This window comes from Puma concolor, chromosome B2, assembly GCF_028749965.1.
Source record: "Puma concolor isolate L17-30 chromosome B2, mPumCon1.1.hap2, whole genome shotgun sequence".
In the NCBI taxonomy this organism is placed as follows: Eukaryota; Metazoa; Chordata; class Mammalia; order Carnivora; family Felidae; genus Puma; species Puma concolor.
The window spans coordinates 17,296,949-17,441,127 of NC_141671.1; the positions used below are offsets into that span (position 1 = coordinate 17,296,949).

Genomic DNA, 144,179 nt, shown 5'->3' on the forward strand with positions numbered 1-144,179 from the left:
TTCTTTTCACCTTCTATTCTTACAAATTGCCCATAAGAGTGGTCAGGAAACCAAACAGCACGATTTCAGATATTGTGAAAGTCCAGTTGTCCCAAAGGGATCCAATACCCTTGCCACTATCTGCTCTCCTGCACCAGGAATTTCATCAATCAGTGAATCAGGGTTTTTGCTCAAGGAATACTCATTCATATTCTTGAAATCTCAGAGTGGTTGATTAAGGAGCCATAGGTCCTGGGGCACCTGGGTGCCTCAGTCATCTAAGCATCTGACTTCAGCTCAGGTCCTGATCTCGCAGTTTTGGAGTTCAAGCCCCACATTGTGCTGTCTGCTGTCAGCACAGAGCCTACTTGGGATCCTCTGAACCCCCCTTTCTCTACCCCTCCCCCACTCACTCTCTCTCTCTCTCTCTGTTTCTTAAAACTAAATAAACATTAAAGAAAGAGAGAAAGAAAGAAAGAAAGAAAGAGAAAGAGAAAGAGAAAGAAAGAAAAAGAGAAAGAGAAAGAGAAAGAAAGAAAGAAAAAGAGCCGCAGGTCCTACTGCACAAATGTGATGATTTTGGAAAATGATTTCAGGCCCCAAGCTTAACGTGTTTATTTGGGGGCATTGGGACTCAGAAATCCAGACTCTGTGACAAAATGACTCCTCGTTTTTCTTTCCGTCTTGAGTGTCCTGGGTCCAAGCGAAAGCTGCCTTAGTGGACAGATGTGATTCCTCCCTTTCTGTGCAGGCTGCCACATCTGGGATGCATGGCATGATTCAGGCTGCTTGGATAACTCTGTATTGTTAGAGGACAAATGTGTGACAATTTTTAGCATGGTCTTTCTCAGGCTGTGGCTTTTTCATTTGATCAACTGTATACGAGCTTGAGCCCCTTGTATATTATTTCATCTTTTTCTGTTCTAGGACAAATATAGTAGCTCTAACCACAATCTGTCTAGACTCTAGTTAACCCTGGCCTCTAAGAATCCAAATCCAATGTGCCCTACCCTATAATTCAAAACTCACTTCACCCCTCAAATTCTCCATAAACCATTAGGTATTCTGAATCTCCTATGTTAACCTAAATATTAGGTTTCTTGTGCCTTTTGATTTCTAGTTCTGTTTCTGGGATCAGTGACCTCGGCATCTACACAGTGATGATAATTTTGCTCTGTCAAATCTCTACTCCAAACAGCACGTCTGTATTGGAAAATTGACCTTCAATTCGACATAAAAACCATTTATTGAAGTGAAGAGTTTATTATGTAATCAATGAGGAACATTTAGTTGTTTTTCAATGAGAAACTGATATGATTTAATCTGTATTTTGGAAAACTCACTCGTGAAGCAATGTGAAAAGGAAAGGTTTCAACCTCAGAATGAATGACACTTCTCTCCCTACCTAAACTGTGAGATTTGCTAGAAATTGCCATGTAAGTAGTAAATATAAAGCTTTAGATACATGCAATGTATAAGACTAGTTTCTTTTCTAAACATCAGTTCACACACACACACACACACACACACACACACACACACAAGCTAGGCAAAAAAATGAGGTCTTACAGGACCTATTTTGGCTATCCATGGCTGAGTGGCAAATTACCCCAGTAATTTGTGGATTACAAAGGTAAGGTCTTTCATTATTCTTGCAATTTGGGCAGTTCTCCTTTGCATGATGCTGCGGGGGTGCTGGGACAGCTGGAAGGTTCACAATGGCCTCAGCCCCATGGCGGGTAGTTGGTGCTGGTGGCTGTCTGGGAACTCAGCTGGGAGCTTCGGTTCTTCTCCGTATGAGCCAGTCCACATGTCTGCTTGGGCTTCCTCCTAGAATGGTGGTTGGATTCCAAGAAGCAGCCTCCCCAAAAGTAAAGACAAAGTTAAGGCTTTGCCTTGGAGGTACACAGCATAATTCTGCAACATTATATTAGTCAAAAGAGGTCACTGGGCTGGTTTAGATGCAAGAGGGGTAGAGAGGAAATAGGCTGTACCTGTTTATGGCAGAATGGCCAGATCATAGTTCAAAAGACCTATAGAATGAAAGACATTGTTGTAGATACCTTTGAAAATGGAGTGCACTTGTAATGAGCACTGGGTATGGTATGGAAGTGTTGAATCACTGTATTATACACCTGAAACTCATATTACATTGTGCGTTAACTAAATGAAACTTAAACATTTTTTTAAAAAGAAAAGAAAATGGAGTCCGCCACGAGGTCATTTAAAAGTCCTCTTGCATGGCACTTGAACTGTTCAGAGTGGCAGGAAAAATATTATGGCACTTTAAGAAAATAAAGGGTAGGATGCCTGAGCTTTTGATAGACCTCCTGCTCTAGAGGTATATTCTTATTCACTGGGTTCAATACATTCCTAACCAGTGTACAGGGTAGAGAAGGACCAGAGTTCATTTTCACCACTTGAATGAAAATATTAGTTAGCACTAACTAATGGAGCATCCCAACTGTATTAACTGATTGCAGTACATTTTATGTGTTCCCCGTTGCTAGCACTATACTAGGCATGGGGAGCTGCACAGGGCGAAATAGCCAGTCCTTGCCCTCCAGCACTTGCCCCCACGTCTTGCATACTTAGATGCACGCTTGAAATGAAAATTAATTCCATCCGGACGGAGCAGCCAAAAGTCTACCTAGCCATACGCTTCTGAGAGTCCTGGGAAGTTTGGTTAAACTTATCAAGGGTTTAATGGAAACGAAACTAAGGAATCATTTCTTGACTTGCTACAACGCTTTAAGAAGAAATGGTTGGTGGAATCTGGCCTAGGGTAAGATGCAGACCACTCTTCTGGGGGAACAAGTCATAGTAGCAAGTCAAATTAAAGTCAAATTAAAACTGGAGGCTCTCTGGGGAGTGCGGGAGGTTTGCAAGAAGGCAAAATCTGGTGCATGTTATCCAGGCACGTGGCTCCCAGTTGCCTGACCCCTTGTGGTCGCAGCTTAGTGCAGGATCGGAAGCTTCGTTAGATGACCTTAACCTGGACAGAAAGTCTCTTGCTGCAGTGAACTCTGGCAAGAGAGGAACTGGGCACTCCGTAAAATAATCTGGTTGTGTTATCGGAGTAAGAGACCATAACGTGATTTGTCTGTTGGCATGATACAAAGCTTATTCGTTTTGTATGATGAACACAAAGATGGGTCCCAACTTGCCCAGAATTTGTATGATGAATACAGAGTTGGGTCCTGACTTGCTCAGAAGTAGCAGATACGTAGGAGGCATTCAGCAACTGTCGAGTGGATAATTGCATGACTCGAACAGACAGATCAATTGAATTTCCAAGTCTCCCCATCTGCCCTCAGCTCCCACCGCCATACACACATGCCTACCATTTGAGTTGCCTTCAAGGACCCAAGAGACTATAAGCTGCTCCAGATTCCGAGGCATTTCAGACCAAAAGCTTAGTACATATTTCCTAACTCAAAACCACACAGACTGCATTCATTCAGTCCTACTACTTGGGAACAGTTGCTTTCCATAGCAAGACACTCAGCAGTTGTAAGTAAGAAACAGGGCTCAAGTGGAAAATATTTGTATAGGGAACAAAAGCAACTGGTGTTGTGTTTGCCAACGACATCTTGGAAAACCAGTGGGTAGTAAGAGAGAGAAAACAAAGAAGCCTGATATTATAATATGCCTTTCTTTCAAGCACACACATACACAAAACCAAAATAAGGCAAGCCCCTGTAAGGGGGAATATTTCTGGCAGAAATAATTACTCTATACTTATTGCTGTTGGAGTTGTGGCCCAACAGGGGAATAAGAAGTGCAAGGCAATGGAGTAGAGCAGCAAGGGGGGACCAACGGGCATTGAGCAATTTATAAAGGGCTCAGTTTGTTCTACCTGGAGAAAGGAGTGTATATTTTAAAATATCACATTTAATTAACACTTGAAGAGAGGAACCTAATGGCTCACACAGTGATTCTAGGCAGCTTTTGTATGAAACAGATGAAGGGGAAAAAACCTGATTAGGCACTGGCCTTAAGCACAGTTTCCTTGGATTTCCTTTTTCCTCTTTACCATATAATAACATGGCTGAAAATTAGTTCTGACGGCTAATCAGGGTGAGTGGCTCTTTCTTTTCCTGGAGTGGTTAACAAGGACTGTGCATTGTGCCAACACACCGTACTACTGAATGGATGTGGGAAGGAAAGACCTGATTAGTTATTTCATTGTAGGCAGCTCTGTGCCTCCCTTCAGTTGAATCAGAGGGCTCCTGTGGTTACCAGGGTCTGCTATGTGTCTGAGGGCAGTCTGGGAATGTCAGAATTCACTTCTACTAATATGGTGGTTCTTCCTTTTCCCTACTGGTCCTTATGTGCCCCCCATCTGTCTCCGATGTCTCCCGCTCCTAATTACTTCTGTTTCTGATGGTGTATTGGAAATCTGTACTATTAAAGATGGAGTGTGGTACTATATTTAAGCTATTGAATGATAAAGCAGGAATTAACTAAAGACAGCAGAACAAAATCAAATCCTGGTTGGCTCAGAATAGGACAAGTATTCACGTGTAAAGGTCAGATGTGAAGCAAGGTCATCCCAGGTGTGTAGGCAGGTGCTTCCCTCATAAGGGGGCATCTTTTACTGGGTTGAAGGGAGTTTGCCTTACCAAGAGTTTTGTTTTTCCAGCTTGGGATGCTAAAAGGGCTGCAAAGAAATGGAACGGAGGTAAGGAGCCTTACGATACTCAGAGGAAAGCTGTGCAAAGGAGTGCAATGATTGCCCCACCAATTAAAAATAATAACAATAGCAAAGGTGGCCAAAGTGCTGGTATCTGGACCAAAAAGAAGCCCGTAGGATTCCATGACACCTGCCCTGGAGTTGATCTCATTTGAAATCCTGAAGAGTATCCCTAAACTATAGTTTCTGACATGTCCCCTTCCTAGGGAAGGAGCCAAGGGAATGGGTTCTGCATTTAATGGGAAACTTAACAAGCCAAGGGCTGAACTGTGGCATCTTCGACTAAGCTAAGAGTAGCCACGTCCATAGCAGTGAGCTGGGGTGCTTGGTTATGCCCAAGTGTGGTCTGGGCTGGACTCCTGAAATTTCTCCCTTTTAGATCATCCTTTGAGGGAGGAGTGGGTACTCATATTTTCCAGCCCAGTTTTCTTTGGCCTTCTGGAAGGAAGGGCCCCTGAAATAAGAGTGAGCTTTTTAAAAATTTGTATTTATTTATTTTTATTTCTTTAGCACAAATGTCCTGGCATTTCAGGGCTCTGTTTTGCGGTGTCCACGCAAGACGTTCAAAGGAGAAAGAGAACCCAAGCCTTCAAAATTGCTTACAAAATGCACAGACTGTATTTTGCCTGGATAGACACTTGTCCTGTCCTTTTTCATAACAGAAAACTTACATTTGAATTATTTAAAAATGTACAGTTCAGTGGCATCGAGCGCATTCATAACGTGCAACCATCACCACCATCTAGTTCCGGAACTTTGCATCACCCTAAAAGGAACTTGTACCCATTATCAGTCATTTCCCATTCCCACCTCCCCCACCCCTGGAAACCACTGCTCTGCTTTTTGTCTCTATGGATTTGCATCTTCTGGATATTTCACGTAAATGGAATCGTACAATATGTGGCCTTTTGTGTCTGGCTCCTTTCACTTCATATAATGTTTTCGAGGTTCATCCGCATTGTAGCACAGATCAGTATTTCATCCCTTTCACGGGCGAATAATGTTCCATTGTATGGATATACCCTATTCAGTTTATCCGTCCATCAGTTGATAGACATTTAGATTATTTCCACCTTTTGTATCCTGTGAATAGTGTCGCTATAAACATTTGTGTGCAAGTTTTTGTTTGAACATTTCTTTCCAATTCCTTTGAGTACCTGTCTAACAGTGGAAATGCTAGGCCATATGGCAATTCTATGTTTTACTTATTGAAGGACAACTAACCTGTTTTCCATAGAGGCTGAGCCATTTTGCGTTCCCACCAGCAATGTATAAAAGTTCTAATTTCTTCACATTTTCACCCACACTTGTTATTTTCTGTATTATTGTTGCCATCTTAGTGGATATGGAGTGATATCTTACTGTCGTTTTGATTTGCATTTTTTAATGACTAAGCATGTTGAGTGTCTTTTCATGTGGTTATTGACTGTTTGTCTATCTTCTTTGGAGAAATCACTCTTCAGGTTCTTTGCCTATTTTTAAATTGGGTTGCTTTTTTTTTCTTTTTTTGAGTTGTAAGAGTATTGTAATACTTGAATATTCTGAGTATTAGGCTCATAATCAAATATGAAATTCACAGGGGTGCCTGGGTGGCTCAGTCAGTTGAACGTCCAACTCTTGGTTTTGGCTCAGGTCATGATCCCAGGGTCGTGGGATCGAGCCCTGTGTTGGGCTCCATGCTTGGCATGGAGCCTGCTTAAGATACTCTCTTTCCTTCTGCCTCTCTCCCCTGTTTACGTGTTCTCCCTCTAAAAGAACATAAAAATAAAAATGCAATTTACAGATATATTCTCCTGTTCTGTCGGTTGTTGGTTTACTGTCCTGTTTTCAAAGAGAGGTATCAGGCAAAGCATTTGGATGCTTTTGAGAAAAGAGTACCAAACAGGACAGTAGCAGCCTTAAGAGTTCTGACCTAAAGGAAGCCTCCTTACTGTCATTTTTCTCTCCCTCTCCTAGCCTCTAGTGGGTAGCTCTCATCCCAAAGTCTCCCAGAAATAATAACATCCACAACAAGTATGTAAAGATTCCATGTGCCAGGGGTGGTGCTGGATTGCATGTTCTGCCGTCTTGAGAGCTAGTCTGTAACATAAGAGTTGTTAATCCCATTTTACAGATGGGGAAAGTATGGTGCAGATATGTTTGTGAATGACTGAAGGTCTCCATGCTCCCAAGCATCAGAGTCAGGATCCCAACCCAGATCTGCCAGACCTCTTTCTACTTACCCACCAGTTTATTAGATTTTGTTCTGGGAAGCTCTGGGGCCTCTGGGGCCTACCTGGCTGTAGGAAGGAGGATCAGGTTTGGGTCCCGGGACCAGCTCCCAGTCCTAAGAAAACAACTCTGTTTTCATCTTTTTTTAAAAAAATAATTCGGGGCTCTGGTGTGTGACTTAAAAAAAAAAAAAAAAAAAAAAAAAGAGGCTTCCGGTGCTTTAGAAAAATGTTTGAAAACCACTGTGGACTCATCTCACTTCATGGAAGAAGATCCCAGAGCCCTTAGAACTTCTTGTAATACAGAAGTTCAAAGAAAAGTCAGTTCTAAACAGGGAGCTGCTGTTCCGTGGGTACAAGGTTTCAGTTACACTGAGTGGGTAGGTTCCAGAGGTCTGCTGTATCACAGGGTGCCTACAGTTAATGATATGGTACGGTGCCCTTAAAATTTGTTAAGAGGGTAGATCCCATGATAAGCGTTTTTACCACAAAAAAACAAAACAAAAAACACAACAAAAAACAAAAACAACACCAAAAAAGCCCCAGAGACACAAAAACAAACACTTTGGGAGGCATCAGATACCCCTGTTCGCTTGAGTCTGTGTGTTCAAACTCATCAGATGGTAACACATTAAATACGTGCAGTTTATTCTATACCAATTATACTTTGATGAAGCTAGTTTTAAAAGGAAAAGCCATTCCTCGCTTCGTTGGTAGAAACCTGTCCTACTGTGTTTGCGCACCGCCACCCCCACGCACACGCTCTCTCCGTCACCCTTCTCCTGCACTTTCTACTCCGGGTGGGCGATGCCAGTGAACTCCCACTCACCAAAAAAAAAAAAAAAAAAAAAAAAGTAGCTTTTGCCAGTGACCGCACCCACGCAACTTCCTGGCAACCAAGACTTTCACCATTCATCTGCCAGGTATGCGGCCGGCTCACCTCTCACAGCACTCTCTCAGCCTCACAGCCTCACAGACACCCCAAACCAGAGACGCCTTTCTTTCTTTACTTTTCAATCAGCACAATGAGTTATACCGCCCATCAGCAAGGGAGCCTTTAGCTTTCCATCATCTCCAGTCATGGTGACCGGATTCAGGAAGAGAGCCACTGTGCCAAAAAAAAAACACAGATCTGAGGCCAGCTCTTAAGAGAAATAGCTTGCAGGTGACTGTCCTCCTCGTCTGGCAACAGTTAAGTGTGTGGCCTGGTGAAGGGGTCGTTTAGATTGCCCGTTCCCACTTAACGTGTCCGATGGTCTAGACAGAGCTGGGCTCAGCTCGGCAGTGCTCTGGGCCGGGAAATCCCCTGTGCCCGGAAGTTAGGTTTGGTCTCCAGTTCTGCACTTCCCTTCTTGGGAGGCACTGGGAGCCCTGGGGGAGTTTCCCCACATTGGAATCGACATCTGAGGGTCTTTGCCGTGTGCAGATGAACACTTGATGAGAAGGTGCTCTGTAGTGGCTGGCCAGGGACATGGGTTTGTGGCTTCTTAGAATTGTGTGCTTCTTGGGTGTCTAAACATTTATTCTGTGTGCCGGTAGCTTGTTGCCAGATAATTTGCTCAATCACGGTTCTGGTGTGCAATCACGTGAAGAGGTTTAATGCTGTTTAACTGCTCTGGTAGGAGACGAGGAAAGGGTGATGGGAAACCTTCCTGCGCGCTGAAGAAATTGAGATCCAAAAGTGGAACACCTTCGAATCCTGCACTTGGCGTTTTCCCCGACTGAAACGCAACACAGGACATCTTGTTTCCTTTTGCTCTCAAACACGACTCAGCTGAGTATTTATTACCCAACTCCTATAGGGTGAATGGTGCTCCCTGGCTCCCTTAGGCGCTGACCATGATCGTTTGGGCCAGAACAACCTGCAAGCAGAAACTGGAGAGCAGGCAGGTGTCAACAGGCTGTATTTTCCAAAATGGCCCAAGGCCTTCCTCACCTCCAAACGCTCCTCCGTTGACTTACGCAATCTAGCAAAACTTTTCTGAACTTTAAACCATCGAAGTCACTCACAGGTTAGCCAATCAATATGGCGCTGTTGCTACCAAAAGGCCCCTGGTAAAGTACACGTAGTGCCGTAGACCCAGCTACAGAGTGGCCCCTTTTGGGGAACAGCCAGACCGCACGGATCCAACGAGACACAGATAAGAGCAAGCCCAGGTTTGCCCTACCACTTGCTGCTCGGGTGTGCACACCCACGCTGGGCTGTGCCCGACTCACCTAGCCACACTGCAGGTGAACATACGGTGAATCATCCCTGAAACACCGCATGTCCCGAAGTTGGGAAAGTGTCCCCTTTCCTCCATCCTTGTTCTTTTCAAAGCCTAGGAGTTCGCCTCTCATTTGTTCTCTTCTTTACAATCGGGAAAAGTTTTCCCTGTGTCCTAAGAAAGAATAAACGAAGAGCCTGGCCTGCCTCCCTTCCCAGTGTCCCAGATATTTATACAGTGTGCTGTCTAGTTTTTGGTGGTAAAACTTCCAGCTGGGAGTGAGTGAGCAATAGAAGGAAAGGCATTCCTCCTCTCCTCCTACCCCGCACCCCAACATACACACACGCGCGCGCGCACACGCACACACACACACTGCCAGCTGATGGGGAAATCACTGACCGCTGTGTTGTGCCATTCAGGGAAGAGCAACAGCTATCTTTAGACTCTCTACCAGAGAGGAAATTAGTTGATAGGCCTTTGGGAAAACAGAAAGCCTCCCTGAAGGCATATAAGAGAGGGGGGGATGAGGTGTGGTGGAGAGGCATGGTATCCCTTGAAGGAAAACAGTAAGACGAGGTGCAGATATAAACCCTCTGTACTGTGGTGTGGCCTTGCCGTTTAGGGGATCCTTTGCCTTAGGTTCCCCCGTTGAACTGAACTAGCAAATCCGAGGGATCCTGGGTCAGAAAACCCAGGGATGTGATATAGAATGGTTCCCAGAATACTTTTCTCTCGGGACCTACTAGATTTTTCAATGGGCAAGAAATAATAGATTTATGCTCGAGGATATGTCTTATATGAAATAAAAAGCAAAACAAAACAAAAACAAACAAACAAACAAAAGCCCCCTCAAAAACCCGAGAGTCTCCTTCCTCTGAAACGACATAGGCTGTGGGCAGCATTTCAAAGTAATCACAGGGCACAATTGAACACATTGGGTTAGGCACACAAAATATGGTTAGTACAAACGTGCTTTCTTTTAAACTATATAGCTTGCCAAATTAATTCCTATAAGCAATGAAGAAAGACATTCAATTGTCTAATTATTGATTTGTCAAGGTCATGCCTCAAAACAAAGAAAATGGTGAAGGTTTAAACGTTGCAATAGGACTTTATGAAGAAACTGCATTTGAAACAGTGTTTTATTTCTGTTTCAACAGTACCTATCGTTCTTCTTATCAAATGAATAGATTTAGGATCCTCCTTTCTGAACAGTACCCTGTTTTCATGCTGGGATACAGGCGGTTCTGGATGTCTTTAGGATTTGAGAAGCAGGCACAACTATTTAGAGTCTATCTGCTGGAGCCTAAGAGGTTTCTAGGAAGCAAATTATGCATCCTTCTTCACCCTGCCAATTATATATCTGCGGCGAATAGCAGAATGTATAGTCAGAGGTCATATGATGCTTGTGGTGTTTTTGATGCCCCAGTAACAATTTTACCTTGGGACCAAGATTTATACCTGACCTCAGTCTCACTGTGAACCATGAACCAGGACATCCAATTTAAACAATTGCTTTTTCAGGGAGGGGAAATGGCACAGTTGTTAATGAGGCAAGAATTCAAAAATAACTCTTTGGAGGTATTAGATTAAAAAGGTGTGATTTCTAAAGGATAATCTAAGGATAATAGTTTATTGAAAACAAACATACTCCAGACAAGAGAGAGAAAAAGGAAAACCAATTCTAAGTGTTTAGCTCCGTATATAAAAACCTGGTGTTAACGTCTATATGCATCTACACCCCCACTCACAACCACACTCTTATTTCCCCATCCTCTGACCCAAGGTCATGCTCCCGAGAATGGTCACCCTGTAATAAAGCTGGGAGGTGGTTTTACCCAATTCTGTGGTTGCACTGGTGACCATCTATTCCCACTCTACCTTATTAGACGGAACAGATCTATAAATCCCTGCCATGGCAGAAAGTTCTGCTGAATGGTGCTGAGCTAGAGGATATTTCCTGCAATTACCTAGAACTGACATCTTTTAAAACAGTGCCCTAGCCCTCACCAGTTGGTTAAGCAAACATGTGATGCGCCTGCCTGCCATCTCGGTGAACGCACAGAGTGTGCTGGTTCAGCAAAGCCACAGCGAGCACTTTTGTTTCCAGAGTCCACATTTCCTGACGCATCAGGCTTCTGGAGCTATGCCCTCACTCTTCCTAGATCCCACGAATTTATAACCACTGTTGGTATTGAGTGGAAATGGGGACACGGCATAAGAAACGCCCCCCCCCCCCCCCCCCGGCCAGGGGAAAAGCAAGTTAGAAAAAGAAACAGAAACAAACTGTCGATCTGATGATTCATTGCTGAAAGATCGAGTTGTGAGCAAAGGGATTTATTTGTCTTATAAAATAGTGAGCACCTGCTATGGTCTCTCCTCTGGAGTCCTTCACAGTCTATTGGGAGGAGTTTAATGTGTTCACTGATTTTTTTTTTTTTTAATTTTTAAAGTTTATTTTGAGAGAGAGAGAGAGAGAGAGCACATGAGCAGGGGAGGGGCAGAGAGAGAGAAAGAGAGAGAGAGAAAATCCCTTACAGGTAACATACAATGCAATATTGGTTTCAGGAGTGGAAAGTCAGTGATTCATTATTTACATACAGCACCCAGTGCTCATCACAAGTGTACCCATCCCCTATCTAGCCCATCCCTCACCCAACAAACTCCGTCAACCCTCAGTTTGTTCTCTATTGTGAAGAGTCTCTTGTGGTTTGTGTCCCTCTCTCCTCTTTCTCCCCTCTCCCATAGGTTCATCTCTGTTGTTTCTTAAATTACACATATGAGTGAAAGCGTATGATTGACTTTTTTTCTTTTTCTGATTGGCTTCTTTCTCTCAGCGTAATACATTCTAGCTCTACTCACGTCGCCGCAAATGGCAAGATTTCGTTCTTTTTGATGGCTGAGTATGAAACTGTATTTTTATATCTTTGGGTAAATACCTGGTAGTGCAATTGCTGGATTTCATGGTAATTCTATTTTTAGGCTTTAGGGTTTGTTTTTGTTTTGTTTTGTTTTCAGGAACCTCCATACTGTTCTCCAGAGCAGCTGCACCAATTTGCATTTCCACCAACAGTGCAAGAGGGTTCCCCTTTCTCCACATCCTCACCAACACATTGTTTCTTGTGTTGTTAACTTTAGCCATTCTGACGGATGTGAGGTGGTATCTCATTGTGGCTTTGATTTGTATTTCCCTGATGATGAGTGATGTTGAGCATCTTTTCATGTATCTGTTGGCCATCTGGATGTCTTCTTTGGAAAAAGTGTCTATTCATGTCTTCTGCCCATTTCTCAACTGGATTATTCATTTTTGGGGTGTTGAGTTTGATAAGTTCTCAAGATAAGATAAGATTTTGGATAATAACCATTTATCAGATACGTCATTTGCAAATATCTTCTCCCATTGATAAGTGACAAACTCTCTCTTCTAAGTGCTTTACATGAATAAGTACAAAATACTTTGGGAATATAGATGCTAGAAGGATCCCCAGGTGAAAATATAACACACTATTTTTCAAAATTTCTGAGAAATTTAGCATATAAACCAACCAAAACTTGTATAAGTTATTTGGAAAGATAGAATAGTAGGGCAACTTAGATAATGGTTTTTTTTTTTTTTCAAATAACCTTTTTTATTTTGGAATGATTTTACATTTATGGAATAGTTGCAAAGAAAGTGCATGGAGTCCCCAGATGACAGTAGGTCTCTGATTCAGATAGTAATGACTTCAAGTCCCAGTTCTGCAATTTGTTATTGTATTCTTAGACACATTATTTAAACACCCATATACTTGGATATGGCTTCTTGAATTCTAAAATGGCACAAAAATACTTGCTTTAGAGGTCCGTAGGAAAGAAAAATGATAGAATATGCGTGAAGTGTTTTGTACGCGCTTGGGTCATTGATGTGCTTAATAAGCATTAGCACTTATAATTTATATGGATGATATATTTGTTTTAAGAAATTAACGCAAATCATACATTACAATAATTGTAAATGGCCAATGTTTAGCAATGATAATTTCAGCTCTTCAAAGTCTAAGTTCCATTTCCTTCCTTATCTTTCTTCTTTCTTTAGGCAGCTGATGGAGCTCTTAGCTCTAACCTCCATCTAGGCTCATTCCACACCAGCCAAATGGATCCACCGTCTTCTCGTCTCACATTGTCAACAAGCTCTTCCCACCTGAAGAAATGGAGGGAAGATGGAATGGGCACACCCATTTCTTAGTTCAGACTGCTATAACAAAAATACTGGGTGGCTCAACCAACAGTTCTGAAGATGAAAGTTCAAGATTAAAGTACCAACAGATCAGTGACTGGGAAGAACTCACTTCCTGGTTTGCAGAAGGCTATATTTTCATTGTCTCCTCACACGACAGAGAGCGGAGAGAGGAAGCAAACTCTCTCCAGCCTCTTCTTATAAGAGCTCTAATCCCATCACGAGATGTCCACCCTCATGACCTAATTACCTTTCAAAGGCTCCTGTCTCCAAATACCATTACCTGGGGCGTTGGGGTTTCAATATGCGAATGTTGACAGTCCATAACACTCATCCAGGATAGGAGGTCAGAACATTCTGTTTTGGTCTGTTCAATGGAAGCTCACCGAGGATGGTCACAGTGCACCCTTTCAGGAACTCTGAGGATGGATACAGGACACTATTTTCTTTGGGGCTGGTGAATGATCAGCTTCCCAATGTCTCTGCTGAGCTGAGAAAAGGGGTATAAGGGCAGAGAAACCAGGGAGCCAAGCATCATCTTCCCTTTTCTTCCATGTCTGTGAACTTGGAGGTGCTGAGGGCTGTTTCTCTACCTCACAAACACAGAGAACTCCCAGGATTCTCTGCAGGACTCTCTGTAGTCCATTAGGGTCATGTACATTTCCCTTCACCATTGACTAACAGTCACTCCTACCATCTGATTTCCTTAGAAGAAAATAGTTTTATCTAGACAGTATTTGGGCTATGCTTTCAAAATCAGCTTTTTCAAGCTTCAAAATTTGGTAAACATTCAGGCATATTTGAATTGTTTCCATATTTCTCTGTGCTACCAGAAGACATTTCTGATTGTCACTTAGCACCCCCTTAATTAAATCAAAGACAGCAGCTCAGGGCTGAGTGTTTGCTTTTCCTCCTACCTTTCCTTGCCCACATGAACTTGCATGTGTATCTGTGTGTGTGTGTGTGTGTGTGTGTGTGTGTGTGTGTCTGTCTGTCTCTCTCAAGAGAGAGGTAGTGATAATCTGTAAACATCAGATGTTAGGTCAATTTCAGTTGCTCTTTTCAATTCCTAACAAACTTAGCAGGGACGTTGGGAAATTACTGGTCATTGAAGTTTGAATGGAAAGCCCCAGGTCAAGGGTAACAACTTTTCTTCAGTTTAAAAGCTAATGTGGCCCTGAAGACAACTCTGAAATACATTTGAAAATTGTTCCCATCAATGTGTTTTGGAAAGAACTCAGGCTGCTTGGAATAGACAGCCTGTTAATACCATGCCATTCTGCAAAGATACATAGCAGAAGTTGCTACTGCAAACACACTTCCTGGTGCTGAGGTGCTTGTGCTTCAGATGCGCATTCTGATCAGATGGTGGTTGCGAGGACAGACATTGTCCAAGGACTTTCTATAAGACCTCACGCTTATGGAATACGTACCACCTTTAGGCTCTCTCCTTCGCATTTCACATGTACTGTTTCATGCGACCCGAGTGGAAACACTGTGACTTGTGCACCATTATTATCTCCACTTCATAGCCGCAGAAACAGAGACACAGAAAGTTCCACGAGTTTGCTCACAGACACACAGGTGGGAAGAAGTGAGACCAGGACTTGAAGTAAGGCACGCTGATTTTGGAGCTCCTGGCCATTGCATGAAGGTAGTTTGCCTTGCTTTGCTTTGGAGGCCATACTTCTTTAGAAGTAAACATTTAGCTGCAGGCTGGCAGCCTCACCGAATGACAGAAAACAATTCGAGAGTCTTTGAAATCACCCGGCAGCTTTCAGACATTTCCTCTGTCACCCTCTTTCTGATAACGTCCCCACAATGACGTCACCGCTGGCAGGCGATAACAGACCAAGAGCAGTGCCAGGACTGAGGGCTGGATTTTTCTACTCGGCCCTTGATCCCAGGGCTTCTAGACCTAGCATGTTCTCTCTGAGCTCCTGGGCCAACCGATGCTCACACTAATGCCACTGAAGAGCCAAAAAAAAAAAAAAAAAAAAAAAAAAAAAAAAAAAAAATATATATATATATATATACACACACACACACAAAAACTCTTTTTACGTTACTACTGTGGGGGAGGATGTCATTAGGCCTTCAGTGAAGTAATCATTGTTTCCAAAAACAGGGGGAAAAAGTCAGCTTCTTGCACCTCAAGTAAGTTCATTGGCAAGGAGGCTTCATGGTCTGAGGACAGCCTTGAAGACAAGTGGCTGTACTTCATGTATTTTCCGTTAGGACTTCTCCAGATGCTTTTCGCAAGATCTCCTCTGACTCTTGGAAGGTGGACACAGAAGGGGAGCAGGTAGAATACTGGGCACAAAAGGTTTTTTTTAAATTTTTTTTAACGTTTATTTATTTTTGAAGGAGAGAGAGTCAGAGCATGAGCGGGGGAGGAGCAGAGAGAGGCAGACACAGAATCGGAAGCAGGCTCCAGGCTCCGAGCCGTCCGCACAGAGCCCGACGCGGGGCTCAAACCCACGGACCGCGAGATCATGACCTGAGCCGGAGTCGGCCGCTCAACCGACAGAGCCGCCCAGGCGCCCTGTGCACAAAAGTTTTGACCTCTTGGAAGACAAGTATACAAAGGGTCGGTACCAGAGTAAAGAGTCCGACAATAAATTTCATAGATTGAAAAACAAAACAAAACAAAAGTCAAGAGTCCGAAGGAGACATTTCCTCCAATCAGCTGGGAACCAGCTGTACGTCTGTCTCCAGGAGCTGACAGTCTATAAAACATTCTTATCCTGAGCAGGCCACGTTTCAGAGAAATCTACCTTTGTCGAAGGTAACAGGAAGAGGCTAATTTTCTTCTGTGCTTTATTTTTGACACCACTAAAGGCTGGATTCACTTTAAGTAGCCCCAAATGCCATGAACGTTCTGGTGGAGAATGGTGCAAATTGCCTAGCGGCCATAGAGAAACCTCCACTAACCAGATAATGTGAAGCGTTTCCAGCTAAATAATTAACATGTAATAATTTAGACTTGCTTGGTAGGGAGAAAATGCCAAGGAGGCCAACAGATTTGACCTTAAGTTTCAGCCATTTGGTTAACACGAATTCTCCGAGGTTTCATGTAATTTTCACACACTCTGAGGATGCCATTTCTATTCAGAGGGCAGCCGAGTAAATGATTAGCCAAAACAATTCTTTTTGACCAAATGAGTCAACTCTGCAATAAACAATCTGGCATTTTTTTTTTTTTTTAAGTTAAGGGGATTTTTAAAAGCACAGCAACATTTTCCTCACTTTTATGAAACACTGCCCCATGTTTCCAGGCAGAAAAGCAAAAACTTTCAAAAGGTCATGTAATGTCATTTCAGCAATGCAGAAATAAGAAGAAAACCAACTAACAAGCAAAAAGGATATAACTGATAACGATCTTTGGCAACAGGTCTTAAAGGAGAAGATATAAATATGCACACATATATATGTAGTGCTAAGAGGATTTCACCTTGAAACTTCACAGCTCTAATTCCATAATAAAGGCCACTTGTTTGTCTCTGGCTAGATTAGCCTTTGAGCTGGGTTATACAGGAAATCAAATCCTGTTTCATTGCAGGAAGCATTGTCAATCTCCTCCCTGAGTACAAGTTTCAACAAATGGAGTAAGAGGCAAATAAAGCCTTTTCTTCATACCAGGCTGGAGCAGTGGGTGCACACAAACGCAAACTGGGATCCTGAAGTTCTCCCATGAGGCTCTGGGGAAGAATATATCCTCCCCTCCCCACAGGATCACGGCCTGTCCCACACCGGGGACATTGAATACTTCTGGCTTCTGCCAAGCAGTGCTCCTCAGCTGGGGATGTTATTCTTTCCAGGGGACTTTTGGAAATGTCTGGAGATATTTTTGGCTGTCATACTAGGAGCGAGCTGCAGTGGCACCAGATCAACAAAGCACATCAAAGTAGCATTACGAAGTCTCAAGAAATTAAGTTATCGTTGGAACCAGAGCCTACAAAAGTCAAGCCGGGCCCTGAGTGCTAAAATAAAATATTTAAATAAGACTCAGAGTCCCTTAAGATAATAATCAAAATGTCTAAGATTACATGAAAATCACTGGCCACACCAAGAACCAGGAAAAGTACGACTTGAATGAAAAAAAGGCAATAAACTGACACCAACGGAGAAACAGATATTGGAATTATCTGACAAAGATTTTAAGGAGTTATCATCAACATGCCTTAAAGAACAATTATGAATTCTCCTGAAACAAATGAAAAAGAAAAACCATTGACAAAGAAATAGAAGTTATTAAAAAGGACCAAGTTGACATTGTGGAACTGAAAAATACAATAACAAAAATAAAAAAGCAAACAAACACCTCACTGGGTGAGCTCAGTAATAGGGTAGAGATAACAGGATCAAATTGATGAACTTGAGGACCAATTAATAGAATTTACTCAATACGAAAAACAGAAAGTGGACTGGAAAAATATAAACAGAGCCTCAGGGAACTGTGGGGATAATAACAAAAATTCCAAAATTCGTATTACCGAAGTCCCAGAAGGAGAGTAGAAAACGAGTTGGAATGAACGAGTATTTAAAAAGAATAATGGCTGAAAATTTCTCGAATTTGGTGAAGGACATAAATCTACAGATTTAAGAAATTGAACAATTCTCCAAATCTGATAGGCCCAAAGAAATCCAGGCCACAACATATCATAATTAAATGCCTAAAAACTAAAGACAAGGTCATCAAAGCAACCAGAGAGAAACAACACATCAACGATAAGGAACACAAATTCAAATAAAAACACATTTCTCGGGGCGCCTGGGCGGCTCAGTTGGTTAAGCGTCCAACTTCAGCTCAGGTCATGATCTCACAGTTTGTGAGTTCGAGCCCCACGTCGGGCTCTGTACTCACAGCTCAGAGCCTGGAGCCTGCTTCAGATTCTGTGTCTCCCTCTCTCTCTGCCCCATCCCCACTCACGCTCTGTCTCTCTCTGTCTTAAAAATAATTAAAACATTAAAAAAAAAAAATTCTCATCTGAAACCATGAAGGCCAGAGGAAGTTGTACATTTTTTTTAAATAGATTTCTTTTTCTCCTTTTTTAAAATGTTTTTGAAATGTTTATTTAATTTTGAGAAAGAGAGAGAGAGAGTGCATGCACGCACAACTGCGAGAGGGGCAGGGAGGGAGGGAGCCACAGAATCTGAAGCAGGCCCCAGGCTCTGAGCTGTCAGTGCAGAGCCTGACGTGGGGCTCGAACCCATAAACCATGAGATCATGACCTAAGCCGAAGTCGGCTGCTTAACCGACTGAACGACCCAGGTGTCCCACACATTTCTGCGAGGATAAAAACAAAAAGTTGTCGATGGTAAATTCTACATCTTACAAAAGTCTTCAGGAATGAAAGGGGAATAAAGGCATTCTCAGATGAAGGAAAACTCAGATGAAGGAAAACTAAAGAATTTTGTTGCTAGCGGTCTTGCCTTCATAAAATGGTGAAAGGAAATATAATTGACCCTTGAAAACACCAGTTTGAACTGCCCAGGTTCACTTCTACGTAGAGTTTTTTTTTTAAGAGTTGACAGCAGAAGCCACAAAATGTTAATTTACAGCTGGGCACCCGAGTCTCCACAGGACCAGATCAAAGGCGACTGGGGCAGAGGCCCTGTCTGCTGGCCCCTGAGACACAGGGAGGCCGACCAAGGCTGTCAGAAGCCCCTGGGGGCCCCTGGACCAGAGCTGCAGGTTTCCCTGTGCCAACAGGGTGTTGGGTGAAGTGCTCGGGGCTGGCAGGAGGGAGACTAGGCTGAGCAGGGGAATGGCACAGAGGGCAGGGACCACAGTAGGTAGGGAGCCTGAGCCCCTGATGTCTCTGCCCCGTGTTCTCCATACACTAGCTTGTGGAAGCTGCTCTGGTCAAGCTTGGAGCTTCAGGCCCCACCTGGGCTGGGCATGGACCCTTCCCCATGTGGTGCCCTGGCTCTGAGGCCTCCTTGGGCACTCACAAATGGCCACAGTTACAGGCTGACGGTATACTTGTAGGCAGAAGTGGCAACCGTACTATTATTCCTCTATGCTGCTCTTGCCGGCTTTGGGCCCAACCAACAGCTGATACGGCTGAGCTGGGGCCAACAGGAGAGGAACATCACCATGCTGGGGCCAGGCGCACCCTCACTGCTGTCTTCCGGTGGCCCAGCCTATCTATATGTGGACTGTTTTCAATAAGTATATGAACGGTACTATAAAAGTATTTTCTCGTCCTTACGATTTTCTTAGTGACATTTTTCCCTCTGGCCTGCTTTATTGTAAGAGCACAATATATAACATATACATAATGCTTGTCAATTGGCAGTTATTGGTAAGGCTTCCAGTCAACAGTAGGTTATTAGCAGTTACGTTTCTAAAGAGTTGACAGCTGTATGCAGACGGCTGGGGATTGGCATTCCTCACCTCAGCATTGTTCAAGGGCCAATGGTAATTCAAACCGAAAGATGATGATAAAGGAGGGAAATTGGAAGCATTGGAAAGGATGAAAGAACAATGTAAAAAGCAAAAGTATGATACATACAGTAGACTAACTCTTGCCACGATCTCTGTAAATCATATTTAATGAGTACAACAAAAATTACAATACTATCTGATGTTCAAGACTATGATATTTAAAAGTGGGAGAAGTATAGGAACTAAAATGGAAGCAAGGAGTCCACACATCATTTGAAATGGCAAAATGTTAATAATAATAGACTCTAATAAGTCACATGTGTATATTGCCATACCCAGAGCAACCATTAAGAAAACTGTCCAAATAGATACACTCAAAACCGCTATAATTCAATCAAGATAGAATACTAAAAACATACACAATACACTGGAAGGAAAGGAGGAACAGAGGTGCAAGAAATAGAGGAAACAAGTCATAACAAGTAATTAGATGGTAGACAACTACCTTAAATGTAAATGGTCTAAATATGCCAATTAAAAAGCAGAGATTGGCACAGTGAGTTTAAAATTAAAAAAAAAAAGGAAACCACCCACAACCCATCTATGTTATTTACAAGAAATTCACTTTAGGGGCGCCTGGCTGGCTCTGTGGAAGGGGTGTGTGGCTCTTAATCTCAGGGTCATGAACTGGATGGAGCCCTGTGATGAGTGTAGAGATCACTTAAATACATAAAAACTTTAAAAAATTCACTTTAATTTCAACAAAATCGGTAGATGGTCAGTAAAAGGATCAAAAAATATAACTACGTAAACATTAACTTAAAAAAGAAGGAATGGCAATATTAATATCAGATAAGGTAGACCTTATATGAGCAAAGAAACTTATTAGAAACAAAGAAAGACATTGCATAATGATAATTCCTAATCACCAGGAAGACATAGCAATCCTAAGGATGTATGTCCCAAACAAGAGTATTAGATACCTAACGGCAAAATCTGATAGAGCTGAAAAGAGTAATACACAAATCCATAATTATTGTTAGGGATGTCAACACCCCCTTTCAGCAAATCATATAATTATTAGATAGAAAATCAGCAAATCAAAGTGCAGGTTATGTATACGACTATATATGACTCATACGTATTTCTATACAGACCGCCAAAACAAGATAACCAGAGCTTAACTGCTGATCCTCTTCTGGTGGATTTCCCAGGAAAGCAGAAATTCACACGAGAAATTTCAAAAGATTGAAATTAGAGTGTGCCCAAAAGATTGAAACTAGAATGTGCCGATTGGTCAGTATTGAATATGTTTCTTAAGTATGCCAATTCATTTAGAAGGCAAAAAATCTGTCGGCAGTATCTGAGTTCTCTTATGAAAAAACTTAAGTCTGATTAACATGGTGTTTGCAAAATACATGAAATCTGACATGGAGTCTGAAAAAGGCATTTCTTTCTCTTTCTTTCTTTCTTTCTTTCTTTCTTTCTTTCTTTCTTTCTTTCTTTCTTTCTTTTTTTCTTCCCTCCTTCCTTCCTTTCTTTCTTTCCTTTTCTTTTATTTTTAAGATTTTATTTATTTATTTATTTATTTATTTATTTATTTAGAAGAGGTGGGGTAGGGGCAGAGAGAGAGGGAGAGAGGGAATCCTAAGCAGGTTCCATGCCCAGCACAGAGCCCAATGTGGGACTCAGTCTCACAACTGGGAGATCATGACCTGAGCCACCCAGGCACCCCTGAAAAAGGCATTTATGAATAGATACTTTTTCTTTAATAACTTCATCAGACCTCACATAATCAAGTGACGCACAAATTCAAGCGAGAAAAATTCACCTGAAAATTCTAGAACTTGGGTACAGAACAAAGCAATTCAAAAGACAGTGAGAGCCCCCTGGCCTGATTGGGAGACATGTATTCTAGTCACTGCTCCCCTATTAATAGCTCTGTGATTTGGGGTTAGTGCCTTCACCTCTCTGAGCTTTAATTTTCTCATCTAAAAGATGAAAGAGGTTGAATTAACTGACCTCAAAAGGTTCTTTCCTGCCCTGAACTTTGAAAACAATGTGTCAATTTCACGCTTGTAAACAGGAAGCTGCTTTGGCCTCTGGATTGAAAATGCCTCTTCAAAACTGCCAACAGAGAACTTCTCTCCTTTGAGTGAGTTCGAGAAGATCACCACAGAACACTGCATTCCACTGTGACAACAAACCTGGAGGCCAAAGCGTAAGGTGGGCCTGAAGGAGGTGTCCCAGTGCAACAGGCAGAGTAGAGTGGTGGGCCAGGAAAGTTCTACTAGACCAAAAAACAAACAAAAAAAAAAGGATAAGACTCTTCTGCTTTTCAGAGTTGACGTTGGTAGCTGGAAACTCACACATGTTCTCACCCAAGAGACTTCAGAAGGGGTCTCCAATGAATGTTCTAGTTTTTACAAAGCAGAGTAGTTGCAGTGACCTCTAAGAAAACAAATGTGCCGGGATGGGGTATAAATAACCCAATGAGTGAAATGCTTCATTCTAACTCAGCTCTTAGCTGCATGTATAGCAAATGGACAAAGGCTCGTAGGGGAGCAAAATGCACTGAAAATAAGAGTCTGCTCCCCCTGCACCTTGGCTTCAACTGCACATCACACACATTTGTTAATTTATTTATTTCCAGAATCACTCTTTTTTTACTGGGGAGAGTCCTTTAGAAGTCAATGAAGTGACACTGAGTCAGAGGCAGCAGGGTTCTAGGAAAACACAACCAGCTCTAGGTGATGAGGGTGGTAACGGTCAGGAGAACCACGGGTTCAAGACCCCCTAGGTAGATATTAAGAATATCACAATACTAGAATTGATCCTTGCAAACAAATATTCGTTAGCATCTGGAATTTGCTTACAACCACGAATAGATCTGAGGTCCCGGAGGTGTCCCAGACACCCCTGGAGGAGCTCACAGTTTGGTTGGCCCCATCAGGTAGGGTTCCGGCAGGAAACGGTCGCCTTCTCAGATGGGAATTTAAGGATGGGACTATTTACTGAAGAGTGGGAGTGTTAAGGGAGGTTGCAAGGCGTGTGGAGGCATATCAGCTTTCAAGGGAATGAGCCATCTCAAAATGGCCGGGTGCAAGTTAAGAGGCAAGTGGAATGCACACAAGGTCTACTGACCTTGCAGCTTAACACGACTGGGATTCGCTAGGATTTTGTTTGTTCAGCACTTGCAGTTGGAGGGGCCTCTCTCTTGTGCCGAAATGAAACCATACTTCTCAACCTTTTCACCATGACCTCGAGAATGCTGAGCTCTGCCAGCCTGATTTCCTTCTCACCACTGTGCTACCTGTAACCAACCTGCCAACGCTGAAGAGCTCTAGTTGGCTCCATGGAATGAGTAAGTATATATCTGTGTGGGCTTGGGGCTTCCCTCCAGTGTCTTCAGAGGCCACCCTTGGCCAGTTACTCCTTTGGCTCAGTAAATGTCCTGGTGTTCGGAAGCAAGACAATCACCACCCTAGGTACCCCAAGTCCCATTTCACCTTCAAGGTAACTAACATCCCGTTGAGGCTGATGGCCAGCCAGCCCAAGGTCACACAGTAGACTCAAGCCCAGCTTGGGGCCCTGCTTTTCGTACCTCATCGTTTTATGACTGGCCTAGGAATGGGTTATAATCTCTCCCAGGCAAAGCCGTTATCCATGCTGGCGGCCAGAGCTACTGTGTTCAGTGAAATCGCTTTAATCTTTATCTTCTCCTACATAGCTTCTGGAGTTTTCCCATGATTCACTCAACGCATTTATCTTGAACTCAATCTTCTGTATATTTAGAATGATGGAAAATATGCAGGATAATTTAGGTTCCATTAGTAGGCTATGTGTGCCTCTGTTATAGTACTTATCACATCATGCTGTAATTTTTTTGTTTAGATATCTGTCTCTGCCACTTGACTGTGAGTTCCTCCAGAGCCCGGGATATACCTTAGTCATCTTAGTGTTCCAGCTCGTCCGTAGAACTAAGCAGCTGAACACTTTAGTGTATTTAGTATATTTCTTGAGTTTTTACTGTGTGTCCAGCACTATGCTGAGCTCTAAGAATCCCCAAACACCACCTCTGAACCCAGGGAGAGGACAGTTGATTAAAGAGATTCATTTCTAATTGCTATGGAGTAAATCTTTTGTTTCTCCAAAATTTTTGTGTTGAAATCTTAACCTTCAAAGTGATGGTATTAGGAGGTGAGACGTTGGAGAGGTGATTAGACCCTTAGGGTGGAGCGCTCATGAATGGGATTATTGCCCTTACATAGGAGTCCCCAGAGGGATCCCTCACCTCTCCTCACATGCGGAGTTGTAGGAAGATGACCGTCTATGAACCTGGCAGCTCTCATCAGACACTACATCTGCTGGCGCCTTGACCTTGCACTTCCCAGACTCCAGAACTGAAGGAAATACATTTTTGTTGTTTATAAGCTACTCAGTCTATGTTGTTGTTTTTTTTTTTTTTTTTGTTATAGCATCCTGAATGGACTAAGACGCTAATAATCATCATGCAATTTGCAGAGATGCACAGGGTATTAAAGAAAACTAGAGGGGAATATTTAATATGGCCTGTTTTTTTTAAGTATGAAATTTATTGTCACATTGGTTTCCATACAACACCCAGTGCTCATCCCAACAGGTGCCCTCCTCAATGCCCATCACCCACCCACCCTTCCCTCCCAGCCCCAATCAACCCTCAGTTTGTTCTTAGTTTTTAAGAGTTTCTTTGGCTCCCTCCCTCTCTAACCTTTCTTTCTTTTTTTTTTTTTTTTTTTTCCTTCCCTTCCCCCATGGTCTTCTGGTAAGTTTCTCAGGCTCCACATCAGAGTGAAAACATATGGTATCTGTCTTTCTCTGTATGACTTATTTCACTTAGCATCACACTCTCCAGTTCCATCCAGGTTGCTACAAAAGGCCATAATATGGCCTGTTTGAGGAGATGTTCAGGGAAGGATTCCTAGAGAAGGAAAGTGCCGAGCTGCATTTTTTAGAGGATGGTATCCAGTCAAAGGCACTGGCACACGACATAGCCAGGTGTGGCTGGAGGAACATCAAATGTAAAACCAAAATGAGGCTGGAGAGAATACCAAGTTGGGGATAAGACTAGAATCAGGAAAACCAGGTAGAAGACGGTTGTCGTGGTCCTGGAAAGAGATTGGAAAGACTTGAACCGGGGCAGTTAGAGACAGAATGGAAAGAAGAGGACCGACTTGTGCTTGATTTAGAGATGAAGTTGTCAGGATCTGGGGAAAGAGGGAGACAGAGGAGACCAGGAAGACTCCCAGATGGACCATGGGGCCATCCCCTCAAGACAGAGGATAAAGACAGAAAGTCAGGTTTGGGGCAAGACGGTGAGTTTAAGATATCTTGAGTTTGAGGGTGCATCTGACTCATTCAGGAAATATGCAACATGTACTCAAAGATCTATTTGAAGCTTTGTGAGGATGGGGAGAGGGCTGGGAGTACATATATAAAATTTGTGGTCATAAACTGGAAAGTAGTGGCAAACACTGTGATTTGTGGTGGGCGGTGTCACCAGGGTGGGTATGTAAGGAGATGGCCAGAGGGCTGGAGCAGGTCCCTGGGAAACACCAACACATAAGGAAGAGCAAAGATAGAGGAGCTCACACAAAAGACTGGGTAGAACAGTCAGAGCATGTTGGGGGCATGGGGAGGGCAGCCCTGGTCATGTGTGGCTTCCTAGGGCCAGCTTCCCCGACCTCAGACCACTCCAGGTCTTGTGCTATTATCCTCCACAGAAGTTACCAGAATTATAAATTAACACCCAATTGTATTATTCTTTAATGTCCACACCCCCTACTAGAATAAAGATTCCATGAGGCCAGGGATTGGATCTCTCAATATTTCTCTCTCTCTCTCTCTCTCTCTCTCTCTCTCTCTCAATTAGCAGTTGCTCAGTAAGCATTTGTGACATCAAAGACTGGTGTTCCAAACTCCCAGAGGGTAGAGAGTTTCAAAGAATGTTCTTTTTAGTAGTCAAGTTATCTGTTCAATTCAAAGTATAAAATATGCTTATTGTATGTTTTTAGTACTTCCTATGGAAAAAAATGCATGTTTCTGTCAGTTTTTTATTAAATTAGGAAACAATTCTCTGTTGCTTCGCCTGGATATGATGTGAGGTCTCAAGATACTTGGAAAATGGAGAAAGGCAGGCTAACAGCAGATTTAGTATGTATTAGTTTATAATATTGTGTAGCTAAACAGTAACACTCATTATTCCCCAGAACTCTACCTGTTCTCAGAGCAGGAGACAGATGGCCAAAGTGCTTCATGAAAATGTATCTGGTTATTATTCAACCACAGGTACAAACTGTGATGTGAACATGGTCACAGGTAGAATTTCATTTTCACAACATTTTTATAAGAAATATGCTGAATTAAAAAATTATATATTTTCTATACACAAATCCTCATATATCATCTTATCCATTCATTAAAAAGCTGACGATTGGATTCCAATGTCAAACATTGAGCAACTTACACATTTAAATAATCGTATCAATATTTATGAAAGGCTTCATCGATGGGCATTGAGGTTAATGCAGGAAAGAAAAAAAATCCTGGTGTTAAAAGGTACCCCCAGGTTGGTGTACGCATCCCAGACATTTGCATGTTTCTCTTCCTCTCTTTTCTCACTTTTTCCCCAAATCCTTACACATCTGCAGATTTTTGCTTGATATTTTTGTGTAAGGGGATAAAACCCCTAAATCCATAATGGCAGGTACCGTGAAAACACCCCAGGAGACATAGCACAATAGCTTATATGTGCGCCAAGTTTCAAAACGGACCTGTCCTTTCCTGAGAGAACTTTCCCATGGGAGAGATAGAGAAATAAGAGGGGTTAGCGGGGAGTGGAGAAACGTTTGCAAAGGAAGTCATAGGTTCTGCAGAGCAAACATTGTCGCTTTGTGGTCAGGCTCGCTGGTTAGAGTGCAGACTGTAGCTCTGTCTCTTGCTACTTTTCGAGCATCCTTTTAGCAGCCTGGCTTCCATTTCCTCATCTGAGAATGGAGTTCCTAATAGTGAGGTTCATCGTGGTACTTACTTCATAGTGGTGTTTAGAGTGTTAACCGAGCTAAGGTGTGAAGCACTCAGAACAAGGCCTGTCACGGTAAGTATTGGCAAAGCATTAGCTGCTTTTGTAATTTGCCATTATTTTATTCATTTAATGTTTTGAGGATGAGAGAAAGCATGAGCAGGTGAGGGGCAGAGAGAGAAGGGGACGGGGGATCTGCAGCAGGCTCTGTGCTGACAGCAGTGAGCTGGGCGGCGGGCTCGAACTCACGAACTGCGAGATCACGATCCGAGCCGAGGGTGGACGCTCAACCGACCGAGGCACCCAGGCGCCCCTGTCATTTGCAATTTTAACCCAGGCCATGGATGGAGTTGTGTCTATAGTTTTATGTCACCATTTTTGCCAGATCACCCTCTCCCTTGGCAACACTTATGAGGAAGACCCTCCATTGCTGGCTCGGGTTTGCGCTCCGCACCCTGGGCCACCATCTACCACGCTTCCTGATGTCTGGGGCCTGATGACTCTTAGGAGGTGGGTCTGTTTTTCTTTTGCAGCCCACGTGCAGCCTATGGTTCTTTCTCCCAGTACTCGCAAGCCCTGATTAAATCATGCAACAGCATCAACTCCAGACTTACATACTGGCACTGGGAGCCCTTCCCTTGGGGATTTGCTTAGAACCCTCTGAGTCAGTTGCCCGGGGAAACAAGCTGGTGATGTCACAAGGTATGACACTTCTGGCGCTCTCTCAGGGTCCTCCTGTTGAACCTGAGCAGGGCCCGGTTCTGCTGCCCGGCCGGAGCACATGCTCGTCCTCTCGAAGGCAATGCAGAGACCCTCACTGTCTCCCAGCAATGTCTAAACTCAGGTATGTTGGGGTCATGACTACATATCTCTTCCTCACGCTATGCTTCTTCCCTCTCAGGGCTCAGAAATACCCATGCAAATAAATATCTGGGGGAGCCCTGGCTAACCTTTGATTCTCTTGGGCTTAGAAATAAAACTTAAAAAAAAAAAAAAAAAAAAAAAAAAGCCTTGGAGCCGTTCCCCGGAGAGCAAAGTTTGTTGCAGGTTTCATAGGGCCCTGGAGACCTCGGGAACAAGATTACAACAGCCTTTTCCATTCTCCTTACCTCCCTCTCCCTCGGTGGCATAAACATGCCCGTAATGTCTCCCTTCTGGTACATCGACCTGATCCTCATCTAGCAAGAAGTATTGTCCCAGCTTTCTTGTTCTGTCCAAATGAAAAGGAAAGAAAAGAGAATGTGGCCAGGACAGTATTTGTTAGTTTATTGGCGTTTCACAATAAGGTCATTTAACCCCCACCCCAGCCAAACAGTGCAAAGGGCAGTTCTGGCCTTCCTCCCTGCCTAAGTATTTATGCAAATCTGAGGATTACTTGTTATCTAAAGGAAAGCATCTCAAAGCCACGAATAATCCTGTCTCCCAAGTTTATCAGGGAGGGAGCCTATGAGAGAAGCAAAATTCAGCCCTGTTGGAACTCTCGATCCCTGAGGGGTGTATTTTACAGCTCTCTGGCATGCCCCGGGACTCCAACTGTGACCCACAGGAGGAGAAGGACGCCGAGGAGAGCTCCCTGAGACATTCACGGCTCCGTGGTCAGAGCTAGCCATGAGGAGAACTTGCACATGCATTTACCACTTCCTTGTTTGGAGCTGGTATCTTTTTCTCAATTACTACATCTCGCAGCAAGGAGGGGACCAGCGGAAATCCAAAATCTTTCTAAATGGTGGACAGTGGAAATACTTGACCTTCCTAAATCTGGTAAGTCGGTATGACCATACCAGGAAGCGATCTGTTTGTCTAGAGTATCAGTGTTTTTGCACCTATCCCCTCTGAATTTTATCGGATGCCAGATCCCATTCTTTGCCTTCCTTCTTCGTTGTCTGGAAACTTTGGCTTTTTCCTTGACAATTTGCTCTGAGAGACCCAATTCAGAAGGTACCTGTAGCTACGTGTTGGACTAGTTGCCCAGCGCTCTTTCGAAAAGGATCCTGTCGTGGAGCTCTTCTCAGAGAGCCCAAATGGAAAGACTAAATGAATGGCTTCACCAGGGGACTGACTACAAACACAGGCAGGATTTTGAACTTTGCTTGGGGAAATCTGTGAGGGAAGGCAGAGTGGCGGATGTTGTGTGGGAAGCATAATTTCCAATGGGGGGAACGATGCCATTTCCCAGCGCAGACTAACAGATTTATCTAAGAAAAGCAAACACGTTTTGCCATGTTCAGATCCCACTTCAATTTTTTATAGGCTCAGGCTCCATCTTAAAGGATAAATCACCCAACCAAATGGCAAATACACATTTTCAACCATTTACAAACCAATCCAATGACTTGATTCCTTCTCGTCTCTCTAGCCCAGCTGACCACATTCTGATGAATGAAGCGAAAATGAATGGGAGGAAAATCGATTAAAAACAATGTGTTGGAAATATGTAAAAATATTTTCAGACTTAAAAGCTAAAAATAGCACATCCTTTGGGGATGCTAATGGATGTTTGAGATTTTTAACTAAAATGTAGGGTGTGGTGCAAACCTCTGATTTCAGAGAGCGGGCAAAAATATTCCAATCCTTTGGAATCACCATCCTAAGCAGAGGTTATGCGTGGTCAGAACGCGTTACGCTGTAAGGGGAGGAAATTCAGAAGGTTCGAAGCAAAGACGCCTGGATGTCCTGCTTCCCCCTCTCTGGCCATTTGCTGGCTTTTGATTTTGGCCTGGAAGACCCAAGCCCCCGTAGCTCCAGTGTCCCTGGAAATTATCAAGATGACTGCTTGTTTGAGTCATAGGATTTTATGAAACAGACACACAAATGGAAAACAACAAAGAAATGCTTTTGTGAAGCTAGAATAATTCAGTGAAAACCTCTGCTCTGTGCATCCATTGGCTTTATCTTAGAAATGGTCAACTAAAAGACAAGGGTGTCTGTAGTCGGGGTGGATAGTGGAATCTAACCCAAGTTCCAGTATGGAACCTCACACTAAGCATGGCTGAGAACAGACTTATCACCTACTCCCACAAACCGGCTCCCTGACTTCTTCGTTTTCACTCAGTTCCATGCCCCAGAGCTGTCATATTTCCAAGTATGGAAAAAAGCCACTTATCTTGTCAAAGACACTATCATTTCCTAGTATTAATCCCCTTTCCGCTTCCCTGACTAATCAGCCACCAAATCCTATCTTTTTCCTGTTGTTAGGCTCCTTCCTTCTTCCCCAATCTTAATATCCCTCTTATTACAGGCTCTTATTAATTTGTACCTGGGTGACGAGATTATCGCTCCATTGCCCTCTCATTAGCAATTCATCTATCTACCGCTCAGATTCCAGATTAATCTTCCCAAAGCACTGTTTTTGGTTTAGTTTTGTTATAAACATCATGAGCCTGCTTGAGAAATGTGGTCTGCTACTGAAGAAACCACAGTGGCTCCCTCCTACCTGATGGAACCAATTGCAAATTCCTGACGTGTGAGCTCACCTGCCTACCCAGCCTTCAGGCCCCCCTCTCCCCAGAAAAGCTGGTCTCTTCTCCAGGAAAGCCTGTGTCTTTTCCAGCATTGGTCCCTACGCTTCTTGCCGTCACTGTTCTGCCTGTATTTACACCGTCCTTGAATGAAAGGCCTACCTGCCCCTCCACCATTTTGCTGTTTTCATAGACCCCCGATATCCCATGTTTTCCTTAAAATCTCTGCTGACCAACTCCAGCCCACATTTGTTTTTTTATTTCTGAGGTTTTTTTAAAACTCTTTTTAATGTTTGTTTTATCTATTTTGAGTGTGTGTGTGTATGTGTGTGTGTGTGAGCAGGAGAGGGGCAGAGATAGAGGGAGAGAGAGAGAATTCCAAGCAGGCCCCGTGCCACGGTGCCAAGCGTGATGTGGGGCTTGAACTCACGAACCATGAGGTTATGACCTGAGCCTATCTGAAGAGTCGGAAGCTTAACTGACTGAGCCACCCAGGCTCCCCTTTCCCTGAGTTTTTATGACATCTCTCAGCCCCTGCTTATTTAGGTATAGTATGATTTTCTTGTTTCCACCCACATGTGAGTCTTAACATTCCAATAAAATCATAAATCCTCTAAACCAGGAGCTTTGTCTCCTGACATTCTGGTTCTACACTGGATTTGCTACAATGGCTGGCATGGCGTAACCCCCGTATAAAAACCGAGCGACTTGGAATGTTGACCGCACTTGACCTTCAGTGTTTTCTGCCTCCCTGTACAATATTATCTCTTCTGACATCTTCTGGCCTTTGAAATGAGCAGAGAGGGGCTCACCTGCAGCTGTTTCCTTTCCGGGCTCTGTTAGGTGTCACTGAAAGTGTGGCTTGATGCAGAGTTTCTCAGTTGGCGACGATGGGTTGACTGTGGTTGGCTGTGTGTCAGCGGGTCGATTTAAAGAATAGATTTCACATATGTTACCCAAGGTGAGATACTGGGCCTGAACATTGCTCTGCTTTTGAGGCCTCATGGGCTGATGAAGGGTTGCGTTCTCTTAATGATTAATTGGTGTTAACTAAGGATTAATTAGTGACTAGCTGATGGCTGTGTTTATAAAGTCATAGAAGTCTCGTAACCTGCTCTAACACTCTTCAGTTTATTTTATGTAAGCCTGTGGAAGTCAGTACCCCAGCCTGCTCTCCAGGAAAATTACACCCCCTCCCTTGAAACAGCCTCAATTTTTACTTGGCTGAGTGTCAGTTATGCCTCCTTTCAAGAGCACAATCTGCTTTGGTGCGGGTCAACATTCTGAGCGTCCCATTTCCTCTTGAAGCATCCCAGGGCGTTCAAAGGGAAGACACACAGGCTTGGGGGTGGGGGTGGGGGTGGGGGGCCGGGGTGGGATGGGTGTCACTGAGAGTTGGGCACCGTGACCTATTCCTGCCTGGTGCTTAAGGAGAGTAAAGGAAGGAGAGGGCAGTTGGGAGGTTTTGCCTAATGAGGGAGTCCACCCTCCCCAGGGAAGGGGCAGCCGATTCTCTGTGGGGAGGGAGAGGCTGTGTAGCCTGGTGGTTATAAGCATGAGCTCTAGGGTCATGAGTCTCTGGGATGGTACCTCAGCCTCCCCACCTCCAGGCTCCGTGACACTGGGCTAGGTATTTTTTTGTGTTTTGGGTTCCCAAAGCTGCCAAATAGAAAGAAAAGTAGTGCATCATCACAGAGTGACCATGAGGGATGCGTGGCCTGGCGTGCCAGGAGCACTCAGAATGCTGTATGCGCTGGATGATGAAAAGAGAAGGTAGGAGGGTGGGGAGGAGCTTCTAGTCATCCCGTCTCTGAATAGAGGTCGTGCGGAGGGAAAGGCGGTTTAGTGGGACATCGGTCCCCTCACAGCACCATGGTTGGTGGGTCCCAGCTCCAGGCAAGGGTCGCCCACCTGCCTCACTGCTCCGGTATCTCCCTCTGTGGGTGACACACTCCAGCTTCCCAGCCAAAGGATGGCCACCGCGGAGCCCCCGCTAGAGCTGTGCAGGTGCAGCCCTTGGGACCTGGGACCGTCCTGGGAGTAGACTTTGCAGGCTCAAGCAGGGAGCATATGATGAATGGGGAAACCCTTGAAGCTGGAGTGGAGACAAGGCAGTGCTATGGACATCCTCATGGTCCCCATGTTGGCTCTGGCTTCCAGCGCCCGGGACCTCCACAAATTTTGTGTCCCCTCCTCTGTAGTCCACTCCATTTCCATCCAGGGACTGTCTCTGACCTCAAGGAATATGAGCTAGGAGGTGGGGGACGGAGGGGACTTTTAGCTTCGATTTAGCTTGTTGACTTTGAACGGCTTGCTGGGTTTTCCTCTTTTTAAAAGTAAGGTTCCTTCTGAAGCCCTGTTGGAGGTGGTGCCACATAACTGGGATCTCCAGGGGAGATTCTGGGTGGGGCCCTCCCCACTTCACCAACCGAGACACGACCTTTCCCTCCATTTGTCATAAAGTTGCCCAAGCCTCAGGCAGCTCCGACCTCATTCTCTTCAAGCTGTCACCATGACAAGAGCAACCTCATCACAGAGGTCCTCAGGGACGGTAAAGCAGGGCCAGTGGAAGAGAGATCCTTGAGGAGCCTCCGTGGGTCCAAACTCCAAAGTAGCTCCTGAACACTGGGAAGACAGGGACCCATTTACGTTCCGGCCCCCACTTCGATACTCGGGGCCAACCTTGGATTTCCATCATCAGGTCAATATATCCATCAGTGGAGCTCTGATGCGCAACAGAGTCAGAAATACACGGAACTGTCCTTTCCCAAAAATGCTTAAGGCCCCCGTTGTTAGCTCTCAGGCGTCTGAAAGGAGGAGAAGCGATGGCAGGAACCTGTCACCACCAGCACCCAGAACAGAATAGCTGTAGCTTACTGAGCAGCCATGACATTTTGGTAGGTTCTTTACACACAGTATAGATAGAGGACAGGTGGCCTGGGTGTGAGTGCTGGCTCTGTCGTTCACGGGCTGTGTGATCTTGTGTGGGTTACCTAACTTCCCTGAGCCTCGGTGTCCTCATAGGTAGTGGATACTGTGGTGTGGCCCCCAGGATCCCCCCATCTCTCTAGCATCGAGGTACTCGTTCCCCAGTTCCCGGGAAGAGTGTTGGCTGGTGATGACTCACAGCTGGGGTCCTGTCCTAGGACTGCCCTTCAGCCGAAGGGAGCTGCTTAGACAAGACTTAGGGCCCTCCCTGGAGTTGCTGCATCCAGTGACTGGCTGATTTGTGGTGCGAAGGCCGGGCTCTGGGACCGCACCGAAGAGTCAGCTCGGATCCAGAGTTCCTTTGGGGACCAGACGATTTCATGCCAATGCATTGCTTTTCCTCTTTTCCTGCCGCTCAGACCTGCCGTCCCCCCTCTTCCCTCCCGCTCACAGTTGTCCCGGGGGGTACCCCTCAATGAACACTCTGCAGGCAGATCTAAGCATCTGATCCTTTCCCAGGGAACCTGACCTACATAACACAAAAGAGTAAATGTACAGGAAAGATGCCTCCTCCTGCTTCTCCTCTCTTCTTCATCCTAATAAAGACACATTAGCACAGGGCCTGCCCTGGCCTGTACTGTATCTAATACAGGTTGTGGCACCTCCACTCTGTGAATGTTGGTGGCATGAATAAATGACCAGAGCATGGGCCTAACTGGGAAGAGTTAAACCCTGGTCTCTCGGGCCCCCCCATCCCACCTGTAGGGTCGTCTCCCCACCCCCATCCTGCTGTTTCTCGAAGCCAGTTATCATCAGCACACAACACTGGCTGAGCCTTCTTAGAATTCTTCTTCCAATCCCCCGCCAGTGTTCTTGGTTTCTTCTCTCGTTCTCCTCCACTTGTTGCCAGCCTATATTCTCCATTTCTCCTATGTTTTCTATCTCATTCTCTTATCTCAGTGTTTTACTGAAGCTAACTGCACCCGAATGAGGCTTGAAACAGTATATTGCATATTCTGCAGCTAGATTTTAGCAAAGGTTTCTTCTACCTGCCCCCAAACGCCACTACTCTCATCACTGCAATTATAGAAAATACTCACCACCGTTAGTCCCCATTTGCTGTTTTATTCTGGAATAGTCTCCCACTGTAAACCTTGCCTCATTTGGAAGGCAAGACCTAAGAAAGGTCCAGCCTGTTCAAGTCAGGCACAGAGCTGGGCTGGGCGTTGGATGACGACTCATCCAATGAGAGTTGTAATGCCTTGTTCAGAAAAACTTGTGGAATCTCCCTCTCTGGAGTTATTTCTTACATAGAAGAAATTCTCATTTCCTGAGACAGTTGAAGACAGTTCTGGCTTAAAGGCAAAGAAATGAACTTAATGACTTAGAAAGGCTAAGTTTCCATAATTTCAAGATTTTTGTGAATCTTGCGAAGACACATGAATATAAAAACGAAATTTCCTTTAGCTATGGTTTCTTAAATTGCCCTAGTTATAAAAAATGTAATTCAGCCTTCCCAGGTGGTAAATTTGTTAGCTAGCAACAAAAAAAAAAAAGTGGAAGCCAGCTAACAAACTTAGACCAGCAACATTTCAGAATAAAAGGCACAAAGACCAATGAGACTTAGAGCAGACCTGGTCGAAAAGATAAATCACAGGGCAGTAGCTCTCAGGCAAATGCTGGCCAAGAAGATACCATTAGCTGTGCCTTCCTGGTGGCCAAATAGTTGAGAAATGTAAATGACAGTGGGGCGCCTGGGTCGCTCAGTCGGCTGAGTGTCGGACTTGGGCTCAGGTCGTGATCTCGTGGTACGTGAGTTCGAGCCCCGCGTCGGGCTCTGTGCTGACAGCTCGGAGCCTGGAGCCGGCTTCCGATTCTGTGTCTCCCTCTCTCTCTGCCCCTCCCTCGCTTGCTCTCTGTGCCTCTCAAAAATAAACTTTAAAAAACATTAAAAAAAAGAAAAGAAATGTAAGTGACAGTAATTTTGTTGTAAGAGTCTTAACAGGGCCCGTTGTTGCTACCTTGTTTTAATGCTCCCGTGTTGGTCTGCTCCGGCCACCATAACGAAGTATGATGGACGGGTGGCTCAGACAACAGAAATTTATTTTCTCACAGTTCCAGAGGCTAAAAGTCCAAGATGATTGTATCAGCAGTGTTGGTTTTTCCTGAGGCCCCTTCCTCAGCATGCTGACGTGCTCCCCGTGTCTCACTCGGTCATGCCTCACTCTGCCTGTTGTCTGTGTCCTAGAACTCCCCTTGTAAAGACACCATTGGGTGTCACCAGTCTTATTGGATCAGGACTCACCCTTACCGACCTCATTTTAGCTCACTTACTTCTGTAAAGCCACTTTCAGAGGCACTGGGGGTTATAACTTCAATGTGAATTGGGGGGGGGGCATCATTCAGTCCCTAATAACTACCACTGTCGCCCTTGACTGTTCTTGCTGTGCTTGTTTGATAACCATTTCACTGTATTGTCCTTAGGGACTGAGCAGACCCTTGTCCCATTGGGTGAGCTGATCGAGACCTGTTCTGTGGCCCTCCAAGGAGCCGACCCATTGAATGAGCTTATGGCGCCTCCCTCTCCCTGCCCTCCAGCTCAGCTGTGTGGCTCCTCTCCGCCCTAGTTCTGGCTTACGTATTTCTCTTGGCAACATCCTAGCGCCTCCCTCCCGAGCTCCTTTGTGAGGGCTCCACAAATATTCCTTGTTGATACAGATGATGGCATGCCAATGCAAGATGAAGATCGGCGGGGACAAGGCTGCTCTACGCACCCAGCTGGCATCTTCACAGCGTGGCGTATATACGGGAGCTGGGGGGTAGAGGTGGAGAAGCGATTGGCCAGTTTGTGGCACGGAGAAAAGTTTTATTGGTGAAGGAGAAGCCAGGGAGCCTCTGAGTAATGTGTTCTTTTCCCCAGTCCAATTTCGACATTTTTGACTGGGAAAAGCAAGAGAGAGTTAGGACCAGCTTGACTCATGGGGACTCTAGAAAGCTCTTGCTAAGGAAAGCGGTCACATGGACCTCACATGCTGGGCGGAGGCGGCCTCTCCCCAAAGAGAGAAACCCTGGCAGACTCTCCGAGCTCAGGACGTGATTAATTGCTATGTTGATAGAAGAGTGTGGGCCTCCTCGCCAGGGCCCCGGCCCCATGCCTGTCCTTCCTTACTAAAGCAGCTGCCTGCTGCGGCCCAAACAGCTGGAAGTGAAACCAGGGGTGAGGTGAGGGCTGCTGGACGGGTGGGAGTGGGAAAGGGTGGAGGAGGCGACTTCCTCTAACATCCATGTACTCCAGATTCTACAGCCTGAGGGCTGAGTGTCAAAAGTAGATCACGAGTATTGGGGTGGCCGCGGGTTTATGACATTTAACGCTTGCTTCCCACCCCTCCCTGGAACCACCCTTCTGGCTCAAAGCTTCCTCCTCCCTTCTGGGGCTCCTGTCTGTTCTGTCTTGTACCATCAGATCATTCTTTGATGCTTTGCTGACCCTCTTGGCCCTGTGCCCTTTAGACGAAGGCATTGCCCCAGCATTTGCTTTCCATCTCTCTCTCCCTCTCTCTCTCTTTGTCCATTGCATCCCGCCTCTCTTGGGAAGGCCAGATCCAAATGTCCAAATGGAAGTTCCTCTAGGCAAGTGGTTCTCAACCTTATCTGTCCTAATTAGAAGCACTTGGGAGATTTTTTAAAAATCCTGATGCCTAGGCCACACCCCCAGAAAATTAGAATCTCTGAGGGAACGGGTGGCAAACAGGCATCAGTATTTTTCAAAGTCATTTTTCATTCTTCCACCTGGAGATAGCTTTCTTTCTTCTGACCTCTCACGGTGCTTTACCTGAACTGTTCTTAGAAACCTCTGTTTTTTAAAGTCTGACTCTTGTACGGAAACCAATCTGACAACAAATTTCATATTAAAAAAAATTAAATTAAATTAAAAATAAATAAAGTCTGACTCAAGAACCAGACTGTGGGTTTCAAATCCCCATGTATCCACCATGAGACTTTAGGCAAGTGTGTTCATGCCTCTATGCCTCAGTTTCCTCATCTGTAAAATGGGTCGGGAGAGAGCATAATAATAGGACTTACCTCATAAGATTGTTACGAGAAAGTAAGAGCCTAGATCAGTGCCGGGCACATAACATCAGTGAAAGTCATCTATTAGCTTTGAGGAGTCAGTAGGATTTGTGAGTGATAAATTTATGTCTAACCCAGTGAGTGTCTCCAGAACTTCCTGGAGAGTTTGCTAACGAGTTCCTGGACCTCACTCCCAGAGATTCTGACTGCGTAGTCTGGGGTGGGGCTGAGGTCTGCATTTCTCATGAGTTTTGGGGTAACACCAGTGCTGCTGGTCTGCGGACCCAGCTATGCATATTGCTGGCCTAATTCACCTCTGTATCCTCTCCCACCTGCTTCTTCACGCTAAAGACTGGTAGGAGGCCAACTCTGCTAGAACTCTCCTCGAGTTCAGACCTCAGAGGTCATTCCCTGACGGCTGATTGATCCCTCCTGAGTACAATGCCCTGGGGTCCAGAACTTGCCTGACTCATGCTCTCAGAGAGGAGTCCAGATGGCCCCTTTTGTACCAGCCCAGAACTTTTAAGGAGTAGGATGGGGTCTAACGCAAGCACAACTCAAAACCAACCCCAACTCTGTAGTGTGACCCATGAGGTCTTAAATCAGGAGCCGTGGGTTTGTGCGAAGTGGTAAGAATGGGCAAAGTTTGCCCTTGATTTGGTTTTACTTCTCTGAAGAAGGCTGTCCTTCTCTTATGTCTGGCCTCAGGGACCTCGTGGTATTTAGTGACACAGCAGAGCCCCTGGGTTGCTCTATCCCTGTGGATTTAAGTCACTGCCTTAGCCAGATTTTCTTTGTAAGGCCTTCGCGCACCCCCTTGCAATCAGAGAAGGACATCAACTTCTCCCTCAGATAAGCAAGATGCCATTTTGTGCTTCTCCCTCATAAGAGCACAGAGCTGCTTTGTGGTGCTCTTGACCCTGATTCTGGCTTCTTTAATGCGATTGTAGCACTAGGCATTTAAACATTTTTTGGTTCCTTCTGGAAGAGGCCAGAATATGCCCACCATTGCGTCTGGCTCTTTGCCCTCATGTTGTTTATTTGGTTTTGCCCACCTCTGTGCAGCTAAGGTATCTATCTCATTACATTCTCCTTTTAAGCTGACTATTTTGTTTCCATTTTAGCTCAAGTCCATTACACTAAATACTGTACACATTATTATCCCCTAAACGACTTTACTCAATCAGTTTTAGCAAGCAAGGTCAGGGCCCACTGAGCTGGAAGACCAGCCCTTGAATTGGCTCTCAACCAAAACAGCCAACAGCACCCCCCCCCCCCCACCTCCTCAAATCAACATTGCTCCCAGAGGGACGGAGCTTTACGTCGGTGAAGAATGTATTAATTAAAGCAAATGAAAATGCCCTCATTTGTTGTAATGAATTTAGCTCTTGCAGGCCATTTTCTACGGGGTCGCCTGCGTGGAAGATGTGCTGAAAAGAATTAAAGGGGAAAGAGACCTTAAGTTCGTGACCGCCTTCAGAGACCTGCTTTTTACCACGCTGGCTTTTCCAATATCCACAGTAAGTGACGAAGGTGTGTTAGTAATATAATACCCAGGTAGATTCGCAGGAACAACACACCCCCCCGGGCAGCGAGGCTGTTCAGGGCCCCTTATTGCAAACCAGAGCAACTGAGTTTGCATGAATGTCTTGCCTGAGGACTGTACCGTGTTGCCCACTGGCACCCGGAAATAGGGCTCATTACGGACTGGAGTTAACACTGCCTTCTTATCTTGGTGAACGTTCGATACAAGATCCTTGTTGATGTCTAATGGGGAAGTTTGAAGGATCTTTCTTCATCAAACGACAGCTAAGATAACCTTGGTTCCATGGGAGTACCGGGAATGCAGGGTGCTGGGGAGACAGATGACTCATTTTTCCTTTTATACATCTTGTTTCACTTGCTACAATGAGCATATGTTACTTCTGCAAGTGGAAACCATAAAAAAAAAAAAAAAAAGGGTATGAGAACTTCAGAGTTGGTACGTGGAAAAGACAATTGGGGAGAGAGCGAGACAGTCTGTCCAAAATATCTCGTGTGGGGTGCACAGTGAGAGCCTCATTCATTTTGTTGAATGAATGGACCCTGGAAAGAAGTACAACATATGCCAGTGACAGTGAGCGTATCTGCTGATACGGTCCATGTTTCGATGACGTGGCTCCTGTTTCCATTCATCGGGCAGAATGGGAATGAACTGGGATCAAGCCCGTCGGCCGCCCAGCAGAATCTGTGCTTGGAAATGGCTGCCTCTTTCCACCTATCCTTGTCCTGAATCCTCTAGCATTGAGCCTTCAAACTTAGATGGGTAAGGAAACTGTAAGACTCAAACCACCCCGTGTGGCTGCTCTCAGTATTTCTGATGAAAGCTTAGACAAGAGAGGTCATTGGTTAAAATAAAATGACTTGGGGCACCTGGGTGGCTCGGTCAGTTGGGTGTCTGACCTGGCTCAGGTCATGATCTCACAGATCGTGAGTTTGACCCCCGGGACGGGCTCTGTGCTGACAGCTCGGAGCCTGGAGCCTGCTTCGGATTCTGCGTCTCCCTCTCTCTCTCGGCCCCTCCCCGCTCATGCTCTGTCTCGGTCTCTCAAATATAAACATTAAAAAAAAATTTTTTTTTTTTCAACGTTTATTTATTTTTGGGACAGAGAGAGACAGAGCATGAACGGGGGAGGGGCAGAGAGAGAGGGAGACACAGAATCGGAAACAGGCTCCAGGCTCTGAGCCATCAGCCCAGAGCCTGACGCGGGGCTCGAACTCACGGACCGTGAGATCGTGACCTGGCTGAAGTCGGACGCTCAACCGACTGCGCCACCCAGGCGCCCCCAAAAAAAATTTTTTAAAAAATGAAAATAAAATAAAATGACTTAAGAGTCGGTGAATCCTGTTTATCTATATCCACCCTGTCTGCTACGATGACAAATAATTAATCCCCAGCTCTCTGGAATCCCCAGAGTGGACCTAGCAATTCAACAGTGAGGAATTTTGTCTTCATTTTACATTTCTATAATGTGTCTGGAGGATATCTTTAAAACTGGTGTCTATTCTTATTTCGCCATGTTTCCTTGGTTAACTTAGCTCCGACTGACAAAAAAATTTAATGATGCTATTTTTGTGTTCTATTTTCCAGTTTGTATTTTTGTCGTTCTGGATCCTCTTTCTCTACGATCGAGAGCTCGTTTACCCGAAGGCCCTAGATGATATCTTTCCAGAATGGTTGAATCATGCAATGGTGAGTGAGGGGGAAATTCAGTGACTTTGGAAAGGCAACAGCCTCTGTACTAAGAACTCCACAGTGCCTTATTTATGTTTCCAAACTTCTCAGCCCCCAGCATCCTGTTCACTTCTCACTCTCCATCCCATCACTATTTATTTCAAGAGCACAGTAAGGATACAAAATGAACAAACATGGCTGCTGTAATTGGACCCACCACGAGCGGAGGGGATGTCGAGGCAACCCTTTTTGCCAAGTTACTTCTGAAGTCATTGAAAAGACACCCAGCCATGAGGACGGGCAACCTCTTGGCGGCTGCAGTCCTGAAAGAGAGGTGACTTCAGCAAATGGCATGTAATGAAAACCTGATCTAGGAAAGAAGTCAAGCAACCTTTAAAAAAAAATCCACCCCAGCATCCAAGGAGCAGCTCACACAGCTTAGCTTCTTAGCTAATACTTGATAGGGCTATACATGGCAACTGGAATTATCATTAACACATTTCTGTGGATATGTTCCCATTTCGTTTTTTATTCGCGTGTTTATTTTTGAGGGGCTGGATAGTAAACAGAACCTGTTCTGAGATATTCAGGTCACTGGTATCTGAACGCCAGTGACAGTGAGCTGGACAAGTGGTCCTGGCACACGGCTGTTTAGGTCTTGGATGAAAGGGGAGGTCTGAGTCACTGGCATTGCATGCATGCGCTAATCATTCAAAGTCCTAGCTCAGCTCTCAATATTTACGAAGGAGGCAACATCACATGAAAGCTCTTCAAGCTCACAAACTTTCTTCTGCTCCTAATCCTTACATTGTCTTAAAGCTCAGATGATTACCAATTTGGAAAAGCAACTCATTGCATTAACTCTGCCCCTCTGTGTGCCCTACCCCTGGAAAAATATATTCTTTCACCTTTACTATGTACTCAGTGAGATACTGATGATTAATTGACAAAGATACGCAAGTTCTGATCTAACTTCGAGTTCGGGACAAAAACAACACATTAAATGAGTCCCACCTCTCGGGGATCCCTCCACCACCTTCTTTTGGTGAGACCAGTCCTCACCTTCCCAATTTCCCATCAGCATTAATCTCAGATACCCATGTAGGGAATATTTCTGCTTTTTAATGGCACGATACACTGTGCTAAGCTTGTTCCTCAAATATGAGTTCATTTAATTCACACAACCTTCTTTAGATGACAACTGTAATCCTGATTTTTTGCACAAAAAAAAAAAAAAAAAAAAGAAGAAGAAGCTCAGAGAGGTTAAGTGATTTGCGTGGGGCTACCAAGCTCAAAAATGGGACAGCTGGGTTTAAATCCAAGGCTAATTCACTGTTGCTTTTTAGTACAATAAGTGCAAAATTTGTGGCTCGATCGGGTTTCCTAATTCACCAGGCAATCAAAAAGATGTCACTCAGCTTGATTAACATAGCAAAGTGAGAATTCTCACTTAAAAAAAAAAAAAAAAGTCCAGAATCCCCATCTGTATGCTCATAAGCCAAAATATGACTTAAGAAAATGAAGTGATTGGGGACAAGTGACTGAGCTAGATGTTATTAAAATATAAAGGCAGAGTCTAGGAAATATCTCTTATTTGGAGCCAAACACATATGTCAAACACCTTTTTCCTGGCTTTGTGAGTTCATGTAGAAGTTTTCCTACAACGATTACAGGCTTCCCTACCTCTCGCAGGTTCCATTTTCCACATAGAAGTCAAGTTGGACTTCTTCCAAATAGTTGTAATGGTGATGCCTGGCATTTGTGACCTTGCTAAGCAGCCATATGGATTTTTGATAATTTTGGAAGCAGATAGTTGGATAATGTGCATCATATCCACAAACTAATTAGCAAGGCAGATATTGTACAACAGAGGTCTTAAGATATTTTTGTGCTTTCACAATCTAGGGGTTTCTGTTGACCCTTCTATGTGGCCTCTGGTCAATTAAGTAACTTGAATCCCTTAGAGAGAAAGGACTAGAGTCAACAGAGGAGTGACACAGGTGACAAAGAGAGGAGAGGGGGAGGCAAGCTGTCTTGGGTCAGACACAGACTCTCCTGTGTTTCTGTTCGTTTAATTGGAGAAACTCCCAACAGAGCCTTGATGGAAAAATGTCGGCATCGCAGAACCAACAGTGGGTGTCCCTGATGCGGTCACCTTCAAAGTGTCATGCTTCCTTTTGTTCTGCTCCAAATCCAGTGTCTTCAAGACTGCATCTCATCCCTCTTTCCCAGACTGTGTCCCTTACTGTCTCTAGTTTCTGTCCTAATTATTAAATTCTCCTAGTCTATTGCCTTGAGGAATGCTCGCTACTAATTTCTTAAATACCAGTAGGAATGAATATGAAAATGGCTATCACTGGGTCAACTTGTTGACTCTTTCTAAATTCTAACAGTGTCCTTCCATGACAATCCAGAGGAGTGAATACCTGGAAACCACCACTGTGGCAGCCAGGGTGATAATGAGAGGTTAGGCTAGACATTTGGTACCAGTCGTCTCCATATGGGGCCGGCCTTGTTCTGAAGGGAATCACCCCCTCTTCTCTTCCACAAGATAAGGATTATTGTTGTCCATAGCCAGTCACAAGCTTTCCTTAAAGATTCTCTCATTTCACAACAGTCCTCATGTTTGTGATTCTAGCCTTAGCCCTGAAATATTTCCCCTGTTGCCATTTGTGATGTTGCCCTGGGCTTTATGAGTAGTATTTGTCATATTAAGAAATACCACTCTCTCCTTTGACACAGTGTGGTTATAAAACCTTCATGATTCATCAGGTCTTTGAAACCCTACCAGCCTGACCCTTCTAGCTCCTTGGAGGTGTATCATTGAAGAAGAGTCATTCAGAGTTGACTGTCATCTCTCATGGACATTTTTGTACCCTTGTTTTTTAGTCAAACCAAATAGTAACATGAGATATTTGCATTCACCATTGCCAGGCTGCCATTTGCTGGTGCCCTAGGAACTCAAGTAGATCAACCTGACTCACTGCTGAGTGGTTCTCCAGTCTTCATGAAAGAAAGGGAAGATCAGCAAAGTATTCCTCCGGGTTTCACTGGGGAAAACACTACCTCCCTGGGTCTTATCTAAATGACTACTAAAGATAGAACCAGAGCAGACAGATTTAAATAGCAGGAAGACGACTCAGTAACTGAGGAAACCATCAGATCCTAACCTGAAGAGAGCTAGGGAACTTATTTCTCTGGAAACCAACCTACATTGTTCAGGTTGCCCCTAAGGAGAGTTGAAATAGATCAGAGAACCCCCCTCAGAGCCCCTCTACATTTGAAAATAGTACCCAGTTATTGAGAACGCATGTGCAAGCACTTTTATGAAATATCAAGGATGGCATCGATATGTGATGGTCATAGAAAACTCTCAATCCATGGTCACAGAATTTTAGAACGGAAAAGCTTTCGTTCGTGTTAACAGAGGTTTCAAAATCATCTGCTCTTAAGAGACAGGCCTTACCTTGGCTCTTTAAATTGGAGCAGGTGCCAGATATGGCTTCTTAGTTATTAAATGCCTTGCCATTTATTCATTTGAAAAAAATAATTAAGTACCAACTATGTGTGTAGCATCACGATCAATGTTTGACAAGGGTTTTGATTTCAAGCACCCTTAAATCTGATTGAGGCTAGTATATACACACAGAGGTGAAATAATAAAATAACACTCAATACGAACGTAGGACATTGACATATGAAGCGTCATACAGAAGTCAGTCATTATTACCAAATGAATGACGTAGACAGGAGGGCTTCTATGTCCCCTGTGTCCTGGCCTGGCTGTGACCGACACATGATTCATGTCTAGAAGGCCAGTGGGCCCTCTCTGGGGATGTGCTGGGGAGTCAAAATGTCGTGACAGTGAAACTCTAAACCTTCCAGTTTCTTCCTCCCTCATAGCATGCAAGACGCTGTCTCGCACAAATTCAGACCCAATCTCAGATTTTTCTCTCCCACCCATAAACCTGGTGTGAAATAGTTGGGCTGCCGAGTAGGTGACTTCTGATGAGTAAAGAAGGTCAGCTGTGGACCTATCAGTACCAAATAGCCACACTTTGTTGTCAAAAATTACCAACCCATCCTCCATACCTTCCTGATTCCTCATCCCAGCCCTGCCTCTGAGCAGAGGAGACCCACAATCTAGATATCTATGGATAGCTCAGTGGTTTTCAGCCTTTAGGGAATAGACCTTTTTGTGAATTGGGAAGTCTCTGAGTCTATAAATTCCATTTATGGGACTCAAGTTAACCTTTCCTGGCATAACTGAGCATATGCCTGGAAAGAGGACCCCTAGATGATTTTGATGCTCAGTTCAAATCGAAAAGACAGAATCAAGAATTATGCATTAATTTTTTTTCATTTAAATGTTTGAATGTTTATTTATCTTTGAGAGAGAGACAGAGTATAAGCAGGGGAAGGGCCGAGAGAGGGAGGGAGACACAGGATCCGAAGCAGGCTCCAGGCTCTGAGCTGTCAGCACAGAGCCCGACGCGGGGCTCGAACTCACACACCACAAGATCATGACCTGAGCCAAAGTCTAATGCTTAACCAACTGAGCCACCCAGGTTCCCCAAGGATTATTCATTTAAAAAAAAAAAGCCATTATGATATACTTAGATCTGTTTTCATCTTTATGGGGTGAAATGTGAGATATGTGTCCTAACTGCAAAAAGCCTAAACTATAGATATTATATATATATATGTATACCGTACACATATATATTCCCACTCAGCCTTTTAACTTACTAAATGCAGAGGCTGTGTTTTGTAGCATCTTTGGGAGGATATTTGTGACAGTAAAAAAATACAAAAACAACCTCCACCCCAGTATTATTAACCAGAACGTCCACATCTGAAAGGAAAGAGGGACCTGGTCAAGTTCTCATGGGATACTCCACCTCCCATCCACCTCTGCGTCCCCATGATGTAAGACATCAGCCAGAGTATGTCCTGTTGGTAGAGTGCCCCAGCCCATGTCACTCTTAGGGTGGTAAGTGAGATCTGTTGGAGGATATTTGAATCACAGTCCAAAGTCACTGGAAGCCATGCAGCTCTCCTACAGTGAGATAGCTGGAAATAAACTTTTCTCAAAAATACCTTTGTAAACCGTACCTTGATGGACACCATTTTTATCAAATGTTATCCCACTATAGGGAGCCTCCTTTATATTATATCTACATATTTTTATATAATATATAACCATATATATTTTTTTCTAGCTAATGTATGTAATAATAAGCAAGACCTTTAACTTTAACATACGGCAGTGCTAACAAGCATTTATAGAGTAGCTTCTATGTACCAGGCCCTCTTCTAGGCACTAAAGATGTGAAAACAAACAAACCAAAGAAATCTGTCCTTGTGGAGAATATATATAATCTTAGTGGGGGAGAGAAGCAATAAATGAATAAATAGTGAATGATGTCAAGGAGTGAAAGTATTAAAATGAAAAGTAAAGCAGGGTGAGGGGACAAAGGAGTGTGTGTGTGTGTGTGTGTGTGTGTGTGTGTGTGTGTATAAAACTAGTAGGTTTATAGGGTGTAGGCCAATCAGAGTGGTCAGGGATGCCTCTGTGGTGAGCTGATATTTTCAGAGAAATTTGGATAAAGCGAGGAAGGCGGCCACAGGAAATTTTGGCAAAAGGGCTCAGGCAGACAGTAGAGCAAGTACTTGGGGCTCGATCTCACAAACATGAGATCATGACCTGAGCTGAAATCGAGAGTCAGACGCTTAACTGACTGAGCCACCCAGATGCACCAAGAGAGATAAGGCTTTTAACCTAAGGCATGGGGAAAGGGTATGGATGGAGATCCTAGGGACAGTGCAAGGGTTGAGGAGGACATGTTCTGTTTGGACATGTTTGAGATGCCTGTTAGATGGCAAAATCGAGGCGCAGAACAGCAGGTTGCCATTTGAGCATTGGGGAGATTTTCGGACTGGTGCTATAAATTTGGTTGTCTACATCATAATGATTCTTTTTAAAGTTAATTAAGATCACCTAAGGGGTAAGTACAGCTCATGAAGATACTCCAGGACTAAGCCTTAGAACATTCCATTTCCTGCGCCTGGGAGAAAAAGCAGAGTTTTACAAAGGAGATTGTGAAGGGGCTGCCCATGAGTTAGGAGGAAACCCAATGCCTTTAGGTCTCCCAGAAGTCAAGTACACAAATGTTTCAAGAAAGAGGAAGTATTGCATGTCAGAAGCTTCCGAGAGGTCAAGTATGATGATATTGTAAGATGACCTGAGTTAGAATCTTCCATTGGCTTTGGCAATACTAAACTCTCCAGTGACTTGCACAAGAGCAATTTGATGGAGTGATAAGGGGAGGTAGAGCCTTGGTAATGCTACATGCATTAGTTTCCTGTTGCTACTTAACAAAGTAATGGAAGCTTAATGACTTAAGACAACATAAATCTGTCAGCTTAGAGTTCTGGAGGTCAGAAGATCAAAATGCGTCTTGTGGGGTGAGGTCAAGACATCAGTACAGCTGCATTCCTTCTGGAGACTCCACAGGAGAATCGGTTTCCTTGCCTTTTCCACCTACAATCTGCTTACATTCCTTGGTTCGTGGCCTCTTCCTCCTTCTTCAAATCTGTTGTACCATTACATTCTAAAATCTTCTCTGGAGATTTTCTATTCTGGACTAGGTTCACGTCAGAACGAAAACATGACTGCCCAAAAAGATCAGAAAATGGTATTGGGACATGATTCATCCTGGGACTTTAGGGAGGGTAGGGACACACTAGTTAAGTCCTTGAATGGATGGTGTGCCACTGAAAAGATCCTTTTCCAGAGCATTGTTCCAAAGCTCCTGAACCAAGAATGAAAATGTGGTCAATGGCCACACCCTGATATTTCCGTGGATATTTTTTCCAGGTTTAATCACTACAGTGTTATTTATGGGTTGTCCTCTTGTTTAAAACCATTTCTAGCTATTACTTTATTCGCCCTATTCCTTTCCTAATCTAAGGCGGGTTAGACTCTCCAACAGACATTCACCTGGGAAACAGGTTGAGTGAATGCTTCAGGCTCAGCAGTGAAATGAAAAGCTAATCTGGGATTAGGGAGCAGAATTCACTGAGTAAGGGCAATAAAGCCATCTTGCCCCTCAGGAAGTCTTAAGGTGAACAGCAGATTTTGATAATGAGCTGCCAAAGGAGTACCAATCCACTCAACAGTTTTATATAACTACAACCAAGCGATCACAGTGCGTGCTTTTCTTTGATGTTCATTTACTTTTGAGAGAGACAGACAGAGTGTGAGTGGGGGAGGGGCCGAGAGGGAGGGAGCCACAGAATCCAAAGCAGGTTCCAGGCTCTGAGCTGTCAGCACAGAGCCCCATGCAGGGCTTAAACTCACAAACTACGAGATCATGACCTGAGCTGAAGTCAGATGCTGAATCGACTGAGCCACCCAGGCGCCCCATGCTTTCTTCATCTCCTGAGAGCAGGGAGGGACCCGAGTGGTGAAAGTTTTTCTTTATTTTTCTTTTTTTAAATCCCACTTTGGAGAACTTCCCAGGTGTGCTGAAGAGTGGCTCTCTTTTACGATTCCACGATCTAGTATTTCTTCGTATTTCTAAACAGAATACCCGTTAGGAAATACATCCCAGTTTCAAAATGAAGGTCCAAGACTTTTATTTTATTTTTTTAATATCCAAACGATATACGTGTCTTCTAAGTAGCTACTAGGAATTTGAATAATTAAAATCATTTGGTGCCCTTGAGGCTGTGCTGCTGAGTCTGCCCTCCCATGTGATGTAATTAATCCCTACTTCCATGGCAACCGTGTGTAACACTACCAACAAGAAGAATGACTTTGTGTTGAAGAATAACCAGGACGGAGAAACTCATAACGGGAGGTCCTAAACCCCTCTGAAATACCAACAGAAAGAAAAAAAAAAAAAAAAAAAAGCTAAGTGGGTAGGAAAGAGCTACTAACATCCCATGATCTCAGAACAGAAGTGAAAATGCCCAAGAGCAGCAGGGTGGGCGGGTGGGAGAGCCTTCTCCTCCGCCAGATTCCAATGAACATCACCTGCCTGATTACAGAGGCAGCACAAAGTCCCCCCATGCCTGTGGCTGCTTGGGAAACCCACTGGAAGCGACTCAGACAGTTGTGGAGCCCGGTCCTCTCCTGGAGCAGGGAGCCGCTGCGGGACTTTCAACCAGCCCCCAGCCCCCAGCCCCCTTCCCTGGTCTCTGCATCCTCTCTGCCTGTAGAGCAGTCACCTGTGCCCCGCTGGAAATTTCGAGCTTGTCTGAGTCCACCACCTCTCTCTCACCTCCAGGTGCTCGCGTTACCGAGCAGGAGAACATTTCTGCAGGACACTGTCTGCTCTCCTGGATGGTGTCTCCACTTACCCACACGCTGCACGCCCATGGCATGGATTCCTGGCTCTGAGACGCTTCTCTGTCTTGAGTTTTGAATTCCCCGCTCTGCCCTTCCTCTCCCTCTCACGATCTAATGGGCACATTCGTGTATACGGGCGCTTGCTTTGCCGGCTCGGTCCTAAATCTCGCCCACTCTGGCGCCCTAGCAGCGACCGTACTTTCTAACGAGCTGCCCCCCCGTCTCACCTGCAGGTACTCATGAGATTCATCCATTTTCTCGAAGGTTTCACAGAAGTGAGCACATGGGGGCAAGAGAGAGCTCTTTCTCCAGGGAGGTCCTGCACGCTGAGCCGGGAGGCCTGGGGGGGGGGGGGGGCCCACTGGGCTCCGGGAGTGGGAGTAAAAGCTTTGCTCAAAGTGGGCATCCTGCTTTGATGCTCAGTGATTCTACACGTGTGCGGGGCGTATACTTACAGCCCTTTGGTTTGTTTTAAAAAAATTTTTTTAACATTCATTTTTGGAGAGACAGAGTGAGACACAGAGTATGAGCGACAGAGGGGCAGAAAGAGAGGGAGACACAGAATCCCAAGCAGGCTCCAGGCCTGCTGAGCCATCAGCACAGAGCCCCACGAGGGTTTCGAACTCACGAACTGTGAGATCATGACCTGAGCCGAAGTCGGACACTTAACCCACTGAGCCACCCAGGCGCCCCCCCTTGTTCGTTTTTATAGATAAAATCCTTGTCCTAGTCCCGTGCTTTTGAGGGAGGGATGAATTAAGGAGCCTAAATAAGAGCAGAGCATTTTTTTTTAATTTATTTTTTAATCTTTATTTATTTTTGAGACAGAGACAGAGCACGAGCAGGGGAGGAGCAGAGAGAGAGGGAGACACAGACTCTGAAGCGGGTTCCAGGTTCTGAGCTGTCAGCATAGAGCCCGACGCAGGGCTCGAACCCACGAAAGCGAGTTCACGACCCGAGCCAAAGTCGGACACTTAGGCGCCCCAAGAGCAGGATATTTTTGCGCCTTTGCTGGGCATCCAGATCGTGTCTGCCGTGTGCTGTGTGTATGGGGCCGGATGACATATGATACAGACGTAGCCCCTGTCTTTGTGGAGTGTGTAGTCTAGAGAAGGGACAGATATTAAACAGTCTCCTAAAGTAATGGATAAGGACAAACTTTATGTATTCTATGAGAAAGACCCACAGCACAGTGTGGGTTTGTGGGTCAGAAAAAAAGCCTCTGTGAGGATGAGTGTCCGGTAGCCGGGAGGGAGCAGGGGGCAAAAAAGGAGTTCAGGCAGAGGTAAGCGCACATGAAGCCCCCAGGGTGGGAAGGAGCTTGGGGCACAGAGGAAGGGAGAGCAAGGGAGAGGTGCCGACCAGGTCGGAGAGCAGCTGGTGGGGTTGTCAGGGCCAGAGCATGAAGCCCCGTGGACACCAGGCTGAGGACTGTGCATCCTGTTTTTCTTGCCATGGGAAGGCTCTGCGGAATCATTGCCGGGGGCGTGACATGATCCGGTCTGTGTCAGGAGAGGCCCGCCCCAGCTGCCATCTACAGAACACTGTGCAGGTGACAGGACCACTGAGGACGCCTTTGCAGGCATCCAGGTGTGGGTCGTGGTGCCGGGGCCCGCGAACCAGGTGTGGAGATGAGCAGAGACGGAGGGACTTCGGGAGTGTTCGGGCGGTAGAATTAACAAACTTGCTGATGGCTTAAAGCGTAAGGCAAAAGAACGAAGCCAAGATTACTCCCCTGAGACTTAGCTTGAGACACTGGGGGTGACTTTGCATAGAGGGGGAAGACTGGGGAGGGGAAGACCTGGTAACTTGGCGGGCTTTCTTTCCCTTTTCTGGGGCTGTGGGCTTTTTTGTATTCTGCTTAGCGCACAGCGGACCTAATGGCCCTTCCAAATTTGAAGCTGTAATTGGGCCCATGCATCCAAATGCATGCAGGCTTGGAGGCTGCCATAAAGCAGCTTTGGGGGGACCATTTGCAGTCATGACCAGGAACGTCTACAATTACCAGAGCTGCTACATGGATCGTTTCGTACTCAGTTTGCCTATGCCACGGTGGTCCCAACACAGATCCTAGGGCTGGGAGGCTCTCCAAGTCCCTGAAAGGTCTCTGGTCCTGCAGTTACGAGCCACTGCTTACCTGCAAGGTCTCTTCCTCTGTGAGTACATCGGAATTAGAAATAAGGCGTTCTGGAGGGATAGCATTTAAAAAAAAAAAAAATTGCTTTCGGTCATTATTATTATTGTCGTAATTTCTTTGTAAATAAAAACCAAGGAGCAGATGATAGACCTGATTCCAGGCCTTCCCCTCGGTGCTGTGGAAACAGCAGGGAGTGGTCTGAGACGGCCTTAAGGGGCAGCTAGTATTTGCAAAAACAAACAAACAAACAAAACACACCCAAGCTGGAAATGCGCATTTTGAAAAATCGTGAAAACTACACAGTTAAAGGTACTGGCTCTTGGAGCACCTGGGTGGCTCAGTCAGTTGAGTGTCTGACTCGTGATTTCAGTTCAGGTCATGTTCCCAAGGTGGTGGGATTGAGCCCTGCATAGGGCTCCATGCTGACCGTGTAGCCTGCTTGGGATTCTCTCTCTCTCTCTCTCTCTCTCTCTCTCTCTCTCGGGAGAAAAAAAAAAAAAAAATGAAAGTTCTGGCTCTAACTATGATTCGTTGAATGTATTTTCCTTTTTTTTTTTTTTTCTTTTAATCCTTTTTGAATGTTTATTTATCTTTGAGAGAGAGAGACAGAGCCCAAGCCAGGGATGGCCAGAGAGAGAGAGAGAGAGGGAGGCACAGAGTCCAAAGCAGGCTCCAGGCTCTGGGCTGTCAGCACAGAGCCCGGTGCGGGACTCGAACCCACCAGCCGTGAGATCGTGACCTGAGCCGAAGTCGGACGCTTAACCGACGAGCCATCTAGGCGCCTCTGAGCGCACTTTCCTTTTAATCAGACTGTTTTTCTTACTTATCACAAATGCCTCTCTCACTTATCAAGACGGAGAGTATCAGAAAACATAGCGGCTTCTTATTCCACTGATTTCTACCCACGAAAGTCTGCCTTGATTAAACCTGGGAGTGAGGAGTGGACAGCTGGGCCGAGCCCTGTGACTCTGTAAAACACATACTTATATAAGGAGCTAGAGTTATCAACATTTGGGTAGGACTTAGACTTTTGAAAGCTTTCGTTCATGTTTCTGTGAAATTTGTCCACCTGTTCTCATTGTTAAAGTCTACCTTTCTGCCAATTGTCTAAGGCTTTTTGTAACTTATGGACACCCTGCTTTTTGTATGACTGTAGAGAGAATGTCTTCTCTCACTTGTGGGGGTTTGCGTATTTGTACCTGCCTTTCTTGTTGTGGATATAGTTGTAGTCTTTAAGCGTTTACTGAAAACTAAAAATGCCCTGGATGCCATTACAAAGACCCTCCATTAACACAAAAATCTGCATCTCTCTGCTCAGAGAATCAGCTGTCTAATTATGAATGTTTAAAAGCAGAATTAGGGGTGCCTGGGTGGCTCAGTGGGTTAAGCATCTGACTCAGGTCATGATCGAATAAGAACCCCCTATTGGATTCCAAGCAGTGGACCTGCTTGTGATTCTCTCTCCCCCTCTACCACTCTCGCATGCTCTCTCTCTCTCTCTCTCTCTCAAAAAAAAACCAACACAAAACAAAACAGGATGAAAGCCTGATGTTAGATAAGGGGCAAAAGGGTAGGGCCACTGCTTGAAAACGCTAGTTTTTGCGATTGTCTTAGTTAGGACGTGTGACTCTCATAGACAATAATACAGCGATAGTTCTCTTTTTTACCCATTTCATGCTTGGCAATAAATATTCTTTTATTCATTTTTATTCAGTATGCATTTGTAACAATGATTGGCAGAGATGCTAAAATACTTAACCTATCAAACAGTATTTAATAAAAGTCTTTTGTCTCCAATCAGCCCAGGGAGGTTAGTTTAAGGCTTATATGTGGGAACATTTTAATTAATATGCATGCTTTTACTGACATATTTTAAAATACTTTGCTAACCTAATAATGTCAGAGTTAGAAGCATTGAAGTATCATGATGATCACAGAAACTGTAAGCCCGACACAAAAGGTGCTTAAGAAATATTTGTTGAATGATTTTTGACACCTGGAATATGAGTTGTATACCCAATGACAATGGGACTTAATGGTAGTCGGGGGGTTTTTTTGGGGAGGGGCGTTGACCCGTAGAGTACAGTAAGGTGCAAATAATCCAAGACGTCGTCAAGTGCAGGCCATCAGGAAATGGACCATCTGGTGAAGAATTTTCTATCTTCACCTTCTTTTTCTTTGGTTTCTTTTCGTTTCTTTTGGTTTCTTTTTTGGTTTCTTTTGGTTTCTTTTTCGTTTTTCTTTTCGTTTCTTCTGGGGCTGAAAAGTTGAAAGGGGTAAATTATTAGGAAAAGGGGTGCTGGAGCTTGATCCTCAAAAATCAGGTTGGGGTGAAAGGACGCAAAATTTCTTCCCTCTGTGTCTAAGTTGCACAAATGATTGAACTCAGATGTTTCCTACAAGTTAATTTTTTATTTCCTGACAAGAATGGCCTTTAAGTACCAGAAAATTCCCAGTTTTGGCCCCATTTCTGCCATTGTCTTGCTGTGTGATCCTGGGAACGTTAGTAAACGTCTCTGGGTACGGGGTCCCTTAAGACAGGCGTGTTTACTATTCTTCCCAGGGATGTTATTAGGAGCAAAGAAAATTATCTATGTGCAACGTGAAGCTATCAGTGATACATAATGACCCATACCAAATCGTTGTCAACTTAGAATCACCGTGACTCCCTTCTCCAACCTTCTATGCGTAGCAAGGAGAAGCCTGGGACCACACACAGCTTCTAGAATCACTTTCTCCATATGGTTCCAGGCGAGAGTCAGCCAACGAGGGGCATCCTCATGCGATGTGCAAGAGAAGAAGCCGTTATTCTCTAGTGGCAGTTGAGAACAGCTTTGTGGGAAAACAGACACAAGTTTAGCCGCATCTGCTGCACAAGCATCTAGGAATCACACACTTTATACTACAGCAACTAAATCAATGGTGGCAGCTCCCAGAGACTTATGAGGGTTGCCACGGCCTCTTGGCCAACTCCCTCAAATCCTCCCTTTGAGCAGAAGTTTCCCTGACTCTTACTGCCCTACCTTGCCCAACGGTTGCCTATCCCCCCAAGACCTTCCTCCTTGGAATCTCTCAACGGGCTTCTGTGTTCCTGCTGGGCTCCTGGCGGATACATGGCCATAAAATTCCTGCTTCCTTCTGAATCATACCCACACCCTTCACATGAGGAAAGATCCATCCAAAGGAAACAAGGTCTCCAGTGACTTCTGTTTCTGGCTGCAGAGTGGGCATAAGTACCCTGAAACAAACATGACAAGACACCTGAGACATTTAATAAAGTATTTTTAAAAATATTTAAAAATGTTTGACTGACAAGAAAGTTATGGAAATTCCCCCTGATAACCAAAAGAGGAGCTAATAAAGAGAGGGAGGTATAGGCAATATTTGAAGAGCGGATCACCGGTTATTTCCTAGAATTTTCGAAAAATTAACTCTCTGATTCCAGAAGAACCAAAAATTGTCACGCAGGACGAAGGGCAGACATGTAGCCACTTGTATGACCCCGTGGACACCTTAGACGTGAGGAAGATCCTAGAAACAGCCAGACTAACAAGATGGGTTTCCCAAATAGAAATCTGATAGCTGATTTCTCATTAGCAACAAAGACGCCAGGAAACAGTAAAGTAACCGCTTCAAGCGTTGAAGAAAGAAACAAAAACAAAAACAAAAAAACCCCACCAACCTATTTACTCTATGCAAGTGTCTTCTGAAACAGGGGCAAGAGGAAGGCATTTTCAGACACGCAGAAACAGACTTTACCACCTGTAAAGGCTAACGGGGATACTTCAGGAAGCAGGAAAATGATGTCAGAAGGGAGGTTGGCGATCCCAAAAGCAAATGGCAAGCAATTTGTTCAACTTCCGGTGATTTAAAAAAAGAATGCATTAAAATGCTGGATGGAAATAGGATGCAAATTGGGAGAGGATGGTTGGGAGGAAGGCATTCTAAGGCTGCCTTGGGTTGCGGGGGGGGGGGGGGGGGGGGCGGGGGTGGGGAGGAAGGGGTGAGAGATAAGGACTTCTCTTGGCCCCTACTGAGTTAAAGGAGCACGTTGTAATGTCTACAAGGGCGACATAAAAATGGAGCGTACGGCTTCTGCATCAGTAGAAGAAGAAAAACTGAAGAGGAAAAAAAAAACACACTGATGAAAATTTGAATCCATAATCAGAGGCAGTTCCAGGGCATAGAGAAAAGAGCGAGCACAGGACTCCCGTGGGGTAGGTTCAAACCCATGAATGCAGGTGCACTTTATGGGGGACAGGCCTTTGAGCACCATTGAGTTACCTTCCCACCCTCACCCCGCAAGCATTTCTACTGCTTTTAAAGGCACAAATCTCTAAATTATGCAACTAACCCCTAATTGAACGATGCCAGTTATTAATGTCGTCAGACACGGGGACAGGAGTGGCAATACGGAAGATCAGAATACATTTGAGGGGAAAACGCAAAGTTTCTAAAGTACTCGGGTGAAAGGGACCGGCAGAAAAAGAGAGCGAGTGATGAAGCAATCCATTTGGTTCATCCGTTTATCAGGGCCAAGAGCCCAGCTCCCTAAGGCTTATTCCACAGGCCGCCATTTAATAATATTAAATTGTGATTATAGATGCATTTGGTGGAGTCTCCTCCTTTCTAATCCTGGCAGGTGTCCCTGGAGGGGAGGTCCTTAGAGGTTTCTGGCATTAAAGAGAGGCTCTTGATCATAAAGTGATCCCTTCAGGTGACCAAATTGCCTGCCTTCCATGCCGGGCAGCATCACAATTAAGCAGAAGTAGTATGTGCTTCTTTATATTCTGGCTCGTGCTGTTTAGCTGGTGTATAAGTAAAGCTTTGGTGTTGACTTTTAATGTCCTGGGGATTTCTTGATTTACTTTCTGGCTCACATCAACGTGGGGGTTCTGCACAGCCTCCGGGGCAGCCTGGGCCACCCCACCAGGGGAAGGGTGAAATGCAAGTCCTGTTTGCGATGTCGCTGGGCCCCATGGAGAGATTTAACCAGAAACCAAAGTCCTAGCTCTCCTCCAAGCCTCCACGAGCTGTGAATGCCCCAAGACGAAGACGTTGCCAACACAGGAGCTGCTTCCTCTCCCCCACACCCCCAGTTCCTTAATCCCTTCCATCCTTGTCAATCAGAGTGGTCCATCTTGTCCCTTTTGCTTAAGGCCCGGCCAGAAGCAAGATGGCAGCCTGCCGCTTGGTCCCTTTTCTGAGACCCATTCTCTGGCTTCCAATCAGCCTTTCAATCCGACCACTCTAAGAGAAGATGAAAGGAAGGACACCCTTCTCTTTACCACCCAAAGCAAAAGACAGACCTCAAGTTAAAACTTCACTGTCCTGAGCCTATCCCTGATTCTCACCAGGGTTTTGGGGCGGGGGTGGGGGGTGAGGGCAGGGTAGGCTAATTAGGAGTTTCCTTCTGGGCAGACAAGCCACAATGGAAAAGAAGCAGGTGAGTCTCTCCAAACGGGACAGCGCCCAAGAGCTTACTAAGCAGCGTCTACACTTGTTCTGTTCCTTCCTATTCTGGTCACCAACGATCTCCACGTTGCCAGACCGTGCAAGACCTACCTGTGGGTGTGTCGCAGAGACCGGTGGGTCAGTGTGGCACTCACCGCCAAACCTGGCCCGGGCTCCTCTCTCTCAGAAAATGGAGCCGCCGTCCTCCCAGTTGCTCAACGCAGAAGCCAGCGTTGACCTTGCCACCTCCCCGCCTTCCACCACACTCACCCCGAATCCATTCTACCTCCAAAATGCTTAGCAAATCTGTTCACCTTCTGGCTCTACCACCAACACCCTGGTGTCCACATGCACTTCTCATCCAAAATATCCATTACCTCCCAACTGGTCTTGCTTCCATTCTTAACCTTTTCCACACAACAGCAAAAGAGATTGAAACAGAGTGTTCCCTTCTTGATACTCTTCAGTGACTCTCTGTTGCACCGAGAATGACACCTAAATTCCTTTCTGCGGCCTACCATGTCTGATGAACCTGGCCTCTGCTTGGAGCCCGAAATCCTCAGAACTCTTTCCTACACCAGGACCTTTGCACATGCTGTCCCCTTTGCCAGAAATGATCTCCTTCTACTCTTCCATGGCTCGTGCTTATCATTTGGGCCCCAGCTTAAAAATCACCTCTCCAAGATGGCCTTTCCTGTCTACCCTACTTAAACGTACGTCCCTGGCCCTAATGCATAGATTCCTGTTTGTTTACTTCATAACATATATCATGATTGGTATCTCTGTGGGTTTTTTTACTTGTTTGTAGAAAATCTTGCTGATTCGACTATAAGATCTACAAAGGCAGGGCCCACATTGTTTACCATTTAATCCCAGCACCTCTCACAGCGCCTGGCATGAAGTAGGCACTTAATAAAGATTGTTTCGTGGAAGAATGAGTGAAATCTTCACCTCTTACTGTCTTAGCTTCTCTGTGCCCTTGACTGGCCCCAAAGTTCCCCCTTAGGGGCAGAGTGGGGTGTGCTCGGGCTAAGGGGGTGTTGGAGGCCGAGAGGAAGCCTTTAGCAGCCCTGCATTGAGAGTCTGTGGCTCACACTCTATGCTTTGAAACTGTGAGGTGTTCTTCTGTTCAGAAAGGTGCAAGTGAGGAAAATTCTAGAGGGATTACTGATAGCTTGAAATATCTATGGGAGTTTTGGTTGTTATATCTGAGATATGACATACTACTGATTGACTTTTGTTCAAAGAGATGCACAGAGACATAACAATTCCATACGTTTTATGAAAGGAAAGATACTGTTGTTTCCGATCAGGGCTGTGGCTCCAAAACGGAGTGTTTCTCTGACAGAAACACTTTCCGGCTCACGCTTTCTTCTGTTATCACCATTCTCGGATGTGAATTGGGTAACTGAGTATTCACGTAGCCCACGGGAGTTCAAAAAAGTTGTTGAATCAGGGAAGAAAAATGGCAGAGGCTGAAACTAAGAACAGGAATAAAGACATGACCACATTGGAGGTAACCAGGTGGAAGAAAGGTGGTCAAAGGAAAAACGACGAGAATCCAAAGAGCCTCTTTCTATCTCTGTGAAAAATGTGTAAAAGGCCAATTCCCCAGCTTCTTTATTGCTGCCTTTCTTGGTTGATAATATATCCAACCGAGGGCTTCTATTGATGGGCAAAGAGGCTAGTAATGGGGTGCATTAGTATATGTAGGTGCCGAGTGAATCCATGAACGTAGAACTTCAATAGAAACAGAATAAATTCTTGGGTGGCCTGCCACAGAACCTAATGTTTGAACATCTCAGTAGTAATCAAGAGTTTTCTTAAGTTGAGGGCAGAATTTAAAAAAAAAAAAAAAAAAAGCTTTGGGCCACCTGGGTGGCTCCGTTGGTTAAGCATCCAATTCCTGATTTTGGCTCAGGTCATGATCTGACAGTTCATGAGATCAAGCCCCACATCGGACCTTGTGCTGGCAGAGTGCAAAGCCTGCTTGAGATTCTCTCTCCTCGCTCTCTGCCCCTCCCCCAGCTCACGCTTGTGCATGTGCCTTCTCTCTCTCTCTCTTTCTCAAAACAGATAAATAAACTTAAAAATTTTTTTTGGAAAAGCCTCATAAAGGCAGGCGAGAGTTCAGCATTTCACTTCCCTTCCTAGGAATAGATTTTACCAGTGAAAATTCAGATTTGAAGGCTAAACAAAAACAAAAAACCTTTGTGGGCTTTTTTTTTTTTTTTTTTTTCCTGAGTTTGGAAACCAAAAAGTGCATGATTATTTCAGAGGGTTATTCCAGAGAGCTCTCCTAGTAAGAGCTTGTGTGTTTTGGGTCTGCCTCTCCAAACACATCTAGGAACTCATAAAAGCCACATTTTACTATTCAGTGGTGCGAAGGAATTTTGTGACCTTTTGAGAAATTCTGTTTTGTTTTTCCTAAGAAAACCGCGATAAGGAAGTGAGGCAAACTTCTTGGCAACGGGAAGACTGTCTCAGCGCCCCAGGTTTGCGTTCCCAGTGGCGTGGGGGGACTCTGGGCAAGCAAACTGTCACCAAGTTGTCCTGCATGTGAGTTCCCAGATCTTGCACTCAGAAAGGTGTTCTAATTTCCACCCACCCTTGGGATTTGTGGAACAGACATCCGTGGCAACCACGGACACATCCCCGTGCTATTTCCCCCGTGCCCAGGGGCTCCAAGGTCCAAGTCCAAGAACACTGTGAATAAAAGGTCGAAACCAAGGGGACAGGGAACCGAACAAAGAACATGGGAGTCAACCTGGAAGAAAGAACAAAACATTTGGGGAACGTAAGAAATAAGCTCCTGTGTTCCCTTCTTGTCTCTGAAACCAAGGGGGTTGGGACTCAAGCCTTAATACCTTCTCAGCGTTTAACACATTTGACCATATTTATTGAAGAATTCTCTTCCCTTTGTCTTACCTCCAGGCTTTCTAACTGCTCCTTGTCGACTACCTCTGCAAGATGTTCTTCCAAATCAGGCATTCTCAATTGGGATTGATTTTGCTCTCCAGGGGACACTTGGCAATATCTGGAGATGGTTTTGATGGGGACACCTGGGGGAGGGTGGGTGCTCCCGGCATCTAGGAAGGAGGCGAGGGTGCTGCTAACCATCCTACAACACGCAGGCAACCCTCCTCAAAGACCTCTCAGTTCTGCACCATCAGTAGTGCAAGTGTTCCATAGTGTTTATTCCTAGATTCTTTATTCTTTGCACTCATACACTCTTTGGGGGGTCATCTCATCTTCTGCTACTTAAAAAAGTTGTAGCGGGGCGCCTGGGTGGCGCAGTCGGTTAAGCGTCCGACTTCAGCCAGGTCACGATCTCGCGTTCTGTGAGTTCGAGCCCCGCGTCAGGCTCTGGGCTGATGGCTCAGAGCCTGGAGCCTGTTTCCGATGCTGTGTCTCCCTCTCTCTCTGCCCCTCCCCCGTTCATGCTCTGTCTCTCTCTATCCCAAAAATAAATAAATGTTGAAAAAAAAAATTAAAAAAAAAAAAAAAAAGTTGTAGCTACACTCTAATGGCTCCCAAGTCTCTGTCTCTAGCTAGATGTCTCTTCTGAGCACAAAACTCGGATTTCAACCATTCTGTTGGACATCTTCAGTGTGATAACCTACAGACAGCCCTTTTGTTTTGCTTTTTAAAACATTCTTTATTTAAAAATGTTTTTTAATGTTTATTTACTTTTGAGAGAGACAGAGCACGAGCGGGGGAGGGGCAGAGAGAGAGGGAGACACAGAATCTGAAGGAGGCTTCAGGCTCTGAGCTGTCAGCACAGAGCCCGACGCAGGCTTCCAGCTCACAAACTGTGAGATCAAGACCTGAGTCCAACTTAGGCCACGCAGGGGCTTGGGCCACCCAGATGCCCCCAGAATTTTTTATTTTTTTTATTTTTTATTTTTTTAATTTTTTTTTCAACGTTCATTTATTTTTGGGACAGAGAGAGACAGAGCATGAACGGGGGAGGGGCAGAGAGAGAGGGAGACACAGAATCAGAAACAGGCTCCAGGCTCTGAGCCATCAGCCCAGAGCCTGACGCGGGGCTCTAACTCACAGACCGCGAGATCCTGACCTGGCTGAAGTCGGACGCTTAACCGACTGCGCCACCCAGGCGTCCCAGAATTTTTTATTTTAAAGAGAGAGAGAGAACACACGAGTGAGCGAGAGGCTCACTTTGTGCTCAGCACAAAGCCTGATGTGAGGCTTGATCTCATGACCCTTGGGATCACGACCTGAGCCGAAATCAAGAGTCAGATGACCAACTGACTGAGCAATTTAAAAAAAAAAAAAATTCTCGATGGAGTGCCTGGGTGGCTCATTTGGTGCAGCGTCTGACTTCCACTAAGGTCATGATCTCACGGTGTGTGGGTTTGAGCCCCGCGTCGGGCTCTGTGCTGACAGCTCGGAGCCTGGAGCCTGCTTGGGATTCTGTGTCTCCTTCTCTCTCTGCCCTTGCCCCGTTCACACTCTGTCTCTCAAAAAATAAATACAGGTTAAAACAAATGTTTTTTTTAATAATAAAAAAATAAAAGAATTCTCAGCAAGGAAAAAAAATGTTTATCATTGAGCAACTAGTGTGTGCTATATCATCTTTTAATAAAAGGGGATTAAAATGAGTTTTTGTTCTGAAAGAACAAAGCACCGCTTAGTGACGCACTGCGAGAGGAGACACAGTTTGGGATGCTGCTGAGGAAGAGAAACCCTAGAGTCGCTTAGGTCAGACCGATTCGCCCCTAGCGAGACTTGCAAAAGAGAAAGGGGGTCTTTGCGTTAAACAAGGACTTTCACCGTGAACTCCAGGCACTCCCCCCAGCGGTACCTCTTGTTGGCCAACACTTCCCGAAGAGTCTCCACTCCGTTATGCTTTAGAGCTCTCCAAGCCCCAGGTCGCACTGCAGGGCTCTAATAAATATGCACTGAAATTCATTAAAGTTTCTTTGAGTTTGAAGCCCCTGCCCCATATACTTTCCAGTTTCCCGGAGTGTGAAACGGAACTGCTTCTCGTGAGATAGTTGATGGATATCGAATGAGGGTGTTTCCCAAGCAAACTTCTTCTTTTCTCCTGCCCCTGTGGCCCCCTCCCAGATGCCTTCCCTTCTGCGGGTCAGACCCCCGCCTCCCCTGCGGTGAACACACGTGTCCCTCTTCACCCCCGTGGAGGCTAACCCCAAACCAACCAACTACTCGCATTTGGGAACGCCACCAGAGAGCAGCAAGCGCCCCTCTTCAAGAACAGCTGGCGTGTCGCTTCAGGAATACCCTGATGGGTCAGCAAGGGAGAGCCGGAGGCAGGAAGGCGAGAGAGTTTGGAAACCGGTCCCTCATGGGATCAGTCATATGGGGAATTTGGAACTTTGCCCCGGAGCGTGTGCGTGCAGGGTGCTTTCCTGAATCGCTGTTATCTCCCAGGGAAACCAGCTGCCCACACATCGTGTCCTTTACTGACATCACGATGTGCTATCTGAGGGGAAGCGACGGTGGCCCGGGACACCGTGGCTCTTAAAGCAAGAGCAGATTCTCATGCTTCTGCAACTTTCTCTTTCGTGAAAAGAACAGTCTCCTCTCTCCAACTTGGAGCAGCTTTCTAGAGAGCTGCCCATCTGTCTATGTCTTAAAAACAAGTCTCCATGTGTGCTATCTGGAGCCAGGCTCAGAAGCACGGAGGAAGGGTGGATCACACTCCAATTCAGAGGAGGAGATGCAAAGAAGATACCGGACGAAACCTGGGGCTTTCCACCCGGCCCGATCCCAGAGCGGAGGGCCAAGGCCAGCAGACCCCAAGACGAACAAAGTACAGCGTCTGCTGGTTACATAGGTTTTGACTTCCTGCAGGGCTGCTGGCTCCTGGGTGCTGACGCCCCTTTAGCTGAGTCTCCAGGGTAGTCGTCGTGACGTTGACACCCTGAGCTTGGTCCCAGGCGTCCCATTTTCTCACGGGTTTCCCTGTGACCCACAACGTCCACTCTCAGGACCTGGGGTTCCATCTGTAGCCGTGGCAAAGGATAAAGGTGATCGCCCAAAGAGGGATCGATGTGGCCCTGCGGCCGTGGACACAGCCCGCTCTGCGGCCGCCCACGTCAGCTGCACCTGGCCTTCAGCTGCTGTCTTCTCCTTCCAGAACGCTGCCTGGTCTCGCCAGGAGAGGTGCAGGACGGCCCCTCGCTCTTCTGCCCCACTCCATCGTTCCACTGATCTGTGCGTGAATGCCACAAACAGTCACGTGGCCGGAGAAGGGCAAGTAGTGGGTCGGGCGCTGGCGATGAAACGGGAATAGCCCCAAGCCTCGAGTCGTTTCTATCCCTGGGAGGTTTGGCCAGTGTCACGTGAGCACAGTGATGTGACTCTGATGTGAAGGAGCACGGGAGGTCCAGCTGTGGCCGGGAAGGGACCGTCCTGGAGGTTTCAGGATGCGGCGAAGGCTCCCCGGAGGCAGCGATATCTACGCCAAGCCCTGTAAGGTGAGAAGAAGGTGAAGGAGGCGACGGAGGGGAGGGACATGTGTGTGACGTATCACTGTGGGTGGCGGAAGAGGGGCGAAGGCTGTACTTAGGGACAGCACGGCCTAGAGGTAAGGCGGGCGAGGCAACCGGATCCTCGGGAGCTCTGCAGGCTGCACGAAGGACTTAATTCTACTTTGCAACACATATGTTCAAATCGAGGAAATCGATCAGAAAGCACTTATTAAGCGGAGGAGGGAGGCGTCCTGAAAAAGTAGATGAGATCTTTGCCCTCAAAGAGTTGATAATCTGATGACACCAGGGGAAGAAAGTTGACCGTGGAAACACGAAAGTGACAGCGTAAGAAACAGAACGGAATGGAGCTGAGCACCGCAGGGCGGAGGGCAGCCCCAAAGAGCTGTGGGAGGGACAGGAGCGTGCGCACCTCGTGCAAAGGCAGGATGTGACATGGGTGTGGCGTGGCCGGGGCATGGGCCCCAGAAGTTGCAGAAAGGGCTGCGTGCTCAGCTCCGAGAGGCGGGCTGGCTTCCTCGGTGAGGCTTCTCCTTTGCAGTAAGGGGCTGTCGTTGTTACCGCTGACTGAAATCCTCCAAGCATTTAGATCTCTGTGTCACCAACTGGGGTAGAATACCTCCGCTCCAGCCTCTCAGCACAGAATAAAATACGGGCTGTTGTCCGACTCATAAGGGGAACAAAACCAATCAAAAACACCCCAGGAGGGGAAAGGGTATTTATGGGAGTCGATCTACTACTCTGATCATGAGAAGCTTAATTATACAATATTATCTCCCTACGGGCAGAGTCCCCGCCTAGAGATTCTGTTTTATTATTTTGTTTTCAGATCTTATCAGTTTATGGAACCTAGATCTCTGACCTGTTCTGCGTCGGGGACACCACCCACTAGTGGAAAATGTTAGTGGAACAATTTGCTTTCCCTTAAACACAGACAAACGAGAAAAGAAATTGTTCATTCCATCTCTCTCTTTTTACTTCGGTTGTCTGGCAACCTATTGCTGAGTTTCAATCTCAGTAAGAGCAGCCCAGCAAAGCTCTGGTTGGTAGATCTGCATTTCAGTGTCTCCTGGGTCCTGATTTTCCTTCACGTCTCCTCATGGTAAGGCATGTGCTTCGGGTTGCAAGGCATCTCAAAGGTGTGTGGGGCTGGTCGGGAGAGAAGCATTCTAGAGCTCAGCAAATGGAGGGGGAAAAGAAAGGAAGACTAGGGAAGGAAACAGAATGATGAGGAGATTGGTTTGAGTCAAAGGAGGGGGGAGCCTGTGGAGAAGCTGTGGAAAATCAGAGATGAGATGAGATCACGAGTTTAAACAGTGGACCCGAGGCAGCAGGGAGCTGCAGAAGGCTTTTTGAGCAGAAGTAGCAACATGAAACTTGTTTTAGGAAGGTTAGTCTAATTGCAATGTTGAGTATGTACAAGAAAGCGTAAAGCTAGGGGGGGTGATGCTGGGAAAGATAAAAGGATATAGATAGCCATGGGAAGAATTGGAAAGGAAAAGTGAATCAAGTTTGGGTAGAAAACATGAAGAAGTGGGTCAGTGATTACAGCAAGTGTCTAGGGTGTTGTTATTGCCAGAGAGAATTAAACGAGAGGAAGGGATTTGGGTGCTTTGGAGAGGTACTGAGAGAGAGAACAGGAAAAGGCAAATATATCCCTAGATTGTAGAGTCCTAAGATCCCAGATCTTTCTTTTCGTCCTACCCTTAACTGGATAGAGTCTAAACAGGCACCTCTTCACCAGGCTGGATGCTGTCAAAGCCAAGTAGCTTCCTATCAGAAGATCTGCTGCTCTGAGCTGTTGGCCAAACTCCATATTAACCCAAGGGACAACAGCGTAGTAAGTGAGAAATCACTTAGAAACCCTCTTCAGAAGATTTACAAATGTATCACTTAACTCTCTGTTCAAGCCACGTATGAGTTCATAAATAACACCATGCTTTTTTTTTTGCTCAGCCAGGTGGAGCATTTACTTCTCTTTCCAGGTCAGGAAAGACTATTCACATTGCTCCCAAGCTTTTGTTATGAAAATTTTCAAACCAAGTGCAGTTGAAAGAATTTTTGCAGTGATCCGCTGTAATACCTGCCACTTGGATCCTACTATTTGTAGTTAACTGGATTTGCTTTACCCCAAATCTGTGCATCTGCCCATCCATCAACTCATCTTATTTTTGGTATATTTCAGAGTAAATTGCAAACATCACTACTCTTCCTTGGGAAATAAGACTACTGGTGTTTAACCTATGTGTCTGGAGTTTTGCCACACTGGGCTGTGTCAGCCCACCCAGGAAGACCACGAAGATCAAAGGCAAACCCGTGGCTCTTTCTGTGGGTGGTTTATCTTCCCAATCCCCCTCCCCAGGCATTTTAACATTGGCTCTTTAATTATAGTGGTGCCTACCTTGTGCACTTGACTTTCTAGAAAGTGGGAAAGGGACTTTTTACAAATCCAATGGCAGTGTCTTCTATTCTCTGGTATTTGAGGCTGAAAAGACACCTACAGGCAGTGTAGGTGGAAAAGTTTATAAAGAAAGAAAGAAAGAAAGAAAGAAAGAAAGAAAGAAAGAAAGAAAGAAAAGTTTGGAAGGGAGAAAGAAAGAGAATGAGGAAGGAAGGGAAGGGAAGGAAGGAAAGAAAGAAAGAAAGAAAGAAAGAAAGAAAGAAAGAAAGAAAGAAAGAAAAGAAAAAGGAGGAAAGGAAAGGAAAGGGAAGGGAAGGGAAGGGAAGGGAAGGGAAGGGAAGGGAAGGGAAGGGAAGGAAAGGAAAGGAAAGGGAAGGAAAGGGAAGGAAAGGAAAGGAATAACCTATGTCTACGTTTCTGGATTTTCATGTATCCGATGGATTTAAAGCAAAATTGTAACTGTAACAACGTAGGGGCCAGAAAGAATACAGATGGTCTCTGCTTTTGGATACAAAATATTCCCAGGGAGACCTTCACCATTGTCCCAACCTGTGGGTGTCAGAGTCAGAAATTACAGTGGTGAGGAAGGAGGCAAAAGTTTTTCGCCGGCAAATGAATGGTAGTTATTGAAATCAGAGATGGTCTTACAAGGATTTACAAAACAATTATTACTGTGTGTTTTTACCACATGGAGTTTGCGAGCTTAAGGAACATGACCCAGCAGTGTAATAACAAGCCTGAGTATAATAGCATTCTATTAAGGTTTGTTTTGCCTCCTTTTCCATGTCTGCTGTATTTACATTTAGTTTTAATGGATGTTTTGGCCATGTGTTTGCCCCTGAGGAGATTTTGTAAAGGCTTTTGTGTTTTTTAATACAGAAGAAGTGTTATATTTAATGCATAGTAAGCAAAAAATACCCTGAATGTCCCCAGAAATGAGATCTTGCTGGTGCAATAAAACTTCATCTTTCTTTAAGTTTATTTATTTATTTTGATACAGAGCGTGTGGGGGAGGAGCAGAGAGAGAGGGAGAGAGACAAAATCTTAAGCAGGCACAGAACCTGACATGGGGACCTGTCTCACGAACCTTGAGATCATGATCTGAGCTGAAATCGAGAGTTGGACACTTGGGGCGCCTGGGTGGCTCAGTCAGTTAGGCGTCTGACTTTGGCTCGGGTCATGACCTCAACGCTCCCGAGTTTGAGCCCCACGTTGGGCTCTGTGCTGACAGCTCAGAGCCTTGGGGCCTGCTTTGGATTCTGTGTCTCCCTCTCTCTCTGCCCCTCCCCTGCTTGTGCTCTGTCTCTGTCTCTCAAAATTAAATAAACTTTTTAAAAAAGTTAAAAAAAAAAAGAATTGGACGCTTAACTGACTGAGCCACCCCGGCACCCCTAAAACTTCATTTAAAATTATCAATCCATTAGCACCATAAACAAACCAAAGACATTGTTTTAGAGACTTGGGGGAAAGGACCTCAGTTTAGAGTCAGTGTGAGGAACTGATTCTAAGATTTCAGCATTGCCTGAACGGAGGGAAGGAGGCGAACACTGAGAAGAACACAAAGTGGGCGATATTACGGAAGCTCATTGTGAGAAACAGCTTCTGAAGGACAAAGTCTCTCAATGACCAGTCCAAGAGGCTAGAAGCAGCCGTGTTTATCTTGATCAACTCAAATCAACACGAGAGCCAGTCCAACAAGGAAATGAAATAGAGGAAAAAGGCAGAGACCGTAGTTTTAAGCATTACCTGGTTTTCAAAATGTGGAGGCTCCCTGAATCCTTTCACTGGAGAAAATTAAGTGCTCTTGCCCCTCGAGGATCTTAGAGATAAGAGTGGGACCATCCTAGGCTTATGGATTTAGGGCTTGGAGCCTGCATGACTGTGATGGAAACCTGGGGGCTCCATGGGTTATCTCGGGGATTAAGGCTTGCTTCTTTCTCCAGACTCAGGCAAATGCATCTGATTGTACCCGTAGCCTCAAAAACAGGGAAGCTCTTGGGGCGCCAAGGTGGCTCAGTCGGTTGAGCGTTTGACTTCGGCTCAGGTCATGATCTCGCAGTCAGTGAGTTTGAGCCCCGCATTGGGCTCTGTGCTGACAGCTCAGAGCCTGGAACCTGTGTCTCCCTCTCTCTCTTCCCCTCCCTCCACTCATGCTCTGTCTCTCTCTCTGTCAAAAATAAATAAACATTAAAAAAATTTTTTTTAAAAACCCAACAGGATAGCTCTTTATAACAGCTCCGTAGCTCCCCGGGGGGGAAGTGAGTAAAAGTAAATGCTCCTTATGTTTCACGTTCCCACTCGTGTCACCTTGTAAGAATGCTCTGTGCGCTGGTAAATTTAAGTTCTTATGGCCAAGGCTATTTTGCAACAAGGTATCTAAAATGCTTTACCAGTAGGGGTGCCGGGGTGGCTCAGTCGGTTGAGGGTCTGACTCTTGATTACGTCTCAGGCCATGACCTCCTGGTTTTGTGAGTTGGAGCCCCATGTAGGGCTCTGCGCTGACAGTGTGGAGCCTGCTTGGGGTTCTCTCTCTCTCCCTCTCTGCCCCTCCCCTGCTCACATTCTCTTTGTCTTTCTCTCTTTCTCTCATATAATCATTTGGGGCACCTGGGTGGCTCAGCCGGTTGGGCGTCCGACTTCGGCTCAGGTCCTGATCTCACCATCTGTGGGTTCGAGCCCTGTGTCGGGCTCTGTGCTGACTGCCCGGAGCCTGGAGCCTGCTTGGGATTCTGTGTCTCCCTCGCTCTCTGCCCCTCCCCCGCTCACGCTCTGTCTCTCTCTCTCTCAAAATAAACATTCAAAAAATTTTTAAAAAGTAACCATTAACATTTTTTTAAAATAAAAATTGAAAGATAAAATGCTTTAATATCCTAATTCTTAAATCCCTGTCTCAGGCTTAGCATTACGTCTGCAAGAGATTCAGACCAAAGTGGGCGTTCCACTGAGGACAGGAGACAAAGTCATAATTTGGTAGAGAAGGATGGGGAAAGACCAACACTGTCCTTTTAACCAATGCATTTGGAATGAGATATTCAAGGAAAAACTGTACCAAAATGATGGCTAGTTGACAAGGGAAGATCATTTCACTGCATCCTCTCCGTGAGCAGGCACTATTGTTTCAGCCCATGATGTTTTTGTTTACTCTGGAAGGAAATATTTTACCCCCTCTGAGATAATTAATTTTTGTCAGTTTCGCTGTTTATAAGGGAAACTGAGAAACTGTTAATTGAAATACAGAATGAGTCACTGTTTTCAGTAATTTTTGGCAGTGTTCTAATTTGTGTCAATCCCAGCCTAATTATTAGATTTTTTGGAAGCAGAAAGCATATTTGATTTTTCTCTTCCTGAGTTGTTTTTTCTTCCTCAGAGGAAAAAAAAAAAAATCATGCGCAGCCTGATAAAGGTTATACAATGTATACCAATGTATTGGAACGCGAGGTGAAATACCAGGACGTTTGAAACACCAGGAGGTTTATTGTATCACGCTTGTCTCCTCACGGTAGTTCCATGTTTAGAAAGCTCTCAGACGACCTTCTTCCTCCTATCCCTCAGCTCCGGCCAAAAAATGCGATTTCTTTTAAAGACCTTTTTAGCTGGTATTAAGCCACAGTATATGGCCCGTCACTAATGACATCACCGAGGTAAACTTCCCAGAAGTCATCAGGGAGAAGTCATTTGGAAATCCAATTGAATGTCACTTGCAAAGGGCAGGCTTCTAGAAGAGGTGACCAGTCATGCATTCCTGAGTTATTTGTTGCAAGAGCATTAATCACTACGAACTCATTTGCTCCTAATGCGAACGCACTACATTATTCCCCGGGAATTCTGTTCCAAATGGTCGTTAATGTAGAGAATGGAAGCTGCTGACGACAGACAGGGTTAATAAAATCTGTCAGATCAATGGCCAGTATAATGGGACTGTTAATGATTCCTAATAGAAGCCGGATCTTCCTGGCTGCGGCAGAGGGAGGGCGGGTGGAGAGGCAGGTGGCCGTGCTGAGCAGACAAGCCCCGTCTCTTGCCTCCCGAGGTGGCCTCTGGGTGAAAAGATCATTGATGGCAGTCACGGGGCGTTGCCAGGGCTCGGAGGTGGCCACGGCTGGGAGCGTAGGCAACCACCGTGGGCTGGGGAGGGAGCCACAGGGTGGCCACAGGGACCGCTGTGCTACCCTCTTCCAGCTGCTCACACGCCTGCATCTGAACACCTGGCGCTGTGGGCAGCCCAGAACCTCCCTTCAGCCACACTGGGCCACCAAAGGGATGAAGGACAGCGGTCACAGTGATAATGGTGCCAATCCCAGCTAACACTCACTGGAAGTGCTCAGGGGCGGAGGACGAAGCCCTTTACACGCTCTACCCCTAATCCTCAGGGTGGTATTCCCTGTGACATGTGGACTGGCTATCCTCCATCGTATAGCCGAGGAAGCTGAAGTTCAGGCTCAAGTCACAAGCCCACGGTCAGATCTGAAAGTTGGTGCCTGTAATCACGATGCTCTTTATTAGAGGGAGAGACACAGAAACTATAGCCGAAAATCAGACCAGAGAAAGATGTGGGGTATGCCAATTGGCCTGCGTGTCTTTCCACTTGTACATGCAACCCATCAGTAAGTTCAGGACCATCCTGGGGCAAAGTCTATCAAAGCTGTAGCATGGGGATGCTGGGCAGGGGGGTTGGGGGGGCTCAGTCAGTTGAGCGTCCGACTCTTGATTTCGGCTCAGGTCATGATGGGTTGTGGGATGGAACCCTGAATGGGGCTGAGTGTGGAGCCTGCTGGAGATTCTCTCTCTCCTTCTGCCCCTCTCCCCCACTTGTGCTCTCTCTCTCCTCTCTCTCTCTCTATGATATTTAAAAAAAAAAAAAATTGTATATATAAAAGCTATAGCTTGTCTGCAACACTGTTCCTCTAAGCTTTGCTACTAACATGAGGGAACCCGGGGCCTGGAAGAGGCCTAATTACTTTGTACCAACGAACTGCAGCCTTGTCAGGGCCCCAGGAGGCCCTCTCTGCCCAGCGATGCCCTCTTATTAAGATTTGTTCCTTCTCCTTCCACCCCTACTGCATAAAAACTTGCCACATTTCTTGTCATCTGCGGGTCCGGATCTCCTGACCGTACCCTCCCTAGTTCAGGTAGAGTGAGAAGAAACTGTGGTCTTCTGGAGATGCCTCTGAGCACGACGCAGACATGACTGAGAGCAAAGGCCACCCAGAGCCGGCACCCAGGGCCCCAGCCACACAGCTGGGCATGGGAGCACGGTGATATGGGCTCTGTGACATCTCTAAGCCCCAGCGACCATTGCCTTGGGGATCAGGAATGGGGATGAGTTGGGGTTTACAAGCGGAGCCTGAGGACACGAGAGGCTACCAAGAGCCGAGGCAATCGGGGACTGGGGATGAAAGGGGAATGATAGCTGTACGTGTGAAAATATATATACATAAAATACTCACACTACTAGATGTTCCCAGTAAGCAGTATTCTCCACCACCCCACCCCCAGATCTTACGAGTACACATCGTAAGTGCCAGACTGCATGGAGCGGGATACAAATGCAGTGGAATTGGGTGAGAGAAATTAGCAAGAGGAAAATTCAGAGACAGCATCGTGGAAGATTGTCTTGGCTGTGAAGAACATGAATGATTAGAATATAGGGAGAGAAGGCATTCCACACAGAGAGTTGGGGCATGAACAGAAGTGTGAGGGTGGGAACTAGCACGCTGAGTGCAAAGGGGAATGAAGGAAACGGCTTTGTTCTAGTGAAGGAGTGTGTGTGGGTGGGTGTGTAAGTGTGTGTGTGGGGGGGGTGGGGGGGTGGGGGGGTGGGAAGAGAAGAGCAGAGAGCAATAAGCAGGAGCAGAGAAGGTGCTAGAACATGACAAAGAGCCTTGGTGGCCAGACAACGGAGTTTGGACCAGTATGGCAGGCATTAGGGAGCCATTGGAGGCTCTTGGGCGTCTAAGGAGCATGATGCAAGCCAAGTCTGGGGAAGTTTCAGCTGGTAGTTGCATAAGAAGTTAGATTGGAAAGGAAGGAGAGCACTGGGGGCATGGCAGGCCACCGGGGCTGTCTGACGTGACGATTTATATCATTTCTTCTCCTCCAGCACACATCCATACTGCCCTTCTCGCTGGTTGAAGTCATCCTGAGGCCACATTGCTACCCGCTGAAGAAGAAAGGACTCACTTTGTTGGCTGTGGCCAGCCTCACTTACATCAGCAGGTATGCATCGCAGAGAGGAAGTGTCCTTAGACTTTTCTTTCAAGACTCTGGATACCCCCAGAAGAAGCACTCTGTTCTATAGGAGCGCCTCCATCTTGGGTTAACAGGGATTTAACCATCATTACATCGTTAGGCAGGAAAGATTCTTACTGTTTGATGTGGATGCTCACGGGAACGTCACTTGTGCCAGAGTGCACAGGTGTGAGTGCACAGGGAGCAGTTGCACACTCCTCTCTCTGTCTTGTGAAGAAGTCATCATTGCACAGCTATGCATGTTACTCCCCCCAAGAAAATATTGATCGTTGGTTCCGTTTGCAATTAAAAAGGCATTTGATGGCTCGGGCATGCTTCTTTGGCCCGTTTCTGTTGCCTGTATTTTTAGGGGCTTATTTGCATCAACATCCGGCACCAGATCTCCTACAGGGTGTTGGGGCAATTTCCCAGCGCCTTGCAGACCAGCCACGCTAGAGGCACGGGAGAGCTGGCCTAGACTTCATTATTCAACTACCTGCTGCCACCAAAACTCAGGAACGCTGCCCAATGGTCTGTAATCAAGGGAAAAGGCTTGGCCTTCCACCCAATGACTAGAACCGCCCCCCTTCCCATGCTGTCGCCTTCTCATCCGCTACCGTATCTTGCTCTACAGACAGGGGCATGCCAAGCGTAATCCCTGCAGATCAGAAGCTAATCTTGCTGTTCCTTCTCCAGTCTAGACTCATCTAAGCCGTTCGTGTCTGACAGTCTGGGTAATCCCCCAATCCCTCCTTATATATGGAGGTTCAATTAAGTATAGGGCTCTGCTGGAGGTAGCAGCCAGAATGAGAGCACATTCCAGAGGACACTGCTTGTTTCATTGGCTTCGCCGTCCTTTGCTTCAGAGCCCATAACCTTTGTGCCCAGAACTCAGATGATGGCTCCTCCCGTGCCTTTTATTTCCTTCTGGAATGTATGTCCCTCCTCCCCTGCTGCACCTCTCCTTCTCTGAGTGCCCCACATCTTTCTTTCTTGCTTCTTTTCTTTTGAAGAAAGAAAGTACTTGCTCAATAAATCTACCTTAGAACTCTACACTGGTCTCCAGTCTGGGGCCTTTGCTTTTTTTTTTTTTTTTTTAGAGAGAGAGAGCATGAGCAGGGGAGGAGTAGAGAAAGAGAGAAGGAATCCCAAGCAGGCTCCACATCTATCCCAGATCCTGACACGGGGCTCAATTGTATGGCTGTCAGATCACGACCTGAGCTGAAATCAAGTCAGAGGCTTAACCGACTGAGCCACCCAGGCGCTCCTGGGGTCCTTGCACTTTAACAAAGGACAATTTTAGGGAGCAGGTGATGGTTGGACACCTACTGGCAGTTGATTCTGGAGCACAGTGTCGAGAAGGATTCTGAGATCCTACAAAAAGAGTTTTGTAATCCTTAGCAATATCTGTCCATAGTGTAAGAATGGCAGGTGGGAAGATTCGTGCCATGTACTTACCATATCTGGCTTAACCCATAGGACTGAATCCCTAAAGACAGAATATCTGGATCCTGAGGTTGGGTAAGAGTATGTATATATCAAGATATTTTCTCGTATTATTATGTGTGGACCCGAAGCAGGGTGGCACCTGGCAGATTATTCACACGAATTTCCATCCTTTTGCCTTTTTGGGCGGACTTTCATCGGATTGAGTTCTCCTTGCTGAGTGTAACTTTTGGAGTTTATATATACGGTAGCATCTTGGGTCTGTTAACTTCTTCCACCTAACGACTTGGAAGGCGGTCACCCATCGTCACACCTGACTTTTGCCCTCTTATCTTCAGAGACCAAGAGGGTAGAAAAGCACCTAACGCCACTGGTATCTTGGGGAGTGATTGTGGCGGCCGCAAAGATGAGAAGCAGCAGTCAAGAGAGCTTAGCTTGTCGGTGGAGAAAAGAGTTGCAATGAGATGGGGGTCCGGTGCGAGAGTATCATGTGTCCATTCGATTATTCATCAGTGCCAGGCACTGTGTTAACCAACTGAAGACACAGCGGTGTGCAAGGCACCATGCTGCCTTCAGCGTCTGTCTGAGAGACAGGAAATTGCCCACAGAGACAACACGGTGAGGGGACTATAATAGGAAGAAGCACAGAGTGCTGTGGGTGCCCAGGAAGGATGTTGAGAGCTGGCTTTGGCAGGGAATTGATGTCTCAGCTGAGACCCAAAGAATGAGAAGGAATAAGTCAAGACAGACGTGGGAACGATCTTCACGCAGAGGGAACAGCATCTGCAAAGGGCTGGAGTTGCTGAGGGTGGGGCTGAATTGGAGGACAGGAAAAGCCGGCTCATGAATTCACATCAGTGAATCTGGACCGTAGGAGATAAGGGCTTGTCTGTGGGAAAGTTTTAAGCGGAGGAGTAAATGATTGATTGGAGAGATGACTCTGGAGGAAATTAAAGAAGAACAAGACGGGGAGACCAATTAGTGGCACTTGTGGTGGCTGGAAAGAATGGATGTTAGCCAACCGATGACAGTATCGGTCAATCTGCAAAGGGAATCAGAGAGGGTGAGTGATGGAAGTGACTGGGAGGTCATCTAGCACCGAAGGCCTGAAGCCTCACAGATTAAATGACATGCCCCAGGTCCTGTGGCTGGGGAAAAGTTGAAGCTGGGACTTACACTCAGGGCCCCCGTTTCCAAATCCAGTTCACTTTCCACCGTCTCCGCACGGCCAGGGGTTTGCTCAGCTCCCCGTGTGAGCAAAACATACTCTGCAAAGTGAGCTGGGGGGTGAGCATGAGCCAAAGCCTAACCTCATTTCCACGGTCGAAAAACTTCGGTGATGTCGTTGTTCCCAGCTCTGTGCTCGGACTGGATGTTACAGTGATACAATGGAACGAGGGGAGGGAGGGAGGTAACGGAGACCTGTCACCAGTAGGAACGTGACTGGGTGGGCCCCGGTGAGGAGCGGAAGAGGTTTGCGATTTGGACCTCCTCATCACCGATGAAGTACCAAGGCGGCATTCGGCCCCGTTAGGCTCCACTTTTGCTGGGACAAAGAGAGGACACTTCCGCTGCTGCATTGACTACAGCTCCCCTACCTCTGCCCGCTCCCGGTGGTGGGAGCTCAGACTCGGCCGTCGGCCGCCTCCGCCCTTACGCAATGCCCTGGGGCCCGTGGGGCCCTCGCAGCGACAGATGGCCATCAACCAAGTTCCACAAAGTGTGGCTATCCACAGAGACGTTTTAGGGAAGTGGCTTGGGGCCAGCTGTTAGGCAGGCCAGTTTGGATGGTCAAATAGGGAAACGGCGTGGCAAGAATGAGGTAAAGAGTATGGGCCGGGGCCAGGGTGAGCGTGAGAAACAAACACGAGTCAGAAAAACGACAGTAACGCTGAGCCGGGGAAGCATCGCACTGCCGAAACCGTGTCACGACGACCTAAAAATAGCCACTGGGACCGTGGGGACTGCCTCACACGTGGCCCTTGATTTTTGTCATTTTTCAGATTGCAGAATTGGAGGGCTGGCCCGTAAGTGGGAAAAGAAAGCTTTGCAAAGGAGCGATGACTGCAAACGTTTCATTTCCTTTGCCAAGCTTTACTCACCTATAAATATGGTAGCTTGCTCCCCGCTCCCTTCTCTCTCACCCCTAAACTCCTCACCCAGTCTCTCTGAGGTCATGGCGAGGAGCGGGAAAACAGACCTGTTCCTACCGCTGGCTCTGATCCGCTCTTTTAGTGAACAAATATTTCCCCTAACACGAGGCTGGTCCTGCTGGGAAGAGCCAAGTTATATAAGGCCCAGCCCCAGTCTACGGGGGGGTTTGTGCTTCATAAGTGGGGATGAGCCGCGCATCGTCAGAGCACAAGGTGGGAGGTGAGGAAATACAGCAAATACAAGGAGCCACGGGGAACACAGAGGAGGAAGCAGCTTTGCGCGGGAAGCAAAACAGAATAAAGTAACACCCAAACAAAAGGTGGGCGGAATATTCTTCTCATTGAGTTTGATCCCAATGTCCTAGTCTTGATCCATGGTTACGTCATAGCTCCCGTGTCAGCCCATGGCTGGGTGCTCCGGGCACTATTTTCCTGGCCCGGGCCTGGCAGGTGGCCCGGGTCTCCAAGATCCTCCTCCCTGAGCCTTCCAATAAGCCCATGAGTGTTCACACCTGCCCATGGTGACCAGTCACCTCTGCCGACTGGTCATGCATACCTAGCCTCCTGGGCCCCCCATCTCCACCGGGCTCCGCATCCAAGTCGGGTTGCACTCTACCCCCCCATCTGCTAAGACCCACACTGTCATCGCCCACAGGTCCCCAGTGTCCATAGGATAACACTACTGGCCGCTACGACAGCCCCAGCTGACCTGCAGTGGGTCGCCACCTTGCTCTCGGTACACCAGAAATCTGCAGGTGCCGTAGGTGTCTCTGCTATCGCGTGAGGTCTTGCCAGCGACGAGCATCACACAGATACGCAGCTATGACCCAGCAACGGGGGAGGTGTCTGTAAAGTCGTCCTCAATAGCAGCTCCTGTGAGGCAAGAGAGATCATTTCTGTCTTCTATGCTCGGCTCACTCAGGTGAGCTTCCCCATCAAAGGTGCCTGGGCCCTCAGGGACAACAATCCTCTAAATCTGGGCATCCATTTCCATGCACACACATTTACACATACAGATACCTCAGCGCCGGAATACATTAAAAGCTGCCAGAGCGATGCACTAAGCTGAGTTCCAAGATCAGTGTCTACGTCCACTAAGGCATCATGGTAAATCGCTGCCCGGAACCACTGTTAACTTTTTCCCGGGTTTAAATACAACGCTTGCCTGGGATTGTCTAGACGCACTGGAGTTTCACACCCTTGAATCTTGAGATCAGACTCCCAGTCCCATTTTTCACAGAGGTACTCATTTGCCCCCATGTAAATTAATATATGAAATAAATATAAAGATGCCAACACAAGGCCCCTAGTTGTCCACATTTGGAGCCCAGGCCAGCTGGGGAGCAATCTGGAGACAGGGAAAAGTGGAGGGCTGGGAGAGGGAAGGGTCGTCCACACTTGTCCCTCCCGTGCAAACCTTGGCTCTTGCTCGACCCAAATGCCTGTTTCAAAAATTAGAAGTAATACGATGCTGAAGAGTGGTACTCCTGTACAAGGGGGAATGAGGGCACCCGAGACACATTGTGGAAGTAACAGAATAGGTTTGTGGCTTCATTGGCATGCCATGGGCCAACGAGAAGAAAAAGTCAAGGACGGTTCTATGAGTTTTTGGCTGGTAGACCAGGGAAGATGGTGGTCGCACTACTACGTGTAGAAACGTTAGGGAAACAAAATGGCTTGGGGGTGTAAGTGAAAGACTCCATTTAAAACCCTCTATCTGTGTCCTATTCCAAAAGATTCTGGTTTAATTAGTTTAGGGTGCGTCCTGAGCATTGGGATTTTTAAAGCTCCCCATGGCAGTTCTCATCTTCAGCCAAGGCTGAGAACCACTTGCCTAGAGGAACTTCCATTTGGACATCCTTCCCAGGAGAGGTGGGACAGTGAAGATCCAGGGAGTAAACCCTCCTGGTAGAATGAGCTTCCTGGAAAAAGAGTGAGAGACTGAGAGTGGGGAGAGAGAGAAAGAGAGAGAGAGAGATGGAAAGTAAATGCTGGGGGACAATGCCCTCCTCTAAGGGGCAGGAAGGACAATGGGGCAGCAGAGTAGCAAAGAATGATCCAATGGTAGAAAATGGAGAAGGTACAAGAGCCCAACAGTCCCTGAAGGGAGGATGAGGCACCGGCCCAGAAGGGGGCAATATAGCAAGGGTGGGCAACAGTTTTAACTGTCTTGAACAGGTGGCCACCCCAAACAGCTCTCATTATTGCTGATATTTTTCAACATCTAGGTAAATAATTTAGCCCTCTAGCTTCACCGTTTCTTTCTACTCCATTTAAATTTTCCTTTTCTTTTCTTTTCCTTTTCTTTTCTTTTCCTTTTCTTTTTTCTTTTCTTTTCTTTTCTTTTCTTTTCTTTTCTTTTCTTTTCTTTTCTTTTCTTTTCTTTTCTCTTTTCCTTTCCTTTCCTTTTTTCTTTTCCTTTTCATTTCTTTTGTCTTTTCCTTGCCTTTCTTTTTTTTTCTTTTCCTTTCCTTTCCTTTTCCTTTCTTTTCCTTTTCTTTTCTTTTTCTTTTCTTTTCTTCTCTTTTCTTTTTTTTCTTTTCTTTTCTTTTCTTTTCTTTTCTTTTCTTTTCTTTTCTTTTCTCTTTCCTCTCCTCTCCTCTCCTCTCCCCATTCTCTTCTCTTCTCTTTCTTACATTCTTTATCTAACATGGATTTTTTAAAGACAGTGGTAGAAGAGACATCTGGATGGCTCAGTCAGTTAAACATCTGACTCTTGATTTCCGCTCAGGTCATGATCTCATGGTTTCTGAGTTCAAACCCCACATCGGATTCTGCGCTGACAATGCAGAGCCTGCTTGGGATTCTCTTTCTTCCTCTCTCTTTTCTCTTCTCCTGCTCTTGCGCTCTCTCTCTCTCAGAATGAATAAATGAACTTAAGAAAAAAAAAGACAGTGGTAGAAATTCACAAGTTACTATTAAAAAGCCAGAGCTGGCAGGTATCTTCGACCTTCCATTGTTTGTGTTTGGGAGCCTGGGAAGGCAGGTGAACAGAAGGGTGACACGGGGCTGCATTGCAAAGGCAGCAATAGGCTCTGTCCCCACCTTAAAGAATCACCAGGTCCCAGTTGTTCTCAAGGACATTTTCATGGTAGGAAGTCTTCTGCTAATTTGTTGAATTTGTTGACAAAATGTGAATTCAGGTTGTGCTTGCCTTCTGGTCTCAGATGCAACAGTGACCATCTTGCATGCTTTTGTAGGAAGTCAGCATGAAAATATGGGGCCAGAGGGCCCTTTAATTCTATTATTCTACTGATACAGCATGAGTGTTCATGCTTTACGAAGTATATGCATACAAGAGCCTAGATGGCTCAGCTGGTAAAGCATCCCACTTCAGCTCAGGTCATGATCTCATAGTTTGTGAGTTCAAGCCCCATATCAGGCTGTGCACTGGCAGTGTGGAACCTGCTTAGGATTCTCTCTCTCCCCCTTTCTCTCTCTGCCCCTCCCCCACTTGTGCTCGCTCTCCCTCAAAAAAAAAAAAATAAATTAAAAAAAAGCAAGTATATGTGTAAAGCCCACAAAACCCCTTTTTATCTACTAGTCCCTAACCCACAGACTTCCACTGTTTGTGTACTGATAAGACAGAGAAAATATGAATTTTATGAGATCCATCGGATGCTGTAATATCTAGGATAAGAAAACTATAAAAGATTAATTTTTGGCTGCCAGTCTGTGCCTGCCCAGCCTGACTCATATAGATTCACTCAGCAGACAGCTCTAGAAGGACATAGAGTATTGCTCTCTGAACTGAGGGTCAGAATTATTGGCTTCTTCAAAGTATTAATAAAGTGAGCAATCGATTAACTAAAGCCTGGAAGGCCAAGGGTACATCTCCCTGGTTTTATTTTTTTTTTAATTTTTTTAACATTTATTCATTTTTGAAAAGCAGAGAGAGAGAGAGTGCAAATGGGGGAGGGGCAGAAAGAGAGGGAGACACAGAATCAGAAGCAGGCTCCAGGCTCCAAGCTGTCAGCACAGAGCCCGACGCGGGGCTCGAACTCACGGACCGCGAGATCATGACCTGAGCCGAAGTCGGCCGCTTAACCGACTGAGCCACCCAGGCACCCCTCCCTGGTTTTAGAGGCTGTGATGTTCTTGATGGGTCACGCAGCTGAGAGCTGTCTGCAGAAGCTGCAGTGAACAGCGGTTAGAGAACCATAGGTGCTGGGGTACCTGGGTGGTTCAGTCGGTTGAGCATCCAACTTCGGCTCAGGTCATGATCCCACAGTCTGTGATTTCGAGCCCGCGTCGGGCTCTGTGCTGACAGCTCAGAGCCTAGAGCCTACTTTGGATTCTGTGTCTCCTTCTTTCTCTGCCCCTCCCCTGCTCATGCTCTCTCTCTGTCTCAAAAATAAACATTAATATATATATGTTATATATATATATATGTTATATATATGTTATATATGTTATATATATGTTATATATATATGTTATATATATAAATATATATGTTATATATATAAATATATATATGTTATATATATAAATATATATATATATATAAATAATATATATAAAGAGGGAACTATAGGTGCTAGTAGAAACACCCCAAAGAGTCATTTGCTTAAAAATATAAAGAACTTGCCATGTTCCCAGCACTTGGGAAACAGACGTACATGATAGATATAATCCTTGTCCCATTCCAGGTTGAGAAAGACAATCAAATAAACAACAAGGGTAAGTTCGTGGTAAAGGAAGTATCTGGCATAAGAACCTAACTGAATGGGTGTTATGGGATCTTCGGGAAATCTTTTCTAGAGAAATTGACTTACAAGCTGAAACTTGAAGTGTGAGTATGGTTCAGCCAGGCACAGAGCGAGGAGAAGTGTGTCCTAGGAAGCGGAAAGGTCACAGGTGTTCCAAGCAGAGACAACAGCATGAGTGAAAGCCCAGAGCTGCAGTGCCTGGTTTATTTAAGAAACAGAAAAGGTTCTAATATGGAAGGATTCTAGATCTGAAGGTGGACAGGTGGGCAGGACAAGGCCAGGTAGGCTGGGTAAAGGAGCTTGGGTATGTTCCTAAAGCATTGGTGGGGTCCACTGGAGGCAGGGGAGTGCCCTGAACAGATTTCCCTTTTGGAAAGATTAATGGATCGCTAGTAGCTTGTGGTAAGGAAAGTGGATTGAAGGGTCCGAGAAAGCCCAGCAAGCAGACAATTACAGAAACCCTTCTGGATGAAGGAGCCTGGACCAAGATTAGGAAATGAGTGCAATAGACAAACAATTAGATGTGGTTTCGTGGCATCTTACATGGGGGCTGGGAAAGAGCTGACATTGACTAAGAAGACATTGATGAATTCCATTTTGGCCTCCATCTTCCTTCCTTCCTTCCTTCCTTCCTTCCTTCCTTCCTTCCTTCCTTCCTTCCTTCCCCATCCTTCTCCTCCTCCTCTCTCTCTGTCTCTCTTTCTCTGACTGCCCTTCATTAAATAACTGCACTTCTACGTACTGTTGTATTTGTATTTTCATTACTTTTCCGCTGACAGTCAATACACTTCTAACTTTCTTTGCGCTTTCTCTGTGAAACTACAGACTTCATTAACTTACCTCAGGAACTTTCCTTTATGGAACCTTATGCTGAAGGAAACAAAGATGAAGTAAATAAAGAGAAACTTTCCAGGCCTCCAGGGGAATGTCCTTATTCACAGACTATCTTACATAAATGTGCATGGAAACTAGGAAGCCCTAATTTCTGGTGTATAAAGTAAACAAAGTGAACTAATTAAAACAATCTGTTTGGAGTGCATTCAGATCTCCCTGTTGACCCCAAATTCCAGCCCTAGCTCCTTGGGGGTTTACTTTCTGTCCTTTATACCTTCTCTGGTCTGTCATGAGAAGCAGCCATGTAAGAAAGAAGTGCTATAGATATCCTTCTAATGCACATGCCCATGGGACGCACATCTCACAGAATCCCAATATTGATAATAATGACAACGTAGGGGAATGAAACCCACAACGTCTCTTAGGCATGAGGACTGTTTTCTTTTCATTTTTTAAAAATTTTGTTATTCATTTATTTTGAGAATGGGAGAGGGGATGAGAGAGAGAGAGAGGAGAGAGAACCCCAAGCAGTCTCCATCCTGTCAGCACAGAGCCCAATGAGCGGCTTGCACTCACGAACCATGAGATCACGATCTGAATCGAAATCAAGAGTTGGATGTTTAACTGACTGAGTCACCCAGGCAGCCGGGCATGAGGACTATTTTATGTTGATTAGTTTTAAGAAGCAGAAGGTTGAGGAAGAAACTTTGACCTTCACCCAACTGCCTAAAAGAATTTAAATGGAGAGTCTGCTCTGGGAAGGGAGCTGTCCCCATAGATAAGTGCAGTGTAATATGAACTTGGTGAGGGGGACAGGCAGGACCCTAGCAAAGTCTGTTTATGCCCTCCTTGTGTATGGCCCAGCAAACATTCAGTTAACAAACCTCTACTCTCTCTCATCTTCCTGTGAGTTGTCTTCCTTCCCTTTGAAGACCCAGAACACCCTCCCCTATCCCTTGGTTTCAAATGACATCTAAGTTTCCATTGTTTGACTGCATATGGGCCCCATATTCTTGTGGAGCCCCCATACATACAAAATTAAATTTGGTATTCTCCTGTTTGTCACGTGTCAATGTAATTCTTAGACCAGCCAAAAGGACCGTGAAAGGTGGAGGAAATGTTTTCCTCCCAAACAATAATCATTATTGTTTGTTTTGTATCTAGTAAAGTTTTAATTACATAAAAGAAGCATCTAGATGAGTTTGGGACAGCAGAGTGGTACGAGCATGGCCAGGACTAGGCACCCAGGGCCAGCCCTAGATTGATTTCTACCACCCTAAGACAGATGCTTCCTTGAATTGTTTTTATTCTGGTAAAATACACATAACAAAAATTTACCATGTTCATTATTTTTAAACTCAGTGGCATTAAATAGTTACAATGTTGTGCAGCCATCACCAACATCCGTCTCTAGGACTTTTTTCTTCCCAAACTGAAAATCTGTACACATGAAACAGTAATCCCCCATTCCCTCCTTCCCACAAGCCCTGACAGCCACCGTTTTGCTTTCTGTCCCTATGGATTTGATCGTATAGTAGGTATTCTCTGGGACTGGTTTGTATCCTCGAGGTTCATTCATGATGTACCATGTGTCAGAATTTCCTTCCTTTTTTAAGGGTTAATAATATTCCACTGTGCGTCTATGCCACGTTTTACTTGTCTCTTCATTCATAGATGGACACTTGGATGCTTCCATGTTTTAGCTCTTGAAAATAATACTGCTGGGGCTCCTGGGTGGCTCAGTCGGTTGGGCGTCCGACTTCAGCTCAGGTCACGATCTCGCGGTCCGTGAGTTCGAGCCCTGTGTCGGGCTCTGGGCTGACGGCTCGGAGCCTGGAGCCTGCTTCCGATTCTGTGTCTCCCTCTCTCTCTGCCTCTCCCCCGTTCATGCTCTGTCTCTCTGTCTCAAAAATAAATAAACGTTAAAAAAAAGAAAAAGAAAATAATACTGCTATGAACACAGGTATACAAATGTGTCTTTGAGTCCTTGCTTTCGATTTTTTGGGGGTAGGTACCAGGAAGTGGCATTGCCAGATCATATGATAATCCTATATTTACCTGTTTGAGTAACTGCCACACTGTTTTCCACAGCAGTCTCTTTGGCTGATGACGTGCTGAGTACCGTTTCATGTGTTTGTTGGCCATTTGTGTATCTTCTTTGGAAAAAGCTCCATTTATTCTTTTGCCCATTTTTAATGGGGTTGTTTGGGGTGTTTTGTTGCTGTTGTTGAGTTGTAGGAGTACTTTGTATATCATGGATATGAATCCTCTAACAGATACGTGATTTGAAAATATTGTTTCCCATTCCATAGGCTTCCTTTTCGCCATATTGATTGTGTTCAGGATGTACAGAGATGGCCCCTTGAATTTCATACCATAGGTGCCTCCCTTGCCTCACCCCAGTCCTGACGCTGATTTTAGTCCTTGTCTCTTCCGTAAGCATTTGAAAAATCTAAAGCATTTTAAACAACCCAGAGTACACTTGGGTTTCTGAAAGTTTAATTAAGCTCAGAATTTTATTCTTCCCTCTGAACTGATAACCTAGGGCATCAAAATTCGCCTGTTGTTTCTGAAGCATGACCCGGTCTATCCTAATTGTTACTGGGGACAGGGAGCCTCAAAGAAAGGTTGCTAAGACCCCTCTGTGCCATCCCTAAGGAGAGGAAAGCTTTAAAACTCTTATTAAATGATCACCGTGGGCCAGACACTATTTTATTTTACATGGGTTAACTCCCTTAATCTTGATGACAGCTTTATAATATGGACGCTGTTTGCACCCCTCACGTTTCACATGAGGGCAGGAGGCAGAGGGGGTTCGATAAACAGCCAAAGGTAAGAGAGGTAATAGGTGGCAGAACTAGACTTTGAATCACAGAAGGCTGGTTTCAGACTCTGTCCGCTTCACCAATTATAAACTCTGCTAGATACATCATCTTCCCCATGTTTAATTTTAAAAGTTATTTCAGATTTTGGCATCGTGCGACGCAGTTGGTTTCCAGCATGCTGCCTTTGCAGGCTTCTCTTAGATATCGTGGCTCCTCTCCTAGCATTTCTTTTCCTTCTCTTGGCTTACAGAAGTGACTTCTATTTTATCCTCACGTGAGCAGGATCCGAACCTCCTGTAAATCCATCCTTTCCTACTGAACACTGTATCCATGGCTAGATTCATGAGCTGAAAATCAGGGCCAACAATGAAACCTCTCCTACCTCTAAAAGGCTTATTGCAATAGAGCAATGATGTTCCATCTCTGTCCGTCCTACCCTAAGAGACTCAGGGCTACACCTGACTCAGGTGCAGAAACGCAAACCCCACTTGTCTGGCTGAGAGCCAGAAAATGATGCCATCTCAGCAAGTTCAATGTCTCGGCAGGCCCTACCTCTCAGGGAAGAGAATAATTCGCGTCCTCACATACTCTCCTCGGCTGATGATGTGTTTGATGTTCTCCCATATTCTTTCACCAGCATTGAATTTTAATGGATTAGGTAGAAGAGCCCAGCACACCTTATGAAATAGGATGTCTCTTTGAATCAAGCCTATTTATCCAGAAAAGAATCACTTCTGTAGGTTTGTGGAACACCTCAGCTGTTGACAAATGATCCCCATGGCTTCTTTTCATCTGCCTAGGCTCCAGAACCCCATTGATCTTGAGGATAAAACGGCTTTACCACCACGCCACCCCCCATCGTCCTAATTATTGTGATTTGTCATTATCTGCAGGGTCCTATGGATCTACTCTGAGACCGGTACGTGGGTGTACCCTTTGTTTGCCAGACTCAGCCCGGTGGGGCTGACAGCCTTCTTCTCCCTCAGCTACATCTTTACCGCCAGCATTTATCTACTTGGAGAGAAGCTCAACCACTGGAAATGGGGTCAGTTTATTTCTCTTTTACCTACAGAGACACATCTTCCTTACACTCTCTCCACTCCTCCTGAAAACAGAGGGAGAATCTAGCCCAAAGCAGAAGGAAGCGGTCCTTGATGGCTCTGTCCAGAGGACTCAGGTCCTACCAAAGCAGGCAAAGGGAAAGCCTGGAAGAAGTTTGCATTTTCTTAAAGGACCCCATCACATTCTTTCCCTGCCCCCCCCCCCACCACACACACACAGCACCTCCTTTAACTTTAAGGCTAAAAATAATCTTAGAGAGTTCAGGACCCAGAGCAAGAGCAAGGTGTCACTATCCCCGTGTGAAAAAATGAACTCAGAGTCTTCCTCCCTTAAGTGAGGGACTGAGCGATCCAAGCTGTTAAATGTCAAGGTTTTCTTCTTGAAGGGTGTGGGTCCAGATGACCTCTTAGTTCTCACCCTCAGTAGTGCTTTCCCAGATGGCCTCCCATCCCTCTCCCATTCGGCTGCTTCTCAACCCTTAGCACAACATTTACCAGATGAAATCACCCCCTGTACTTGAGATGGGAATTGTCATTTAGACAGGGTCTTAGGCCAAGTGAATAGGTCAGCAAGCTAAGCTTCCCAATTCTAGGTGGTTGGAACCATATTGCTTCTTCTTAAAAAAAAAACAAAAAACTTAACTCAGCTGACTTTAAAATAGATTTTCTTTGATTCCTTGCTCCCCCCACTGCCCCGACCCCCAGAATATTATTTTGTTGGAGAAGTAACTATCAAAAAGTCAGACTGCAAAATAATCATGATTTTTTTCCCTACCCAAAGGGAAGTACAGGAACTCTCCCCTGATTTTGTATATAAGGAAGACAAGAGTCACATACAGTCCCCCACATCACTCGCCCACATGCCATTCTGTTCTATCAAAATAGAAATGGCAGAAGTGGCTTCTTCCGCCCAATCTATGAACTGGTGTGAAAACATAAGCCCGTGTATGCAAAAAAGAAAAAAAAAAGAAAAAGAAAAGAAAAACAACATGACAGTTTCAGAAGCTTCAGTACAAGAGTGTATATTTCTGAGAGGAGAATGAGACCCTAGAGAAATAAGCAGGCAACTTGGCTTTTTCACTTGTTTTCTCCTTTTGGAGAATTTAACTGGTTGGGGAAATCTTAAAGGCAATATCCTTGAAAGCAAACACTTAAAAACCAGTTCATTCATGTTGTGTTTATTTATTCCCAAAATCAGCATTCCAAATCGCAGGAAATTATCCGGGGGGCGGGGAATTTGTTGACATTTCAGATGTGTTGACATCTAATTCTAACTGGTTTGGCAACTTGAAGTTCTTGGTAAGGATTTTTGATGTCTTCCCTAAATATATATATATATATATATATATATATATATATATATATATGAAGAAAGAAAAAAAGAACCTAATCCATTTGAAATGTGACAGAAACAAGATGTGCAGAGAAAAATATCATTACTCAGGGCTTAGAGAACGTTAACTTTTTAAAACAACTGTATTGAATTCAATAATGATGAATTTTTAAGTTCTTATTCTACAGTGGCTTTTAAACATCCACTGAATTAAAAATTTTTTCACCAAATTTAGTAGTATTAAGATCACTATGTTCAACACAAAGCTCTTTTTTTTTTTTTACATTCATTTATTTTGAGAGAGACAGAGATAGTATGAGTGGGGGAGGGGCAGAGAGAGAGAGAGAGAGAGAGAGAGAGAATCCTAAGCAGGCTCTGCACTGTCAGCAAGGAGACTGACACAGGGCTTGAACCTACAAAACCGTGAGATCCTGACCTGAGCCCAAACCAAGAGTCATGCCTAACCGACTGAGCCACCCAGGTGCCCCACAACACAAAGTGCTTTTAAATAAGCTTCGTTGGTTAAGAACTACATCTAATTTTTCACTACAGTTAGGTCCCAATGAGTAACTAGGCTAGGGTCAACACATGGACCCTCACATGCACACGGGAATGTTCATGTGAGTGATAGAGATTACTGTGGGTGGCCACGCATCCCTCTCCTCTGTCTAGATTTTTAAGAAATCTAGAGTCTCCTTAAAGAATAGACTGGGTCAAAAGTCCTATATAGCATCAGAATAAGATCATAAATGGGTTAAATTCTAAACAGATCATAATTACAAATGGTCTAATAAGAATTAAAAGAGAAATTACAGGGGCACCTGGGTGGCTCAGTGGGTTAAGCTTCCGACTCTTGGCTTCCGCTCGGAGCATGATCTCCCAGTTCGTGAGTTCGAGCCCCGCGTCAGGCTCTGCACTGACAGCACGGAGCCTACTTGGGATTTCTCTCTCCCTGTTTCTCTGCCCCTCCCTGGCTTGCTCGCGCTCTCTCTCTCTCTCTTTTAAAAAAATAAATAAATAAACATTTTTAAAAATTTAAAAGAGAGGGAGAAATTAGATCACTTAACATTCCAATGGCAGTGAACACTTTTAAATTGCCTAAAAGTAAACAGAACTATCTATGTGAACACACTTTCTCACGTCTTAGTCTCCTTAAAACACTTTAAGCCTTCCCCAATTTACAGATGAAAATCCAAGTTCTTGGGATGACACGTGAGGGTCTCTGCGAACCAATCCCTGCCTTGGCTTCTCCTCTGCTTTTTCTAAATGTGTGCCCCAGCACCCCCAAATTGCTTGTTTTCTTTACACATTGATGCTGTTCCTCACCATCCTGGGCTTCAGTCTCTCACATTCCCCAGTCTTTGCCTGTCTCTCACCCACTGAATCATATCAACTCACCCCTTCCAGGAAGCCTTCTCTGGTCTGCACAGAGATTTGTTTTTACCCTAGACCCTGAGTTCTATAAGGGTTAGGGTATGTCTTCTCCATCTTTGAATCTCCCCTTTCCATTAGCTTATCCCATGGATGAATCAATGCAGACAAAAGATATCTGAGGGTTCTTCTGTCTAGGCATTTAATGGGATTTTGTGCACAAGGATTCTGGATATAGTGGTCAAGGAGTGACTCTGATGGTTGGAGATTAAAGCACTGGACGGAGAGTTTAAAGAGTAGAGACAGTGACGCTATGGAATCCTGGCTGGGGAGCTGTTGAAAAGAGATGCACGTTATGGCAGGCGGTGCAAAGCGGGGGGTAGAGCCCTGGGCTAGAAATCAGGAAACTAGGCTACGTCCCCCACCAAGCCACAAACGGGCCACGTAAGTAAGCTGTGTCAGTACCCTTCAACGACTCAGTGACGGGACCTCACGCCAGTTTGCCTCGGACAGTCCTGGTCAATGCCTGCCACGCCAGTGTGCATGTAGCTTAGCCTTGTCGAGGCTTGGACGATCAACCGTGTGGTTCTTCTACCTCTGGGTTCCTCTCCGAACCTTCTGTTCTGGATCCAGGGAGAGACGAAGGCAGCCACCTCCTCGGTCCGAATCCGGGGCTCCCTCGATTTTGTCACCTGTTCACACCTGAGCTTCCTTGGATGAGAGCAAAACTCTAAGGAGTGCTTCGGTGACGCAGGGGGAGGTGGTGGTTAGGGGAAAAGCTCTGTGCCAGACTGCCCGGGTTCCTACCTTGGTCCTACTCCTGGTAGGCCTGTGACACCGGGCAAGGCACTGAATAGTGCCTTCACAGTAGTGTTCCCGTTTTCCTTGTGCGTCACAGAAACAATCCTAGTAGCCTCCTCCTAACATCCCGGAAAACCGTAACTGATGGGAGAAGTGTCAAGTGACTAGAGCAGGGCCTGGCACATAGAACCCATGACCATTGCCGTTAACGTCATTCTCCCTCCTCAGAACCCAGTCACCTTTTCTACGCGGGCGTTCCCATCCTCTCCCTCAGTTTTATGCATCAATGACCAGTTTCCCCAGCCGAAGGCCCTTGAAAAGCAACAATCACACAGCTGCGGGCAAATCGACAGAGGTGAAACAATTCTTCCAAAGCTAGAGTGATGGAGGAGGTCAGGCTAACCGAGGCCGGAATTAATCAGAATCCCCGGTTCTGAAATCCTGAGACACAGCGCAGTCTGCTTAGGAGTTACCAGCCAAGCACCAAGCGGTCAAGAAAATACCAGTGAGGACCCATCGACCATGCGAGGAACTCTCTAGCAACGGTCCTTAATCTCCTCGCCACATTGTAAAATCAGTGTTGCTAAATCACTGGGGGCATTTGAGAAACACTGATCCTCGGGTCCACCCCAGACCAATGACACCGCTGTCTCTGGTGGTGGGTCCTTGGCATCGATAGTTTTCAAAGCTTTCCAGTTACTGTGGTTTGCAGGCAACATCCGGAGCCACCGTCTCAGAGTAGCACTTCCCAGACTTGCATGCGCCTCCAGGTCTTGCTAACACGAGGCTCTTGTTAAAATGCAGTAGATTCAGCAGATTTGAGGTATGGCAGGGCATTCTGGCCTTCCGATGCCTACACCCAAAGAAAGACACTGATGCTGCTGGCCTATTGCAGTGACGGCCACTGTGGCTGAACGCCTACCCTCTTCCTACCTCCTCGCGTGTCACGTTGGCGGGTGACAGTGGAGAGGAGTGAGAAGGGCCGTAGGAAAAGGTGATGCCGGTGATCACATGTAAACCTGGAGAGTACGTGATGTCCCCCAGGAGCCCGCAGACTCACGGGACCGGCCCTGTGTGCAGGGAGACAAATGCTATCAGGCCCTCAGGAAGGTCTTGCTGGTCTCCAAGGGGATGCTGTGGCCCGAAGAGCTCTCAGGCGGTGCCAGAGGGCCACCCTGCCTGACCTGTCGCCATCTCACCCCCCTTCTTGTGCTAGCTGTCATGTGTTACAGGACAGAGGACTGGACCAGCACTGGGTCACTTTGGGGGGACCAGACGTCCACCAGGAAAGATTCGATTTCTACTTTTCGGGCCGGGTTAGATGGAACGTACATTTCAAACGACAGTAGAATCAGGCAAGGTGAAACAGCCTCTGGCAGATTGGTGTAAGCTTGGGCCGCCATGTCTGAGCACCTAGGGAGGCCCCAGACATATTCTTTCCACCCTGATTTGGAGAAAGGGACTGTCAAGGGATTCCGGATCAGGCTTCCTTGTCCGCCATTTAAGTACTGAATTTTCTTTCTTTTCTTGTTTTCTCCTTGATAAGACACAAGAATGCTGACATCCAGATGCAGGTCTCTTCCTCAGGAAGAGAAACACAACCCACAAGGCAGGTCAGGCACAGGAAGGAGCTAAGTGCCTCCAGGACATCATGGCAAAGCCTCTTATATGTAGCTGTGGCCAGAGAGGTAGTCAGCTTATCTCTGGCCCCTGACCCCTCTTCTTACATTCCTGAGAGACTTGTGCCCTGAATCAGACTATCCTTTGTCAGGGCCTGAGACCACAAATCCTCTTCTTCCTAAGGAGAGTTTATAAACTGAAAATTCTAGTCTAACCAAGTGACTTTGTCTGTGGCTAGGACAGAATAACGTTAAGGCCTTCCTTTAATACTATTTTCTGTAGACAGGATCTTTTTTTTAGCGTTTATTTACTTATTTGGAGGGAAAGAGTGAATGAGACTAGGGGCAGGAGAGGGGGAGAGAGAGAGAGAGAGAGAGACTCCACACTCAGCACAGAGCCCGACTCAGGGTGATACCATGACCCTGGGGTAGTGACCTGAGCTGAAATCAAGAGCCCAGCACTTCACCGACTGAGCTGCCCAGGGGCCCCTGTAGACCAGATATTTTAAAAGGGAGATTTCATTGTTGAAGCTGCTTAGAGGCCATCAAGTCTACCTCTTTAGTTTTATACATGAAGATATTTGCTTTGCGATTTTTTTCTATCTTGCATATTGCCCCTGATCATTTCCTCACAAAAGAATCTTATCAGATGACTCCATATACGTTTCTTTTTATTTTTTTAATTTTTTTAAATGTTTGTTCATTTTCGAGAGAGTGAGACAGAGCACAAGCGGGGGAGGAGAAGAGAAACAGGGAGACACAGACTCCGAAGCAGGCTCCAGGCTCTGAGCCGTCAGCCCAGAGCCCAGCGTGGGGCTCGAACTTGCGAGCATTAAGATCATGACCTGGGCCAAAGTCAGAGGCTTAACTGACTGAGCCACTCAGGCGCCCCAGTCCGTATGTATTTCTAAAGCGTGGTCTCACAGGAGCAGCATTCAGTCAACAACAAAATTGCGTCTCCTTTTTGCCTTTCTCGCCCTGATTTCATCTCCCTCAGCTCAAACAGAGTCCAAACTGGATTATTGCTTCTCCTCCTTTCACTGCCTCTTTCCTCACGAGGGTTTCTCCAGCCAGAACCTCGAATCCGTCGCCTTCCTGCTACGTCTGCACTGAAACTTTTACTCATTCATGTGCAAACCTCATTCTTCTAACACCTCCCATCTCCCCAGCCATCTGCCTTCTCACCCTTTTCCAAGCCAACCCGCATAAACTAGGCAAATATTCTTCAAGTTTTCAGTTCAAAGTCTAGCAGCAGTAGCTTTTGTGATTGTAGATACATAGGTGTAAATCTTTGTGAATATAATGTTTTTCCTTACTCTGTTTTCTGACTATTGGAATAATAAGGAATATAATTACATATGGTATCCATAGTGATGTTGGTTAAAAGAATGGTTTTTTTTTTTTTTTTTTTTTTTGCCATGACGGCAGAAAACGTTTGGATCTTGCACAAGACAAACGTTAAATGCTTGGCCTAAAATGTCTCTACTCCTTGGTACTATCTAACAGAAGATTAAGAAAGGACTAACATGAGGCAGGGGTGGACGTAGCTCCCTAACTCCCTGCCAACTCCTAGTTGGCATCCCACGGGAAGAACTGTCCTGCCACGAAGAAAAGACCGATAACAAACATGGTTTCCCGGTCAGAATTTGGAGTCCTTGTTGTGAACTTCGCGTAAGGTAATGCTATCCGTTACTAAGTCAACGGTTCCTTTATCTCCAGCCATGTGCTGTGGAATGGTGGTCAGAGACCAATTCTGAGCATTCAACGAAGCCTAGAGACCTCTCAGTTCCGTGAGAATTCAGGACTAAGGACCCACCCCTACCTGCCAGAAACAAAAAGAAAAATATGGTTTCTGTGATGTTCACACCACGGAGGTCACTACAGAAGAAATGATTGTTGGAAGTCCACACAGAGACATACTCGATGCCTTCTCTAATGTGTTTGTGGGTATGTGCAAATGTCTCAGTGTTCCGTCTAGCTGTTTAGTGTTAGACGTGGGAGATTCTGATCCAGGAGAAAGAGCCACCTGCGCTCTTCCCACAAAGGAACTTCCTGCCACCACTTCCGCTCCTGGGCTCTTTGAAGTCTTCAGTTTCTGGCGTGTTTCTTTTTTTTTTAATTTTTTTTATTTTTAAAAAAAAAAATTTTTTTTTCAACGTTTATTTATTTTTGCGACAGAGAGAGACAGAGCATGAACGGGGGAGGGGCAGAGAGAGAGGGAGACACAGAATCGGAAACAAGCTCCAGGCTCTGAGCCATCAGCCCAGAGCCTGACGCGGGGCTGGAACTCACGGACCGCGAGATCGTGACCTGGCTGAAGTCGGACGCTTAACCGACTGCGCCACCCAGGCGCCCCTCTGGCGTGTTTCTTAAATGGAGAAGGACTCTCCAATCATTGGCAACTGGGGTTGCAGAAGTATGGTTATGGTTACAGTTACACTTGAGGGGCTGGGGGGTTGGTAAACAGCATGGATAAAGAGAGTTTTAGGAACCTTCAAAGGGACTGCGGGAGGCGGGGGGACCAAGGTGAGAAGCTTATGTTGCCCAAGATCTTGAACAGGAAGGAATTAATGTGTCATTTAGCTGAAAAAGGATTCATTACAGACAAAATGGGTACGCTTCAGAAAAGAGGAGGTCCTTTGTTTGTAGTCAGGGACCTGGGGAGGAGAGAATCTACATGGAAAATGAAAAATAAGTGAGATCATAAATGAAAATGACATGAAGCCTGTAAAGCTGGATATATTAAGAAGGCTTCTCTGGAGTGACTGAGGGTATCTGGATTGATGAGCAGAAGAATAAGAGAGAGGACTGTCCTTAAGTGTTGAGAGACATGAATGCAGGATGGCCCCAAAGGCTGTGTGATTAGGAGTCTGCTGTCCTAGAAAACCAGTGTGATAAGGGGGATTTCAGGTCATCAGTCACTACAGCCTCTGAGAAGGGGACTTCTGGCAAAATAAAATTATTAGAAGATATTTAAGGATATAATTGATGGAGGGGGCAGAATCTGAAGGCTGAAGCATGAAACCAGGGGCATGAGGTCGCTGTGGCACAAAGCCAGAACTCACAGGGCTCTGGAATGGGCAAGGAGAGGCTGACTCGAGAAAAGTTTTCAAAGTAAGATTGTTAACATTTGGCAACAGGTGGAAAGGATAATGCATTCGTGAGGTGTTAGACATTTCAGAGCTTGTGTGAAGACGTATGATCAATAAAGACGGAGGTACCAACCTGGCTGAATGGAAGTGATTCTAGAACTCTAATGCTATAATTTCAGTAGAAGAATGCCCCTCTCAAGAGCTTACTAGAATCTAATATGCCAGTGCTTTTCCGTTCTGATAAGGCGATTCAATGAGAGGTTGCAGAATGAACCCTAAATAGGTGAATAGCCACTCTTCTATTTCTCCTCTAATTTGATGTCTCTTCATCTCCGTTTGCAACAATCTCCGAGTTAGTCGATGGGTGGTGTGCCGCCTGTAAAGACTTGACCAAAAGCGACATCAGTCGGTGCACATTAGACGTGCAGAAGCCTTGAAGGCAAATGGAACCATTGGTCAACAGGCTAGCTGTGAGCCAAGCACCAAATGGGGACAACAGAGTCACTTCTTCCCCTCTCTGGAGAGGTGGTAGGTTTTCAGAACTTCGTAAAGTGCATCTACTTGCCTTGGGATAATTGCCCTTGATCTTCCACTGGCCCAAGGCACAGTGAATGTCTATTCACACAAGAATACCCATTAGGGAAACCCTGAAGTCTGATCTCTCTCTCTCTCTGTTCTTCATTGTGCAGGTGACATGATCCAGCCAAGGAAGAAGAGGAAGTGATCACAGGCCATTTTTTAAGAACAAAAGAGGAAGAAAACATGAGATACTTCTCTTTTCTTTTTTTTCTTTTCTTTTCTTTTCTTTTTTTTTTTTTTTCTTTTCTTTCTGGTTGGCAGGGAGATGATAGAGTCAGATAGGAAGGCAGAAAGGACAGAGGATGATATTAAATTTAATAGGAGGGTTTCTGAAGGTAGCTTAATTTGGGGACTCTTCGTTTTTTGAAAGGTTTTACTGGACATGTAAAGGTTTTACTGGACAGTTGTTCAAAAACAACTGCTGTCTCAGAATTCGTTCCCTTTTTCTGGCCTCTGCAGTCAAAATCTGGCCAAAGGCCAAGGAAATTTGCATAAACTTGGCATTAGAGAATGCCTAGGAGAGAGAAAGCAACTTAGGGTCGTCAAAACTCTTCACTTTAGAGAGGAGGGTGCCGAGGACCTAGATAAAAAGTAACCTGCGTGAGGGCCAAAGACAATAGCATTTGTCCCCCCGATCTTCTAATTCTCAGTCTGGTGCCATTTTTAATAAGCCCAACTTTCCTAAAAGCAAGTATTTTCGTAAACTAGTCATTTTCACGGATTGCTCATCTATTTTGTTTTCCACAGTCTAGACATAAATGTAGGGAGACGGGTGCTACCGAAGTTGTCTGTCCGCCTCACAGGATAGCAAACTGATTGGTGCAATGAGACAGTTAAGTTGTAAAAAAAAAATATGGGGACATCTGTCCATCTTGGGAGCGAGCATCTGGGGCAGGTCCAAAGACGGGACATAGCAATGTCATCAACATCTCTTCCATTCAAATGTGGATTACTTCATCAAATAAATGTACCTCTTACTTGGGGAGCAAGTGACGGGAAGTGACATGGCCCTGAGGAGCCCCGAGAACACGTTGGTACAAAGCACCTCGCTGAGTGAGCTCTTATGGTTTAACAAAGCTGACTGTCGGGTGACTAACAACGCACATCAGTGAACCCTACTTTGATCTTCCTAGGGGGTTTTTGTGGGTCTTTCTTTACAGGGTCTTTATTTACTGGGCCTTCATTTTGTAAAGAACATGGGTAACAAGGGTTTACATGTGGGGCAACATGTTGGAGTCTGGCAGCGTGTCACCAGGTCCCGGTGGGTTGGGTGTGGGCCCCAGAGTAGACTGTGCTTGGGCTTCCTAACCTAACGCCGTACAGGAGAAATTTGGCAAAAATCGGTAAAATTTGGTAAAAACTCTTCCTGGAATCACAGTAAGCCTTGATTGCCATTTGACCGGCCACCGTTCCGTATCTATCCCAACACCAGAAAACCTCAGAAAGACCAAGAAGTCTTGAAGTGTCAGAGAAGGCCGCCAACTGACACAGCAGGGTGGGCAGCCCACAGGATGCCTAGGGCAGGCACCGAGAAACCTGCTGTCCTCCTAATCCTTGATCCACTAATATATAGATATGAGCCTCCAGTCTTTTTGGGCTGAGCTGAGAACACCGACCGCCTCCTTTCCTATACCTGCTGCTGCCTGACTGCTCCAAGCACCTGGTCTCCGCAGGAGCCCCGAAGCAGTTGTCAAGGCGGAAATTCCCCAAATGGGAAACCCGCAGGGGATCACCCACATTTTCCACACCCCGAGAGTGACTCCGGCTGCACACTTCTCAGAGCGATTGTGAGCTGTTGGCCGGAAAGAGCCCGCAGAATTCTCTCTGCGGCTTCGCTGTCCCTGGAACCAAATGAAACCTTGATTTCTGCATGACTGACCAAAGTGCAGCAGCCATTCCAACGCCAGAAATCCCTCAGAACCACCTCCCGGTTGGGCACGCACATCAGCCCTTAGGTGGCTCCAGGGTGCCGCGGTAAAGGGAAAATCAGCAGAATACCTGTGATGAGCACTGAATAAGCATTACGAGGTCCGCAGGGTTTGCTGCCTGCGTAAGGCTACGCCAGGCCCTGCCTGGTTAGAAAACAACACCCACCAGTGAGAGAACCGGCGATAATACTTGTACCGGGGCATGTAATTTACAAGCTGCACTCACCCCCGTGGTCTCATTTTACCCGCACAAAAATATAGGTACAAAATATATTAGGTTCTCATTTTCCAGATGAACAAACGGAGTTTCTGATACTGGTGTGCTCCGTGAATGTTTAAAAATTAACTTTCAGGGGTGTGGTGGGGGGGGGGGGCGGGGCTGGGTGGCTAAGTCGGTTGAGCGAAGGACTCTTGATTTTGGCCCAGGTCGTGATCTCATGGTTCGTGTGATCGAGCCCCGTGTAGGGCTTCTGAGCTGACGGTGGGGAGCCTGCTTGGAATTCTCTTTCTCTCTCTCTCTCTCTGTGTCCCTCCCCTACTTGAGCACGCACACGCACATGCACACGTGACCGCGTCCTCTCTCCTTCGAAATAAATAAGCTTTAAAAGAAAGCCTAAAAAAAAAAAAAAAAAAAAAAAGTCAACTCTCCAGGGAAAAGAAAGTGTAAGGCCCTGATTTATAGTGTTTTGCCCACTCCACGGCGTAAACCCTCCACCACAGCCTTTTCCAAGCCACCAACCGGCCACCGAAGGCAGAGCTGGGACGAGACACACGTAACCACGTGGGCCTCGCAAGGCTGGAGGAGCTGGCCTGGAGGGCTCCGCTGGCCTCGGAGGAAGGAAGCGACTGGGCCAGGGCCACAGGGGCGGTTGCTTCCCGAACCCGCCTTCCCACCTCTTGGTTACACGGCAAAGCAGTAACTGGCCATCTGAAAGCTTTCACTTAAAAAAACAAAAAAAAAGCAAAAATGTATTGGTACGTCAGCAGGGCTGGACCAAAGAAGGTGATGGTCAGGGGCCCCCAACTGGGTGGAAACTGTCATCCCTGGCAGCAGAGGGAAGAGCCAACTCTGGTGCCTCATGACCCGGCCATACGTTCTGGAGTGGCTACCTTACGCACGACCCCCGTTTTCAGTTCGAGGCGAAGGCTTCTCCTGTTTGCCTAAACGATCCATTAACCCCATCCTCCCCTCAAATGGGTCATCCATTTCTCAAGCTATTTTCAGCTCCCCCGCACCTACTCGCTTGCAGTGCTTGTCATAACAGGAAGTCAGTTTCATATACTGTAATCCCCGAACACGTGGTGCCTGCACGTGGGGGAGCCCAGGGGGCTGAGGGAGGAGCGGGGAGGCGGGGCTTCCAGAAGGCCTCCAGGCTGAGCGCTGAACCCACCAGTCCCAAGCCTGGGCCTCTCCCTCCGGGGCCCGGGTGGCAGAAACCAGAATCCGTACCCAGGCATTGTTTTCCCTTCTCATGTCGTTGGTGGCTCTTTTCCTTTCTTTCTTTCTTTCTTTCTTTCTTTCTTTCTTTCTTTCTTTCTTTCTTCTTCTCCTTTTTTTTTTTTTTTTAATAAAGCATTTGAGTAGGCAGCAAAGCCAGTCAGAACTGTTTATTTATAGCTGTGGATTCTCAATGCTGTATAAATTAGAAATCATTGCTGAATGAGGCCTGCGCCCACTCACACACGCAGGACTGCTATCTGTGAGTCCTTTCACACAGTTTGCCTGTACACAGTCTAAAATGGGAGAAAATGACATGCTCCGAGTCAAATGACGAAGTCACAGCTCAACTGCAAAGCAGAAAACCGGCAATTATTTTTCCTCAGCACAATATGGGGAGTACGACAGGTGCAATTATCCAATATTATTTAACAGCACCGGTTTGTGGTGTAGGGAGAAAATAAAGGTTTCCGTGTCTCGGAGGAAAAAAAAAAAGAGAGAGAGAGAGAGAGAGAGAGAGAGAGAACCTGCCTCCTGGGCTCCGGTTTCTGCGGATTAAGCTGTGTTATGTAAATTGAAACTGGCCAGGATTCCAAATAGGGAATATAGCAGCACCTGGCTCCTTCAGCCTTCCTCCCCCACCCCCCAAACGGGCAACCTGCGTCATCAGGGCCTTCTGAGCAAAAGCCCCTCACCTTGGAGACCCTCATCCTCCTCCTCTTGAGGCAGCAGCTCCAGATAAGACTGTGGGCAAGGCCAGGTTTGCGGAGCTCCTTTCCCTGAGACAGGGGAAACCCTCTCCTGCCCTGTCCCTCCGTCCCTCCGCTGAATTAAGAGGAGGTGAAAGACCAAGTGTCCCACAAGGAATAATCAGGGCCCCCTGTTTGGGCCTCCAGCGTGATTTTATTCCTATTTCCAAGCCTTTCCTTCAACTGGTCTCCCTACCTGGAAAGAACTCTCTCCACCCAGCTATCATCGTATAAGCCAGTTGTCCTTTGTGGCTTCCGGCTTTGGTGGGAGCCAGTGCCCAGTCTCCTAAAAAGCTCCCTGGAGCTCCCCAAGACGCAAGGCTCATTCCCTTCTCTGCACCCCAGAGTGGGACATACCAGTCCCACCCAGTACGACATCTCTCTTCTCCATCCAGCCTCTTGGCTTCTGTCCCCATGGCGGTTGGGATGCTGGAAAGAAGGTGAGCTTCGGAACCCGGCAGACTCCACCCCACACCATGTATTTGCAATCTGGAGGAAATAGTTTACATTTCTGAGGCCTGGTTCTTTCAAGTCACACAATAATACCTACCATGAGTGAATAAGACTACTTAAGTGGTGGCGGCATCCAAGATTCTCCATCCCACTTGACTCCAAGCTCATGGAGAACTTGAGCCATGTAGGGTTGTCTGCATCCCTCACGAGGCCTCGCTCTGTGCCCTGAGAAAGTACTGGAAATATGTACAGAGGATTGACTTGAGGGTTGGTTACAGCCTCATAATCATATGGGCATCGTCACCAGGGGTCCACCGCTTCTGCCAGAAGCTGAGACTGTTAACATGAGAGCTGCTGTTTCACTTAAGATACTCTCTCCATGTTCGATCCAAGAATCCTGTTAACAGTGATGGTCAGGTGATAGTTTCATGGGACCCGGAAGTAGAAAGCACATTACAGGATGAAGCATATTCTGTAATCAAAATATCAAGCATAATTTTTATTTGATAAAGGGGAAAATCAGACAAGGAATGGCTTGGGGAATAAAGATTGCACACAGATGGAGCTCCAGATCGAATGACTGGATAGCCCTGATTGCCCCAAGGAGCACCTACATGGCACTGATCCAAATCAGGGAGACATCCCTAAGAAAGGGGACCACTGAAGACAAATTGTGTTTACCTCAGCATTTATCTTCCTTTCCTTCTCACCCCTTTCTCACAGATGATCGCTCCTATCATTGAGTCTTGGTCTAGTCTGACTCTTCGTCTTAACTGACACTTCTTCAGCCACTCCCAGGGTATGACTCTTCGGGACCGTGGAAAAGGTCTCCGGTCTTTCTGCCACTCCAAATATCTCACTAATATACAAAGCAACCCTTCACCTGGGTAAAGTATTCCACTGGATGTGGAGAGACACATTTAACACATAACTGAGAGAGGGGACCCATGGATTTGCTCTCATTCCTGTTCAATGATCAGTGAGAGATATTTGGCCATCTGAAAGAAAGTGTTCATATGGGAAAAGGTATGCTTAGCAGAATGGAAATGAGGATATTGGGAGAAAAGGAATAGGTTCAGAAAGGGTCAGCTGCAGACTCCAAGAACAAACTTGCCTAGTTCACAATGGTTTACCATGTGAGTTGCCAAGAGATGCCTGGGGGTGGGTTCCTGGCTCTCCATCCCACTCTGCAGGAGCTAATCTTTGGTTAGTGTGCCCCAAGATAGAGCTAGACAATGATCTTGGCCACTGACGGGTCAACAAAACTCTGCAAGCCTTTGGAGGAGTGGAAAGAGGAGGCACAGTTGTGACACGCCATTCTCAACGTTTCTAGTCTTGATTGTCTGGCTGGCACTACCGGAATTTAAATTTGCTTTATAGCTAGAGAGAGAAGTTAGTGCTGGATTGTCACCATTCTTAAAAAGAGAGGAGGCAGAGCAAAGAAAAAAAAAAATTGGATTCCATTGGCCCTTGAAGAGCGTCAGCCTGGTTGAACTTCCCCAAGATTCCTTCTTACCCAAACATCTTCGCAACCAGTCCCAGACCTCCTGAAGTGTTCAAGATAGACCGACACCTATTAAAGGTACACTGAGTGGCGTTGAGGGCAAGGGGCATGACTTATTCATCACTGTACCCGCCCATACACAGAGTACGGTGCATCACATGCTACGATGCACTCAGATTTAAATAACATGTTCAGTTCAGTCAAGGTGGTGTGGGAATTTAAACCCAGATCCATCCAACTCAAGGCCCCCACAGTTTCCACTTCACCAAAGGCTTTTAGTCTTTCCTGACTGATACCTCAGAAATACATTTTACATCACGACTCCGTAGAAACACATACACACACTTTTAATAGGTGTGACAGACCATTCTCTATCCTATTATTTTCTATTCTATTACCTGAAATATTGCCTGAAATTGTGACCATTAAAATTGATTTCTTTTTTTAAATGTTTATTTATTTTTTTAATTAAAATAATTTTTATCATTTATTCTTGAGAGAGAGAGAGAGAGAGAGGTGGGAAGGGGCAGAGAGAGAGAGAGAGAGAGAGAGATGCAGAATCGGAAGCAGGCTTCAGGCTCTGAGCTGTCAGCAGACAGCCCGACACGGGGCTCAAACCCAGCCACCATGAGATCATGACCTGAGCTGAAATCAAGAGTTGGATGCTCAATCAGCTGAGCTATGCAGGTGTCCTCTCCTTAAACTGACTTCTTAATCCAGCAATAAGGTTGCAACGAACAACATAGCACTCCACCGTTCGGTAGGATTCATTCATTCATTGAGCAAGTGCCTACTGTGCCTGGGTCATATGCATGCATGGTCTGAGGACAGGGACGAGGTGCTCACTGCTCGGGCCACTCGCATTGGGGTTAGGGGTTTGCAGCCTTTCTGCCTGTAGTGTCTGTGGGAATATAGGAGTGAGCCTTGCTTCTCCCGCTCGCTGTGTTAACAGCTGCTCTGCTAGACTCAGCCCCTCTGAGATGCAGACAGGAAGAAGAGAAAAAACATTTCCACTACAAGAGCTTACAAAACCTTCCGCTGAGGCTTAAGTCTGACCTGAGCTGATACATTTGGTGACACTGTGGGGATTTGTTTTCACTCAACACTTAATTTTATTAAGATTCAAATTATGAAGTTAGATGAAGTTGAGTTAAGAAAACAAATACCGTATGACTTTTACCTTGGCAGGAATCCGATATGTGATGATGAAAACTCCCAATCTAGTTGTGTTTTGTTCCATTGGAAAATTTTCCTTAAGTATCTTCTAAAATGCACTCACATTGCCATTTTATATGCACGCATTCTCTCATCTTTGCCAATTTGTAAAGTCACGTGATTAAGTAAAATTCTTTTTTTTTTTTTATAAAATAGATGGCTTTGGCATTGCCTGTATTTTCCTCTGCTAGACTCTAGTCTGGCCATTTCGACCTTTTGGTGCCCTCACCTATCACCAAACAGAGACGAAGAGGCCAAGAGATATGTCTGCAGCTAATTAGGTCATGGTCTCCCTGCTCAACAGTGGTGATTTCTGGCTAAACCTCCCACCATGGGGAAGAAAAGACCTGTTGCAAATGGCCTTCCAACTCACAGATGAACTCTGTTGGGCCCACCTGGGAGCCATGTTGAGCCCTGGGATAACTTACAACGACGATAAAGAAAGATTGCTGCACATCCTGAGGGGTTTAATGAAAATGTCACATGCACGTAAATCTTGGTCCTGTGGTTCCTTATTGGGAAAGAGATTGGAAGTACAGCTCTGGGATGAGGGTGGAGGGTCTCCGAGGATGAGAGCCAGCAAGGCTTTAAGCTATTCGTGAGTGAGTGTGCTTGTGTCTGTGTTACAAGGAGGTTGTGGTCATGTGCCTGAAATCTAAGGGCAGCCAGCCCCTTTTCCCTGGCTGGTGGGTGGAGATGCCCAGTGTGGGCAGCTCATGCATTTGACAGGTTGCCTCACTACCTCTCACCTTGCCCCCTTCTCCACTCGACATTTGTCATGTCACTTCATCTCTCATAGGGTCACCCTTGAAAAACCCTCCAAGGACCAGTGAACATCAGGCTAGAGTGTTTATCCAGTATATCTGGATAGCCTCAGTTAACATTTACCATCGCTAAATTTAAGTATATTTATAATATAAATATATTTATATTTACAATATATATTCATTTATAGTTGCAGCAATCTAGAAGTAGTACAGCCATTATTATCTTTATTAGTTTCCCAGGGCTAGCACAATGAAGGACCACAAACTAGGTAGCTTAAAAACAATAGTTTATCCTCTTCCAGTGCTGAAGGCTAGCAATCTGAAATCAAGGTGGCAGCAGCACATGCTTCCTCTGAAGGCTCTAGAGAAGAAGCCTTTCTTCCGATGGCCCCTGATAATCTTTGGTGTGCGGCTGCACTGCTCCAATCTCTGCCTCCGTCTTCACATGACATTCTACCTTGCATGTCTCTGTGTCTCTTACTATGGCAGGATTCTGAAATCGGTGTCCAAATCTACCTCTCCTTTCTCTTTTAAAGACACCAGTCATTGTCTTTAGGGCTCCCCGAAGCCAAGAAGGATCTCATTCAGACCACCCCACTGCAGAGATGTGCCCCATCGCCTAGTGCACCCTTCCTGGCTACAGGGGCAGTGCCTCGGGGAGAAAGATACAGGGCCCCAGAGTTAAATACACCTGCACCATGGAGATGCCAGGCTCTCCCCCCACAATGGTGAAGCAGGAGAAGTAATGGCTTTCCAGATGAGGCTCTTCAGTTGGAGGAAGAAAAAAGAGGAAGTTTTGTTCCTAGTACACCATGTCAGCCAGGAAATCTGTCCCCTCTACAAGGGCAAGAACTCAGAGTTACACAAGTCCATTTGTTTCCAGGCCTCTGTGATCTCTCTGTGTCCTCTTTGTTTTGTATACCTCTTGATTTATGAGACTAGGGGAGATGATCGCTTCTCATTTAACTTATTTTGAAGATGATCAATGACCAATCGCATCTACAGAGATGCTATTTCTAAATAAGTTTACATGCTGAGGTTCAAGCTGGACATAAAGGCCATTTGACCCAGAACATTATCCCTATTTTGCAAATAAGGGAATTGAGGGTCAGAGGTCTTTGGATATCAAATTCCAGCTTTTTAAAAAAATTTAACTTTATTTATTTATTTGAGAGAGAGAGAGAGAGAGAGAACACACACACACACACACACACACACACACACACACACACACATACACAAGTGGGGAGGAGCAGAGAGAGGAGAGAGCGTGCTGAGCCTGATGCGGGACTTGAACTCACAAACCGTGAGATCATGACCTGAGCCAAGATCAAGAGTCGGATGCTTATCAACTGAGTGACCCAGGAGCCTCTAAAATTCCAGATTTTAATTCTTCTCACTCATCTGTCTCAATTACAACCTGCTACAGATGGTCATTTGCTGTTTATTACCTCTAGACCTCCTCACAGCCCCGAAAGTAGACATTATTGTCCCAAATGTTAAGGATAAAGAAACTGAGGCTCAGTGAGGTTGGTGCGTTTTCCCAAGGAGGAATTACCCAAGAAGAATGGAATCCAAGCCCAGTCTGGTAGCTTTGGATGCTTGGCCCCTTTCCTTTATGCCTTGTGATCTCCACTAAATCTTGCTTCTGTTTCCTTCGTAATGTCTAGATGGTTAACCCTTCTTTCTGTGTCCTCAAGGTCAAAATGTTAAACATGTTCAGTTTAAGGCTTCTGGAGCAGTATGGGAAGGGTGCAGGCCCAAGAAAACCTCATTATTGTGGAAGAGCCTCTTTCCTGGGCCTCACAGCTTGAATGGCCATGAAAATGGGTTAAATGGACATTGAATAGAAATACAAAGGGCTGATGGAGGAGTAGAGCAGAACTATTCAGCCTTGGGATCCCTGGGGAACTGTAAAAATACTTATGCCCAGATCCCTCCTCCAGAGATTTGACTCCATCTGGGCTATAGATTAGGCATTGGGAATTTAAATTTTTTTTAATGTTTTATTTTTATTTTTAAGACAGAGAGAGACAGAGCATGAGTAGAGATGGGGCAGAGAGAGAGGAAGACACAGAATCTGAAGCAGGCTCCAGGCTCTGAGCTGTCAGCGCAGAGCCCGACGTGGGGCTCGAACTCACGAACTGTGAGATCATGACCTGAGCCAAAGTCGGACTCTCAACCGACTGAGCCACCCAGGCGCACCCTAGGCATTGGGAATTTTAAAAGCACCTCTAGGTCACTCCAGTGTGCAGCCAAAGTTGGAAGCACTGATGTATGGGAATTCTCCTTGGATTTTCCTTGGACATGGTGGCAGCTGAAGTCTGATTGAACATAATAAGTTTCAGGTTGTTTTAAACATCACCTGAAAGAACCTTCTTTCCAAGCTGCCTTCTAGAGTCCAGCCATCCTAATGCTCGGCAAATCTGGTGGCGTGACTGTCCGCCTGGTTCCTTTGGATGTAACTTTGAGGCAGAGTGTGGGGCCAGGATCTGAGAACGGTTCAAAGGCCTCTGCAGGCTTTGTGGTTGGGCATCCTCATGCTTACCTCAGACCTCAACACACTTCCCTAGAAGCAAAAGAGCCCAACTGCAAGGACACGGTGGGGGCCCCTTGTGGGAATTCTGCCAGGGGTCAGGCTTTGGATGGGAACTGCAGCATGGCCTCTCCCTTGGGTCTCTAGGCTGCTGGCCGACCCTGCAGACTTTGGACTTGCCAACCTCTACGACTCCATGAGCCCATCACTTAAAATGCCCCCCACCTCGCGTATGTATGTACACACACATATGCACACAGACACTAAACCTTATTGGTTCTGTTTCTTTGGAGAATCCTGACTAATCCACTCTACTTTTCCTCTTCCCTGCCCTGGCTTTCTTTCCCTGGGTCTGCCTTCCAGCCCTGCTTCACGCCTACCCCCACTCATTCGCCCCTCTCCAGATCATTTGCCTGCAGTGCCTGTGACTCATAGGCCTATAATAAGCCCTCAGCTTCCGTTTGCCAAATGCTCTCTCTCTCTCTCTCTCTCTCTCTCTGTCTCTCTTCCCTTCATTCAAGAATCGCCCAAAATCCTACATCATCCAATCAAAGACACAACAGTCTGCCCTCCCTCGGATAAGCCCATTCAGTGGAACAGATTTCAGCAAGAAAACCCTAGTGTTGGAGCGTTGCTTGGAAAATGAACTTGCAAGACTGTTCCACACGTGACTCTGAGGGGGCCTGGGGTTTCAAAATGCTCTGCCTCAGATAGGGATGGGCTGGACCACCCAGGGAAGATGTCTGCCTGGTACCTCTTCACATGTGCTAATGACCCTACAGGACTGTGGTCTTGAGGTGGCTTTCTGATTGAGGTGCTAAAGGCCACTGTCCTCCACAGTTAACAGATTTTACAACCAACCTCACGTTACCATCTTGCTCCTATAGCATTGCTTTCCAGGGGAACTGGGTGAGAAGGTGTGAAGGAATCAGAGCAAACCCATAAGCATATGTCCTCTTGACTTTGGGCCACTGTGCTTTCCTCCTGGAAGCAAGTCTAATTATTATACAAGTTCAGTGCAGATGGTCAATACATAAAGTTCCCATCGGGGAGCACAGTTACTGATCTGGTGGCCCATTAACCCTACCTGTGTTTCCTGGCAGGCTGTCCCAGGGTCAAAGGTCATCAGTAGCTGGAATGGGAAGAGCAGCCATGGCCAAACCAGTTACTACAAAAGACCTGCTGGGGTCTCGTCGCTGTCTCCTACGTCCACTGTGGTTGATGGACAGTTGGGGGGGGGGGGGACACTGGGGAGAGACCTTGTGCTGTTGCTGTAACCACCATTAGACCACACTCCCAGGAGATACTGCGGGAGACACTGCCTGAAGTCCCCACCAAAGATCCCTGAATGGCTTGAGGAGAGGGTGGTAGGCAGAGATAAAGAAAGCCCAAGGCATGAGTTCATATTTTAGGGGGGAAATGTAATGTCAGAAAGAGCACAAACACGATAGGCAGGCAAAATTCAGTTAGTCCCATTACCGCAACATTTACCATTTTGGGTGACTCATTCAGCCTTCACAGCTGGGCTTCCTCATCTATAAATTGAGGGCACAATACCTACCTTGTGCTAGAGTGACTGTAATGTATGGATGGAATGTCGTAATGGACCTAGAATACAGCCCAGTGTCTGGAAACCACTAAACATCCATGTCCTTCTCTGCTCGCTTAACTCAAAGCCTCTATTAATCCAATGAGGATATTTATAGGTTATCATTTGTGATCCTGTAGATTCAGTGTTAAGTCACAGAGGACAAAGCGGCTAATGAGGCCACCGGGGTCAGAAGATTTTAATGGAACGGACACTAACTAATTGTCTGAATGCCTTCACAAAATCAACAAGAAGGTCCCCAAAATTCCCTGACTTCGAGTACAAATAAGAGACCATTACATAGCACCCAGCAGAATAAAAGCGGGAGAAAGCAATACACGATTGTAAATGCGTAGACTCTAGTAATCCTAGTTTTTGGAACCCTGTAAGTCTTCATAAAGCCCTAAAATTTCCACAAACATTGCTACTTTAGAGTGGTTTGCATCAGGGCATACAGTGCGTTGCAACTTCCTCCTTCTTGCCATCCCATATATGGGAAAACCTTCCAAGCAGTCCTCGTGTTACAGGGTCCTAGAGATAAGTTCAGTTTTAAATTCACACAAGACAATCCTTGACATTTGGAAATGTAGCCTTTAAAGCACATGTGCTGAGTTTCAATTCTCTCATCTTGTAATAAGATGACGTGGCTTACAACGGTAGTATAAATGTAATGGGGTGCGGGAGGAGATCTAGTCTCTGTGGGTCTTTGACTACATTTGTCTGTCTCATGAATAATTCTAGGCCTACAATTAAATGGAATGATGAGAGCCCTCTGGTGGCTAAATGGGCTCTTCCCCTTATATTAGAGATAGGAAAACTAATTATCTTGTGTTTTGAAAGTTCTGTGTCTTGTTCCAATTAAGCAACTTTCTGCATGAACTTCATCTTTTCTCCACCTGTGCCCCTTCACCCTCGGGTAAAGAGATGATAAGATTTTTTATTTTCAATCTCTTTGATGCTCACCCTCGGCACATATCTGGGCAATTATTTAATCTACCTTCTGAAGAGATAAAACACATTTTTACAAATTTCATCTTCAGACATTCATCTAACAAATATCTACTGTGTATCTATAACAAGTCAAACACCATATGAGATTCTGTAAGAGATACAAGGACATTTAAAGTATAATCTCCAATTGCAAGAAGCTTATGGTACAATATAGAAAAGAATAGCCTTGAATTTTTTAAAATGTGGGTTTTGTTTTACTAAAACTTGATAATTTTATCAGCTACAGAAATTTCTTCTAAGAGGTATGCTCTTGGGTTCTCTGTCTTCTATCTGCTCAGGTCCTGTACCAGGAACCTGAGCACCATTCTGAACTTTCCTTTCTCCCACTCACTGATACAGTTATCCGCCATGCCCTGCCAATTCTGTTTCTCTTTGTTTCTACTGATGTCAGCTTAGCTTAAGGCACTATCATTTCAGTTTATCACAACATACTTTAAAAAATATATGTGGGGCTCCTGAGTGGCTCAGTCGGTTGAGTGTCTTGATTTTAACTCGAGTCATGATTCCAGGGTGGTGGGCTCGAGCCCTGTACTGGGCTCCGTGTGGAGTGTGGAGCCTGCTTGGGATTCTCTCTCTCTCTGCCTCTGCCCCTCTCCCCAAATCATGCACTCTCTTTCTCTCTCGAAAAATTATAAAAATATATATATATATTTAAAAATTACTTTGAGTGGTTAATACACACATTATAAAATTGAAAAAATACAATAATGAATGCATTAAAAGCAAGTCTGTTTCATACCCTTATTCCTTGGCTACACAGTCCCCCTCTACAAAGGCAACTACAATTCCAGTCTCTTGCATATGCTTCCAGAGATATTGCCTTCATGTGCAATCATAAATATATGTTTTTTTCACAAGTGACAACATGCTTTTCTGCACCTTGCTTTCACATCTTTCAGTACATGATGGAGAAAATTCTAAATCAGTATAAAGAGGTCTGCTGCATTCCTTTTTAAGAAATGCATAGAATTCCATTATATGTATATTGCCATACTTTGTGTAATCAGTTCCCTTTAGATGGAAATTCAGATGGTTTCCAATCTTTTGCTATTGTAAGTCAATGCTGCAATGAAGATCTTCAAACAGACATCATTTTGCATATGTGCCAGAATATACTTGGGATAAATTTCTAGAAATGGAATTTTTGGATCAAAGGAAATGTGTATTTTTACTCTTGATAGTTATTGCCAAATTACTCTTCTTCGAGGTTTCACCAATGTCTACCTTTGCTGACAAAATATGAGACCCTGTTTCCCCAAATCTTCAAAAGTACAGTGGGTTATACAGTTTTATGGGTAGACACGGCATCTCTCTATAGTTTTAATTTATATGATTCTTACTTTGAATGAGGTTGAACCCCTTGTCATGTTTAAGATGTATCTTAATATGTATTATTTGTATGTGTTTTTAATGCACAGACTTTTGTACCTTTTATTTTTCTCTTTGGGTTTTTTATTTTGTATTGAACTTCAGGAGCCTATAGTGGGCAGCCTCTAAGACATTCCAGATGACCTTCACTCCCTGACATCCACATTCAGTCATAGGTACCTCCCACACTGTACCAGGTGGTCTCAGTGACCAACAGTGTAGGGCAGAAGGAATGGTGTGTCATTTTCAATATTAGTCTGTAAAACACATTTGGCTTCTCTTTTGGTGACTCTTTCTCATGAGTCACTTGTTCTGGAGTAAAACCAGCTGCAATGTCAGCCAGCTGCTGATGGAGAAGTCTACGTGGTGAGGAACTGACACCTTCAGCAAGTGACTAGGGAGGATGTGAGGTTTCCTGCCAAGATTCACATGAAAGACCTTAGAAGGGGGCCCTCTAGCCCCAGCTGAGCCTTCAGATGAGACCTCAGCCCCAGCTGACCGCAGTCTTGACTGCAATCTTACGATAGACTCTGAGCCACAATCATCCTGCTAAGCTACTCCCATATTCTTGTACCTCAGAAACTGAGAGGTACTAAATGTTTGTTGTCCTAAGCTGCTAAATTTGGGGGTAATTTGTTATGCATCAGTCAACAATAATATAGAGCTCTAAATATGTTAAGAAAATCACTCCTTTCTCTTGAGTTTGAGCTTCTTTGAGTTTCAAATACTTCTTCCTATTTGTTGAATGTCTGTTTTCCTTCGTCCTTATGATTTCTTTCCTTTTTATGTCCTTTATTTCTTCCTATGCAGAATTTTAAATTTTCACATAGTGAAATTTACCAATTTAGGTATTTTTATACCTAGAAATTATGAAAAAGGACCTATTAGAAATATTCAAAATTTTATTTTCCTCTATTTCCAATAATGAAGGGCTAGACCATTTGAACCAACATGCTAAAATCAATGGAAAATATAATTTTCTAATCTCTTTAAAAACATGAAAAAAATAACAATAGGAAATTATCAGACCAAGTCTAAGAGGCTCCAAGAACCCATAAAGGCAAGAAAAGTAACAAAAGCCTTTTGCCCTGAAGACATATTTGGGGGATTTACATACCTGTTTTGAAGACTTTACAGAGAAAGAAGAAGTCAAAGCTCAGTGTCCACCAGGTTGAAAAGTTAATATTAGACACCTCTCTTGTGTTAACCTAGAATCCCAAAGGAAGAATCCTCAGGATAAAGATAAATCAGAAGTAAAACAAGCCACTCCTCCCCCACACTGCCCCCATAAAAAAAAAACCTCCCAAGATAGAGATGGCATAATGTTGGATAGGGCAAAGGAGTGGGGAACACACACACACACACACACACACACACACACACACACACACACACACAATCTGTCCCTGGGTAGTTCTACCCAGAGGCTAGCCCCCTGAGAAATTATAACCTAAATTAAAAACCCAGGAGTGGTGCAGAAAACTTTAAGCCATGACTTAATTTGAATTGATAACAGAGAGATAGTGTCCCCACATGTCTGGCAGAAGCCAATGCAAAACTGAAAAAGAGCTCTTTCACCCAAGCCACGGTAACCACCAAAAATCGTGTCTCATAGATAGTGAGCAGTGCAAAGTCATGATAGCCTAGCCACAAGAAAATAAGTTATAAACAGTGGGAGAAAAAAAAAAAAACAGCAGAAAAAAGAAACCTCACTATCTCAGCAGATCCTGAAAGACTTAAGTTTCCCAAATAATCAGAAGCAAATTATAAAATAGCTATGTTTAAAGAAATGAGAATTAAAACTACCTACAGTAAACAGGAACTTGGGGTGGGGGCAGGGAGAGTGACCTAACAGATATGAAGAGTAACCAAACGGAACATCAGAAATGAAAAATACAAAAATGGAAATTAAAAACTCAAAGGTGGAGTCTGAGAGCAGAATCAACTAAGCTGTAGAGAACAAGAAGATCAAAGAAATGATCCCAACTGTAGAACAGAGAGACACAAATGGGAAACATAAGTGGGTAGTTAAGGGAAATGGAAGCTTGAAGGAGGTTTACCATGTGCAGAACCTGAAGAAAATTACATAAAAAAGCCCAACTACCAGAATGAATTAGTGGATTTACCAATAGATGATACAAGGTCAATATACAAAAAGTAATTGACTTGCTATATATTAATAGTAAATATTTGGGAAAGAAGATTTTAAAAAACACCGTTGATAAAAGTGTAAGAACATAAAAGACTTAAGAGTCTTTTTGTTATTAGGGTAGAATTTATATACAGTGAAATGCACACATCTTACCTGTTTGATTTGGTGACTTCGGACAAACGCATACACCTCTGAATCCTATCCCACACCCACCTCCATCAAGATAGAAAACATTTCCATCACTCCAGAAAGCTTACTTATGCCCCTTCCCAGTCAAAACCTGTTCCACCTCCGACCCCCGGCAACCACTTTGATTCCTTTCACCATAGATTAACATTATCTATTATAGAATTTCGTATCAATTGCATAGGATGTACTCTTTTGTGTCTAGCTTCTTACGCTCAGCATGGACATGATGTTCTTGAGGTTCCCATGTCTTTGTATCCACATTTCATCCTTTTTGTTGCTTTTAATGTGTATGGGTTTATCACAATCTGGTTTTCCATAATCCTACTGTTAGACATTTCAGTCAATTACAGTTTGAGCCATTGTAAATAAAGTTGCCGTGAACAATCCTGTGCAAGTACTTTTGTGGCTACATATTGGACCATTTTCTCTTTTCTCCTAGGAAAATAATTAACAGTGGAACTGCGGAGTCAACATGCACTCACCCCACTGTACTAGGATTACCCACAAAAATGGCTGCCCATTGGATTGTAAGCTCTTGAAAGAGGAGGCATTAACCATGTATTTCTTGAGTTCATATACTGAGGAGAAAGCACAAGAGACACAAAATACATAAGTAGACAATATATCTTCAATCCAGCTTGTCTTGGTTATGCCATGGTACGCTTCAGGGATATGAACACCTAATTAAAAAGTCCTTTTGGGGTACCTGGGTGGCTCAGTCAGTTGAGCATCCGACTCTTGATTTCAGCTTGGGTCATGATCTCACAGTTTGTGAGCTGAAGCACATCAGGATTGGGGTCTGTGCTGACAGTGAAGAGCCCGGTTGGGAATCTCTCTCCTTCCCTCTCTCTCTCTGCCCCTCCCCCCCCCCATCCTGTGTGTGTGTGTCTCTCTCTCAGAATAAATACAAAATAAAAAAAAATCTTCAAAAATTTCTTGTAACAATTTTGTGACATAAATCCCATGAAAAAGGCGCAAGGACTTTTGAATCTCTACGATAACTATTTATTTTTATTTTTTTTTAAGATTTTTTTTCTTTTCTGAGAGAGAGAGAGAGAGAGAGAGAGCGAGAACAAGTGGGGAAGTGACAGGGAAGGAGAGAGAATCCCAATACTTGGGGCTCAATCTCACGATCATGACCCGAAATCATGACCTGAGCCGAAGTCAAGAGTTGGTCACCTAACTGACTGAGCCACCCAGGAGCCCCTCTAATGATGACTATTTTTAAATAGTTAATATTTATTAAGCCCTAACAATACAAAACAATTTACAATGATCATCACATTCATGCCTTATACTCTGGAAAGTTAGTGCCAGGAGACTAAGGTTTATAGAAGTAAAGTCGTTTGCTTAATGTCACACAGCTAAAAATTGATGGGCCTGCAATGAATATGAAATTTTGATTTCATTATTTCAGTGGAATTTTGATTCATTATTTCGATAAGTATTAAGTTTCAGTACTTATTTTTAAAAAGCTGTTTTGGTCCAAATTTTCCGACACCAGAAATAAAAATGATCATAACAAAATCTGCATCACCTGTGTACTATAGGGATCCAAGGATCTCACTTATTGAATAATAATTTATTCTGTAAGCAGAAAAGCACGATACACAGGTAGCATCTCCCCCTCATTGTCATTAGCATCACCATCATCATCATTTTTTTTAAAAAAGTTTTAAATGTTTATTATTGAGAAACAGAGAGAGACAGAGCGTGAGCATGGGAGGGTAGACAGAAGGGGAGGCACAGAACCCACAACTCAGCAGGCTGAGCTGTCAGCACAGAGCCTGGTGCCGGGCTCGGACTTGCGAACTACGAGATCATGACCTGAGCTGAAGTCACACACTTAACCGACTGAGCCACCCAGGCGCCCCACCATCATCATTATTTGACCACCTATTAACCGTGTGTCCTTAGGTATGTGACTGTTAACTTCTAAAAAGGAGATACTAATCCTACCATCATGTTGTGACAATCAGAAGACACAATGTATCTTATATCACCTTCCACCTGTTCTTACTACGGTGCTTTTCCTTCCTGGCCAACTGGTCAACCCCTGGTAGGGTGGAGGGCTCCCAATCAGTATTCTCCTGCTCTCAGCCTTACCAAAGCTTTTGCACAGAGCCACTATTCAGAATGTCCATTACAAAAGTATCTGGGGCCAGTTTCCAGCAACTTGTCCAAGCATTTGCAAACCCCAGCCTCCCCTGTTCTCTCACGGAAGCTTGCAAGTTTCGAGTTTAAATGCCGCACCTCTGACTTTTCGGCAATACGAATAAAGGGAACGGTGTGTATAAACTGGCAGTCGATTTTTCTAAACACAAAGTACTGCGCTTACAACCATATTCATTTCTACGTAAACCAGGAAATATGATTTACACTTTGTTTTGCTATTTTGAGTTATCTTTTGAGCCTTGGAACACTGACATTACATTATCCTCAATGGAAAGCATCATTTGCAGAGGAAATTTGAAAGCTACAAGGCCTCGCTACATCACAGGCCACGTTCATAACTACAGAGGGAAGGGACAGGGGTGCAACTCTTCTGACCTCATAGCCACCAAGAGGGGTTGGTGGCCAGTTGATTCTGCTGCAGCAGCTGGCACACGACCCCATTCCCCGCCAAGCCTGGGACTGTCAAAGAAAGAGATCACGTAGACGCCATGGGGCTCAAAAGCTGCCAAGACCCTGGCCGCCCTCCGCTTGCTCCTATGCCAAGGGATGGGCAGTGAATGCCTAGTCAACATGAAGAACCTCAGACAGATGTGACTCTGCCCAGAGCCAGGCCGGGGCAGCCACCAGCCTGATCCCTCTACGTGCCCCCCCTGCCCAGCTCAGTCTGGCCTGATGCCCGCGAGGTCTGTGCGCCTGCTTCCGGTCCTCGCTCTGCTCCTCCCCCAGCAGCGCCTTCTACCACGCATGCGCTCCACCCCTCCCTCTGTCACGGTGCCACTGGCTTTCTGTCACGCTCCCCATTTCTGTCCCAAGGGTTATAGGTAAACTGCCACCCGAGGTTGCTAAATTTGTTCACTCTTTTTTACAGTTTCCCCTACTGAGGTCACGTTGGCAGCTGTTTCCCTATTTAGGAACTTAAATGCAGTCCTCCGGTGGGTATCCTGGGAAGCTATTCTGTGCAGTACCACGCCGCCACCGGTGACTCCTCTTCCTCCCTCCACCTGCTCTGTGCTCTACAGACAACAGTTAGTCCCTGACTGCTTCCGGCCCCAGGTAGGCCTGCCTTTCAGTTCACCGGAGCTCTCCTGCCGGGAGTCATGGACAAACACCTCATTCCCTCCTCGCTGGGAACTGGATGCAAATATGGTGAGTGGGGGAAAGTCATGGTCGGAGTCCTCATTCTTCAAACGCAGAAGCCTTTCCGCACAAAGGGTCCCCAGGGCCCCCGCTGGCCATATGTAAATTGATCCACGGGCCCAGGGTTTAGCTGGTCAGACCAAAATAGACCTGCTCTCAGGTGCTCTCACACTGGTTACAGCCCCAACACCCAACACGTGATCCAAGAGCATAGCCTCCAGGACTGCGCGTGGTGGCTGCCCGCCCCCACCCCTCTTGCCCAGCTGCGCCAGCGGCCCCTGAGATGACTCTGAAGAAGGCAGTGGTTTTGTGTTTGTGTGTTTGGGATTTGTTTGTTTGGGAGGGGCAGAGAGAAGGAAAGACAGAATCCTCGGCAGGCCCCACGCCATCAACGCAGAGCCCGATGCAGGCCTTGAACTCACCAACGGTGAGATCATGACCTACGCAGCGATCAAGAGTTGGCCTCCTAACCCACTGGGCCACCCAGGCGTCCCTGTGTGTTGGTTTTCTTCTTTTTTTTTTTTTTTTTAAACTGTGCTTTGTAATCATCTGTTCTCAAAGATGATGCTTCTCTTTTCATTTGTTTCCCATTCTGTCCGTGGTAGAAATGCAGGGAGTCTGAGAAGATAACACACAGGCTTCTGGTTCATTATAGGGCAGGTGTGAACCCTAGATGTGAATTTGAGCCCGTTGGAAGGTACGTTTCTAAGGCGCAAGCCCATTCTGAAGGATCGCCCAGGACACGTCTTCCCTGGAGACCCCCACGGTAGCAGACACTTGCCTCCTGAAGGGTTGAAGACAGGTAGGGATTGTTCCGTTTGACCTCTGAGTTTGACTGGAGGCAAGTCCTTTAAACCTACACAGGCCACTCAAGCCCCCATGGTCCCTCTCTGTGTCTCTGAGAGCCTAAATGTCCCTCAGTGTTTTTTGATAACGGCCTCTTCGTTTTCACACAGACTGACCTATTAGTTCCATTTGTTTATTAGAATCAAGGTACCCTTATTTATTGGAATATCAATGGGCAGAATGACACCAAGAATTATAACAGCCCAGAGAGGGCCCGAGGTCATACACAGGAGCCTGAAGAAAAGCGAAGGCAGAGAAACAGTCAAAATAATATGTTACATCCATGGTATCTGTCACAGTTTACGAGGCACTTTTACATGTATGATCTATAATAATCGAAGCTCTTGGTGGCAAATCACAGAAGCAATTTCTGGCTAATGGCAACAGAAATAAATGCATCGGAAAGGCAGTGTATCGGTTCACAGGATTTACATGAACACCAAACACGGAGAACAGTCAGGAACGAAGGGGACCTGGTTCCATGTGGCACGACCACATGGTCACATCCTGTCTGAAACCTGAGCGAGGCACTGCTCCCCCTGCCTCTGACCTCAGGGGTTGACCTCTAACAGTCTCTGAGTCTTTGTGTCCCTCCCCCGAGATTCAAAGTTCCAGGTAGGCACATCTGCTTGATCTCGCCTGTGCCCCAGCGGTCAGAAAGGTGGGGGGGGGGGTTCAGGCGAAAAGAGAGAACGTCCATTTCCCTCACCCCTCACCTCTTGGTGTTTGATACTGAGTAGCTGTATTAGTTTCTACTGCTGCATAATAGCTAGCACAGACTTAGTTTAAAATTACAGTCACCTATTACCTTACAGCTTCTGTGGACCAGAGTTCCACCACATTCTTAGCTGGGCTTTCTGCTCATGGTCTCACCAGGTTGTAATGGAGGCGTTGGCTGGACTGTAGTCCCACTGGGAGGCTCAACTGGACAAGAGCCTGTTTCCAAGCTACCTCAGATGATGGTGGAATTTTTTTATTTGCAGCCCTATGTCTGAAATCCCTGATTTCTTGGTAGCTATCCACTGGGGACCATTTTCAGCTCCCTGAAGCCACACTCAAGTCCCTGCCAAGTTCACAGGCCCACCCTCCATAGAGAGCTCACAGCAAGACTGTTGACTTCAGAGTCAGCAGGAGCACCTCTCAGGCTTTATATCTCCCTTTAGGAAAGCTATAGTTCCTCTTTCAAGGTTCACTTGATTAGGCCAGTCCCACCCTTTTTGATGAACTCCTAGTCAACTGATTAGTAATCCTTTCATAGCAGTGAAACCCTATCATGGTCACAGGTCCTGCCCACCCTCAAGGGGAGGAGATTATACAGGGTATAAATCTTGGGGCCCATCTTTGAATTCAGCTTATCACACTGGAAAATGTCAAGCACTTCCCTACTTTTAATCCCCTTGGAGCAGAAGATCAGGTATAAACTTTACAGCTTTACAGAGGTTAAAAAAAAAAAAAAAAGACTCTGAGAAGCCAGAGTGATTTGGTTCTAGCCACAGAGTTAAGAAGTACTTGAATTGGAAGTTGTCATCAGAGCTTTCCAAAGGTAAATGGAAATAAGCAGTAACAAATATAAACATTCATGAAAATAAGTTATGTGATCATACGTGGTGCTACAGGCTCTGATGGAAAGAAGAAAGAAAGAGCAAAGACGGGAAATTATGACTAATGAACCCACGGCCTGCTGTAGGAGGCCATTCTGGAGCTATTGGAAACAATGCCAGTAAAGAACATGAGCTGTTCGTTTGATGTCAGAGAGAATAACAGGCATCTGGGACGTGATTGCTATATTTAAAAGAGGGAATTCACAGCAACTTTCAAAGGTGAATGGACGAGTTGGCACAGGTCTCCCGAAAAGACCAAACAGGAGCTAGAGAGATCGCCACTGAGACGCTGAAGTTTTCTCTAGCTCGACCCTGTTCTTCCCTTCACAGCTCAGAGACCAGCCTGTCTCCTAAGGAATCGTTCTGTGACAGGCTTATCAAAGAGACCTTGAGCTTATGTCCAGCCAACTATATTATTTCTTTTATCATCAGCCTGAAATTTTCCCCGAAGACGTTTTTTTAATTTTTTTTTTTATTTTTATGAGTTTTACGTAGTTAAGTAATAATCTGTACACCCAACCTGGGGCTTGAACTCACAACCGTGAGATCAAGAGTTGTATGCTCTACCAACTGAGCCAGCCAGGCACCCCTCTCCCAAAAGATTTAGATATTTAGATTTTAAAAGGTAGGATATCGAGGGGGCGCCTGGGTGGCTCATTCAGTCGAGCATCCAACTCTTGATCTCGGCTCAGGGCATGATCTCACGGTTTGTGAGATTGAGCCCCAAGTCAAGGCTGTGTGCTGTCAGCATGAAGCGTGCTTGGGACTCTTTATCTCCCTTTGCCTCTGCCCCCTCCTCGCTCATTCCCACTCTCTCGAAATAAATAAATAAAATCTTAAAAAAAAAAAAAAAAAGCTAGGATATAGAATGATAAAAGGGTTAAGGTTCTCAATGATATAGCTTGATATTCTGCAAATAACAAAATTTTGTTTTTCAAGAATATACAAGTAAAAGCTGGATAGGTCTTTGAACCCATGTCTGTGCATGAAAAACATACGTGTAAAGCAGTGAGAGCACAGTTTTAAAAAATATATTCAAATATGTCCGAACACACAATAATATATTTAACTTCTATTCACACATATGCCACATGAAATGAGTAACAGTAAGTTACTGGAAAACCCTTGTACCGATCCTGGCCATGCCACTGTCCAGCCGTGTGACCCTGGAGGTATAACTTAGGTATCTAGGCCTCAATTTTTCTCATCTACAGGGATAAAAAGTTAGAAATTTTGATTTCTTCCAACTTTCAAATTTAGTAGTTCTTCAATAAGCTGGTTAACGTGCAACAGTCCATATTGGGAAAGAATATCCTACTTTTCCATCTTAGATGAGAGGGCTACCTCTTGATAATCACGGGAGACCGTGAACTTGATTGCACTTTGGATTACATTCAGCTAAGCCTGTCGTCCAGCCCTTTTGGTTATTCTGGGATACTTGGTGTCTGTAGAACTACTTTCCATAGCGATATATATCTAGCTATTTAGAATTACGCACATGTGCACACGCACGCACACACACACACACACACACACACACACACACACACACACCAAAAATACGAAGACAGCAGCAGGGTCAGCGGGTTAACAGGGAAGAGTAGCTGAGTTAGCCGAGGTCTAGAGGACAAGAGAATGGAAGAATTCCCAGGCCCTCAGTGCTTTTGCAAATTGACATCATCCATATGTATCACCATTAATTATAATAATCATCTCCTACAACAAGTGCTCTGCTTGACCCTATGCCCATGTTTTATTTATTTATTTTTTAAGCATTTCTTCCTCCTTTATCTACTCTCTGAGCTGATTAATTAACTGCAGTGAAAGTTAAGAGAGGTCTCCGCCACATGGTCTTTTTGGCCTATCCCTGCTTCCTACTATCTTACAACACTTCTAACGCTTCTTAAAAAACAACAGTTACATTTTAGCGCCACCAACAAGAGAGCTGGCTCTGTTCTCTTAACCCCTCACTTTCCATTTTTATTGCAGTGGAGCAAGGCACCGGGATCAGAATCCAAATCCTGTCTGGGACAGGTAGGCTCTCTGGGACACATGCCCACTCTTTTTCCAGTCTATGCAAGGAGAGTGCATATTCTTGCTATGACCTTCTTAAAAGCCAACAGTATTCTCTTCCAGAGAGATATGGAATCTCATCTTTTTAGAAAAAGAAAAAAAAAAAAAAAGGCTGTCCACTTTGTTGCTTCACTTATCCCTCCAACCAACACAGATGAACATCCTCTGAGGTTATCGTTGAGGTAACTTAACACGTAGTATCTCAAGTTTGTCATCCACAGTCCAAATTTCAACGATTTCTCCCTTGTCCACTACCTTAACTTACTCTCTTTACACTTAGAAATTACCTGCAAATTACCTTACTCAATGCGCATGGTGCTTTCATTACTCAACCTTTCTGAGGTCAAGTTTTTTGTTTGGTTTATTTAGAGAGACATAGAAAGTGGGGGAGAGGCAGGGAGAGAGAGAGACAGAGAGAGGGAGAGAGAATCTTGAGTAGGCTCCCTGCCCAGTGCAGAGTCCAATTTGGGGCTCAATCTCACAACACTGAGATCATGACCTGAGCTGAAATCAAGAGTCTGACACTTAATCAGCTGAACCACTCAGGCACCCCTGAGGTCAAGTTTTTATTAAGCACTCTGTTCTACGTGAAATTCTCCCCGCCTTTGGCTTCTGTGCCTTCTCTCCTTTTTTTTTTTTTTTTTTTTTTTTTCCCTCTTACCATTCTGATCATCCCTCGTCGGTCTTCTCTGGGGCTTTCCTTTCTACCTGCCCCCAAAATGTAGCTCTGATGCAAGCTTCATAGCTTTGATGCAGGCTGGCTGGGTCCAAGGACTCAGAGGGGATTCCTTGGCTTCAGGCAGGAGAGAAACCATGTGTAAGCCAAGGAGAAGTGAGAGCAGAGTTGACTGAAGATGTGGAGTGTAGACACAGAGTGTCTGGGAGACTCAGAAGGGAAAAGAGAGTGAGTCCCATCTTTGATCGGGGTCTGGGGTTTCTCTTGAGGGTTGTGGTACCGTGCACGTGTCTTCTCAGGCATCCAGGAACAAATGCGAATGTGTAGATGTCCTCCATGTCACTTACGCCCTGGAACCTGGGGGTCTTGATGAGCCCGTGGTCTCTGTGCTGAAGGACTCCAAAGAAATCATCAACGCCACGACCTTCACAAGGAGGACACACACGATCTGTTTCTATAAGGCCTGTGTAAGGCGGGCGTGTAGGTCCTAGCAAGAATAGAAGCAGAAAAAGGAGTGAAAAAAGCAGTTTTTCCTGGGATCTCTTTAGTTTCCCTGCCTCAGCCTCATCCCATAACCCTTTGCTCCTTTTATTCATCCCACTTTTCCAGGCGGTTTCATCTAAATTCGTGATTTCACTTACCATCCCTTCAATGACTACTCCTTAATCTATCTATCCCCCAAAGACCTCCCTTCTGGAGCCCAGAGTTATGGATTCAGATACCTACTAAGAATCACCATTCACATGTTGACCAGATATCGTACGCTCAGCTGGGCTATCTCCGTGTACTTGGGCTGCCGTAACAAAACACCATAGAATGAGTGGCTTAAACAACAGAAACTTCTTTTCTCACGGTTCTGGGGGCTGGGAAGTCCAAGATCAAGAGACCAGACAGTTCAGTTCCTAGCGGGGGCCTTCCTCCTGGCTGACAGACGGCAACTTCTCTCTGCGCACGCACTTGACCTTTACTCAGTGCGTGCTCACGAAGAGAGAATTCTTTGTCTTCCTTTTCTTTGAAGAGCACTGACCTCATCATGAGGGTGCCACGCTCATGGCCTTATCAACCGTAGCCGCCTCGCAAAGACCACATCTCTAAATACCAGCATCACTTTGGGGATTAGGGATCCAACATATGAATCGGGGGGTGGGGGGAGCCACAAACATTCAGGTCATAACCGAATGCCTCATCTTCCTTCCCAGACCTGCCCCACATGTGCTATGGGTCATGTCAATGGGAGGCACCACCACCCACCCAGCTGCCTGCCTGGCAACCGGGAGGGCTCTCCTTCTAGGTTCTCTGCACCTGTTTCTTCATCTGTAAAACAACAATAGTATCTCCTTCACAAAGAGTTAGGTCAAATGAGTTGATACGTGTAAAATGCTAATGAAATTCAGGACACTAAGTTATCAGTAATATTGACTTAGATTCTCTCTAAAATAATGTTTTTAACCAACTCCACAAAAATGCTTCAGATCCTACCTTGCATAATACCCTTGGACTAACCACCTTCCCCCGACCTCTTCCTCTGCTACCTTGACTTCCGGTAGCTCACTTCACACACGGAATACTGGGATTGCCACCTAACGAGCTTTTCTTCATTGTCTCAGCTCGCTGTCCGATCCTTTCCTCACACAGCTACGAGAGTCATCCTTTCACACTGGAGCTCCTATCAGCACATATCTCTGGCCAAGTCTTCAAGGGTGCCACATGCTTTGGGGCAAAGCTCAAATTCCTCAGCGTCATCTAAAGTGCCCTTCGTGAGATGGCTCCTGCTTACTGTCTGGCCCCTGTTGGGAGAGGCAGTCCGCATGGGGGCCGAGTGTCTCTGCACACCCTTACCAAGCATGCCAGACTGCAAGAATTGCCCTCTCCTGACACTGAGCAGTTCCTGCAGCCAGTCACATAGGGACCCAAGGAGATCCAGGTGATGACAGCATGGTCACTGTGTTTCTGCTTGCTACCTTGGAGTGGGGACTTGAGAGCTGCTTGCTTCAAAAGGCCTGTGCCTTTGGGTCTGGGTTCCTCAGCTTCAGAGCAAACCTACTGAATGTGTAGCATGCATCCGGGTCCATCACATGACTTCTGTGTCATCTGGGGGAAAAAGGAGGCCAGTGCAAATATGCTGAAGATAAAGCTGCTTGCTACCCCGTTAATAATAAAGTACTTTGTCTCTGACCCGGGAATCTTGTGTCATCTGCCACGATCCACAAAACCATACCAAGCTAACTTGTTAGCTTGCAAGTAGAGAAAATTCCATACCTTTCACGGTTTTTGACAGCCCTGTCTCCTCCTATCTCTTGTTCCATCTCTCATCCTATGCTCTGGTTATACTGACCTGTTTCCTGTCCCTGTGCCTTGAAAGATGCTGATCCCACTTCCCCAAATCTTATCTACTTTCTTTTCTTTTTTTTTTAAGTTTATTTATTTATTTTGAGAGAGAGAAAGAGAGAGAGTGCATGTGTTTGTGCGAATAAGGAAGGGGCGGTGGGGGGAGGGAGAGAGAATCCCAAGCAGGCTTCGCGCTATCCACGCAGAGCCCCACGCGGGGCTCGAACTCACAAACCGTGAGATCAAGCCAAAGTCAAGAGCCAGACACTTAACCGACTGAGCCACCCAGGCATCTTCCCTTTATTTTTGACCAGCCAAAAGTACTATCCCCTCTAGGAAGCCTTCCAGACTTCCAGTGGGATTTTGGTGCCATTCATCTCTTCTCTCGCGGCATCCTGAGCACATCTCATTAATTAGAATCCTTGCCACATTGCACCATGACTTCTTTTGCTCGCGCAGCTTCTCCACTGGAAAGGAAGCTTCTTGAAGGTAGGGGTCATGTTTTGTCTTTGCGTGCCTCATGTCTAGAGACTTTATCCTGCAATACTTGGCACGTAAATGTTCAATACATGTTACGTGTTGGAATGAATGACTAGATCCTAATGGGTTTGACCCATCCTGAAGGATGAACCTGGAATGAAATTGTCCTCTGTTTCTCTCTTTGCCTTTCACACTTCTTTTTCTCCTTACCTTCCCATTTCTTTCTTTTTTTTTTTTTTTCTATTCTAAGCTACACTCTACTCTGTGTGCTTAGCTAGACACAAATAGACTTACGTGAGGCGAAAGTATGCCTGCAGAGCAGCGAGGTGGATTCCATGCACCATATGGGAAAATTAATCTCACCTTATGTAATCAGTGCCTAAAGACAGAGACTCAAACTTCCTTCTTCTCCCAAATTTCCTGAGAGATTGCAAACGAAATGGATTAAGTGGCGGGGATGGCGTGGCATTTATATTTTAAAATATTTTTAATTTTCTCTCTCTCTCTAACGCAGCCCTCCTGGTGACAGAGAACGGACCGTGGTGAAAGATAATTGCCTAGGAGCCTGGCCAGCTTTAGATAAATTTGCTATCGCCGCAGTGGAAAACTTGGCTTTAAATGAGCCCTCTTTTCCACCTACAGAATCCCTAGGCAGTAAAGACCATGAACCCAGAAGGTACATCCCGACATGTGTTAAATAAATGCATGCGCTAATAAATAATGTTCAATAGCGTGCATGCGTAACCCCCCGGAGGTACCTTAAAAATCAACATTTTCATAGGGAAACTGATAGTATTCTCTTTCCTGGGGAAGGTAAATGTCTTGCCCTGCTTCCTGAATCACTGTCCTGGCTCTAGCTGTGTCTTAGGAGTGAACTCAATGATAAAGTGGCTGAGGCTCCGTCCTTGTGGACTTTATTAGGGAGCCAGCTATGAAGTTGTTCTCTCGGCCTCCAACTCATCCTTGAGTACTCAGCTTTGTGATTCTGGCACCGATGCTGCAAACTCCGTGTTTTTTTGTTTTTTGGTGGTTTTTTTTTTTTTTTTTTCCCGCCAGTTCCCTCCGCCTTTGCCTCTTCCAGTAGGGAAGGGGATAGGGCATAATGGGCCGAGAAGGTCCCTTACATCTTCTTGTCTGTTTGCTACGGTCGTTAGCGTCACCCCAGCCTTACTCCTTCATAATCTTAAGGAAACTCACTCTCACGAATGGCAACCAGCCCATCTCCCGGCAGCCTCACTTTGCTGGACTTTGTTTCTGGTCGCGTCCCCCTGCCCCCACCCCTCACCTGTGCCTGCTAACAGCCCTGGTGGCAGCCCGTCTGCCCTCCTGGTCACGTTTTCCTGCTTGCCTCCCCGCTCTTCCCTCTCTTCCACGGCACCCTGCGAGATCACAGGGCCGTCCCTTTATAGGACAGTGGCTAAAATAGCAACCGAGGTGAGACCGAACACTAGCAGCCAAGAAGAATATTTGTGCTTGCGGGCTTAAAAATAACCAATCTGGAATGACAGAATAGGAAAAATCCAAGTAAGACAACATTTGCTCTCGCAGGAAGTCACAAATGGCTTTACGGGTGGGTGCGCTTTTCCCGCTTGGTACCACCAGGGCTCACAGGCAAAAGTGATCTCCTGCCTTTCCTAATCTTTCCTCCCTCCAAAACGCAGCGAAGAATTGAAATTTCCCATCTAGCGTCCAGCATTACTTGTTCCCCCCCCCCCCCCCATTTTTAAACAGGAATAAACTGCGGTGCCAGCAGTTTTAAGCGATGCTGTGTAATTTTCAGCTCAAATGAGAACTTAAAGCTTCACTAATTTCTTGAAGAGATTCTGCAGCGTCTGATGGTGGTTGGGGGCGGGGAGAAGGGAGGAAAAGAAGGAAAAGGAAAGGAAACAGCGGGACAGCCGCCGTGGTCAGCCCCACCTCTGTGGCCAGAGCTGCTTATCACCACCTTGCTCTGTGTTCCCCTCGCCCATGCTGCCCTTCTGTATTCTAGAAGTAGAGGCAAAATGGGATGCAACACCATCAGAACGCTGATCAGTTTGGCTTGCGTGCTGCCCCCCCCCCCCAACTTGTCTCCAAAAATCTATCCCACGTCTCTTACCAGTTCTTTGGGTGGTGAATGATACGAATAAGGACATCGACAACGTTCTAAGCAAACTGGCATGCTGGTGGAAATGCTCGCTGAAACCTGCCATGGGCAAGTCAGAGTCCCAAAAAGATCTCAACAAGCAGATCAGCCGTATGAATTAGGACATTTATGTCTCAACTAATGTATAAGACAAGGGAAGGTTGGCACATGTGCCAGAGATGGTTCGTATGACATGATTATTGGTAGAACCACACATGATTGCATGTTAGGGCCCCTCCTGCATGTTCTATTAGCGTCCTCGGCTGCATCTTACTACAGGGCTCATTACACAGTATTGCAATTGACTACCTTCCCTCCTGCGTTGCAGGCACCCTGAGGGCAGGGACTGTGTCTTTTTCTTTCTCCTTTTTGTAATCCACAGGTTTCACATAATATATAATCCATTGTGAGGACTTTATGTCAATCAAAATGAAATGGCCTATAGCTTTTGACTATAAAACTCAATACCATTTGTATTATACTGAACTTACGTCTTAAACACTGCAGTATTGCTTGCTTTGTATTAGGATGAGGTTATAGGAGGCAAGTCTAGTGATTAAGGATGAGTGCTCCTCTCCTGACTGGCTGGACAACCTTGATCAATTTCCTTAAGGCTTGGCATGCCTCACTTTCTCTATCTGTAAAATGGGGATATAATAAGCCCTCCTTCATAGGGCTATTGTGAGAATTAAATGAGGTAGTGCCCACAAGGTATTTAAACAGGCCTGGACGATGAGGATAATGACAGTGACTCTAAAGATATGATACAGGGACAGATTAGGAGACAGTATTTGCAACACTAAGCCAGACAAAGGATCAGCATATAGAATATATAAAGAACTTAGGGGCACCTGAGTGGCTCAGTGGGTCAAATGCCTGACTCTTTCTTGATTTTGGTGCAGGCGATGGTCTCATGGTTTGTGAGATCGAGCCTTGTTTTGGGCTCTGTGCTGACAGCATGGAGCCTGCTTAGGATTCTCTCTCTCTCTCTCTCTCTCTCTCTCTCTCTCTCTCTCCCTCTTTGCCTCTTCCCCACTCTCTCTCACTCTCTCTCAAAATAAATAAATAAACATTAAAAAAAAATATATATATATAGCTTCAAAATTTAATTCTAAAAATCAAACAAAAAAGGAAGAAAGAAATAAGGATCATTTACCACCATAGAAACTCAGCTGACAAACTGACAAGCTGACAAACTATAAGCCAAAACTCATCAATAATTTGGAAAAGGTAAAGCAAAATCCATGAACTCATTGTCCTTCTTTGGAAATCTTGTAAAGCAAAATCCACCCGCCAAGTGGATGAAACCTTCAAAGTCTGATGGTATCGTATCAAATGGAGGCAAGTGTCCAGAGTGATGGGAACACTCATGCACGGGTGATGGAAGTGTACATGGGCACAAACACCGTGGAGGGCATGTTGGCCGTGTTTCTTAACATTGAACATGTGCACACCCAGGAACCCGGTATTCTTTACACTGGGGCTATTCAAAGGGTTCGTCAAGTTGCAGGATTTTACTGGACTGACCTAAGAGCCTACCTGTGTTCACAAAAGCCCTTCCTACATCCATCCCAAATCCTACTTCAGTTCATGGCTCCTGAGTTCAAAAACCTGTAACAAAAGAGAAGCCTCCTTTAAGGACCACTCAGAGCACCATAAAGCTTTTGGTCTTCTAGCGTTTGTAGGCACATTTCTATTAGGTGTAAAGCCTTGCTCTGAGATGAGATACAGTAAAACCTTGGTTTGTAGGCACAGTTCGTCTGGAAACATGCTGGTCATCCAAAGCACCTGAATATCAGAGCGAATTTCGAGAACCATTGGCTCCGTTGTGATCATGTGATGTTCAGCGTCACGTACTAGTCGTATTGCGAGACATCGCTTGTTCGTCAAGTTAAAATTTAGCAGTTCCTCTAGGCCATCCTCAATATTTATGCCTAAAGCGTATCATTAGCTGGAAAGAAAAACAACATTAAAAAGCCAGAAAAGCATAGGTTAGTGACTCTGTGTGTGTTTTTTTTTTTTAATGCATCTGACATGGAGACACCAAACTGCCCAAAGTAAATTGGATAAAAAGCCACAAATAAAATGTGTTCATCGTTTCTTTCTTTTGGTGTGTGCTCTTCAATAAAGCAGCTAAAATGCACAGTATAAAAGCATATCGTTAAATGTCTATTCTAGCTGAAATTAATTCCCAGCTCATTTTATTTATAAAACGCTTCATGTTGGGGCGCCTGGATGGCTCAGTCAGTTAAGCATCTGACTCCTGATTTTGGCTCAGGTCACGCACGGTCCCATGGTTGGTGAGATAGAGACCCATGCCAGGCTCTGGGTTGACAGTGGGGAGCCTGCTTAGAATTCTCTCTCTCCCTCTCTTGTGCCCACGCAAGCTGGGGAAGGGCAGGGAGCAAGGGAAAGAGAATCTTAAGCAAACTCCATGCGCAGCACAGAGCCTGACATGGGGCTCAATCTCACGACTGTAAGATCATGACCTGAGCCAAAATCGAGAGTCAGACACTTAACAGACTAAGACCCTCCCCCCGCCCCCGCCCAGATGCCCCCTTTTCCTTTAAATATGAGGACAAGTTTTATCCTGAGATCTAAAAATCAATGATGTTATTTCTGACGTCTATACTGGGTTCTAATTTAATTACTCCCCGTAGCACAATACCAACAATCCAAAAATGCACACAAACACACTTACCAAAGCAATGCCGTGTTTTTCATCATATACCTCTTTTCAAAAATAATTTACAGTGTTAGCCAAATGGTATCTAAATATCATTTACAAAATATTGTAAGTTAAATGACAAGACACATCAGTTCATTTTCTTGTTTGGATAACTTATTATAAGGGAATAAATTAATAATCTCTACACCATTGAAATCATCCCTTTACAATATGCATCTTGAAATTTCTTTCTCATTAGTTTTAGTAGTGTTTAATATGTATGTACTATTAAATTCAAATTCGATTCAAGGAATGGCTAATGAGATTTTTGAATCCTATATTAACATTTACTGGAATCAAAAACGAAGTTAAACTGTTGCTGTCAGAAGATGTTTTCTTTTGTGGATAGGCTTGACAGAGGGTGTTGGTTTTATCAGTGTAAGAAGGATATTTTTTATAAATTAAATGAGATAAATCTGCAGCTTCAAGGTTTTGATGATAACAGACTTTATTTTTTTTTAATTTTTTTATTAACATTTATTCATTATTTTTGAGACAGGGAGAGACAGAGCATGAACGGGGGAGGGGCAGAGAGAGAGGGAGACACAGAATCCGAAACGGGCTCCAGGCTCCGAGCGGTCAGCACAGAGCCCGACGCGGGGCTCGAACCCACGGACCGTGAGATCATGACCTGAACCGAAGTCAGACGCTCAACCGACTGAGCCACCCAGGGGCCCCAAGACTTGATTTTAGAGTTTGCTTTTTTGGATAACTCTAAGAGAGCAATCTGTTCTAAACAAGGTGCTTACAGTGAAGGAGCAACGTGTAACCAAGAGCTGTTTGATAAATCCAGGCGTCTCTTCTGGAATTTGGAAGTGTAACTAACTCTCATTTGCTTGTCAGGTAGTTTTTCAGCTTTCACCAATTTGAAGAATTTAGTAGAATTTTTTTTTTTTTTTTTTTTTTTAAATAGGCATCATGCCCAGCACAGAGCCCAGTGCGGGGCTTGAACTCACGACCCTGAGATCAAGAGTCAGACACCTCACCCACTGAGCCACCCAGGCACCCTGAATCTAATAGATGTTTAACAAGAAGAGTACTAAAAATAATTTTTGGTAGTAAATTACTAGGTAGTAGTTGGCATGTAATTTGAAGAAAATTCAAATAATTGGATAAAATTGCTTTAACAAACACCTTTCATTCCCACTTATTTATTACTATGAATGAGTCTTCTCAGCAGTTACTTCTATAAAAATGGGGTGGAGGACAGAAATAAAAGTCACTGCAGAAATCGTATTGTTCTAGTATAAAGCCATTCATCAATGGATACATGAACTAATTGGAGGGAGAAGCACTATTTATATCATTTGTGGAGAAGCATTTTCAAAGATAGTTTATTTCTTCTGCTCAATAAATTATAAGAGGATAATTATTTTCTAATATAGTTTTGTTTTCTTGCTCAACTGATAACACTCCCAATTAGAAAGTTTAAACACTTACAGCCTTCTGATCCCGGGAAATAAAACGTTTAAAAATTTTAATTTCCACTTATAATCTTGTCAAAAAGAAGTATAATAGCGTGATCAAAACTGGGACTTCCCAGCGTGAAAATATATAACACGAAGATAAAAACTCTGTGGGGGAATTGGAACGGAATGTGGAAATAGGAAAGATATCAAATTTCCATAGGAAATTATGCATGCATTTTTTAATAGATGATGATTATTGAATCAAATTGTTATGGTATTTAGATTTTTTTGGATACACTTGAAAGAGTCACTATTTATTTTTAAATGTTAATATTTATAAAATGCTAGCAATTCTACCCTTCAGAACCGTTTTAAGCCTGTAATTTCTTAAAGGTCAATGTTAAATTGTGTGAGGGGTACGTAGTTTCTCCAAATTCGTTGAAGGGTTGTACAAAAAATAAGTTTGAAGACTTACAGGTTGAATTGCCCCCCCCGCCCCAGTTCCTACACTGAAGTGCTAAGCCTAGCAATTCAGAACATGACCTTATTGGGAGACGGGACCTTTATAAAGATCATTGAGTTAAAATGAGGCCATTAGGGTGAGCCCTCCTCCAACATGACTGGTGTCCTAATAAAAAGGAAAACTTGGACACAGAGACAGAGGCGATACAGTGTGAAGAGACGTAGGGAGAAGGTGGTTATCTTCTAGCCGAGGAGAGAGGCCTGGAATAGATCCTCACAATGCTTACAGGGAATCCTTCTTGCAGACACTGATCTCAGACTTCCAACCTCCAGAATTGTGAGAAATACATTTCTGTTGTTGAAGCCACCCAGGCTGTGGTACTATTTTTTACAGCATCTCTAGCAAAGGAACACAAAGGCTGTTTTCCCGGAGAAATACTCACACTTAACAGACGAGGAGTGTAAAGGGATAGTCATTGCGTCCTTCTCTGCCTTAAAGGAATAGATCATTAAAATATGACACCCTGGCATTTCCCATTTAGTGCTGGGGATGGGTCCTGGAAATGGGAATACAATTCCAGGTTTTTCTGGTACAATTCCTTTGGAGATACACTCCTGGTATCCAAAACTGGAAAATGGTCTTCCTTTTTCTTCAAATGCCCTGAAACCACACATGCCTTGGGCCATAGTTTTCTTCAGCTTCTTTCCATGCTATTGGCTGGTAATCTTTGGGGTTGCGGTGGTATTTTGGACACACTTCATGACGTCAAAGGACTTTCCGCTAGTTCCTAAATTGCAGGCTAATTTTTACCCTCCACTATTCTCTTCAATGTGCTCCTGCCACGGCAGCTCTACAACTTGGATTTTAAAATCCAGTATGATTCTCTTCCTTTGTCTCTTTGCAACAAGGCTGTTCTATCTCTTCTTGTATTGTGGGGCAACACCGGCAGAATCTAAAATAAATGACAAGGAACCCCTGGGTGGCTCAGTCTGTTAGGCGTCCAACTCTCGGTCTCAGCTCAGGTCACGATCTCATGGTTTGTGAGTTCAAGCCCCACGTTGGGCTCTGTGCTGACAGTGTGGAGCCTGCTTGGGATCCTCTCTCTTCCTTCTCTCTCTCTCTGCCCCTCCTCTGCTCATGCTCTCTCTCTCTCTCTCTCAAAAATAAACTTAAAAATTTTTAAAAATAAATAAGTAAATAAATGACAACTTTTTTAAAAAAGATGAATTGACAGCGATGGGTGGCAGAATGGATAGCAGGTGTGTGGCCAAGCAAGTGTAGTAAAAGATCAGTTGTAGAATCTATCTTGGGGATTTATGTAAATATTATAAAAACCTAGAACTTCAACTTTGGTGTGTGTTTTCAAGTTCTCATGATAAAATATTAGAAAAACAATGACAAAATAAGTGGCAGACAGACCTGCTACATCACAGAGTGAACAATACACAACACACAGCGCATCTAACTCAGGCGGCCAAGGTCCACACCAACTGCGATAAGTCATGTCGGTAGCATGTGTCTCGATATGACGTGGTGAGAATGGCACTTCACCTCTGTGGCTTTCCTTTCACAAACAGATAACCCAGGTCTGATCACAACAAAAAAAAAAATGGACAAATCCCAGCTGAAGGACTGTCCACAAAATCTCTGAGCAGTAAATTGTAAAAAGGTCAAAGTCATCCAAAACAAGGAAAGGCAGAGGAACTGTCACAGCTAAGAGGAGCCTAGGGAAACCCGATGACTTCAATGCAACGCGGTTCCCTGGATGGGATCCTGGAACAGAAGGAGACATTAGGTGAAAATCACCAAAATATGAATGAAGTAGGGACCTTAGTTAATGATAACCTATCAATACTGGCTATTCACTTTAGCAAACTCACCACACGAATGTAAGATGTTAACAATAAGAGAAAGTGGGTGTGGAACGTCCGGGAACTCTCCATTCTGTCTTCACAACTGTTCTGTAATTCTAAAACTTTTCTAAAATACAGGAGTTTACCTAAAAACACATGGCAAACATTACTGGAGGAATTAATGTTACTTTGTTAGTATACCAGGGGTGCTGTGAAATATATAACCTTCTAAATGCAGTTATAAGGTCTTTCCCTGGGTGTCCTATAGACTAAATGCTTCCATTTCCAGTGTTGACTGTGGTAGAGCAAAGGCCAAGTCATAGGAGTCATGTGTGGAATTACAGCATCTAGTCAGTTCAGTTGGTGTTAACAAACTGTGTGTGTGTGTGTGTGTGTGTGTGTGCGCGCGCGCGCGCCTGGGGATATGCAAATGCAAGATGGTGCCGTAAGATGATGTAGAACAGTTAGATGGGTGTGATAGCGTTTTCCCAGATTTGACTTGGTAATATGTGTTATACGGATATACACGCAGTAATACAAAAATATTTTATGACAGCTGTAAAGGTATTCTTATTCAACTTATTTATTATTTATAATAGGCACTGTGTCAGATTTCAACGTGTATAAACTTATTAACTGTAATGCTTCTGCTACGGCCCCCATCGTCACTAGATTGTAAAGTTACAGAAATAGCCAGAGAAAGAATTTCCTTCAAGGAGTCAGCTTTATCGGGCTGTTCTCTCTGGGCCCTCTGCTGGTTGCTTCACAACCTAGAATCTAAGGCCTTTCTCTGTCTTCTGGCATCTCCTACTGTTTGTTCGTGGGGCCTTCTCCTCAGCTATTTAGTTCTTGTGTATTCCTTTAAGACTTTAGTTGGACCAAAAAAAAAAAAAAATATTCAGTTCCAAAGTTTCACGGGTTTGAAAAATAACAGCTTGCCTTTATACTGAAAATGGCAACTTCCACATATATGATCTCATGGGATCCTCAACAGAAATCTTATAAAAATTCCTTTCTTAGGTAAGGGCATGGAGGGTAAGCTTAAAAGTGGCCCGGACTCCTGATGTTGGCGATTCTTGGCCATCCAGCATCGGATGACCCTTGCAGCATTCGGGGAACCCTCCAATCTTAGAAGGCAAGCATACATGTCCCCAGCCTCCGTTTCAGCCATGACACAGGCATGTGGCCCAAGACCCGCCTATGACCCAGCTCTGGCCGACAAAGGGTAGAATAGAATCGACATACAATAGAATAAAATTAGATTGACATACAATTGAATAAAATAGAAGCGACACAACAACAGACCGCACATATTTAAAGTATATAATTTGATAATTTTTGACATACATGTGACCTGCAAAATCATCACCAAAATCACACGAGCGATAATATTCATCACTGCCAAGAGTCTTTTTATGCTCCTTTGTAAGTCTTCTTTTCCACTCATTGCCACCCCCTCCCCCCCTCCCTGCCTATTCCAAGAGGCCACTGATCTGTTTTCTGTCATTACAGAAAATGATTTTCCGGAAATTTTGCGTAAATAGAATCATACAGAGTACACACTTTTTGTCTGGCTTCTTTCACCCAACATAACTATTTGGACATTCAGCTTGTTGCAAGTATCAATCATTTAACAATCCTTTTGATCGCTAAGTAGCATTCCGTCGTAAAGATATACCACAATTTATTCATTTGCTGATGGACATTTGGGTTGTTTCCAGGTTTGGCTTGTTACAAATAACGCTTCTATGGAGATTCATATCTAAGTCTTTGCATGGACATGTGCCTTCATTTCTTCTGAGTAAATGCCTGGGGTGAAATGTCTGGATAATATGATAAGGTAATGTTTAATTTAAGAAACTGCCAAGAATTTTCCAAAGTGATTGCACCATTTTACATGCCCACCAGCAAGGAGAGTTCCAGGCCCTTCACATCCTCTGCAACATTTGGTATGATAAGTCTTCTTAAATTTTAGCCTTTCTAATAGGTATGAAGAGATCTCATCACGGTTTAATTTGTGGTTCTCTAACAATGATATCGAGGTATCTTTTCATCTGCTTTTTTTTGCCACCCATATATATTCTTTGCTGAAGTATCTGGTCTTTTGCCCCATTTTTAATTGGGTCATTTGGGTTTATTTTATTATTGAGTTTTGAGAGAGCTCTTTACATATTCAGGTTACAAATATTTTCACATGTTCTGCTATCCTGGGATTTGCCATTTTGTTCTCTTAAAAGTGTCTTTTAGGGGCGCCTGGGTGGCTCAGTCGGTTAAGTATGCGACTTCGGCTCAGGTCATGATCTCACAGTTTGTGGGTTCGAGTCCTGCCTTAGGCTCTCTGCTGTCGGTGAGGAGCTTGCTTCTGATCCTCTATTTCCCTCTCTCTCTGCCCCTCCCCTGCTCTCTCTCTCTCTCTGTCTCTCTCTCTCTCTCTCAAAAATAAAGAAACATTACACATTTTGTTAAAAAGAGTGTGTTATAAAAGGCAGAAGTTTTAAATTGTGATGAAGTCCACTGCACCATTTTTTTTTTTTCTGTGTTCAATTGCTTGTAGTACCACATCCAAGAAATCTTTGCTTACCTCAGACTCTCAACTTGAATTCTCTTCCGTTTCCTTTAAACATTTTGTAAGCTTCGGGTTTACGTTTAGCTCTGTGATCCATGTGGGTTCATTTTTCCCTGTGGTGTTCCCACAGTCTCGCCGTTCCCTCCACCACAAAGTCAGCTTCTGTTCTGTCGCCCCTTTTCCTTGCCATCTAGCTGCCGTGGTCTCTTTTCCAAACTCTTGCTCTCTTCTGCCAAATGGTTCTGTTCACACTGTTCCCGCCACCCAGAACACTTTTCCCTTATCCCTTCTGGCCAAACACCTTATCTATTTGAATTCAGCATAAGATCTCCTGTGCTTGGCTTAGAGCTGAGCACACAGAAGACACTCTCCCCTTTTTAAAAAGGAGGGAATAAATGAGTGGGGTTGAGTTCCTAGACTAAGGTGACATGATAGTAAGCTGGGGGACTGGAATTTGGCTCTTGATTCCTGTCCCAGTTATAGTTTTTACGTGGCATTTGAATTGAAAGCTTGAAAGAACTTCTAGACCACCGTCACCTTCCCACACTCATTTTGGAGACGTCAATAGTCGTACCCAGCCTGCAAATCTTTGGGGGCTGAGCCCCTTCGTGCCCCACGATTGGTTGCTGTTAAACCATGAAGTTATTTATGGGTGACTTTAGTCTTTAAGAATTTCTGTTGATCCAATAATTGGTCTAAGCATTAGTTTCTGATGATTTATCTGTGTTCCCTGTGAATTAATGATGACTAATGATAGGGATTTAAGAACTGATACCCTCAGGTACCTAGCTGTTTTAAATAGCACATTAAACAATATAACACCTAAAGTTCACGTTCCTTTAAAAAATGTATTTCATGAAAACCCAGGAGGTGAACCATAAGTGCTATATTAGTTGCATTAAGGATTAATTTTATAGCTCCAGAGGTATAGCCAGAAGCAGATTCTTTCTTCTGTAAGTGAATTTGCCTTTCGCTAAGAACACAGGCACATGATGCATGGGTAGCATATGAATTCCGGCTCCCAAACTCCAAAACCCGGTGCTTAAAACAGAGAAGCATACAAACCTGATTTCAACTGTGAGGAAACATCAGAGAGACCCACACTGAGAGACAGGCTCAAAAGTATCAAGGTTATGAAAGACAAAAAAGACAACGGAGACCTGTCCCAGATTAGAGTCATTACAACTAAATGCAATTGTGAAATGCTGGCTTGGGTCCTAGGTTATAGAAAGAACATTGATGTGACAACTGGCAAAATTAGGACTAAGGTCTGTTGATTAATTAGTGGTATTGTCTGTACTATTTTTACTTTCCCGGTCTCGACAGTTGTACAATGGTTTCATTTGCGGAAGATAGAAGAATACGTGAAAACTTTTGGGACTATTTTTACCACTTGGATAGAAGACTAAAATTAATTCATAATAATATATTGTTTCAAATATCCCTAACATAAACAAATAAGCAAACAAAAAGCCAAAACAGATACATAAAAAGATGTATACATAGATGTTTCTATGCAGAGAATATCATAAAGATTTTAAGTTGGCGGGGTTCCAGGGCATCTGGGTGGCTCAGTGGGTCAAGCGTCCAACTCTTGATTTTGGCTCAGGTCATGATCTCATGGGTGTGTGAGCGCAAGCCCCACGTAGGACTCTCTGTTGTCAGCACAGACCCCGCTTCAGAGTCTCTGTCTCCCTTTCTCTCTGTGCCTCCTACACTCATTCCCTCTCTCTCTCTCTCTCTCAAAATAAATAAACTTAAAAAAAAAAAAAAAGAAAGTGTTATATGGGCAGGGTTCCAAACACACACACACACACACACACACACACACACACACACACACAAAGGCATGCAAATTGATCCTACTGACCCTATGGTCCCTCAAGAAAACAGAGTTCTTCTTGATATAATAGAAAAACAGAACCACCACCTCTGGTCTCAGCGGATGCAACAGCAGGAATACGGAACAGGTGCCTGACCTACTGCCTTGGGCTGCCCTGCTGACGGGGCCTGCGGGCTGCTGGGTGTCGGCCTAAGTCTTTGCAAAAGCTGCAAGGAATCGGGGCCTCCCTGCCCAAATACAAGTGAGCCACGAGTCCTTTTGAAATAGACACCTGAAAACCAGTCAGCTGTTTATATTCCAAGTATAACATGGTGCCGCAGTACAGGCTATTGTACTGTAATCGAGGGGCTTGATCAGATTTCCCTGTAAGGCTTGTCAGCTTCAAACCAAGAAGCTGGTGAACAGAGAAACATACAATCTTTTTTCCAAGCCGTATTGACAAAAAGAGATCATCCCAAAGACCCCTCCTCTTGAAAGCATTATGGTTCATGTTGTAAGCGAAGAAGCCTGGGCTCAAAGAAGTGTGCTGATCTGCTGAAGAATGCAGGGATGAGAGGGATTCCAGTGGCTTCCATCCAAGTCCTGCCCACCATAGGGAGGAGCGACTCCTCTCAGCCCCTGAGCTAGGTCAATGCCAGCGTCCCTTCTAACTTTAATTTAACCTATTTAACCTTCTGAGCAGTAACTTAAGGAAAGAACGTCTAGGGGCGCCTGGGTGGCGCAGTCGGTTAAGCGTCCGACTTCAGCCAGGTCACGATCTCGCGGTCCGTGAGTTCGAGCCCCGCGTTGGGCTCTGGGCTGATGGCTCAGAGCCTGGAGCCTGTTTCCGATTCTGTCTCCCTCTCTCTCTGCCCCTCCCCCGTTCATGCTCTGTCTCTCTCTGTCCCAAAAATAAATAAACGTTGAAAAAAAAAAAATTAAAAAAAAAAAAAAAAAAGAACGTCTATTCACGTGGAAAAACACAGACCAAACCCAAGTGCCATAATTACCATTACAACGCAAAGCCCGGCATTGCTGAGCGAGAGGCACTTCTCTCTCTCTGGTTCCGAAAAATGACTTGTGATGTGTCTACTTCTGTGCTCTGGAAGCTGTGGCCTCTGATCATACACTTCTACTCGGGTGTATTTTCAGTCCTCTTCCACTGGCGTCTCTCTGAAACAGGCTAACAACAGGCAAATGAAGACCTCCTTCCACAGCTCTCTCTATATCCCTTCACAGCCAAACACCAGGAAAAATGATACAGACTTGTCTTGCTTTCCACTGCCTCCTTAATCGACTCCACCATGCTCTGGGAGGGAAAGAGACGCTCAATAAGGCCACCTCTATATTACGAACCCAAGGGACATCTTCGGTTCTAATCTAACCGGACTACCCGGACCGTCCGGTACTGTGAGTCGTGCTCTCCCTGGAAGACATTCTGTCCTCAGCTTCCCTGACACTTCCAACTTTTCTCCTCTTTCTCTGGCAACGCCTCCTCCATATCCTTTGTCTGCTTGTACTTCTCTCCCCGGCCTATTAAATGTTGGAATTTCTTTTTTTTTTTTTTTTTTTCAACGTTTATTTATTTATTTGGGACAGAGAGAGACAGAGCATGAACGGGGGAGGGGCAGAGAGAGGGAGACACAGAATCGGAAACAGGCTCCAGGCTCTGAGCCATCAGCCCAGAGCCTGACGCGGGGCTCGAACTCACGGACCGAGAGATCGTGACCTGGCTGAAGTCGGACGCTTAACCGACTGCGCCACCCAGGCGCCCCAGATGTTGGAATTTCTTAAGAACAGATCCTAGGACTTCATTCTTCCGCTTGCTGTACTTTCCCGAAGTAATCTCATCCAATGTGGCTTTAAGTATCCTATGTTCTGGATTCCCACATACTCACCTCTGCGTTTCTGAGAGTCAACAGGTAGAGACCTCGCTGTCTCGAAAGCACTCCAAATCCAGCATGTCTAAAGCGGACTCGATCTCCACACCCAAGTCCCTGCACTCCTTCTGTTCTTCCCATTTCCTAGCTCACTGACTACACCACTATCACTGTAGTGGTCTTTCCAGAAACCCGGGCGTTATTGCTGACAATGCCCTCTCCTTCACCCCGTATCCAACACCAAAGGAATACTTGCCATCTTACTCCCTAAAAGATCTTTCGCATCCGTTCACTTGTCTCCATGTCTCCCAAAACCAGCCTCATCAGAGCGACGACTAGAGGAAAGTTCCCAGTTGATCTCTTGTCGCTTCCCCTGCACCGGAACCATTCTACCATTTCTTCCCTTAGTCTCTTCATGCCACAACCAAAGGAGCTTTTTTTCTTAACTTTAATTTTGGAATATTCATAAATTCACAGGAAGTTACAGAGGTAGGACAGAGAGGACCCGCCGACATGTTCTGCACCCAGGTTCCTTGATGGTTACATTTGGTATAGTTATAGTACAATGTCAAAGCCAGGAATTTGACATTGGCGCCATGTGTGGGTTTAGTCCTGTGGCATTTTATCACGTGTGTAGACTGATGTTACCACGGCTACAGCAATGGAGGCACAGAACCCTTATCACCACAGAGACCTCCCTCATGCCACCTCTTGGGAGTCAGACCTACCTCTCCCTACTGTCTGCTTCCATCATCTGGAACCCGTTCACCCTCCAATCTGTTCTCCATCTCTAACTAATTTTGTCTTTTTTGAAAATGCTGTCTCCTTAAAAATCATAGAGTAGGTGATTCTCGGAGATTGGCTTGTGTCACTCAACACGATGCCCTTGAGATCTATGTTACTGCGTACCAATGGTTTGCTCCTTTTTCTTGTTCGGCAGTATTCATGTTGTGGATGAGTGAACTTCCATGAATTCATTTCGGCTGTTTCTAATTTTGGCTCACATAAGTAAAACCACAGTGAACGGTTGTATACAGGCGTGAATGTGAACATAAGCCTCATTCCTCTGAAAAGCCCAGGGGCGGAACTGTGTATTTGGTTTTATAAGAAACTACCAAATCATTTTCCAGCCTGGCTGTATCATTTTACCAGCAACGTCTGAGAGATCCACTTTCTCTGCGTCTCTAACAGCACTTGGGATCGTCACTTTTTTTTAAGCTGTTCTAAGGGTGTGTGGTGTTCTCTCACCTTGGTCTTCATTTACATTTAGCTAATGGTTAGTGGGGCTGAACGTTTTTAATATGCTTGTTGCCATTTGTATATATTCTTTGGTCCAATGTCTCTTCATATCTTTTGCCCATTTTCTGATTGGCTTGTTTGTTGTTGTTGTTGTTGTTGTTGTTGTTGTTGTTTCTGAAGCTGCCCGTTGAGAATTCTTTACATATTGTAGCTAAGAATCCCTTGTCGGATATGTGGTTCGCAAATATTTTCTCCCAGTCTGTAGCTTGTCGTTTCATCCTCCTAACAGAGGCTTTTGCAGAGCAGAAGTTTTCAATGTTGATGAAATCCAATTTATTCGTATTTTTTTCTTTTGTTAATCATGCCTTTGGTGTTTCAGAACTCTCCACCAAGCCCTGAGTCCTGAAGATGTTCCTCTATGTTATCTTCTGAAAGTTCTATGGCTTTATGTCTTACCTTCACATTTATACTCCATTTTAAGTTAATCGTCATATAAGGTGTGAAGTTTAGGTCAAGGTTCAGCTTTTGGCCTGTGGACGTCTAATTGCTCTGGCACCATTTGTTACAAAAACAAAACAACAACAACAAAAACACCAAAAAAAAAAAAATCCATCCTTCTTCCACTGAATTGGTTTCGCAGCCTTATCAAACAACAGTTGGTGTACTTACGTGAAGATATTTCTTGGTTTCTCTAATTTGTTCCACTGATCTGTGCGTCTATCCCTCTACTAACGTGAACAGTCTTGATAATCGTAGCTACATGGTATCTTGACATTAGGTAGAGTAGTTCCTCCCACTTTACCCTTCCTTTGTAGAATTGTTTTAGCTATTCTCGTTCCTTTGCCTTCCCATACACTTTTCGGAATAATCTTGTCTATATCTTCAGAAAATCTTGCTGGGATTTTAATGAGAATTATATTAAATCTGTATATCAATCTGGGGAGAACTGGCATTGTTACTATGTTGTGTCTTCCTCTTCATGAAAATGGAATATCTATCGATCGATCTATCTATCTATCTATTTGACAGAGAGAGAGTCAGAGAGCATGTGCCAGCAAGGGAGAGTGGCAGAGACAGAGAGAGAAAGAGAGACAGAGAGAGAGAGAGAGAGAGAGAGAGAGAACCTCAAGCAGGCTCCACACCCACTGACATGGGGCTCTATCCCATGACCCTGGGATCATGACCTGAGCCAAAGTAGAGTCAGACGCTCAATCAACCAAGCCACCCAGGTGCCCCTCTCCACTTATTTAGATCTTTGATTTCATTCATCACTGTCTAGTAGTTTTAGGCACATAAATCTTGTACGTGTTTTGTTAGACTTATACCTAAGTATTTCATTGCTTTAGTGATTGTAAATAGTATTGTATATCTCATTTCAGTTTCCACAAGCTAATTGCTAGTATATATAAATACTATATAGATTGATTTTTGTATGCTGATCTTGTAATAGCAAAGAACTCACTAATAGCTATACGAGTTGTTTTGTAGATTCCTCGTGATTTCTACGTGGACAGTATGTAATATGCAAATAGGGACAGTTTTATTACTTCCTTTTCATTCTATATGCGTTTTCTTTTATTTTCTTCCTTATTGTGCTGGCTAAAATTTCCAGGTCTATGCTGAGTAGCCGTTATAAGAGTGGCTATCCTTACCTTACCCTCAACCTTAGGGAGAAAGCATCAGTTCTTCACCACTAAGTCGGATGTTAACAATAGGTGTTTTATGAGCATTCTGTTCTAGTTTGAGGAGGTTCCCTTTTATTCCTATTTTTCTGATAGTTTTTTTTTTTTTTTTATCATGAATGGGTGTGTTGGATTTTGTCAGGTGCTTTTCCTGAATTGCTTGATTTAACCATGTCATTTCTCTCCTTTAACCTGTTAACATGGTGGATTCCCACTGACTGATTTTCACGTATTAAACCAGGTTTGCATTCCTAGAATAAAGCCCAGTTAGTCATGGTGTGTAATCATTTTTAATTTCATTTACTGCTATTGTTATATAAAACTAATGTTTATTCAGGTACATTGTCCCAGAATGATCTTCCAAAACATAAATTCGACCGTGTAATTCCTCTGTTTACATCCTTCACTTGCTTTCAACTACCTATAGGAAACAGATATAGATCGAAGCCTTATTCTGGCCCAGCTCATGGCCCAGTCTGGCCCCTGCCTTCCTCGTTACTTCATCCTGTGCTGCTGTGTCACTTTCTGTGCTCTGGGCTCCCTTCTTGGCCTTCACGCTGTTCTCTCTGCCTCCGACACTTCCCCTACCTTTTACCAAATTAACTCTTACATACCCCTCAGATCTTGGACATCTGGGTCCAGACTTTTATTTAACTTTCATGCGATTGCATCAGTTTCTTCTGCACATAGCTCCGAGTTACATGATTATGTGTGCTATTATTTAATGTCTTCCTGTCCCATGAGATGCAAAATTTTACATGAACAGAGGCCATGGCCATCTGAGTTTCCATAGTAACTCCCTTACCGGGCAAAAAGAAGGCATCTAATACTTGTTGAATAAATGCACCAAAGAAAGTTTAAGTGGAGGGTAAGCAAAGGTACCTGGGTGAGAAAGATAAGTGGGCGCAGGGTGGTTGCCCAGTTGGGAAGGTATAGGGTCCTGGGAGACAACACTCAAAGGGCAAGGCTTTGACTTCCAGATGGAAGAAGGAGTACCATGGTTTGTAGACAAAGGGGGGCCATGGCTTCTGGATAGAAGAAAGCCCCTGAACTTGCTATCGGTTGTTATAAACGTATGTATGCTTTCATATTTCACCTCTTTTCTCCAATGTTTATCTCTGCAAGGTGATCTTTGAGTAACAAATACACCTATTTCTCATTTATTTGTATATATGTATAAATTGATTGGTTCTTCAGAATCTTCCAGAAACAAAAAAGGCAGCTAACAAAACAACTGGATGATCTCAGAAAGTTAAGATCAGAGATTGTTTTCCAAACTTTTACTAATAACTTTGAGAAGCCAACTCTAAGATCGTTTTAAAGTCTGTCATGTTCTTTCATTTAGCTCTATTTGACTCCGATGAAAACTCTTCCTCGCCTTCTGTGATTCAATGATTTCCTGAGACTGTGCTCATCCTTTGTTCCATTTCATCTTACCTTCTCTGTCTTTCCTGCCCCCTAATCACGCGTCTTCCACAGGGTTCTGGCCCCAGCCTTTCCTCTCCTCACTTTCTCCTCCCCACTGAGCATCTGTTCACCAAGCATCTCTGTGGGGATCACTCTCTCACCGAGTGCTCTTAATGGTAATGACTTTCAGGACCCCTGGCTGGAGGTCATGCTATGCTGCTGCTTCCAAGGCTCCAAAATCTCCTTTTACTCCATAGTCAGCTCTATTGAAATATAAGATGAGATAAAGAATTCCCTGGGGGATGTAATATGTGGATGGTAAGATTACATTTCTATTAATTCCTCCTAGAATCTTTGTCTCCCTAAAAGAATGGAGACGAGCCCCAAACATATTCAGTACAATTCAACTCTACCTCTGGGAATGAGCTATTTTCTTCTATCCCAAGACTGGGCTTCCTGAGAAAATGATCCACATTTCCCTAAGAAGATAAAACTTGCTTCAAGCCTAGAAATATTTAACTATAAGCTTATCATAAGCATTAAAAAGATATTGATCACCTATCTAATCCTGACATCCATTTCTCCAGTTACCCAATACTCCACTGATTCAAGGGAATGTGTACATTATAATAATAACAGTTTTGTGACCTCAAAGTAACATTTCTCATTACCTCCTTGTTGCAAGATTAGCTAAAATGGTTGTGTGTGTGCACGCACACACGCATGTGCATATGTGTGTGTGACTCAGAAACTTTTAAAAAGGCTCCAACTGCTTTGGGTTGTTCTTCGAAATCTGTTTTTTGTTTTTCTTTCTAAAACACACATGTGCCTTGTGCACATCTCAGCAACGAACAAAACTTATGTTTTTAGCCCTGACTTCCCTCCGGAGCTCATCCCCCTAATTTTTTCCTGCTCAACAGACCAGTTCACATAAAAACTAACTGTGAATTCCTTGAAAGCAGGGGCAATGTTGGATATACTTTTATATACTCCATGCCTAGTACAGTGCCCAGTTCAGAGCAGACGCCCAGAAGTATTAAAGAAATGAAGGGACATTATGCAAGATTATGAGATTATGGGATACTGTTTGTGGAAAGCACTTAAGGGTCAAGTATATTGGTATGGGTTACTATTAATTGAAAGGGTGCTATTAATTAAAAAATAACAATAGCAATCAACATTTGCACTATACTTGAAGACATGTTAGCATTAAAGTCATGTATTAGTACTTTCTTTTTTGAGAGAGAGAGAGAGCGCGCATGTGCACATGCATGCATGAGTTGGAGAGGGGCAAAGGGAGACAAAGAGATTTGTATGCAGGTTCCATGCTCAGTGCAGAGCCCAACGCAGGGCTCTGTCCCACAACCCTAGGATCATTACCTGAGCTGAAATCAAGAGTCATATGCTTAACTGACTGCGCCACTCAGATGGCCCCATGTATTAATACTTCAAACTTAATTTAGCAACATCTTCCTCAGTATGGCTACAACCTTAAGTCCTACTCCTCCAAACTAATGAAATCAGCCCAGTCAATGTCCCTGGAACATATTATCTTTATTTCTATCATATATCTGTAATTTTTGATAAAATTGGATTCCTATTTATTCTTATTTAAATGTTCTTCAAGGTTCATCTCAGCCCCCACCTCCTATAGCAAGGATTCCCTCAGCCTTCAAGCCCACACGTCTCTGTCCTCTGAATTCTTTAAAAAAAATTTTTTTTTACATTTATTTATTTTTGAGAGACAGAGTGAGACAGAACATGAGCAGAGGAGGGGCAGAGAGAGAAAGAGACACAGAATCTGAAGCAGGCTCCAGGCTCTGAACAAGCGTTCAGCACAGAGCCTGATGTGGGGCTCGAACTCACGAACCACGAGATCATGACCTGAGCCGAAGTCGAACGCTCAACCGGCCAAGCCACCCAGGCACCCCCAGGGTCATCCTAGTTTTAAAGCTGGTATTTGCAGCTTTGTTTATTCTCATTTTTCGAAGTCTATGTCAAAAGGATGGCACTGAGGTAGTTGAAAATCAAAGGCCAAGTGTGATATAAAGTTCCCCAGTTATATTATCAGCTGAATTCATATCTACATAATGTTTCTGTGTTTTTGATTTTTGTATGTATAAGGTCATTGATCAGAAGACAACTGGAATGGGGATATATGGGAGGATTTAAAGACTTCCAATTTTCCCAACCCTCAACCCACTCTTAGCATCCCCTTTTGAGTCTCCACTTTCCTTGTCTGATTGGGCATCTCCATGTTTGGCCTGAAGATTCTGACCTTCTCTCAGATGGAGAAGAGCAGATTCTTTTAATGCTCTATGCCCCCCCAAACCACTTTACATGCCAGTCCTCGATATCCCCAGACATGTAGCTAAAATCAGAACCCAGAATTTCCTAAGGGGAAGGGAAGATTTACAAAGCCAAACCCAGTAGATTTACCCACTAAAAGCCTTAAAAGACTTTACTCAATTATATTGACAAAGATCTGCCGATGTGTGAGAAAAGGGATCCTGAGGGCTATTGAGTCAGGCAGGAGGAATAAACATCATTTTGATCAGGATAACTGTGGGTACAATCACCCATGATTCCGGATCTACTAATGCTACGCTGAGCAGCTGAGAGCCATTCTCACAGAGTGCTTGTCAGCTGAAGAAGCCTTGGCTCAATTGGAAGTTCAGTCTCTGGAAAGTTGAGAGGCCGGAAATGGTGAGTTCAATAGAGAAGAAAATAATTCAAAGATGTCAAGAGATAGGAATGCAGTTGTAGAAGTAGCCCCATAGATGATCTCATCATCAGGGCCTGAGATAGCCACTGGCGAGGGAGACACCAACGTCTTTGAAAAGCAACATAGTGGCTCTTCTCTGTGGGCTGGGCGTACTGCAGGAAGATGTTGCCATTGAAAAGGCAACTTGCCTTGATTGCGATGACCATGGGAACGTCCCAAGGTGGCAAAGGGTATGTAATTACACTAGAACAGACAAATACAAATAGGTACACACTCACCTTGGTAGACATTAGGACTCATCGGAAAGACTGACCTGCTGAGGTCTTAGGGCATGGTAGGTTGATCATCGAGTTCCTGGCCCAGCTTGATGTATATAACTAAGAAAATTCCAGATTTGGTGAATCAAGGCTCCCACCGTATCAGAAGGTTGGGGTCATTTCTAAATCTCAATCAGTTCACAGGTCCACACTTCCTCAAATGAAGGCTTAATAACCCACTTTCTAGCATTGCAGGTGATAGTACTGAATTTCACTCCTAGCCTTCCTCGGAGGCACTTGTGTCCATTCTTATGGGTCCCTGTACTGTGGAAAAGAAAATTCCCAAACTTTTCAGGAGTATTTGGACATTGGCTTCAAGCCGACCATATTACAAAAGCAGGAGACCACTACAGATCAGGTGAACAATAGAATTTTGGAGTGTGTGTGTTAGACTTTTTTTTTCTTTTGGTGGTGGTGGGGAATATAATAAATATGGAG

At 44.9% G+C, this 144,179-nt stretch overlaps 1 protein-coding gene and 3 long non-coding RNA genes across 8 annotated transcripts; 3 read left to right on the top strand and 1 right to left on the bottom strand.

Moving 5' to 3' along the window:
* The first annotated feature begins 21,589 nt into the window (after positions 1–21,589).
* Positions 21,590–23,819, top strand: LOC147580765 (uncharacterized). Its single transcript, XR_015250773.1, has 4 exons — positions 21,590–21,655; positions 21,789–21,928; positions 22,894–23,066; positions 23,597–23,819. It is a non-coding gene; the product is annotated as an uncharacterized LOC147580765 (long non-coding RNA).
* A 4,551-nt stretch (positions 23,820–28,370) lies between these two features.
* Positions 28,371–94,356, top strand: ADTRP (androgen dependent TFPI regulating protein). The gene is made up of 6 exons (XM_025917311.2): positions 28,371–28,523; positions 38,605–38,739; positions 40,350–40,451; positions 71,358–71,473; positions 84,349–84,500; positions 93,422–94,356. The coding sequence occupies exons 1-6, from the start codon at positions 28,371–28,373 to the stop codon at positions 93,454–93,456; spliced, it is 693 nt and encodes a 230-aa protein (XP_025773096.1). The 3' UTR covers positions 93,457–94,356.
* Positions 52,616–54,149, bottom strand: LOC147580766 (uncharacterized). Its single transcript, XR_015251065.1, has 2 exons — positions 53,587–54,149; positions 52,616–53,096 (listed from the first exon to the last, which is right to left on the bottom strand). It is a non-coding gene; the product is annotated as an uncharacterized LOC147580766 (long non-coding RNA).
* An 18,765-nt stretch (positions 94,357–113,121) lies between the features above and the next one.
* Positions 113,122–122,246, top strand: LOC147580767 (uncharacterized). 5 transcript variants are annotated; one of them, XR_015251069.1, is made up of 6 exons: positions 113,122–113,205; positions 113,296–113,530; positions 114,177–114,323; positions 117,958–118,002; positions 118,092–118,223; positions 122,040–122,246. It is a non-coding gene; the product is annotated as an uncharacterized LOC147580767 (long non-coding RNA). The 5 variants fall into 5 exon arrangements; XR_015251070.1 differs by having other exon boundaries at positions 113,150–113,205; positions 113,280–113,530; XR_015251066.1 differs by lacking the exon at positions 113,122–113,205 and having other exon boundaries at positions 113,212–113,530.
* Positions 122,247–144,179: the final 21,933 nt, after the last annotated feature.

Excerpts from the sequence above, each read along its gene's own strand:
- ADTRP (XM_025917311.2), top strand. The coding sequence starts at position 28,371 with ATGAGGAGAACTTGCACATGCATTTACCACTTCCTTGTTTGGAGCTGG. Across the intron at positions 38,740-40,349 it reads TGGCTTTTCCAATATCCACA|TTTGTATTTTTGTCGTTCTG; the intron begins GTAAGTGACGAA and ends TCTATTTTCCAG. Across the intron at positions 84,501-93,421 it reads GCTCAACCACTGGAAATGGG|GTGACATGATCCAGCCAAGG; the intron begins GTCAGTTTATTT and ends TTCATTGTGCAG.